General features: G+C 49.4%; 1 protein-coding gene across 3 annotated transcripts; it reads right to left on the bottom strand.

Moving 5' to 3' along the window:
- Positions 1 to 48,678: 48,678 nt before the first annotated feature.
- ensab (endosulfine alpha b) lies at positions 48,679 to 119,546 on the bottom strand. Of its 3 annotated transcripts, XM_059980004.1 has the most exons (5): positions 119,196 to 119,546; positions 78,668 to 78,793; positions 69,248 to 75,623; positions 50,685 to 50,881; positions 48,679 to 49,379 (listed from the first exon to the last, which is right to left on the bottom strand). In XM_059980004.1, exons 1-3 carry the CDS (start codon positions 119,250 to 119,252, stop codon positions 75,453 to 75,455), a joined length of 354 nt encoding a protein of 117 aa, XP_059835987.1. In that variant the 5' UTR covers positions 119,253 to 119,546; the 3' UTR covers positions 48,679 to 49,379; positions 50,685 to 50,881; positions 69,248 to 75,452. The 3 variants fall into 3 exon arrangements, with proteins under 3 accessions (XP_059835987.1, XP_059835985.1, XP_059835986.1); XM_059980002.1 differs by lacking the exons at positions 78,668 to 78,793; positions 119,196 to 119,546 and having other exon boundaries at positions 69,248 to 70,697; XM_059980003.1 differs by lacking the exons at positions 69,248 to 75,623; positions 78,668 to 78,793; positions 119,196 to 119,546 and adding an exon at positions 66,026 to 66,371.
- Between the last annotated feature and the right edge of the window lie 9,052 nt (positions 119,547 to 128,598).

Raw genomic sequence — 128,598 nt, 5'->3', positions numbered from 1 at the left:
GAAGTTTTACAAAAGCTACAAAGCCAGGCATCACTGTAGCTGGAGCAGGCCACAGCTTCAGTTCATCCCAGAGCTGAGTAAACGTTATGGGTGCACAGGTGCGAAGCCAGACCAGAGCAGGTCACAGCCTCATGTCAGTGCTGAGCTGACTAAACATCAGGGAGCTGTGAGTAAAAACCAACCACGGCCAGTCCCTTTCCTCCGGTCCCAACACCCTGACCTTTTCCATTTTGCCCGCCGCTATATTGTCATTCCTCGCTCTCAGACCGCTCTGGGGCCTGGGCCCCGCCACCACGATCTGACCTTTCCAATTCAGCCCAGTGTTAAAATTGATCAGACATCAGGCCTTCCCTTGCTCTCGCTTGGCCTCTCCTCTGCACATGTTGTTGATAAGGTGTTCAGTAATTTTTCTTTGTTTTGCATTTTGCTGCTGGTAAGTATCACCAGTTCCATTTTAAACCAGAACCAGGTGACGTATACGTACTTGGATAATAAATTTACTTTGACTTTTGGTTGTGATTCTGATGTCCCAGGGAAAAAATGGCAAGTTCCTCCTTGCAAAACCCGTTGAGCGAACACAACACCCACACAGAGGAACAGCACAGACATTCTTCTTGCAGAAATACTCCACAAGCTACAGGCAGTTTAAATGAGCAAAAAAGGAGACACAAGAAACTGCAGATGTCGGATCTCGCAGCAAAACACGATCTGCTGGAGGAACGCACCGTTTACACTACACCTGTGCCTTCTGGCACGGACACAAAATGCTGTAGGAACTCGACGGGTCAGGCAGCACCTGCGGAGGGAAGTGAAAAGTTGTCTGGCCAATCTACACAAAGGTTCTCAGCATGAGGTGTCCACAGACGCTGCCTGACCCACTGAATTCCAAGGTACAAGATTGCTCAGTGTAATTTCTAGTACGCAATCTCGGAGGACTGCAGTACCATGGCGGTTAGCACAACACTGTTACAGCTCAGGGAGCTGGACGTCAGAGTTCTGTTCTAGTGCCACTTGTAAGGAGTTTGTACAATCTCCCCGCGTTGAGATGTTATGGATGCGATGGGAGGTGAGGAAGGCTATCACTAAAGAGGAAGTGCTGAGCAAACTTGTGGGCCTCAAGATAGACATGTCCCCTGGTCCTGAGGGGATGCATCCCAGGGGATGGCAGAGGTTCTAGTTGAGCATTTGGGCATGTACACACGCGCGCACGCACATGCACACAGACACACATACATACACACATGTGCATACACACGCAACAACAACTTCTTCCGTCCAGCAAATAGGCCTCTGAACACCCTGCCGCTTTGCATTCCAAGTGTCACCAATTCATTTGTTCTGCAATATTTAATTTATGCACTTTACTCATGCATAATTCATTTGTAGGTTTAGTTCTTACTTTCCTAAGTTATTGTGGGCGATATGTGCTTTATACCCTGGTCTGCAGAAACGTTGTCTTGTTTGACAGTATACATTTGTACAGTCAAATGACAATAAACTTGGCTTGACTTCACACACACACACACACACACACACACACACACACACACACACAGAACATCTGATATGAACCGCTGGAAGAGATAGTGAAATTAAAATTCGGTTTATTCTCACTGACACATGCCACAAAAGTTTGTTGTTTTGAGGCTGGTAGGACTTAGTTTAAAAGGCGTTTGGACATGTATTTGGATAGGAAAGATGGAGAGGGGAATGGTCCCTATGCAAGCAACTGGGATTAGAGTCTGTGGTTGGAATGGACCAGATGGGCCAAAGGGCCTGTTTCCTTGCTGTACTATTCTGTGGTTCAAGAAATTAACACCAAAGCTGGCATCAAATTCCGAGGGGAACAATGCCAGCTGGCACAGTCCCTCAACCAAGTACAACCCCCCCACCCTGCCAAAAGATTCGTCAATCGATGCCGAGGATCGAGGCCCAAGAGTCGAATTGGAAGACCCGAGGTTGAGGCCTGTTAGCCAGAGCCGAATCTGCGAGGCCACTGGAGGCCTGTGCAGGGACCCTGTACGTCAGTGGGTGGGGAGGAACAGCGCCCGTTTCTGCCTGTTCGTCGCATTCTGTGTTGCTCTAAGTTGGCGCCAGAGTGCGTGGAACACCTGCGGGCTGCCCCCAGCACATCCTTAGCTTATGTTGGTTGTTAATGCAAATGATGCATTTCACTATATGCTTTGATGTACACGTGATAAATAAACTTGAACTGTGAATCCTGAATCCCCTCTGCAACCTCTCCAGCACTGTCACCCTCTTCCTGTAGAGATGGCCAGTAAATCTTTCCAAAGCATCCTTAACTAGTTCACCATGCCCCGGTAGCCCGAGCCCCACGCAGGCAAATGTCTAATAGTTATTTTTTAAAAGGAAGGATTGCCATAAGAGTCCTGGTAAATATTTTGTTCCGTGAGTTATTTCTGTTTGCTCTGGAGCTCCCCCGTCAGCCAGAAAGCTCCGGAATCTTCTCAAACTTTCCAGATCTTAAGGCATAGGAGCAGAATTAGGCCAACTGCTCCGCTGCTCGATCACAGCTGATTTATTTTCCCTCTCAACCCCATCCTCCTGCCTTCTCCTCCCCCTTATAAAATCTTTCCAATGCATGTTCCTGTTCATCTGTCTTGTATGTTATCAGAGGAATCTCAGATCAAGTTTATTATTGCCGTATTTGGTATGAAAGTGATTGTTTGTAGTGGAAGACATAAAAATTCCCATCAGCTGCAATAAAATCTGATGATGGAGGGGAAGAAGCTGTTCCTGGATCTCTGAGTGAGTGTCTCTTAAGCCTCCTCCCTGGTGGTAGTGACACTAAGTCGAGTTCCTCCGTGATGGATGCCGCTTTCCTTGGAAGGTGTCCTCGATGATGGGGAGGGTTGTGCCTCGGCTGAGTCTCCAGCCCCCTGTGATCCTGAGCAGTGGAGATCCCACACCAGGTGCTGATGCAACCAGTCAGAATGGTCTCCACCAAACATCTGCAGAGAAAGGGATGCCCTATGCAGCTGTTAAACTTCAACCAGTTCCAGGATGGGTAAAGAGGCTACTCAGCCCATCTATGGCGTAGACTCGGTGCTAGCCCATTCACCGTGGCAGTAGAGATCAGAGAGGGTGCAATGCAGAAACAAGCCCTTCAGCCCACAGAGACTGTACTGGTCATCAACACCCATCCCATTTTACCCTCCCCAGCCCAGGGGCAGGCAAGGCAAGCTCAGTTTCCCGTCATGCGCACAAATGTCGGTACAACGAAACGCTTTGCTTATGGGCACGCACACTGCTGCGGACGGTGCAGATTATGCGCAAAACTATACAACGCAGGGGGAAAATTGCACTCTGCAAAAATAAGACCTCAGAGTTAAAACAAACAGCCTAAGACAGAAAACAAGAACAGCACTTGTAAATATTTTGTTGGGTGAGTCACAGTCACTTCTGTTTGCTCTGGAGCTCCCCCTTCAGCCCAGAAAGCTCCGGAATCTTCTCAAACTTTCCAGATTTAGGAGCAGAATTAGGCCATTCGATTCATAGCCGTCTGAATTCCACAGATTCCACCTCTGGCTGAAGAAATTCCTCCTCATCTCCGTTCTAAAGGGCTCTTTGTGTATAAGACAAACAGCCAGGAGGTAGCGTTCTGTTGCTGAGGTAGGGTTACTGCTGTGCAGGTCAGTTCCACAACCGAATGGTGAAGGGAAGGTGAAGGTGCCTGAACCGGATGCTGTGGGACTTCAGCCGGCTGTACCTCCTGCCCGACCTTGCCCGGATGGTGAGGATCTTTGACGGATGTTGCCTTCTTGATACCCTGATGGCGGGGAGAGATATGCCTGTGATAGACTGGGCTGAGTCCTCTGCTTGTGTTCCTGAGCAGATGGTGAATTTGGTGATTGACCGTGACCAGTTAGTAAACGTGTGTTTGAGACGCGCGGTGGCGGGGGAGCCCATGTGGTCACAGGGACAATGTATACACACACTCACCCTCTCACAGACACTCACACTCACACACAGCTACTGTGCTGTTGGCAATGAAGGCCCTCCGTCACTACCCACTCCAAAAGTCAGCACTGCCTCCAATCACCAGCGGGATTTGAACCTACGGCCTCTGTTCCACAGAAACAAGGGAGTGCACTCCCCAAGTAAAACATTGTGATCCTTGTGTTGACTCTCAGTCCACCTGACGCAACAGGTAGAATCACAGGCTCCATGGGCACACCTTGTGTCTACACCCGGAGAGCCTCAGGTGATTTAGCCAACACCCACACACTGGGAGGAGTGTAATTTAGACATCAACGCACACGTGGAAGGAAACTGGAACACCACAGGTTTCAAAGGTACATTTGATGTCAGAGAAATGTACACAATATACATCCTGAAATGCTTTCTCTTCGCTGCCATCCACGTAAACAGGGGAGAGTCCCCAAAGAATGAACGACAGTTGAATGTTAGAACCCCAAAGTACCCCCCCACGTGACTATGCCCCCTCTCCCACCGACAAAATAAGAGCATCGGCTCCCGCCACTGAGCACTCAGTGTGAGCACAGACTCAGACTTGCAGTCACCCCAAAGACTTCACGTTTCACCCGGCATTCGACATACTCCCACCCCTCTCTCTCCCTCTCCCCCTCTCTCTCCCCTTAACAAGGGAGAAAGAGATGTCTCCGTTTCACAGTGTGCTGGGAGACATAACAAACAACTCGCTGGTTTACGATGTTAAAAGTCCGTTGCGTCGCTTTTTCCGAGCTCTGTGCCCAAAGATCTCGGGTGTCTGGGCACACAGCCAAAGATCTTCCGTCTCCCACGATAAAACTGGTCTGTCAGGACACAGACCTTTGATCCACCCAGAGCCCTGAGATCCTAGGCCTCCACAGGCAAGCCAAACTCTTGGGCTGCGCTCTTGGCATGTCGGGTAACGGCCAGTTGTGAGACCCCGAGAGCGGGTCCCACTCCCACTCAGAACCGAAGTCAGTGTGTAACTGCAGGTCAGGGTCTTCAAAAGAATTGAAGCTGGAAGTAGAGCTGTTTCCGAAGATGCAAGCAAAGGAGTCGCCGTTTAGTGCCATCTTGACGAAGCTCTGTGCTCCAGACAGGTGTGCAGAGTGGTGAAGGTGTCATTCCAAGATGGCGGCACGACACAGCTTGCAGCGGCCACTCCAGAGCTGATTATCTGTTATTTGTGAAGTGGGGCGCCATGCGCAATCATAATCGATTGAAAACAGACGTGGGAGCGTGGAGGAACATTGGGAAATCTCCAGGAAGACCTTCTTCGTTGCTGCTGCTGCTGTGAGGTCCGGGACTCTGCTGGGAAGAACAGGCCCCCAGTCCTCAGGGTCGCGTTGCCGATAGCCATTGGCGGGGCCGTCTTAATACGGTCGGCAGAGGATGGTGCTGAAAGAAGCTGTGCCGGAGGGGATGGTCGTCCGCTCGGAAGTTCAACGGACTCGGAGTCCACTGCGGTCAGGTCGCTTTCGGTGTGTGCTGCGTCTGCGAGGCGCCGTGGAAGTCCATAGCGGGGGTACTCCCTTCTGCCGCCGACGTGAGATGGCGAGTCTGTTGGGACATTGGGGACTTGTGGAAACTGTGGTGATTTCTTTTGAACTGATAGTCTTTTATCATCTTTGGACTATTTTTACTGTGCCCATAGTCTTTTTTTTATCAATTATGCTATTGTTTGCACTGTTGTAACTATATGTTGTAAATATGTGGTTTTGTGCAGGTCTTGTAGCTTTAGTTTTTGGTCTTGTTTTGTCTGGTGGTTTGGAGCTCCTTTCCGGGGAACGCGCTAAGATGGTAGCGCGATATTAATACGCAGCAGCCTCTCCGGACTCTGGATTGGGGATTCCAAACGTTATGTGGATTTTCTGGTGTAGTCTGTTTTGTCATATGCTTTTGTGATATCATTCTGGAGGAACGTTGTCTCATTTTTTAACTGCATTGCATTTGTGGTTTCTAAATGACAATAAACTGAATCTGATTTGGCGTGCTTACCTTCGTTGGCAGGACACTTGGGACGTCATGTCACAGACGTACACATCCCTGACTAAGCCACACCTGGAACATTGTGTGCAGAACAGGAAAAGGCCCTTTTGCCCAACTCGTTCAGGCCTTCCAAGATGGAGACACAAGAGCCGTTGGAGATCTGGAGCGCCCCACCCAACACTCAGCAGGCCAGGCAGCATCTGTGGAGCGAAAGAGGAAGTAAGTCATTAAACTGGAGAGGCTGTAGAAAAGATTTGTGAGGACGTTATCGGGTCTGGAGGGCTTGAGCTGTAAGGAGAGACTTACAGGCTGAGACTGTCCCCTGCAGCGTAGGAGGCAGAGGAGTAACCTAATAGAGGTTTATAAAGTCACAAGGGCTGTAAGTGTACCGGATGTTCCGGGCTAGGGGAGTTTAGAACTAGGAGGCATAGATTGAAGGTGACAGGAGAAAGATTTAAAGGTTTTCTACACAGAGGGTGGTTTGTGTATGAGACGAGCTGTCAAAAACTGCACACATTCCCGACATTCCCTCCCCTCCCCTCTCCCATCAGGCAGAAGATCAAAAGCATGGAAGTACGGACCACCAGGCTCACGGACAGCTTCTACCCCAGTGTGGTAGGTATGAGGATGAGGTACGGTGAGGTGGACTCCTGACCTCAGAAATGACCTTGTCCTGATCTTGCACGTTGTTGTCCACCTGCTCCGCACTCTCTCTGTAGCTGCTACACTTCATTCTGCGGTGTTGTTGTTTTACCAACGCACCGTGTATCGATGGATCTGTATGAACCATATGTGAGCCAAACTTTTCACTGCACCTTAGTACATCTAACAACCATAAACCAACATCACTTACCAGAGGAAATGCTGGGGCAAGTACAATTACAATATTTAAAAGGTATTTGGACAGGTAAAGATGAAGATAAACGTTAGTTACACTTGTCACACATGCATTGAAACGTACAGAGAAATACATAATTTGCCCCAACGGCCAGCACAGCCTGAGGATTGTACTGGGGGCAGCCCACAAGGGTCACCGTGCTTCATATCGTGCCCACCCTAACCTGTTAGGCTTTGGAATAATGTGGAAGGCTGACTACCCACGCGACCATGGGAAGAACACGTCCTGCGGACAGTGGTGGGAATCGAACCTTGACCGCCGGCACTGTAAAGCGTTACACGCTAACCGCCCCGCTACCTTGCTGCTCTTTTGTCAAAGGATAAAGAACCGTGTGGTCAAGAAGGTTTAGAGGGATATGGGCCAAACGCAGGCAACTAGGACAAGCCTGGATAGGACATCCACAAAATGACGGAGGAACTCAGCCGGCTGAAACCAATGTTGATGAGGCCAGGTTGGAGCCTCCAAGCTGGAATTTGAGTTGTTATTCCTCTAATCTGCGTCTGACCTCATCGTGGCGGTAGAGGGGGCCGGGGACAGACATGTCAGAGTGGGAATGGGAGGTGGAGTACAAATGGGAGATCACAGCTTGAGGTGAAGATGCTTGAAGAAGCATCCCCCAGTCTGTGTCTGGTAGAGGAGGCTGCAACAGGGGCGCCGGATGCAGTGGATGACACTGACGGGTTTACATGTGAAGTACTGTCTCATATGGAAGGACTGCTGAGGGTGAGGGAGGAGGTGTAGGGGTAGGTGTCGCATGGTTTCAGGAGGGAGGGATGAGAGGACAAGGGTTTCAAGGGGAGCGCAATCCTCGTGGAAAGTAGAGAAGGGAGGAGAGGTGACGATGTGCCTGGTGGTGGGTTCTGTTGAAGATGGTGGAAGTTGCAGAGAATGATTTATTGGATGCACAGGGGGGCGAGGCTGCAGATAAGGACAAGGGGAATCCTAACCTGGTAACGTTGGAGGGATGGGATGAGGCACACGTGCGTGGAATGGAGGAGATGTGTGTGAGGGTTGTGTTGGTGGCAGTGGAGTGGAAGTCCTGTATTCTATAACAGGAAGACATCACAGATGTCCTGGAATGTAAGGACCTCATCACGATAACAGATGTGGTGGAGAAAGAGGAACTGAGAGAAGGGAATAGCATCCTTGTAAGTGAGAGGGTCGGGAGAGATGCTGATGGGGTAAGAGAGTGAGTCAATGGCTGTGCAAGGCACGTGGGTGGACAAGCTGTCTCGAAATGGAGGCAGAGAGATCAAGAAAGGGCAGGGAGGTGTCTGAGGTGGACCAAGTGAACTCAGGGCCAGGGCGGAAGTTGGAGGCAAAGTTGACGAGCTCTGTGTGGGTTCAGGAAGCAGTGCCAATGCAGTAGTCAGTGTAGTGCAGGAAGAGTCGGGCAGCACTGTCGCTGTAGGCATGGAATATGGATTGCTCCACAGGGCCCATGTGAGTCCCCATGGCTACACGTTGGGTCTGGAGAAAGTGGGTGGAACTGTGAGAGAACCGGTTCCCCCCAGAGGGGGAGGGTGGCTGTGGAGGGGAACCGGTTAGGTCTGGTGTCCAGAAAGGAGCTTGGAGCCTCGGGCCTTCCTGACTGGGGCGGTGGAAGTGTATAGCACTGGACGTCCATGGTGAAAATTAGCTCATGGGGTGGGGAACTGAAAGTTGTTGAAGTGGTGGAGAGCGTGTGAAGAGTCACGTATGTAGGTGGGAAAGGACTGAACCAAGAGGGAGTCGAGATAAGAGAGCAGGTTCCATCTGGGTATTCTCCAACTTGGCAGAATCAACATCCATTTCTCTAACTTCCAGTAACCACTTCCTTTTCCACCCCTTCCCTTTCCCCATAGCCCCATTACCCCATCTACTTTCCTTTATCCCCACCCTCAAAACAGGCTGCAGCAGGCTGAGGGGAGCAGACACCAACAGAATCAACAAACTTATTCATAAGGCCAGTGATGTTGTGGGGGTGGAACTGGACTCTCTGACGGTGGTGTCTGAAAAGAGGATGCTGTCCAAGTTGCATGCCATCTTGGACAATGTCTCCCATCCACTCCATAATGTACTGGTTAGGAACAGGAGTACATTTAGCCGGAGACTCATTCCACCGAGATGTAACACTGAGCATCACAGGAAGTCATTCCTGCCTGTGGCCATCAAACTCCCTCGGAGTGTCAGACACCCTGAGCCAATAGGCTGGTCCTGGACTAATTTTTACTTGGAATAACTTGCTTATTATTATTTAATTATTTATGGTTTTATATTGTTATATTTCTACATTATTCTTGGTTGGTGCGACTGTAACGAAACCCAATTTCCCTTGGGATCAATAAAGTATGTCTGTCTGTCTGTCTGTCTGTCTGTCTGTCTGTCTGTCTGTCTGTCACAACCTGCCCATCACCTTCACCCTCCTCCCTCTGGTCCCTCACATCCTCCCCATTATCCCAAGGTCCTCTGCCCTCTCATCAGATTCAGCCCTTTGCCCCTCCCACATCACTCCTTTCACACCCGCTCCGCCCTCCACATGCCTTATCCTCGCCACTTGGATTCACCCACCACCCATCCGTTTGTGCCCCTCCCCTTACCCTCTTACCTCCCCCCTTTCTTTCCACCGTTGATGAAGGGTCTCAACTCCACCAGCCCTGGCTGCGAAAGGGTGAGGGCTGGGCATGGAACCAGCAACTCCGTCCCGTAAAAGCCCAGAGCCACAGAAATGCCACCAGAAGCTCCAAGGACCTCACCCCTGGGAGAGGAAGGATCTTTGCCCTGAAGATGTCTGAAGCTCTGTGGTGAAAGCTGCAGGTCCGTGGGATCGACCTTCTATCGTCCAGGACCACGTAAAGACCATGTACACTGCCCAGGACAGAGGAGCTGCTGTCGACAGCCTATTTCCCAGTGGGGATGATGGGGGTAACAGTAGATGAAACGCCTCAACCCGAAACTTCAACTGTCCACTTCCCTCACCCGCTGAGTCCCTTCACTGTTTTGTGTGTGTCGCTCCAGATTTCCAGCATCTGCAGTCTCTCTCTCGACTCTCTAGCTTGGGTGGGAACCTTGGTCAGTATGGGGGAGTTGGGCTGAATGGCCTGTGTCTGTGCTGTGTGAATCTGAGAAGGAGCCTCAGGTCCCACACCACCAGGTTCAGGGACAGTTATTACTGTCAGTTGTTTGTCAGTCTGTGTAGTTTTTCATTGATTCTATTGTATTTCTTTGTTCTAGTACGAATGCCACAAGAAAATTATCTCAGGGTAACATATACTTCGATAATAAATTAACTTTGACCTTTGAACTTTGAATTGCCAAGGTGCCGGAGGTAGGAAAAGAGTGATGGAATTGCACTAGGGGTATCTAGCATTGACTAAATGGTCCCATTAAGACGCTGATGCACCATCAATAACTCTCGGAGATGTGAGTTAAGGTAGGCTTTTATTGGCTGGAAGAAAGCACCGTCAACAGCAAGCGTCCACCACACAGCATCCTGGAGACTGGGGGGGGGTGGGGAGCAGTGCCTCCAATCGCCTTTGTACAGGGGTCTGTGGGAGGAGCCACAGGAGCAGTCAGCGGGGGGGCTTGTCCAGACAGGTATATGTAGTTCACCACAGACGTTAAGACATTGGAGCAGAATTAGGCCTTTCAACTCCTTGAGTCCACACTGCTCTCTCAATCCCATTCTCCTGCATTTTCTCTGTATCCTTTAATGCCCTGACTTACCAAGAACCTATCATGCTCTACTTTAAGTATATTCAATGACTTGGCCTCCACAGTCATCCGTGGCAATGAATTTCCTCTGGCTGATTTCTGTTCTAAAGGATGTCCTTATATTCTGAGGCTGGTCCTAGACTCCCCCACTCTAGGAAACACCCCTCCACATGCATTCTCTTTAGGCTTTTCAATGAGATTCCCCCTTCATTCTTCTAAATTCCAGCGAGTACAGAGCCAAAGCCAAAACTCCTGATAAGTTAACCCTTTCATTCCCAGAATAATTCTCGTGAACCTCCTTTGGACCCTCCCCTACTATTAAGTAAGTAAGCTATCACTTTCTGACCAAGCTCCACACCCATATCCCTTTACACTGAACTTTGTGTGACAGGGACTCCTGTGCAAAATGCCACTGTATGACGAAAAGCTCTGAAGAAATGACCATTTGTGTTGTTCTTCCAAGGGCAACATTGCTCTCAGAGACTCTCTCTGCCTATCTTAGTTAGTCTTCACTTTGTCATGGTGGAGAGTTCCTGAAATCCTGAGCGTGATGCTCTCAGAGCTGGTGGCAGGTGGTGACACATCACAAGGCAGTGCGGGCGGAGGAAGCCATCTTGCATTCCACAGCCCTGGACCCTGATCTCAATCTGCCAGGGACCTGTGTGTCAGCCTCCCCACATTAAACAAAGTCACGGACAGGCGTCCTCCATTAGGGAATTCACCCTAACGTCCTGGATATGAAGGTCCCAGATCAGCCACCTGCGGACCCCAGCCAGCATCCTATTCAACTTGAGTGGTCGCACGATTGCTTAGTTAGAATTAGTTTATAAAGTTATGAGAGGCATAGGCAGCACGTATCTTTCTCCCAGGGTTGAAATGTCTAACACAAGAGGACGTGCATTGAAGGTGAGAGGGAGTAGGCTCAAAGGAGATGTGTGGGGCAAGTTATTTTACACGGTGGGTGCTGGGGGTGGTGGTATGGAGGTGTTTAAGAAGGACGTCACAGGGACGTGCAGGGTATGGAGGGAGCAAGACCATGTGCAAGAGGGTTTAGCTTAATTGGACGTTGTTAGTTTAACTCATTCAGCACAACCAAGGTAGCGTAGCGGTTAGCACGGTGTTACAGCTTGGAATGTCAGAGTTCAGAGTTCAATTCCTAAGCCGTCTGTAAGGAGTTTGTACATTCTTCCCGTAGTACATGGGTTTCCTCCGGGTGCTCCGGTTTCCTCCTACACAGTCAAAGATGTATTGGTTAGTAGATTAATTGGTCATTGTAAGTTGTCCTGTGATTTAGGCTGGGGTTAATTAGGTGGCTGTTGGGCGACGCAGCTCGTTGGAGTTAAGGGCCTGATCGTGCTGTATCTGTAAATAAATAAACTAAACACTGTGGGCTGAAGGGGTTGGCCCCCTTGTGCTCTCCGGAGGAGCGTCTCATACATCCGTAATGCCAACCGTTTGCAGAATATTAAGAAGGGAGCACCGTCTGTTCTTAATTCCTCTTTTAGTCTGACTGCTGAGTTGATTACATCTTCTGTCGATGGTCCACATCCGTTTGTTGCAGCAGGAGTGTGGCTTAAAGTGCAGGGTTTGCATTCCGCATCTCCCACACAGTGTGAAGAACTTCCGAAGCGCTGTGTAATGTAGGAAGTGGAGCAGACGGAATGCTCAAACAACATCCCACAGATGTTGAGCAAAATACCCTGTTCCCTGTGGGTTACCAGCTTCATTCAAAACCACGGTACTAACTCCTCACTGCCCCTCCCACAGCACAGACCCTCCTCACCTCCCCCTCCCACAGCGCAGACCCTCCTCACCTCTCCCTCCCACAGCGCAGACCCTCCTCACCTCTGCCTCCCACAGCGCAGACCTCCCTAACCCCCAACAGCACAGACCCCTCCTTATCTCCCTCCCACAGCACAGACCCCCTCCTCACCTCCCCTCCCACAGCACAGACCCCCTCCTCACCTCCCCCTCCCACAGCGCAGACCCTCCTCACCTCTCCCTCCCACAGCGCAGACCTCCCTAACCCCCAACAGCACAGACCCCTCCTTATCTCCCTCCCACAGCACAGACCCCTCCTTATCTCCCTCCCACAGTACAGACCCCCTCCTCACCTCCCCTCCCACAGCACAGACCCCCTCCTCACCTCCCTCCCACAGCACAGACCCCCTCCTCACCTCCCTCCCACAGAGCAGACCCTCCTCACCTCCCCTCCCACAGAGCAGACCCTCCTCACCTCCCCTCCCACAGCACAGACCCCCTCCTCACCTCCCCTCCCACAGCACAGACCCCCTCCTTATCTCCCTCCCACAGTACAGACCCCCTCCTCACCTCCCTCCCACAGTACAGACCCCCTCCTCACCTCCCCCCCACAACGTAGACCCTCCTCACCTCCCCTCCCACAGCACAGACCTCCCTCCTCACCTCCCCTCCCACAGCACAGACCCCCTCCTCACCTCCCCTCCCACAGCACAGACCCCCTCCTCACCTCCCCTCCCACAGCAGAGACCTCCCTCCTCACCTCCCCTCCCACAGCATAGACCTCCCTCCTCACCTCCACAGCACAGACCCCCCGCCTCACCTCCACAGCACAGACCCCCCCGCCTCACCTCCACAGCACAGACCCCCCCGCCTCACCTCCACAGCACAGACCCCCCGCCTCACCTCCACAGCACAGACCTCCCTCCTCACCTCCCTCCCACAGCACAGACCACCCTCCTCACCTCCCTCCCACAGCACAGACCTCCCTCCTCACCTCCCTCCCACAGCACAGACCTCCCTCCTCACCTCCCCTCCCACAGCACAGACCCCCTCCTCACCTCCACAGCACAGACCCCCTGCCTCACCTCCACAGCACAGACCTCCCTCCTCACCTCCCTCCCACAGCACAGACCACCCTCCTCACCTCCCTCCCACAGCACAGACCTCCCTCCTCACCTCCCTCCCACAGCACAGACCCTCCTCACCTCCCTCCCACAGCACAGACCTCCCTCCTCCCTGCACCTCCCACAGCACAGACCCTCCTCACCTCCACAGCACAGACTTCCCTCCTCACCTCCCCTCCTCACCTCCTTCCCACAGCACAGACCCCCTCCTCACCTCCCTCCCACAGCACAGACCCCCTCCTCACCTCCCCTCCCACAGCACAGACCTCCCTCCTCACCTCCCCTCCCACAGCACAGACCTCCCTCCTCACCTCCCCTTCCACAGCACAGACCTCCCTCCTCACCTCCCCTTCCACAGCACAGACCTCCCTCCTCACCTTCCTTCCCACAGCACAGACCTCCCTCCTCACCTCCCCTCCCACAGCACAGACCTCCCTCCTCACCTCCCCTTCCACAGCATAGACCCCTCCCTCACCTCCCTCCCACAGCACAGACCTCCCTCCTCACCTTCCCTCCCACAGCACAGACCTCCCTCCTCACCTTCCTTCCCACAGCACAGACCTCCCTCCTCACCTTCCCTCCCACAGCACAGACCTCCTCCTCACCTCCCTCCCACAGCACAGACCCCCCTCCTCACCTCCCCTTCCACAGCACAGACCTCCCTCCTCACCTCCCTCCCACAGCACAGACCTCCCTCCTCACCTCCCTCCCACAGCACAGACCTCCCTCCCACAGCACAGACCTCCCTCCCACAGCACAGACCTCCTCCTCACCTTCCTTCCCACAGCACAGACCTCCCTCCTCACCTCCCTCCCACAGCACAGACCTCCCTCCCACAGCACAGACCTCCTCCTCACCTCCCCTCCCACAGCATTTGCTGCTCCCTCCTCACCTCCCTCCCACAGCACAGACCCTCCTCACCTCCCTCCCACAGCACAGACCTCCCTCCTCCCTGCACCTCCCACAGCACAGACCCTCCTCACCTCCACAGCACAGACTTCCCTCCTCACCTCCCCTCCTCACCTCCTTCCCACAGCACAGACACCCTCCTCACCTCCCTCCCACAGCACAGACCCCCTCCTCACCTCCCCTCCCACAGCACAGACCTCCCTCCTCATCTCCCCTCCCACAGCACAGACCTCACCTCCCCTTCCACAGCACAGACCTCCCTCCTCACCTCCCCTTCCACAGCACAGACCTCCCTCCTCACCTTCCTTCCCACAGCACAGACCTCCCTCCTCACCTCCCCTCCCACAGCACAGACCTCCCTCCTCACCTCCCCTTCCACAGCACAGACCTCCCTCCTCACCTCCCCTCCCACAGCACAGACATCTTCCTCACCTCCCCTTCCACAGCACAGACCTCCCTCCTCACCTCCCTCCCACAGTACAGACCCCCTCCTCACCTCCACAGCACAGACCTCCCTCCTCACCTCCCCTCCCACAGTACAGACCCCCTCCTCATTCCCCTCCCACAGCACAGACCTCCCTCCTCACCTCCCCTCCCACAGCACAGACCTCCCTCCTCACCTCCCCTCCCACAGCACAGACCCCCTCCTCACCTCCCCTCCCACAGCACAGACCCCCTCCTCACCTCCCCTCCCACAGCAGAGACCTCCCTCCTCACCTCCCCTCCCACAGCACAGACCTCCCTCCTCACCTCCACAGCACAGACCCCCCGCCTCACCTCCACAGCACAGACCCCCCGCCTCACCTCCACAGCACAGACCCCCCGCCTCACCTCCACAGCACAGACCTCCCTCCTCACCTCCCTCCCACAGCACAGACCACCCTCCTCACCTCCCTCCCACAGCACAGACCTCCCTCCTCACCTCCCTCCCACAGCACAGACCTCCCTCCTCACCTCCCCTCCCACAGCACAGACCCCCTCCTCACCTCCACAGCACAGACCCCCTGCCTCACCTCCACAGCACAGACCTCCCTCCTCACCTCCCTCCCACAGCACAGACCACCCTCCTCACCTCCCTCCCACAGCACAGACCTCCCTCCTCACCTCCCTCCCACAGCACAGACCCTCCTCACCTCCCTCCCACAGCACAGACCTCCCTCCTCCCTGCACCTCCCACAGCACAGACCCTCCTCACCTCCACAGCACAGACTTCCCTCCTCACCTCCCCTCCTCACCTCCTTCCCACAGCACAGACCCCCTCCTCACCTCCCTCCCACAGCACAGACCCCCTCCTCACCTCCCCTCCCACAGCACAGACCTCCCTCCTCACCTCCCCTCCCACAGCACAGACCTCCCTCCTCACCTCCCCTTCCACAGCACAGACCTCCCTCCTCACCTCCCCTTCCACAGCACAGACCTCCCTCCTCACCTTCCTTCCCACAGCACAGACCTCCCTCCTCACCTCCCCTCCCACAGCACAGACCTCCCTCCTCACCTCCCCTTCCACAGCATAGACCCCTCCCTCACCTCCCTCCCACAGCACAGACCTCCCTCCTCACCTTCCCTCCCAAGCACAGACCTCCCTCCTCACCTCCCTCCCACAGCACAGACCCCCCTCCTCACCTCCCCTTCCACAGCACAGACCTCCCTCCTCACCTTCCTTCCCACAGCACAGACCTCCCTCCTCACCTTCCCTCCCACAGCACAGACCTCCTCCTCACCTCCCTCCCACAGCACAGACCCCCCTCCTCACCTCCCCTTCCACAGCACAGACCTCCCTCCTCACCTCCCTCCCACAGCACAGACCTCCCTCCTCACCTCCCTCCCACAGCACAGACCTCCCTCCCACAGCACAGACCTCCTCCTCACCTTCCTTCCCACAGCACAGACCTCCCTCCTCACCTCCCTCCCACAGCACAGACCTCCCTCCCACAGCACAGACCTCCTCCTCACCTCCCCTCCCACAGCATTTGCTGCTCCCTCCTCACCTCCCTCCCACAGCACAGACCCTCCTCACCTCCCTCCCACAGCACAGACCTCCCTCCTCCCTGCACCTCCCACAGCACAGACCCTCCTCACCTCCACAGCACAGACTTCCCTCCTCACCTCCCCTCCTCACCTCCTTCCCACAGCACAGACCCCCTCCTCACCTCCCTCCCACAGCACAGACCCCCTCCTCACCTCCCCTCCCACAGCACAGACCTCCCTCCTCACCTCCCCTCCCACAGCACAGACCTCCCTCCTCACCTCCCCTTCCACAGCACAGACCTCCCTCCTCACCTCCCCTTCCACAGCACAGACCTCCCTCCTCACCTTCCTTCCCACAGCACAGACCTCCCTCCTCACCTCCCCTCCCACAGCACAGACCTCCCTCCTCACCTCCCCTTCCACAGCACAGACCTCCCTCCTCACCTCCCCTCCCACAGCACAGACATCTTCCTCACCTCCCCTTCCACAGCACAGACCTCCCTCCTCACCTCCCTCCCACAGTACAGACCCCCTCCTCACCTCCACAGCACAGACCTCCCTCCTCACCTCCCCTCCCACAGTACAGACCCCCTCCTCATTCCCCTCCCACAGCACAGACCTCCCTCCTCACCTCCCCTCCCACAGCACAGACCTCCCTCCTCATCTCCCCTTCCACAGCACAGACCTCCCTCCTCACCTCCCCTTCCACAGCATAGACCCCTCCCTCACCTCCCTCCCACAGCACAGACCTCCCTCCTCACCTTCCCTCCCACAGCACAGACCTCCCTCCTCACTTCCCTCCCACAGCACAGACCCCCCTCCTCACCTCCCCTTCCACAGCACAGACCTCCCTCCTCACCTTCCTTCCCACAGCACAGACCTCCCTCCTCACCTTCCCTCCCACAGCACAGACCTCCTCCTCACATCCCTCCCACAGCACAGACCCCCCTCCTCACCTCCCCTTCCACAGCACAGACCCTCCTCACCTCCCTCCCACAGCACAGACCTCCCTCCTCACCTCCCCTCCCGCAGCACAGACCTCCCTCCTCACCTCCCTCCCACAGCACAGACCTCCCTCCCACAGCACAGACCTCCTCCTCACCTTCCTTCCCACAGCACAGACCTCCCTCCTCACCTCCCTCCCACAGCACAGACCTCCCTCCCACAGCACAGACCTCCTCCTCACCTCCCCTCCCACAGCACAGACCCCCTCCTCACCTCCCCTCCCACAGCACAGACATCTTCCTCACCTCCCCTTCCACAGCACAGACCTCCCTCCTCACCTCCCTCCCACAGTACAGACCCCCTCCTCACCTCCACAGCACAGACCTCCCTCCTCACCTTCCTTCCCACAGCACAGACCTCCCTCCTCACCTTCCCTCCCACAGCACAGACCTCCCTCCTCACCTCCCCTCCCACAGCAGAGACCCCTCCTCACCTCCCCTCCCACAGCAGAGACCCCTCCTCACCTTCCTTCCCACAGCACAGACCTCCCTCCTCACCTTCCCTCCCACAGCACAGACCTCCCTCCTCACCTCCCCTCCCACAGCAGAGACCCCTCCTCACCTCCCCTCCCACAGCACAGACCTCCCTCCTCACCTCCCCTTCCACAGCACAGACCTCCCTCCTCACCTCCCCTCCCACAGCACAGACATCTTCCTCACCTCCCCTTCCACAGCACAGACCTCCCTCCTCACCTCCCTCCCACAGCACAGACCTCCCTCCTCACCTCCCTCCCACAGCACAGACCTCCCTCCTCACCTCCCTCCCACAGTACAGAACTCCTCCTCATTCCCCTCCCACAGCACATGTGCCCAGTTCTGTTTGCTGAAACAAAATGGCAGAGAGAATCCTGAGGCAAGGCCTAACTCTGTCACACATACGGGCAGCAGACGCTGGAATCCATGGCAACTAACAATCTACTGCGGGGACTCTGGGGTCCGAGCAGCATCCGTGGAGGGGCAGACAGAAGGAATCGGGTCAGAACTCTGCACTGGGATAGTCGGATGTGGCCATCGCAAAGGCAGTAATAGAAACAAATGTAAACTGTGCTTTTGAGAGTGTGTGCCAAACTGACGATACTCTTCTGAAACATTCTCTCAGCTGCCGAGTGATCTTGAGTAGAGATTATTATTGATTAATGAATTAGCAACAATAATTATGAACTTTTTAAATGAAGAAAGGTTGAGTCCTGTTGCTTATTCATTGTTTTACTGAAAAGTCTGAAGGTTGATAAGTCACCTGGACCAGATGGTCTAATCCTGGGTTCTGAAAGAGATAGTGGAGACATTTGAAATGACCTTTTATGAATCACTAGATTCTGGAATGGTTCCAGAGGTCTGAAAATTTGCAGGAAGGGAGAGAGAGGCAGGAGAAAGGAAATTATAGCCCAGTTAGTCTGACCTCAGTGGCTGGGAATATGTTGGAGTCGATTGCTAAGGATGTCATCTCAGGGTGCTTGGAGGCACATGGTAAAATATTCTGCAGTCAGCATGGTTTCATCAAGGGAAAGTCTTGCCTGACAAACCTGTTGTGAGTCTTTGAAGAAATAACAAGCAGGAAAGTCAAAGGAGAATTGATTGATGTTGATGTCTTGGATTTTTAGAAGCCCTTTGACAAGGTGCCACACATGAGGCTGCTTAACAAGTTGAAAGCCCAGGGTACTACAGGAAAGATACTGTCTTGGATGCAGCAGTGGCTGATTGGTAGGAGGCAAAAAGTGGGAATAAAGGGACCCTTTGTGGCTGTTCCACAGTGGTCTATGTTGGGACCGATTCTTTTTTTGTTCTATGTCAACGACTTACCAGATGTTGCAAAGTTTGCAGATGATATGAAGATAGGTAGTTTTGATAGGACACGTAGTTTTGAGGAAGTAGAGGCTACAGAGGGACTCGGACAGATTGGGTGAATGGGCAAAGAAGTGGCAGATGGAATACGCTGTTGGGAACTGTATGGTCGTGCACTTTGTTAGAAGTAAAAGGGTAGACTATTTTCTAAACAGAGAGGAAATTCCAAAATCTTGAGGTGCGAAAGGACTTGGGAGTCCTCTTGGGAAACTGGAGAGGACCATGAAAATGATTTTGGGATTGAATGGCTTGTCATATGAAGAGCGTCCAATGGCTCTGGGCCTGCATTCACTAGAATTCAGAAGCATGAGTGGTGACCTCACTGAAACCTGTTGAATGGTGAAAAGCTTTGATAGAGTGGATGTGGAGAGGATGCTTCCTTTGTTGGCGGCGATGAAGACCAGAGGTCACAGCCTCAGAATAGAACTGAGATGAGGAGGAATTTCTTTAGCCAGAGAGTGGAATTCATTGCCACAGGCGGCTGTGGAGGCCAAGTCATTGGATATATTTAAGCCAGAGCTTGATAGATTCTTGATCAGGCAGGACCTGAAGGAATACAGGGAGAAGGCAGGAGACTGTGGCTGAGAGGAGAATTGGATCAGCCATGATGAAATAGCAGAGCAGCTTCAATGGACGAAATGGCCTAATTCTGCTCCTATAGCTTATGGTCAAGTCAAGTCACTTTTCATTGTCATTTCGACCATAACTGCTGGTATGGTACACAGTAAAAACGAGACAACGTTTTTCAGGACCATGGTGCTACATGAAACAGTACAAAAACTGGACTCATGGTCTCTCATGGAGGGGTCTTGTTTTTGCACAGTTTTTCTCTTTCTCTCCCTACTGTGCCTTGTATACATCCACAGATATACACTCAGTAGCTATCTTATTAGGTACACCTGTACACCTGCTCATTAGTGCAAATATCTAATCAGCCAATCATGTGGCAGCAAGTCAATGCATAAAAGCACCCAGGTTCAGTCGCTGTTCAGACCAAACATCAGAATGGAGAGGAAACATGATCAAAGTGACTTTGACGGTGGAATGATTGTTGGTGCCAGACGGGGTGGTCTGAGTATCTCAGACACTGCCGATCTCCTGCGACTTTCACACACTGCACTCTCTAGAGCTGACAGAGGATGGTGTGATAAACAAAAGAAAGTCCAGTCATGGGAGTTCTGTGGGGGAGAACACCTTGTTAATGAGAGAGGTTAGAGGAGGATGGCTGGACTGGTTCAAGCTGGCAGGACGGCGATAACCAGGCGTTACAATGGTGGTGCGCAGAAGAGCATCTCTGAACGTTCAACATGTTGAGCATTGAAGTGGACGGGCTACAGCAGCAGAAAACCACACTGGGTTCCAGATCTGTACCTAATACAGTGGCCACTGAGCGTAATTTCTGTACAATTTATATCCTGTACGTCGACGTGCCTGTGATACTGCTGTTGGCAGGTTTTCCATTGTACCTGTACCATGGCAATAAACTCGACCGACAGCTATCAGTCTGCTGGAAGGACTCAGTGGGTCAAGCAGTATCCGTGTGAGGAAAGGAATTGTCGGAGTTTTTGATCCTGATGGACGATCTCTGTTGCGTGCTGTTCTTATCGCCCCACTGTAGGAAGGATGTTGAGGCTTTGGAGGGAGGTTCACCAGGATGCTGCCTGGTTTAGAGGGCATGCGCTGTCATGAGAGACTGGGCAAACTCAGGCTGTTTTCCCTGGAGTGCCGGGGGCCGAGGGGAGACCTGATGGAGGTTTATAAGATTATGAGAGACATGGATAGAGAGGACAGGGAGCATCAGTTTCCCAGGGTTGAAATCTCTATTACCAGAGGGCACACATTGAAGGTGAGAGTGGGTAGGTTCAAGGGGGATGTGAGGGTAAGTTTTTTACTCAGAGCTTGGAGTACACTGCCTGGTATGGTAGTAAAAGTATTAGAGTTTTTTTTAAGAGACATTGAGATAGGCATGAGGAAGGCAGAGGGTCATGGACATTGTGTAGTCAGGATGGATGTTTGGCTGGTTTTGATTTGGTTCAGTACAACGTTTTGGGCCAAAAGGCCTGTTCCTTCGTCACGTTTCGTGTTCTCTGTCAACCTGAAACAAGCCCTGCCCCACAACCCCCTGAGCTCTTCCAGCAGCTCGTCCGCAGGCTCTTCTGTCTCCAAGGAACCCCACCCACAACCAGTTCCTCAGTCGAGTGTGGGGCTGTTGTTGGGCCACCACCTAATCAGCTGATCTGCCTCACGCTCTGTACGCCTCCTCGTCACCATCTGTGTTTCTGCAGGCATCATTACTGCACCCTGGCAGCCCAGAGCGGAAGTCTCGACCATCAAACACCATTTTCCCCCATTGATATAATCTCCACTCTCTGCCACACGCAACTCATTTCCCAATTTCGTCCCTGACGTTCCCAGTTACGGATGTTTGTCACCATAAAACCACCCCGGAACAATCGGAAGTTATTCATTTATTGCGAGGGCGGCCACAGAGGGTGAGGTCTGAACTCCAGAACTACGTTGTAATTGTTTTATTGTTGTCACGTGTATGTGTACAGTGTAAAACTTTGTTTGGCATGCCATCCGTCCAGATAATTTCAAAAGTACATTGAGGTAGTAAAAGGGAAAATGCAGTGACAGAACGCAGAGTAAAATGCTACAGTTGCACAGAAAGTGCAGTCCAAGCAGAAAACAGGGTGCGAGGGCCACGTTGAGGCAGGTTGGAGATCTTTATCGTTCAAGAGTTTCATAGCAGCGGATAGAAGCTGTCCTTGAGCTTGGTGATGCCTGTTCCTTAAGCTCGGAGTATTGGCTGTAAAAAGTTCAGATATATTGAAATCCACACTGAATAAAAGACCATTATATAACTATATAACAATCACAGCACGGAAACAGGCCATCTCGGTCCTCCTAGTCCGTGCCGAACTCTTAATCTCACCTAGTCCCACCTACCCGCACTCAGCCCATAAACCTCCACTCCTTTCCTGTCCATATACCTATCCAATTTTACCTTAAATGACACAACTGAACTGGCCGCTACTATTTCTACAGGAAGCTCATTCCACACAGCTGTCACTCTCTGAGTAAAGAAATACCCCCTCGTGTTTCCCTTAAACTTCTGCCCCTAACTCTCAAATCATGTCCTCTCGTTTGAATCTCCCCTACTCTCAATGGAAACAACTTATTCACATCAACTCTATCTATCCCTCTCAAGATTTTAAATACCTCGATCAAAATCCCCCCTCAACCTTCTACGCTCCAATGAATGAAGACCTAACTTCTTCAACCTTTCTCTGTAAATTAAGTGCTGAAACCCAGGTAACATCCTAGTAAATCGTCTCTGCACTCTCTCTAATTTATTGATATCTTTCCTATAATTCGGTGACCAGAACTGTACACAATATTCCAAATTTGGCCTTACCAAAACCTTGTACAATTTTAACATTACATCCCAACTTCTGTTCTCAATGCTTTGATTTATAAAGGCCAGTGTTCCAAAAGCATTCTTTAATCAATGAAGGGTCTCGGCCTGAAATGTCGACAGCGCTTCTCCCTATAGATGCTGCCTGGCCTGCTGTGTTCCACCAGCATTTTGTGTGTGTTGTTATTCTTTAATCAATACTGGGTTTCATCACATCTGTGGGGTGTCAGGATTCCTCAGTGCAGATTTCTAGTTGTGAGGCTACCTCAAGTCTTTTGCTGTAAAATCGTAGGGCAGCACAGTAGAACCGCTGTCTTGTGGTTCTAGAGATGCCAGTTTGATTGTGTGTGTGTGTGTGTGTGCGTGCGCACTGGTTTATCATTGTCACACGTATCGAGATACAGTGGAAAGCTTGTCTTGCGTACTGTTTAGATCATTACACAGTGCATTGAGGCAGAACAAGAAAAGACAATTACAATTGGTGAATAAAGTTTTAACAGCTACAGAGAAATTGAGAATCGTGTTTATTATTAATGATACATATTGTGAAACATTGTTTTGTGGCAGCAGTACAGTGCAAAACACAAAAGATCATGATATGTTACAATAAAATTGTGAAGAAGAGGAACATTGAGGTCGCGTTGGCGGCTCGTGGACCGTTCAGAAGTTTGATGGCGGAGGGGAAGAAGCTGTTCCTTGATCACATGGCAGCATAGCCATTGGGGCAATTGCTTTACACTGCCAGTAACCATCGATCAGAGTTGAATCCCTGGTGCCATCCGTAAGGAGTTTCTACCTTCTCCCTGTGAATATGTGGGTTTCCAAAGACCTACGGATTATAGTGAGTTGTGGGCATGCTGTGTTGGTGTCAGAAGAAGCATGGCCACACTTAACAGGCTGTCCGCAGCACAATGCTTGGCGTGTGTGGTCACTGACGCAGAACAATGCATTTCACTGCATGATTCGAAGTTTCGATGAAGATGTGACAATGCTAATCAAATCTCATCACATGTAACATTGACTGTGGCTCTTCGGGCTCCCGTACCTCCCCCCTGATGGTAGTAAAGAGAAAATGTGGGCAGAATGGAATGGATGGCCAGCATGGATTCAAAGGGCCGAAGGGCCCGTTCCCCTGTCACCCAACTACACCAGGGCCAAGTTGCAGTGGCAAAGCGAAACATCACACCCAAACACAAGAGACTCTGCAGATGCTGGAAATCTCGAACATCACACTCACAATTCTGGAAAAACCCAGCAGGTCAGGCAGCATCTACGGAGGGAAATGCTTTTTCTGGCCGAGTCCCTTCATTGGAATGTCCACGATGGCTGAGTATGCTGGCAACAAGAAGAGCAGAAAGATCCCTGAACAGAGGCCTCGGCCCAAGACAACCACTGTTAATTCCTGCGGAAAAAAGTACAGCTGACGTTTCGGTCTGAAATGTCGACTGTTTACTCTTTTCCATAGAAGCTGCCCGGCCTGCTGAGTTCTCCCAGCATTTTGTGTGCGTGTTGCCTGGATTCCCAGCAGCTGCAGATTTCCTCTTGTTCGTGGCTGTTTATTCATCTCCATGGATGCTGCCTGACTGCTGAGTTCCTCCAGCTTTTTGTCGCTGTATGTGTTTCTGCATTTCCAGCATCTGCAGAAACTCCTGTGGTTATGACTTCACAAGCCCGAGATTGTAATCAAAACCTAGACAGCAGGTCCTTGGCATTGTCAGAGATCTCTCCCATCCGTCCCACAATCTCTTTGACCCCCCCCCCCACCCCTGACCATCAATTAGGCAGGAGGCACTGTAGCATTAGGACAAGGACTGTTAGGATGAGAACAATTTCCCCTAGGCCGTGAGGCTGCTGAACTGCCTGCCACCACCCAGGCCTCATCGCACATGAAACGCCAGTAGTGTTATACTGTTTACTTTTTTACTTGGGATAGAACCATAGAACCCGACAGCACAGGCCCTTCAGCCCTCCATGTTGTTCTGAACCATATAATCCTTAAAAAAAGTACTAAACCCACTCTACCCCCTAACCCTCTATTTTCCTTAATGCATTTTATACTAAATGTCAATCATACGTGATAACTATTATTTGTTAATTTATTTGTGGTATTATTACTTTATGTGTTGTGTGTGAGTAATGTGCACTTTGGTCTGGAGGAACGTTATGTTGTTTCGTTTTGTGGTATACGATTCAATGACAATAAACTTGAACTTGAGCGTCAAGGTGACGAGTCTCACCATTATATTTGGATGTTTTTTGTGATCACGAGAAATTGTCACGGGCGCCACGACAGCGTAGCAGTTTGCGTGAGGCTAGTACTGCTCACGGCGTTCGGTGTGCGGAGTTCAGTTCCGACGCTGTTCTGGAAGGCGTCTCTGTGCGTCCTCCCTGGGTTCCCCGGTTTCCCTACACAGTCTGAAGGAGTACCGGGTAGATAAAAGGTCTTTGTAAGTTGTCCGATTTGGACTTGTGAGGTTGCTGGGGTGGTATGGCTGGAGAAACCAGAAGGGGCTGCTCCTCATTGTATTGCTAAAGAGACAAGACGCTGTTGGACATTGGTAACGTCGAATACTGCAAGTCTGATTCACTGGCTTATTGGGGGAGCTGCGTGGCCTCGGTTCTCGCACGGACATCATGCCCAGGGGTCACCTGTTGCAGGTGTGGAGACGGCAGGAGCACTGCGGGGGAGGGCACGCTAGTGTCCGTGCTGAGCTGGGGGGTCGGTGCCGCCCTCCAGCATTCACGCGGGGGGGAAGGCAAGCCAGATCGTCTTCGTCTGTGGCTGCACTAACGCGTTGAGGACTTGCCACATGCTTGTTCTTGCAGAAACGTGGCTCCGTGATGACGTCCCCTGCACCCTGGCGCTCAGGGACTTGAGCTCTATTTACAACTGCTTGTGTTTCTGCTGTTGTCCTGGTTTCTCATGCCCCACAAACGACCAGGAGACGCAGAAGATTCTTCAAGAAGTATTAAACATTAATTTGCAAATCAAAGCTGAGACAGTCAGTGAGCTAGTCGCTGATTGCCCACCGATCCTCGGAGACGGCATTTTTTATAGCAATCTCTTGGTCCAGTTGCATTAGCATATCCAATCGGTCTATAGTTGCATCTCACTAGTACATCAGCCACTATTGTTTCTACCCATTGACTTAATCATGTTCTAATCTACATCTCTTAGCTACCTCTCATTAACACACCATTATCTTCTACATTCTTAAGATTTCATTCTCCTACTAAATTGGATACATGCATAGCAAATAGCAAGCTCAAAGCTGGCTACATAGTTTTGGTTACACAGCAAACAATGCAAATTTTATACTCCAATACTATCATAACCTTCCTGCTGTGCTTTGCCTCCATTGCCTGTATTCACGTGTATGGTTGAATAACAATTAAACTTGAACACTACTGTAAGAATGTGGAAGTGACTCCCTCGTCCATTGTCTCTGCCTTCCGTGGCACCAGAGAAGCTAATGAATTTACACCCTGCCAGTCTTTCTGCAGCAATCACCATGATTCACTCGGCAACAAGAGTTATTTTTTCGCTGTCAGCCACATTCTTTCAGCAAACAATAAAAAAAAGCGTTGACTCATGTTTATTTCAAGCAAAGGTCTAGTCACGTTGGCCCTCCCTGTGAGACGTATCTGAGGCGCTGGTTTAATAATTATCTGACAGACTGACTCAGAGGTAATATGTTAGAACATAGGACAGCATGGAACAGGAACAGGTCCCATGATGTTGTGCTCAACTGTGTAAATTGGAAAATTGGTTTATCACCATCACGTGGTCTGTGAAAAAAATATCTTTGTTTTGCATTTCAAGCACCCAGCTCAGTTGATCACATCAAGAAAACCATAAAGCAAAGAACAATTGGGCCCACAGTGCAGTGCTGACCCAATTAAATCCGGAATCAAGTGGCTAACGAAACTAATCTTGTCTGCCTACACAATATCCATTCTTTCCTTCCTTCTTCCTCACATTCTTAAATGTAGCTGCCTCAGGCACTCCCTCACATCTCATTTCAACTTACTCCCTCCCACCTTAAATGCATGCCATCTGATATTAGGCGTTTCAAGCCTAGGACTATCGACCCTGTCTGTGCCTCTCATAATCTCATAAGCTTTTTCCAGGTCTCTGCCCAGCCTCCAGGTTTTTTAAGAGGAATAGATAGAGTGGACAGCCAGCACCTCTTCCCCAGGGCACCACTGCTCAGTACAAGAGGACATGGCTTTAAGGTAAGGGGAGGGAAGTTCAAGGGGGATATTAGAGGAAGTTTTTTCACTCAGAGAGTGGTTGGTGCATGGAATGAACTGCCTGAGTCAGTGGTGGAGGCAGATACACTAGTGAAGTTTAAGAGACTACTAGACAGGTATATGGAGGAATTTAAGGTGCAGGGTTATATGGGAGGCAGGGTTTGAGGGTTGGCACAACATTGTGGGCCGAAGGGCCTGTACTGCGCTGTTTTGTTCTTTTGTTTTATCCAGCCTCTCATGATCTGTAAACCAGGCAGCATCTGGTAAACCTCTTCTGCATCCTCTCGAAAGCCTCAACATCCTTCCTACAGTGGGGCAACCAGAGCTTTGTGTGATACTTCTCAGCTCCCATCGTTCCAGAGTAAACAGACATCATTTCACGGTTTAGTCCTCTCCACAGAGGCTGAGATCCTCTAGCTTTCTGTGTGAGTTCCACAGGGTGTACAGGTGTCAAATGAAGCTAATCTTCTGAGTAAAGTTTCACAGTTTCAGAGAGAGTGCAGGGCAGGCAGGAAGCAGGCTGCAAGGGCCACAGCGAGGTAGATTGTGAGATCAGGAGTCCTTATCAGGAGAAGGGACTGTTCAATAATCAGATAACAGTGGGGCACAGCAGAGCTGCCCTTGAGCCGAGAGATACATGCTTTCTGGTGGTGGGGGGAGGCCACGATGACCGGGGTCTTTGATTCTGCCGGCTGCTTCACTGAGGCTGCAAGAAGTGTGGGCAGAGACCAGGGAGGGAAGGCTGGTTTCCAACCGTACTCTCTGAGCTGCGTCTACGCAGCTAGCAAAACCCAACCCCACGATATACGTACCCCGCCATTCTCCGCGCACCAACTTGCCTAAGATCCTTTCAAATGTCTCTTTTTTACATCACCCCTGGCGGAGCATTCCAGCACCCAGCACTCTCTGTGTGTAAAATAACTTGCTCTGCACATCTCTCTCGAACTTTCCCTCTCTCACCTTGAACGTAGTATTAGACATTCCAACCCTGGGTTAAAGATACAGGCACTCTACTCTATCTCTACCCCGGGTGACTTCAGACACCTCCGTCAAGTCAATCCATTTCTAGCAGGCAATCAAATGAACAGTTGGGTTGGTTATTTTACCGCTTGAGTCTGCCCTGTTGTTCAATAAATGGTAAGGATGTCGTCCACACTCTCCTGACCAGATTATTAAGACATATAAGATTATTAAAGGATTGGACACGCTGGAGGCAGGAAGCATGTTCCGGCTGATGGGTGAGTCCAGAACTAGAGGCCACAGTTTAAGAATAAGGGGTAGGCCATTTAGAACAGAGATGCGGAAAAACTTTTACACCCAGCGAGTGGTGGATATGTGGAATGCTCTGCTCCAGAAGGCAGTGGAGGCCAAGTCTCCGGATGCATTCAAGAGAGAGTTAGATAGAGCTCTTATAGATAGTGGGGTCAAGGGATATGGGGAGAGGGCAGGAACGGGGTACTGATTGTGTATGATCAGCCATGGTCACAGTGAATGGCGGAGCTGGCTAGAAAGGCTGAATGGCCTACTCCTGCACCTACTGTCTATGTCTATTGACCTCAAATAACATCTAAAAATTCAGCAGTGACACACACTGTTGTTGGCAGAATCTCAGACGGCGATGAGGAGGCATGCTGAAGTGAGGAGGATCAGCTGGTTGAGTGGTGTCACAACAAACTCAATGGCAGAAAGACCGAGGAGTTTAATGTGGACCTCATGTCAGGAGAACGCATCGAAGCGTCTGCAGCGTCTTGGGATTCCTGGCTGTCAACATCTCCGAGGATCACAAGCTTGCTGTTGGGTTTGGAGACAAGAGAGGATCTGCAGATGCCGGGGATCTGAGCAACACACACAAAATGCTGGAGGAACTCAGCAGGCCAGGCAGCGTCTATGCAAAAAAATACGGTTGACGTTTCAGGCCGAGACCCCTCAGCAGGTCTGGAATGTCGTCTGTCCTTTTTCTATAGATGCTGCTGAGTTCCTCCAGCATTTTGTTGGTGTTGCTCAGATTTCTAGTGTCTGCAGATTTTCTCTTGTTTGTGAATAGATCAATACTCTGTGAGGTCTCTTCCAGGGATGCCTACCCTGAAGAAGTGTAAATCTTCCCTTTGAGGGGAGTTCAGTGAAACTTTCTCTCACTGCTCCCCCTCGATGATCTCTGCCGCCCTCTGACTCCTCGCGACAACAGGCGCCCATCCTTCCTGGGAACGTGTCTTCACCACATGGCTTCCAAATCCTTGACCTCCCAGGCAGGCCTTCACATGCTGCCACTGGGACCCCCATCCCGTCTCTCTCAGGTCCCACCACCAGCTCTTGGGCCCTCGGAGACTCCATCTTCCTCCAGCCCCACCATCCCTGGACACCCCAAATCTCCCTCCCCCTCAGACACTGCCAACTCCCTCCCCCCCCCCCCCCCCGATCCTATCTCTAAACCGTGCCGGGTCTTCACCATCCTCCGACCTTCCCCCCACCCCCCCATCCTCAGTAAGGGCCTCATCTTTGTCCCCCTCAGCCCACATTTATTGAGTTCCATGCCCGCCACAATGCTGAGCTCTTATTCTGCCGCCTTGGTCTCCAAGCCTATTCCTTTGTCAGGGACTCTCCAACCCCACAGCGACGACCACTTCTCCTGTCTCGAACCCTCCTTTTCTTCCTGGACACCCCGCCCTGGCCTTCTGTCTGCTCTGGACCTTTCATTGCCATCTGCCGATGGGACAGAAACCATCTAGAATTTAACACTCCTCTCTCCAACTCCAGCCTCACTCCTTACGAACGCTCGGCTCTCCACTCCCTCCGTCACCATCAAACCCGCGGAAAAAGGTAGTCTGGCATACTGATCTCTACCTTGCTGAGGCCCAGCGCCAACTCTGGGACACCTCCTCCCTCGAACAGGACCCCACTAGGAGCCCATTGACTCCCACACCATCACCGACCTTACTGGCTCTGGGGATCTCCCACCCACTGCCACCAACCTCACAGTTCCCTCACCCCTCACCTCCCATTTCTACCTCCTACCCAAGATCCACAAACCTGTCTGTCCAGGTAGGCCCATTGTTTCAGCTTGTTCCTGCCCCACTGAACTCGTACCTGCAAACCTCGAATCTGTTTTATACCCCCCCCGCACCCCCACCATCAGTTCAGTCCCTTCCTACCGACATCCGTGACACTTCACGCACTCTGGATCTTTTCTAAGTTCCCCGGCCTCCATCATCTTGTTTTCACTATGGATGTCCATCCCCCATCAGGAGGCCTCAAAGCTCTCCGTTTCTTTCTGGACTCCAGACCCCGCCCTGTTCCCCTCCACCACCTGGCGGAGTTTGTCCTTTGGCCCCTCCCCTTCCTTCCCACACAAGGTGCGGCCATGGGCACTCGCAGCTCCGGGGAACGGTCCACCCCGCACTCTTCCGACACGACACCGACCTCCCGCCCCAGGCTGAACTCGTCCACTTCATCCACTTCGGTTCCAACTTCCACCCCGCCCTCCAATTTACCGGCTCCATTTCCGACTCCTCCCTTCCCTTTCTCGATCTCTGAGTCTCTGTCTCTGGAGACAGCTCATCCACTGATGTCTATCATATACTCACGGACTCTCAGAGCTCCCTGGACTCTTCCCACCCAATGGCATCCCCTTCTCACAATTCCTCCGTCTCCGCCGCATCTGCTCTCAGGATGAGGCTTTTCATTCCAGAACGAAGTAGATGTTCATGCCATTCTGTTTTCAAAGAAAGGGGCTTCCCTTCCTCCACCATCAACACTGCCCTCAACCACATCTCTCCCACTTCACACACATCTGCACTTACCCCATCCTCCCGCCACTCCACCAGGGATGGGGTTCCTCATCCTCACCTACCACCCCACCAGCCTCCGTGTCCAGCATATAATTCTCCGGAATTTCCGCCATCTACAGCGGGATCCCACCACCAAGCACATCTTCCCCTCCCTCCCCACTAATTCTTGCTTTCCACAGGGATCGCTCTCTATTCATCCACTCATCCCTCCCCACTGATCTCCCTCCTGGCAGTTATCCTTGCAAGTGGAACAAGTGCTACCCCTGCCCCTACACCTCCTCCCTCACTACCCTTCAGGGCCCCAGTCCTTCCCGGTGAGGCGACCCTTCACCTGTGAGTCGGTTGGGGTCTGTACTGAGTTCAGTGCTCCCAGTGTGGCCTCCTGAACATCAGTGAGACCTGATGTAGATTGGGAGATCACTTCGCTGAGCACCTACATGCCTTCTGCTGGAAAAGGCAGGATCCCCCATTTTAATTCCACTTTCTGTTCCAATATGTCGATCCACGGCCTCCTCTACTGTTGCAATGAAGCCACACTCAAGCTGGAGGAACAGCACTTATACTCCATCTGGGTAGCCTCCAACCTGATGGCATGAACATTGATTTCTCAAAATTCTGGTAATGCCCCCCCCCCCACTCTCCTTCACCATTCCCCACCCCACCTTTTCCCTCTCTCACCTTTTCTCCTTACCTGCCCATCACCTCCCTCTGGTGCTCCTCCCTCTTTTCTTTCTTCCATGGCCTTCTGTCCTCTTCCATCAGACTCCCCCTTCTTCTGCCCTGTATCTCTATCACCAGTTAACTTCCCGGGTCCTTACTTCACCCCTGTCACCTGGTGTTTCTCTCTCCCCGCCCCCCCACCTTTTACATCTACTCCTCAACTGCTGGAGGGTCCTGGTCGACTGTTTACTCTTTTTCAAAGATGCTGCCTGGCTTGCTGAGTTCCTTCAGCATTTTGTGTGTGTCCGTTGGGTTTGGAAGTTTACAAGCCTCAGTGTTGGCTGGAGTCAGGGCTTGATGCTTTGGCTCTTGATGGGGTCACTCGAGCCAAACAGGTCAAAGGGTAGAGGCCAGACTAATAGTGTAAGAGTGGCTCACCCTTCCTCCAGGGTCAGGGGTCAGCTCAGGGCCAAAATCCCTGACTGGTAAAACAAAAATTGTAACGAAAACAGCCACGAAGAATCCTTCAACATCTGAGTGTGACGGTATTCCTGAGTCTCCACCCGGGACTCGCGTGACGGGCAGTCGTGAAGCCCTGAACTCCATCCGAGATGCCCAGCGGTGTGATGGGCAGCAAGGTGGAACATCTCCGGGATCGGTCCTGGACCCAAAACGCTGATGAACAGCAGCAACTTCATTACGGGTTTGAGTTGATTCGGTGCGTCACCAAAGACTCTGGCGGGTTTCTATTGATGTCACCTAGAGAGCCTTCGCTGTCTGACACGGACGGGCCACTGCACAGGATCGGAAGAAGATGCCGAGGATTGTAAGCTCAGCCAGCTCCATCACGGGCACAAACATCCCCACCAGCGAGGATATTTTCAGAATGTGATGCCTCAAGAATGCAGATTGCATCGTCAAGGGCCCTCACCCTTCAGGTCATTCCCTCTCCTCATCGCTACACCGGGGAGGAGGAACTGGAGCCTGAAGATTCACAGGCAACACTTCAACAACAGCTTCTTTCCCACCGCTATCAGATTTCTTAATGGCCCATGAAACCATAAATATTACCTCACTTTTTACTTTTAATTTACTTTTTAATATACAATATTTCTCATTGTAACATGATAACTTCCCCTTGTCCTCCCTTCCCTCTCTCCCTCTCCCTCAACCCTCCTCCTCCCCCTCTCCCTCTCTCTCTCTCCCCCTCTCTCTCATTCTCTCTCTTTCCCTCTCTCTCTCCCTCCCCCCTCTCTCCCTCTCTCTCTCTCTTTCTCTCAATGGGTGTGAGGACTGAGGGGAAGAGAAATAAACTATTTGAGAATATTTGGGTGAGCTTGAATAAGCGTCGCTGCAGACTGTAACATCGCAACAGCGATCTGCTGGTCTCCCCTCTCGCTGTGGAAGGGGTGACCCCTTGTTAGTGAGAGACAGAGAGGCGGTGGCAGGCCGAAATGCTGGGTCATGAGCCGTAGTTTTTCATGTACCTGGATCATGGTCTCCTGTTCCTGTGGCAGGTGGGAGTGGGGCAGAGGGAGGTTGCTGCTTTACTGCTGTGTGTGTGTGTGTGTGTGTGTGTAGTGGGGTTGTAATGATTTCCTGCCATTCACTCCTTGGGGTTTTTCTGCTGTTTTGTGGCTGTCTGCGGAGAGTAGGAATCTCTGGTTGTATACTGTTTACATTCTCTGATATTAAATGGAACCGTTGAACCACTGGATTCCAACACTCAGAGTGATAGCGTCCCGTTAGTCGCTACGCTACTGTGGCGGTTATACCCGCAGTGTGAAGCACTCCAAGGGCTTTTGCCACCAGAGAGATCAATGTGGATGCTTTTCTTCTCATTCATCCACGGAGTGAAGGGTTCACAAGCGGATTTTCCAGCAAAAGTCGAGGTTATTGGTGTCTGCATGGGTGCAAAGAAAAACTTACTTGTAATGGCATTAGATACACAACATTCACAAGAAAAAATACCTTAAGTTATGCCCAACTTTTAGAAAGACAAACAAGAAAAATGTAAAAAATGTAATTATATACAATTTATGTCCGGCCTGGGAAAATATCGCTGGCTGCTCATTCTATTAACGCATTAGAGCGATAGAAGGTTCCGTTGTGCTAAGGGTCACAGTGTCACTGTACTGGGGAAGTGATTCGGGTCGGTTCAGGAACCGAACGGTTGTGCTAAAGGTCACAGTGTCGCTGTACTGGGGAAGTGATTAGGGTCGGTTCAGGAACCGAACGGTTGTGCTAAAGGTCACAGTGTCGCTGTACTGGGGAAGTGATTAGGGTTGGTTCAGGAACCGAACGGTTGTGCTAAAGGTCACAGTGTCGCTGTACTGGGGAAGTGATTAGGGTCGGTTCAGGAACCGAACGGTTGTGCTAAAGGTCACAGTGTCGCTGTACTGGGGAAGTGATTAGGGTCGGTTCAGGAACCGAACGGTTGTGCTAAAGGTCACAGTGTCGCTGTACTGGGGAACTGATAAGGGTCGGTTCAGGAACCGAACGGTTGTGCTAAAGGTCACAGTGTCGCTGTACTGGGGAAGTGATTCGGGTCGGTTCAGGAACCGAACGGTTGTGCTAAGGGTCACAGTGTCGCTGTACTGGGGAAGTGATTAGGGTCGGTTCAGGAACCGAACGGTTGTGCTAAAGGTCACAGTGTCGCTGTACTGGGGAAGTGATTCGGGTCGGTTCAGGAACCGAACGGTTGTGCTAAAGGTCACAGTGTCGCTGTACTGGGGAAGTGATTCGGGTCGGTTCAGGAACCGAACGGTTGTGCTAAAGGTCACAGTGTCGCTGTACTGGGGAAGTGATTAGGGTCGGTTCAGGAACCGAACGGTTGTGCTAAAGGTCACAGTGTCGCTGTACTGGGGAAGTGATTAGGGTCGGTTCAGGAACCGAACGGTTGTGCTAAAGGTCACAGTGTCGCTGTACTGGGGAAGTGATTAGGGTCGGTTCAGGAACCGAACGGTTGTGCTAAAGGTCACAGTGTCGCTGTACTGGGGAAGTGATTAGGGTCGGTTCAGGAACCGAACGGTTGTGCTAAAGGTCACAGTGTCGCTGTACTGGGGAAGTGATTAGGGTCGGTTCAGGAACCGAACGGTTGTGCTAAAGGTCACAGTGTCGCTGTACTGGGGAAGTGATTAGGGTCGGTTCAGGAAGCGAACGGTTGTGCTAAAGGTCACAGTGTCGCTGTACTGGGGAAGTGATTAGGGTCGGTTCAGGAAGCGAACGGTTGTGCTAAAGGTCACAGTGTCGCTGTACTGGGGAAGTGATTAGGGTCGGTTCAGGAAGCGAACGGTTGTGCTAAAGGTCACAGTGTCGCTGTACTGGGGAAGTGATTAGGGTCGGTTCAGGAACCGAACGGTTGTGCTAAGGGTCACAGTGTCGCTGTACTGGGGAAGTGATTAGGGTCGGTTGAGGAACCGAACGGTTGTGCTAAAGGTCACAGTGTCGCTGTACTGGGGAAGTGATTCGGGTCGGTTGAGGAACCGAACGGTTGTGCAAAGGGTCACAGTGTCGCTGTACTGGGGAAGTGATTAGGGTCGGTTCAGGAACCGAACGGTTGTGCTAAAGGTCACAGTGTCGCTGTACTGGGTAAGTGATTAGGGTCGGTTCAGGAACCGAACGGTTGTGCTAAAGGTCACAGTGTCGCTGTACTGGGGAACTGATAAGGGTCGGTTCAGGAACCGAACGGTTGTGCTAAAGGTCACAGTGTCGCTGTACTGGGGAAGTGATTCGGGTCGGTTCAGGAACCGAACGGTTGTGCTAAGGGTCACAGTGTCGCTGTACTGGGGAAGTGATTAGGGTCGGTTCAGGAACCGAACGGTTGTGCTAAAGGTCACAGTGTCGCTGTACTGGGGAAGTGATTAGGGTCGGTTCAGGAACCGAACGGTTGTGCTAAAGGTCACAGTGTCGCTGTACTGGGGAAGTGATTAGGGTCGGTTCAGGAACCGAACGGTTGTGCTAAAGGTCACAGTGTCGCTGTACTGGGGAAGTGATTAGGGTCGGTTCAGGAACCGAACGGTTGTGCTAAAGGTCACAGTGTCGCTGTACTGGGGAAGTGATTAGGGTCGGTTCAGGAACCGAACGGTTGTGCTAAAGGTCACAGTGTCGCTGTACTGGGGAAGTGATTAGGGTCGGTTCAGGAACCGAACGGTTGTGCTAAAGGTCACAGTGTCGCTGTACTGGGGAAGTGATTAGGGTCGGTTCAGGAACCGAACGGTTGTGCTAAAGGTCACAGTGTCGCTGTACTGGGGAAGTGATTAGGGTCGGTTCAGGAACCGAACGGTTGTGCTAAAGGTCACAGTGTCGCTGTACTGGGGAAGTGATTAGGGTCGGTTCAGGAACCGAACGGTTGTGCTAAAGGTCACAGTGTCGCTGTACTGGGGAAGTGATTAGGGTCGGTTCAGGAACCGAACGGTTGTGCTAAAGGTCACAGTGTCGCTGTACTGGGGAAGTGATTAGGGTCGGTTCAGGAACCGAACGGTTGTGCTAAGTGTCACAGTGTCGCTGTACTGGGGAAGTGATTAGGGTCGGTTCAGGAACCGAACGGTTGTGCTAAAGGTCACAGTGTCGCTGTACTGGGGAAGTGATTAGGGTCGGTTCAGGAACCGAACGGTTGTGCTAAGGGTCACAGTGTCGCTGTACTGGGGAAGTGATTAGGGTCGGTTCAGGAACCGAACGGTTGTGCTAAAGGTCACAGTGTCGCTGTACTGGGGAAGTGATTAGGGTCGGTTCAGGAACCGAACGGTTGTGCTAAAGGTCACAGTGTCGCTGTACTGGGGAAGTGATTAGGGTCGGATCAGGAACCGAACGGTTGTGCTAAAGGTCACAGTGTCGCTGTACTGGGTAAGTGATTAGGGTCGGTTCAGGAAGCAAACGGTTGTGCTAAAGGTCACAGTGTCGCTGTACTGGGGAAGTGATTAGGGTCGGTTCAGGAAGCGAACGGTTGTGCTAAAGGTCACAGTGTCGCTGTACTGGGGAAGTGATTAGGGTCGGTTCCGGAAGCGAACGGTTGTGCTAAAGGTCACAGTGTCGCAGTACTGGGGAAGTGATTAGGGTCGGTTCAGGAAGCGAACGGTTGTGCTAAAGGTCACAGTGTCGCTGTACTGGGGAAGTGATTAGGGTCGGTTCAGGAACCGAACGGTTGTGCTAAAGGTCACAGTGTCGCTGTACTGGGGAAGTGATTAGGGTCGGTTGAGGAACCGAACGGTTGTGCTAAAGGTCACAGTGTCGCTGTACTGGGGAAGTGATTAGGGTCGGTTCAGGAACCGAACGGTTGTGCTAAAGGTCACAGTGTCGCTGTACTGGGGAAGTGATTAGGGTCGGTTGAGGAACCGAACGGTTGTGCTATAGGTCACAGTGTCGCTGTACTGGGGAAGTGATTAGGGTCGGTTGAGGAACCGAACGGTTGTGCTAAAGGTCACAGTGTCGCTGTACTGGGGAAGTGATTAGGGTCGGTTCAGGAACCGAACGGTTGTGCTAAAGGTCACAGTGTCGCTGTACTGGGGAAGTGATTCGGGTCGGTTCAGGAACCGAACGGTTGTGCTATAGGTCACAGTGTCGCTGTACTGGGGAAGTGATTAGGGTCGGTTCAGGAATTGAACGGTTGTGCTAAAGGTCACAGTGTCGCTGTACTGGGGAAGTGATTAGGGTCGGTTCAGGAACCGAACGGTTGTGCTAAAGGTCACAGTGTCGCTGTACTGGGGAAGTGATTAGGGTCGGTTCAGGAACCGAACGGTTGTGCTATAGGTCACAGTGTCGCTGTACTGGGGAAGTGATTAGGGTCGGTTCAGGAACCGAACGGTTGTGCTATAGGTCACAGTGTCGCTGTACTGGGGAAGTGATTAGGGTCGGTTCAGGAACCGAACGGTTGTGCTAAAGGTCACAGTGTCGCTGTACTGGGGAAGTGATTCGGGTCGGTTCAGGAACCGAACGGTTGTGCTATAGGTCACAGTGTCGCTGTACTGGGGAAGTGATTAGGGTCGGTTCAGGAATTGAACGGTTGTGCTAAAGGTCACAGTGTCGCTGTACTGGGGAAGTGATTAGGGTCGGTTCAGGAACCGAACGGTTGTGCTAAAGGTCACAGTGTCGCTGTACTGGGGAAGTGATTAGGGTCGGTTCAGGAACCGAACGGTTGTGCTAAAGGTCACAGTGTCGCTGTACTGGGGAAGTGATTAGGGTCGGTTCAGGAACCGAACGGTTGTGCTAAAGGTCACAGTGTCGCTGTACTGGGGAAGTGATTAGGGTCGGTTCAGGAACCGAACGGTTGTGCTAAAGGTCACAGTGTCGCTGTACTGGGGAAGTGATTAGGGTCGGTTCAGGAACCGAACGGTTGTGCTAAAGGTCACAGTGTCGCTGTACTGGGGAAGTGATTAGGGTCGGTTGAGGAACCGAACGGTTGTGCTAAAGGTCACAGTGTCGCTGTACTGGGGAAGTGATTAGGGTCGGTTCAGGAACCGAACGGTTGTGCTAAAGGTCACAGTGTCGCTGTACTGGGGAAGTGATTAGGGTCGGTTGAGGAACCGAACGGTTGTGCTATAGGTCACAGTGTCGCTGTACTGGGGAAGTGATTAGGGTCGGTTCAGGAACCGAACGGTTGTGCTAAAGGTCACAGTGTCGCTGTACTGGGGAAGTGATTCGGGTCGGTTCAGGAACCGAACGGTTGTGCTATAGGTCACAGTGTCGCTGTACTGGGGAAGTGATTAGGGTCGGTTCAGGAATTGAACGGTTGTGCTAAAGGTCACAGTGTCGCTGTACTGGGGAAGTGATTAGGGTCGGTTCAGGAACCGAACGGTTGTGCTAAAGGTCACAGTGTCGCTGTACTGGGGAAGTGATTAGGGTCGGTTCAGGAACCGAACGGTTGTGCTATAGGTCACAGTGTCGCTGTACTGGGGAAGTGATTAGGGTCGGTTCAGGAATTGAACGGTTGTGCTAAAGGTCACAGTGTCGCTGTACTGGGGAAGTGATTAGGGTCGGTTCAGGAACCGAACGGTTGTGCTATAGGTCACAGTGTCGCTGTACTGGGGAAGTGATTAGGGTCGGTTCAGGAACCGAACGGTTGTGCTAAAGGTCACAGTGTCGCTGTACTGGGGAAGTGATTCGGGTCGGTTCAGGAACCGAACGGTTGTGCTATAGGTCACAGTGTCGCTGTACTGGGGAAGTGATTAGGGTCGGTTCAGGAATTGAACGGTTGTGCTAAAGGTCACAGTGTCGCTGTACTGGGGAAGTGATTAGGGTCGGTTCAGGAACCGAACGGTTGTGCTAAAGGTCACAGTGTCGCTGTACTGGGGAAGTGATTAGGGTCGGTTCAGGAACCGAACGGTTGTGCTAAAGGTCACAGTGTCGCTGTACTGGGGAAGTGATTAGGGTCGGTTCAGGAACCGAACGGTTGTGCTAAAGGTCACAGTGTCGCTGTACTGGGGAAGTGATTAGGGTCGGTTCAGGAACCGAACGGTTGAAGGGAAGTCACTGTTCCTGACACTGGTGGTGTGGGACTTCAGGCTTCTGTACCTCCTGCCCGATGGGAGCTGTGAGATTTCATGTCCCGGGTGGTGGGGATCTTTGACGATGGACGTTGCCTTCTTGAGGCAGCGACTCCTGTGGATACGACTGATGGTGGGGAGGGACGTTCACCACTCTGCTTACAAGTGGCCCTTGAGAAGGTGGTGGTGAGCTGCTGCAGTCCGAGGTATGGGTGTGTCTACAATAATGCTTTGCCTATTCAAATTACAACACAATACACTATAGATATTGTTATCACTTTCCACACCAGATTCCTATCACCGCTCCCCCATTACACCCATGGACGCTGCATACTCCTCCTTCAGGGACTCCCAGGTATTGATGTAACCTTGGAAGAGGGTCAGGGGAGGTAGTTCTTTGACCCAGTGACAGCTAAGGAGATGATGATACATACACTCAGTGCCCACTCTGTCAGTCCGATACCCAATAAAGTGGCCACCGAGGATACGTTGGTGATCTGCTGCTGTAGCCCATCCGCTTCAGGGTTCGACATGTTCTGCGTTCAGAGGCGCTCTGAACCAAGCGCGGTTATTTGTGTCACTGTCTCCTTCCTGTCAGCTTGAACCAGTCTGGGCATTCTCCTCGGACCTCTCTCGTCAACGATGCACTTTCACCCACAGAACTGCCACTTACGGGATTTTTTTTGTAAACTCTGGAGACTGAAAATCCCAGATCAGCAGTTTGAGATATTGAATCCACCCTGGCTGGCAGTAACAATTATTCCACCATCAACGTCCCAAAGTCACTTAAATCACATTTTGTTCCCATTCATGACATGTTTGCATGCATTTATGCATGAATTGCTGCCACCTGATTGGCTGATTAGACATTTGCTTAACAAACCTCTAAGCATATTTTATATTTCCTAACAAACATAGCAACTTTCTCACCACTTTCATTTTTTTTTTGTTCTGTGTACTCTTTCTTGTAAAAATTGCCTACAATTCATGGCAAGCATAAATTATATGTGAAATTAACATACAACTTTATAATAAATACAAGTTAAACATAAAGATTAGTTTTATTATTTTTTTTTGACACATGCAGATCAGAACAGGACCCCACGCACCCCTCATACAAACTCTTCTCCCTCCTGCCGTCTGGGAAAAGGCTCCGAAGCATTCGGGCTCTCACGACCAGACTATGTACAGTTTCTTCCCCCAAGCTATCAGACTCCTCAATACCCAGAGCCTGGACTGACATCTTACTGCCCTATTGTCTTGTTTATTATTTATTGTAATGCCTGCACTGTTTTGTGCACTTTATACAGTCCTGGGTAGGTCTGTAGTCTAGTGTAGCTTTTTTCTGTGTTGTTTTTTTACCTAGTTCAGTCTAGTTTTTGTACTGTGCTATGTAACACCATGGTCCTGAAAAACGTTGTCTCGTTTTTACTATGTACCAGCATTTATGGTCGAAGTGACAATGAAGGTGACTGGACTTGACTTGAACATTGAAACATACAGAGAAATGTGTCGTTTGCAATAATGACCAACACAGTCCGAGGATGTGCTGAGGGCAGTTCGCGAGTGTCACGGTGCTTCTAGTGTCAAACGTAGCATGCCCAAAGCTTACTAGCCCTGACTCGTTCATATTTTAGAACGTGGGAGGGATCTGCACCCGGACAAAACCCGGGGAGAAGATAGACAGAAGCAGGAATTAAACCCCAATCTCCTGGTCACTGGCACTGTGAAGTGAAATGCCAACCGCTATGCTACCTTGCTGCCCCAGCATGCTACACAATCTAATTGACATGATTATTATGCTAAGCACAAATTAGCTCAGAGTGTTCAGTTCTGGCTAGCTCATTCTGGGAAGGACGTAAAAGTTTTGCAGAGGGTGCAAAGGAGATTTACCAGGATGCTGCCTGGATTAGAGAGGGTGCAGAGGTGATTTACCAGGATGCTGCCTGGATTGGAGAGGGTGCAGAGGTGATTTACCAGGATGCTGCCTGGATTAGAGAGGGTGCAGAGGAGATATACCAGGATGATGCCTGGATTAGAGAGCATGGTTTATGGGGGTAGATTGAGCGAGGTAGGGCTTTCCTCTTTGAAGCAAAGTAGGATGAGGAGTGACTTGAGAGAGTTGTAGAGGATGATAAAGAGGCATTGATAGATCAGCCGACACAGTTTTTCCCAGGGCAGAAGTGACTAATACAAGGGGGCATAATTTAAGGTGATTGAAGGAAAGTTTAGGGGAGGGTGTCGGAGATAGGTTTGTGACACAGAGTGTCACAAAGTGTGGAACGCTCTGCCAGGGGTAGTGGTAGAGACAAATACATTAGGGACATTTAAGAACATCTTAGATAGGTACGCGGATGATAGAAAAATTGAGGGCTGCATTGGAGGGAAAGGTCAGACTGAACTTGGAGTGGGTAAAAAGGTCGGCCCGCCATCGTGTTCTATGTTTTATATTCCGTAGCCATACTATGACCACTTTGCACAATGATGGACGTTGTTTTGAAAATGTTCCGTTTAATTTATGTTCCTGTGAATCTGACGCTGTCAGCCTGTGATGCTGCTGCTCATAGTTTTTCGTCGCACCTGTGCACGCATGGCCTTGCGCGGACAACAATAAACCTGACTTTGACTCTGAACAGTCATCCCAAGATTAACTTCCAATCACCTGGCATTCCCTCTGCGCTCTCCCCTACACTGGAGAAACGGAACGCAGGCTGGGTGACTGCCATTGAGTCCCGGGGGCTGATCCTGAAATCCCCCTTTGATCCCCCACACACTTCCCACTCTGATCTGTCGGTCTGTCCCAGCATTCTCCCCGCAACCCTTAACCCCCCTCACCGCACTGCATCGAGCTAGAATGAGGTAGGACTAAAAGAGGATGCAGAATGAAGTGTAAGAGCAACCACAAGAATGTAGGTGATTGATAAAATACAACACCATTACCAGGTAGATTGTGAGGCCAGGAGTTTATCTTATGGTCCAAGAGGGCCGCGGGTGTCATGGTAGTGCAAGGCTTTCGGTGCCGGTGTGGAGGGTTCAATTCCCAGCCCCGTCCTTCCTCTCCACAATGGGTGCTCAGTTTCCGTCCTCGTTCCCGAGGGTCAGTGTTAGCGCGGCGACACGTGGACTGCCCCCAGCATGTCCTCGGACTGTTGGTCGTGGATGGAAAGATGCACGTCACTGGGCCTTTTGATGTTTCGATGTTAAATCTGACAAATAAAGCTAACCTTTGTACTTTCCAGAGTCTGATAACAGTGGGGAGGAAGCTGCCCCCGAGCCTGGTGGTTCGTGCTTTCAGGCTTTTGTACCTTCTGCCCGATGGGAGGGGGGAGAAGAGAGAATATCTGAGGTGGGGGGGGTCTTTATTTTACTGGGGAAGTAGGAAGTGCTGACAGAGTCCAGTGTGTGTATGATGAGACAATGGGGCAGACGGTGGTCTCTGAATATGGATACCACCTTCACAGAGTCATAGAGCATCCAGCACAGAACCAAGCCCTTCGGCCCCTCTCGTCTGTGCTGAATTACTTGATCGTGGCCCTCCTATACCCCTCCTATCCATATACTCATCCAAATTACTTTTAAATATTGAAATCAAACCCACATCCACCTCATCTGCTGGCGGCTCGTTCCACACTTGCACCACCCTCGGAGTGAAGAAAATACCCCTCATGTTCCCTTAAACATTTCACCCTTCACCCTCAGCCCATGGCCTCTAGTTGTAGTCTCAGTGGGCGAACCTGCTTGCATTGACCCTATCTATACCCTGGTAATTAGTACACCTCTATCAAATCTCCCCTCAATCTTCTACATTCTAGGGAATAAAGTCTGAACTTATTTGACCTTCCTCTGTAACTGAGGTCCGCAGGCCTTGGCAACGCCGGCCTGTGTACCCAGGCCGTGTCCCACCGCTCTCTGTGGCTGCTGTGCGTTGGAATTTCCTCAGCAGGCCCGGAACGGTGGTCCGGCCACTCCCACCCTCTCAACTCCCGTAGCCCGAGCCACGCTCTGATGCAGCAGCTGAAGACTGGGTGGATTGAACGTGTAGCCGGGTGAGGTCATGGATGCCTTTCCACCTCCCTGACCACAGGAATGCTTGTTCCAGCAGCTGAATTCCCAGGTTTTTGTGGGACCTTTCCATTGAATAATGCGTCAGACCCTGCTGACTTTGCCCGTGGGGGAGTTGCTGCCCTGGTTCCCACATCCCAACAACGCACAGGCTGAGGGGGGGGGGTTAATCGGCCACTGCCAAACACGTACACACCCCCCCTCTCTAAAGGGGGGAGAGGGAGAGTTGATGGGAATATTGAGGGTGGGGCAGCGAGGAGGGAACGCTGTGGGAGGGGGGTGAGGAGGGAATGCTGTGGGAGGGGGGCGAGGAGGGAACGCTGTGGGAGGGGGGTGAGGAGGGAATGCTGTGGGAGGGGGGTGAGGAGGGAATGTTGTGGGAGGGGGGTGAGGAGGGAATGCTGTGGGAGGGGGGTGAGGAGGGAACACTGAGGGAGGGGGTGAGGAGGGAACGCTGTGGGAGGGGGGTGAGGAGGGAATGTTGTGGAGGGGGTGAGGAGGGAATGCTGTGGGAGGGGACGGTGAGGAGGGAGTGCTGTGAGAGGGGGTGAGGAGGGAATGTTGTGGGAGGGGGTGAGGAGGGAATGCTGTGGGAGGGGGGTGAGGAGGGAACACTGAGGGAGGGGGTGAGGAGGGAACGCTGTGGGAGGGGGGTGAGGAGGGAATGCTGTGGGAGGGGGTGAGGAGGGAACACTGAGGGAGGGGGTGAGGAGGGAATGTGGGAGGGGGTGAGGAGGGAACACTGAGGGAGGGGGTGAGGAGGGAATGTTGTGGGAGGGGGTGAGGAGGGAACACTGTGGGAGGGATGAGGAGGGAACGCTGTGAGAGGGGGTGAGGAGGGAACACTGAGGGAGGGGGTGAGGAGGGAACACTGTGGGAGGGGGTGAGGAGGGAACACTGAGGGAGGGGGTGAGGAGGGAACGCTGTAGGAGGGGGTGAGGAGGGAACGCTGTGGGAGGGGATGAGGAGGGAACGCTGTAGGAGGGGGTGAGGAGGGAACACTGTGGGAGGGATGAGGAGGGAACGCTGTAGGAGGGGGAGAGGTGGGAACGCTGTGGGAGGGGGGTGAGGAGGGAACACTGTGGGAGGGATGAGGAAGGAGCACTGTGAGAGGGGGTGAGGAGGGAACTGAGGGAGGGGGTGAGGAGGGAATGTGGGAGGGGGTGAGGAGGGAACACTGAGGGAGGGGGTGAGGAGGGAATGTTGTGGGAGGGGGTGAGGAGGGAACACTGTGGGAGGGATGAGGAGGGAACGCTGTGAGAGGGGGTGAGGAGGGAACACTGAGGGAGGGGGTGAGGAGGGAACACTGTGGGAGGGGGTGAGGAGGGAACACTGAGGGAGGGGGTGAGGAGGGAACGCTGTAGGAGGGGGTGAGGAGGGAACGCTGTGGGAGGGGATGAGGAGGGAACGCTGTGGGAGGGGATGAGGAGGGAACGCTGTAGGAGGGGGTGAGGAGGGAACACTGTGGGAGGGATGAGAAGGGAACACTGAGGGAGGGGGTGAGGAGGGAACGCTGTAGGAGGGGGTGAGGAGGGAACGCTGTGGGAGGGGATGAGGAGGGAACGCTGTGGGAGGGGATGAGGAGGGAACGCTGTAGGAGGGGGTGAGGAGGGAACACTGTGGGAGGGATGAGGAGGGAACGCTGTAGGAGGGGGTGAGGAGGGAACTGTGGGGGGGTTGAGGAGGGAACACTGTGGGAGGGGCTGAGATTTGTGGGTCTCCCCCAGCACTTCCTTAAGTTGTGTTGGTTGTGGGAGGGGCTGAGATTTGTCGGTCTCCCCTAGCACTTCCTTAAGTTGTGTTGGTTGTGGGAGGGGCTGAGATTTGTCGGTCTCCCCTAGCACTTCCTTAAGTTGTGTTGGTTGTGGGAGGGGCTGAGATTTGTCGGTCTCCCCTAGCACTTCCTTAAGTTGTGTTGGTTGTGGGAGGGGCTGAGATTTGTCGGTCTCCCCTAGCACTTCCTTAAGTTGTGTTGGTTGTTAACACAAACGACTCACTTTGCTGTGTTGCAATGTACCTGTGATAAATCTGAAATGTACCTATGAATCTGACATGGTTTCAGGGAGGGCACTGTTGAGGTTATAGTGAGATCAAACGAGATCTCTGTGGAGTAGTGGTAGGACAGGGTAATGTAATGGTGGAAATGTACATCATTCACAACCACCGGCATTGAGTTGTGTTCACTTTAACAGGCGTCCTGACATGATGACGGAATTACGTAAAGGACATTTACCGCGCTTTGTGTTCAGTGTTTTGTTCAATAAATCATTTGTTACAGTTTTGTTTAAGTACAAAATGCCTCCGCTATTTTATTTGCGAAAACCTACACTGGTGACCTCGATGCTCTGGGATGATTCCAGAGATATTGAACATGTCGGCCAGTGCAGTCGCTTTGAAACTGCTGGTGGTTTGGGAGCAAAATGGCTTGTTGCCATGAGCAGCTGTGGAGGCCGAGTCATTGGGTGTATTTAAGGCAGAGGTAGTTAGGTTCATGATTATCCAGGGCATTCAAGGGTATGGGATGAAGGCAGGGGAGTGGGGATGACTGGAAGAATTGGATCAGCCCATGATCAGCGGAGCAGACTCAATGGGCCGAATGGCCTACTCTACCTTATGATCTTATGGTCTAAAATGCCGTTGCTTGGTTTGTAGAAGCTGAGGCCCAATTCGCACCGTGAGAAATCTCCACCGACAGCATCAAATATTTCTCTGCGATAGCGTCACTCAGTAACTCCATGGGTGTGGGAGTGGTGAGTCTACTGGAACACCCGCCTAAACATGATAAATATCGATGGCTGAAAACTCACCTTCTTCAGACTATTGGACTAACGGAGTCTCAGTGCGTCAGACAGATGCCCTCCTTGCCCGGCCTCAGCGATAGTAGACCATCAGAGCTAATGGACCACGTGCTGTCTCCCCTGAGAAATCACCATAATGTTTTACTTCTTAAATAAGTCTTCATGCAGCAAATGCCTGATCACGTTCACACAGCCCCTGTTAACGCACCCATTATAGGGAGCTTGCTAAAATGGCTGAGTCTACACTCAAGTCGGGCAGCGATGCATCATTCCTCCTCCTTTCTCTACTTCAATAAACCTGGTCAGCAAGACCCACAACATAAGGACGCCCACAGCTGCAAAACAGATTACGCCGGGTATGTGTTACCACGCTCACTCTGGTAGGAACGCTAGGAAGTGCTGACCACTTTGCAGCTTCGACAGTGCCAGCGCATTGGGACAACAGAGGAATGTGAACATCGTGGGTTCCAGCTGCCAGTGCTGTCTACTGTTCATTATGGACACCGTTTCAGGCTGATACGTGTGCTCAAGTGAGCGTGCTGTCAGCCAGAAGGCAAAGACCGACGAAATCCTGCTGGAGTCTGGCAACAGCAGCAAGATCCAGACTTACGGGAGAAGCGCTGCTTCGCGGGCAACGTTACTCAGGGGACTTTGTCCTGGATGAAGTGGCTAGACCTCCGCTCGATGCAGGTTTCCTGTGTGCCCAAGGGCCGTTAATTGAGCTTAACAGCTGCCGGCTTGTGAATGTCAAGGACCTTGAGTTGTTGCCCTGCTCCCCATTAAGTTCCAACACTGACTCTGCACCACCACGCGAGTTTACTCGACTGCTGGGCGGATTCCCAAACCTCACCAAGCCCACATTCTCCAGGACCCCACATTTCCACAACTGGCCCGACCGTCCAAACCTGCATGCATAGACTGGACCCAGAAGAGCTGGCAACCATGAAGGCTGAGTTTGCCAACATGGAAGGATTTGGCATTGTATGCCGGACGAATAACCCCAGGGCTTCACCCCTCCATATCGTCCCTAAGTCCATTGATGGTTGTTGCCCATGTCAAAATGGCTAAGATAACCCCGACTGGCCTCTTCGAGTTTCTGTGTGTGCCGCTTTCACTGAGAAACGTAGCACAGACTTTCCAACGACTAATGGACTGTGTATTAAAAGACTTACATTTTCTTTTTGTTTATCTGAATGACAAACTTGCTGCCAGTGAATCTAAATCTGAACATGTATCTCATTTCCGCATACTTTTCACGTGCTTAAGCTAAGATGGGTTGGTGATTAACCCTGCTAAACGCCAGCTTGGGTTGTCAACCATTGATTGACAAGAGGGTGGAAAATCCCTCCTGTCAGAGGTAGCCGCTATTATGGATTTCTTCAGCCCGCGCTACTGAAAACCTACAGAAGGTGAACTTCATTCCGTTTCCCATGTACAGTGTGCTTAAAGGCCTAATCACATGGTTGACTGGTCAGCGGACATTTGATGACGCTCTTTCCAACACAACCCTAATGGCGCACCCGCTTCCCAATGCACCCACAGCCGTTCGGTCTGTGCTGTGGGTGCTGTGCACGAGTGGTTGGTCAGAGACGTGTGGCAGCCGCTCACCTTCCTGAGCCGGCAGCTCCATCCTCCCAAAAGGAAGTACAGCACATTTGACCGTGAGCTTCTGTGTCTCCATCTGGCTGTCCGCCATTTTTGTTTTCTTCTAGAGGGTCGCCATTTCACAGTATTTGTTGACCACGAACCCCTCGTGCATGCAATGGCCAAAATATCAGATGCCAATGGGCCTACATATTGCCTCTCGCGGCCAGCTGTACACACAGGGTATGGCAACTGATCGAACTATTCCAGGCTTGCTGAACAGCAGTCGTGTGCCGGCAGTTGGCGGATATTAAGTGAGGTTTCTTTTCTGTGTGATGCCTCAACCGGTCGCCCTCTCCCCAGAGTGCCTGCAAACTGGAGATGGGTCTGTTTTCGACTCTATACGCGGCCTCTCGCATCCGGGCCGGAAGGCCTCAGGGAGACTGGTTGCACTAAAGTTTGTTTGGATGTGCGTGACTGGACTGCAGTCGCATGGAGTGCCACTGGGCAGAAAGTAACCGTCATGTTCAGTTGCTGGAGCAATGGTTAGACCATGTCAATGTGGATCTTGTTGGTCCTCCTCCCCCCTTCCACGGTTTCAACACTTCCTTACCATGATGGAGCATACCACTAGGTGGCCAGAGGTGGCAAACGAGGCTCGGGCGTTCACCAGCACCTGATTGCTCAGTTTGCCAGCCCACTCGATGTTTCCTCTGATCGAGGTCCCCAGTTCACATCAGACCTCTGGGCTGCGATGGCCCAGATCCTCAGTGTTGGGCTACATCACACAGAGGCGTATCACCTGCAGTCCAATGGCCCACGTGAGCGGGTTCACCCTCCTTAAAGGCTGCTCTGAGGGTTTCCCTGACCCCTGAGTGTTGGCATGATCGTCTCCCGTGGGTCCAAAAGAGGACTTGCGGTTGTCCACGGCTGAGTCTGTATAAACGGGGAGCCGGTACGAGTGCCGGGTGACTTTATTCCTGACACCACGACCGCCTGGTCGGCCTCTCAACAGCGTTCCACCCTCCTCAGTAAACTCAGTTCCTTTTCACTATTCCTCCCTCCCATCATGGCCTACAGCACTCTTGGGTTCCTGTTCACCTAGATTCCGCCTCGTTTGTTTTCATCTGCCATGATGCACACCTACATCCCCTTAGGCCCCTTTATGTTGGCCCATTCTGTGCTTTAGAACAGAGAGAAACTTTTATCATAGTTGAAACGGGTAAATCTGATTGTATTTCGGTAGATCACCTCAAACTGGCAAATTCCACGACCCTGCCCCCACCGTCACAATACGACCAGAGCATGTCAACACAACTCTGGACGAACCAGGAACCTGGAACATCGGATTCAAGTCAGACGGCTCACCCGCGGTCCAGACGACCCCACCATGCTGGGGGCGGGGGTGCCTGTATAGGGTAATATAATTGGTGGAAAGGTACTGATGCACCATCAAAAACTCCCGGAGACTGGAAGTGAACGATAGGCTTTTATTAACAGCAAAAAGGCAGCACGACATCTCAGAGACTGAGGGAGGAGCAGTGATCCAATTGCCTTTATATCGGGGTCTGAGGGAGGAGCCACAGGAGCAGTCAGCAGAGGGGCGTGTCCAGACAGGTATACATAGTTTACCACATTCACCCCCTCTTTGTTTTAAAAGAGAGTCCCCACGGGGCGAAGTTTCTTACAAGTATATTTACAGGTCAAGTCTATCAGGCAATTGAGTCCGTCGCTGTGATCTATGTAGCACCGGTGGTGATTGCACCGGTGACGGTGGTTGTGCAGGCTCCGGCCTGACTTGAGGTGTCAGCCCACTAGGCGTCAGTAATCCCTCATGCGTGTGCGAGATGCCCGGTATGGGGGTGTCGTGAGGAGTCTGTGTAGGGCTTGGTGTGCGCGGTGTCTCGTGGGAATATACATCGGTGGGTACGGGGTTCATAGTCACCGTGGAGTGTTTGGGGTAGGGGTCTGCTGCTCCTGCGGGCACCAGGTCACGGACGGAGACCGTGTCCTCCGGTCCATCAGGTAAGACCACGTAGGCATACTGGGGGTTCGCATGTAGAAGGTGAACCCTCTTGACCATCGGGGAGTATTTATTGCTCCTCGCGTGTTTATGGAGCAGCACTGGCCCTGGAGATGTCAGCCAAGCCGGTAGGGTGGTCCCAGTGGCAGACTTCCTGGGAAAAGAAAAGAGTCGCTCATGAGGGGTGGCATTAATGGACGTGCATAACAGGGGGCAGATGGAGTGGAGTGCCTCGGGGAGGACCTCCTGCCAGCGAGAGACCAGCAGTCCCTTTGACCTAAGGGCTAAGAGTGTGGCCTTCCACATCATGGCATTCTCCCTCTCCACCTGTCCATTCCCCCGGGGATTATAGCTCGTGGTCCTACTAGTAGCAATGTCCCTAGCCAGCAGGTACTGGCGCAGCTCGTCACTCATAAAGGAGGACCCTCTATCACTGTGGATATAGCAGGGATATCCGAACAGAGTGAAGAGCTGGCGCAGGGCTTTTATGACGGATGTGGTAGTGGTGTTGGGGCAGGGGATGGCAAAAGGGAACCGCGAGTACTCGTCGATTATGTTGAGAAAGTACACATTGCGGTTGGTGGAGGGAAGGGGACCCTTAAAAGTCGACACTCAGTCGCTCAAAGGGGCGGGTGGCATTGATAAGTTGTGCCTTTGCTAGACGGTAGAAGTGCGGTTTGCACTCAGCGCAGACTTGGCAGTCCCTGGTCATCATCCTGATTTCCTCAAGGGATTAAGGCAGGTTCTGGGCTTTCACAAAGTGGAAAAGCCGGGTGACCCCTGGGTGGCAAAGATCTGCATGGAGGGTGTATAGCTGGTCGAGCTGCACGCTGGCACACGCTCCCTGGGATAGGGCATCAGGGGGCTCATTGAGCCTTCCAGGCCGGTATGGGATATCATAGTTGTAGGTGGAGAGTTCTATTCTCCACCGCAAAATTTTATCATTTTTGATTTTGCCCTGCTGTTGGTTGCTGATTATGAACGCAACTGAGTGCTGGTCGGTTAGCAAGGTGAACCTTTTGTCAGCGAGATAGTGCCTCCAGTGCCTAATAGCCTCCACTATGGCTTGGGCTTCTTTCTCCACCGCGGAGTGCCGAATTTCAGGGCCTTGAAGGGTACGAGAAAAGAATGCTACTGGCCTTCCTGCCTGATTGAGGGTAGTAGCCAGCGCGAAGTCAGAGGCGTCACTCTCTACTTGGAAGGGAATGGTCTCATCCACCGCATGCATCGTTGCTTTGGCAATGTCCCCTTTAATGCAGCTGAAGGCCGCGCGGGCCTCAGCAGAGAGGGGAAATGTGGTAGACTTGACCAGGGGGCGGGCCTTGCCTGCGTAATGGGGGACCCATTGGGCGTAATAGGAAAAAAAACCCAGGCACCGTTTGAGGGCTCTGAGGGTGGTGGGAAGAGGGAGCGCATACGGTCGGGATCAGGGCCAAAGACCCCGTTCTCCACAACATACCCAAGGATAGCGAGTCGGGTGGTTCCGAACACACACTTGTCCCTGTTATAGGTAAGGTTAAAAGCTTTGTCCGCTTGGAAAAATCGTTGGAGGTTGGTGTTGTGATCCGGCCAGTCGCGACCACAGATGGTGATGTTATCCAGATATGGGAACGTGGCCTTCAGTTGGCACTGGTCCACCATCTGTTCCATTTCCATCTGGAAGACAGAGACACCATTCGTGACATCGAAGGGGACGCGCAGGAAGTGATAGAGCCTGCTGCCCGCCTCGAAGGCGTTGTAGGGGCAGTCCTCTGGGCGGATGGGGAGCTGGTGATAAGCAGATTTCAGATCTATTGTCGAGTACACCTTGTACTGAGCTATCTGGTTGACCATATCCGTGATGTGGGGTAGGGGGTACGCGTCAAGCTGCGTGAACCTATTGATGGTCTGGCTATAGTCCATGACCATCCTATTTTTCTGCCCGGTTTGAACAACAACCACCTGGGCCCTTCAAGGATTTGTGCTTGGCTCAATGATCCCCTCCCTGAGCAGCCACTGCACCTCCGACTTAATGAAGGCCCTGTGCCCTGCGCTGTACCTCCTGCTTTTAGTTGCCACAGGTTTACAGTCGGGGGTCAGGTTGGTGAACAGCAGTGGGGGAGGGATCTTGAGGGTGGAGAGGCTGCAAGTGGTGTCAGTAGCGCGGCTGTTGGCATGGTGCTGGGTGGGATGTGTGGGTCGGTGTGTGTGTGTGTGTGTGGTCAGTAGCGGGGTATGTGACAAAGTCCCACAAAACTGAGGATTTCTGACAGTGATTGGTGGGAGGGGCCCATCATATGCCATAGTCACACTTTTCAGGTGGCTCTAGAAGTCGAACCCCAATAGCACAGGGGCACACAGTTGAGGCATGGCCAGTAACACAAAGTCCCGATATTCTGTGCCCTGCACCACCAATATCGCTACACAACCCCCCCCCCCGGATGTCTGTGGAATGCGACCAGAAGCCAAGGTGACCCTCTGGCTTACCGGCCGTGTCACGAGTCCACAGCGTTGCACTGTGTCCGGGTGAATAAAACTCTCAGTGCTGCCCGTGTCAAACAGGCAGCTAGTCCTGTGCCCCTCCACCAGGATGTCCATCATTGACCTTGCAAGCTGGTGTGGGGCGCTTTGGTCGAGGGTCACGGAGGCCAGAGTTGAATCGCCATCTTCCCGGTAAACACCCCCGGGTCAGAGGCCGGCAGGCAAGATGGTGGTGACCAAGATGGCGTCCCCCCATGCCTCGCATGCGGTGCTGCTCGACCCAGCTTGTGGTTTGGACTTACAGGCCTTGGCAAAGTGGCACTTCTTTCCGCAGCTGGAGCAGGTAGCTTCTCGGGCCAGGCAGCGTTTTCAGGGGTGCTCCTCGAGTCCATAGAAGTAATACTTTGCGGACTTGTGACTGGCAGCAGCCGTGGTCGATTCGCCGGCGGGTTGCGGGGTCTGCGGCGTCCAGGAGGCCGGCGGGAGATCGCACGCCTGGACAGCGCCAGTGTCGTGTAGAGCAGCCTCCAGCGTGTCGGCCAGCTCGATCGCCGAGCGTAAGGTAAGATCGGCGTGTTCCAGCGGCCGCTGGCGCACGTACACTGACCTGATCCCTGTAACGAAGGCATCTCATACCAGGAGCTCCACATGCTGTTCCGCCGTAAGCCCTCCACAGTCGCAGGCCCGCAAGAGTGTCTGTAGGGCTTGGACAAACTCAGCGCTCGACTCTCCGACCCGCTGCCGCCATGTCGCTAAGCGATGTCTTGTGTAGACGGTGTTCACCGGCCGCCGGTATTGTCTTTTGAGGGGGTCCATCGCACCCTGGTAGCTCGGTTGGTCCAAGATCATGGAGTAGACCCGTGGACTGACTCTGGAGAGGAGAACCCTGTGCATCATGGCAGGCTCGGTCACTTGAATCTCCTCCAGGTACGATTCGAAGCATGCTAGCCAGAGTTCGAAAGCGTTGCCGGCTTCCTGGGATTGAGGGTCGAGATCCAATCTGTCGGGTCGTAAAATGCTCTCCATGTTTTAAAATCACTGTTAATAAAATTGATGCACCATCAATAACTCTCGGAGACTGGAAGTGAATGATAGGCTTTTATTAACAGCAAAAGGGAGCACGACATGTTGGAGACTGAGGGAGGAGCAGTGCCTCCAATCGCCTTTATGCCGGGGTCTGTGGGAGGAGCCATGGTCAGCAGAGGGGCGAGTCCAGACAGGTATACACATAGTTTACCACAGATACATAATTCACTACTGCCAATTCTGGGTTGGGATTCACTTTAAGAGTGATGACATAAAGGACTTTTAGAGCACTTTGTGTTCAGTTTTTGATGCTCAACAAATGAGTTCCTATGGCTTTCCTGAAACATAAAACTTCTGAGCCGTTTTATTTGTGGAAACCTACAGTAGCAGCTTGAAGAGGCTTCTCTGCTCACGGTGAATTATCAGCCTCGGTGTGAGAGGGGGATTTGGGGCAAGGTTGGCTGAGGTCCCTTTAAGAGCTCCCGGCTGATTCATTTTTAATGGGAACTCTTGCATGAATGACAGCAGCGGCTGTGACTGAACTTCCTCTTTCCTGTGGCTAGAGGAATGTATATCAGACAAAATGGCTCTTCGGAAACAGAACTTCCTTGACACAACCCTGTGCCCAAACCGTCTTCCCTCTCTTTCCCCTTCAACGCTCGAAGTGAATGCTGAATATTCAGCAACAAATCCTCCCCCACACTGAGTGAAGTCATTTCCACCCCCCCCCAACCTCTGTCCTGAATGGCCAATCCCTTTAAACCCCAGTCAAATCCAATTGGAGTACGGTCCCTCTCAATGAGTTCACCTGCCACTCTCCCCAGTTACTTTGCTTCATGCAGTCACAGAGTGCAGAAAGGCCCTTCAGCCCAACCCCTTCCTGCTGATCAAGATGGCAGGATACTTGGTAGTGTGGAGGAGCAGAGGGATCTGGGGGTACATGTCCACAGATCCCTGAAGTTGCCTCTCAGGTAGATAGGGTAGTTAAGAAAGCTTATGGGGTGTTAGCTTTCATAAGTCGAGGGATAGAGTTTAAGAGACGCGATGTAATGATGCAGCTCTATAAAACTCTAGTTAGGCCACACTGTGTCCTAACTGTGTACTGTGTCCAGTTCTGGTTGCCTCACTATAGGAAGGATGTGGAAGCATTGGAAAGGGTACAGAGGAGATTTACCACAGGATGGTGCCTGGTTTAGAGAGTGTGCATTATGATCAGAGATTAAGGGAGCTAGGGCTTTACTCTCTGGAGAGAAGGAGGATGAGAGGAGACATGATAGAGGTGTACAAGATATTAAGAGGAATAGACCGAGTGGACAGCCAGCGCCTCTTCCTGCTCAATACAAGAGGACATGGCTTTAAGGTAAGGGGAGGGAAGTTCAAGGAGGATATTAGAGGAAGGTTTTTCACTCAGAGAGTGGTTGGTGTGTGGAATGCACTGCCTGAGTCAGTGGTGGAGGCAGATACACTAGTGAAGTTTAAGAGACTACTAGACAGGTATATGGAGGAATTTAAAGTGGATGGTTATATGGGGGGGCAGGGTTTGAGGGTCAGCATAACGTTGTGGGCTGAAGGGCTTGTACTGTGCTGTACTATTCTATGTTCTTGCCCCATTTGACCCAGAACCTTTTCGATTCATGTACTTATCCAAGTGTCCCTTTAAATGTTAATGTTCCTGCCTCCACCACTTCCTCTGGCAGCTCGTTCCATAGACTGACCACCCTCTGCATAAATAAATTGCCCTTCAGGACCCTATCGAATGATAAGATGGACTCTTAACCTCACAATCCACCTCATTGTGGCCCTTGCAACTTATTGCTCACCTGCACTGCACTTTCTCCATAACCGTAATACTTTATTCTGCATTTTATAATCATTTTTCCCTTCTACCTCCTCAATATACCGATGTGGCGAAATGATAGGTCTGGATATGAATTCATTGCTACAGGCGACCAAGTCATGGGGAATATTTAAAGCAATGGTTGATAGGTTCTTGATTATAGTAAGGGCATCAAAAGTTATGGAAAGAAGACAAGAAAGTGGGGTTGATCAGCCGTGACGGGATGGTTGAGCAGACTCAATGGGCTGAATGGCCTAATTCTGCTCCTTTGTCTTATGGAACTTATTGAAACTCCACTTGGAAGAAGATGGCACCAATGAACAATGCATCCGAAGGCAACGCCTTTCAGACAGTTCACAAAATTACTTCTTCCACATCTTTTTCTTTCAAATGTGGTTCTGCTGCTGTTGGAGCCTGTGATTAAAGTTTGGTGGTGTGCTTTTGGGCCGATTGAGTGATCTGACGCTTTGCTGTTTCTGAGGGGGTTCCGTGAGGCTTCGAGCGGCCTAGAGGCCAAGAAACCTGGAGACAGGGTGCGAGCCCATGATAGACTCCGTTTCTCACCGATCTCACCGATTAAAGCGTCGAGCAAGACTGAAAACCATCGAGGCAGGTGCGGAAGGAGAGCAAGTGTTTAGCGCGGTCTACCAGCCCCTCGCCCGCTGCGGCCGGACGAAGGTGTCTGAGTGTGACGATCTTGCTCACTGCCCCCGGAGGAAACTCCCGTACTGGAATGGTCTCGCTGCCCCTCATTGCTGACAGAGGATGTTGCAGAACCTTGGGCCTTTAATCGACGTGGTTTGGAGACTGGACTCTGGTTTCTGGCGGCTCCTGTTCTTGTTGCCATTATGTGTGATTTTGGTTTGGCGGTAAGGAACGACGCGGTCCTGGATTGAACTGAACAGACGATGATTTGGCGGGTTGCTGTTTGATATCCTGTCTTTTCTGCCCATTCTTTCTGCAGTCTGCACAATGATTGATGTTCTTTATTGAACGGGATCCATGGTGTTTCTTTGTTTCGTGGTTGTCTGTGGGGAAGACTAATCTCAGGTTGTATATGCATACGTACTTTGCATAAATAAATGTACTTCCAGTCTTGGGTGGCATGCAAAACAAAGTTTCTTACTGTACCTTGGTACATGTCAAAAGAGTAAACCAATACAAACCTTCCCCTTTCACCTTGAACCTATGCCCTCTAGTCATAATCAGAATCACTGATATATGGAACACAGAACAGTACAGTAGAGCGAAGGCCCTTTAGCCCACAATGTTGTACCGACCTTTTAACCTACTCCACGATCAGTCTACCCCTTCCCTCTCATGGGGCCATCTAAATGTTTCCTAAATGTTCCTAATGTATCTGCCTCTACAATTACTCCTAACAGTGAATTCCACACACCCACCACCCTCTGTGTAAAACAAACCTCCCTCTGACACCCAATGTATGTATCTGTGCCACTTCTTATGTTGTGTGTGTATGCAATTGCATGCCTGTTTTGTCCGTGTTCTGTATATGCCATGAAATGCGTTGTTTCATGGCAGCAGTAGAGTGCAATACATAAAAACTACTGTAAATTACAATAAGAAATCTACAAGAAGTAAATGAATAGTGCAAAAAGAGATCATGGGTTTACGGACGGTTCTGAAATCTGATGGTGCAGAGAAGAAGCTGTTTCCAGCCGGTATCTTTTAACCCAAGGTCAAAATTATCACTAGAGGGCATGGGTTTAATGTGAGGGGGGGGAGTGTTCGGAGGAGACGTGCGAGGCAAGTTGTTTTTTAACACAGAGAGTGGCCGGTGCCTGCAATGTGGCAGTGGAGGCAGAATCCAAATCAGATTTCCTATCACTGACAAACTGTGGTGTCTTATGGCAGCAGTGCTGTCCAATGCTTTTAAAATTACTATCAATTACAATAAGAAATGTATCAAAGATACATAAATAGTGCAAAATAAGAGCAATGTAGTGAGGGTGTTCAGATACAATTGGGTCTTAGGTACAGGGATAAGCAGTAAATGGAGGGATATGCTCATCGAGCAGGTAGAATTACAGTTTTAATTACTTGTTTAAATGAGTTCAGCTCAACATTGTGGGCCAGGCCTGTCCTGTGCTGTACTGTCCTATGTTATAATGTCATTTCTCCTGCCACTTCCTTCCTTGACTCATCAAGAGCAGATACAGTACTCTGCTTTCCCGAAATAACATCCTATTGCTAGATTAGGATTGTGAGAGCATTGTCTCCTGAGACTTGAGAGGGACTGCCTGCAAACTGGAAAAACGTGACCCTAGTCCTGAGAGCTGTTACATTTTGTACCCGGGTGATTGATAAGCTCGTGGCCTAAGGTAGACGACGTCAATTTTAGAAAACCGAGCACATTTACTTTTCATCATAGTCCCCTCCTACATTTACACTCTTAGTCCAGCAGTCGTGGAGCAAACGGATCCTTCTTTGTAGAAGGTGGCATCTTGGTCCACAGAATGGGTGATTGATAAGTTCGTAGCCTAAGGTAGAAGGAGATGAGTTATTCATTCACAGTGTTGAACTGCACGTGCATGTAACAAGAACCGTATAACTCATCTCCTTCTACCGTAGGCCACAAAGTTATCGATCACCCCTGCTGTGGACCACTTCTCTTTGAGAAAATAACAAGCAGGATAGACAAATCAAAATCAACTCAAATTCAAATTTAATTATCATTCAACCATACATTTATCACAAGGGGACAGGAGGCTGGACCCAAGTGCAGGACACAGGCATTGAAGTACTAGGGGCAGGATGGGAACAAGTAAACGAGAGACATGACATGGAGACTGTGGTGTGTGCGAGGGATGTGCCATTCAGGGTGATGCTGGGGTTCCGAGAGAGGCTTAGAGTTCAGGCAAGGCAGGATCTTGGAGTTCACTGGGCAGGCCGCATAACTCCTAGGCAGGGCGCAGACCTCCCAGGCAGGAACACAGGGCCTGGGCAGGTCACAGGATACCTGGGTAGGTTGCAGGGCACAACCCATCAGCAGCGAGGGATAGGTAGGGGCAGAGACCTCTGGGCAGGCCACATAACTCCTGGGCAGGGCCTGGACCTCTCAGGCAGGAACACAAGGGCCTAAACAGGTCACAGGGCACCTGGGTAGGTTGTGGGGCACAACCCATCAGCAGCAAGGGATGGAAAGGGGCAGAGATCCCCACCAGACAACAGCAGTCCAGCCAGGCTTGCCCAACAGAGGCAAGGGATAGGAAGGGAACTAGGTCCAGGGTAACTGCCAGACTTACTCAGAGAACTCATCTTTAACCAGGGGAACTCCAAGCCAGGGCAACCCCCCAACTCCACAGTCCCAGAGCCCCCGATATACACCGCCAGCTGAGGGGCATCAGGTGCGTCTCCTTGAGCCCCAACAAGCCACGATGATCCACAGGTGTGACTACTTGGGCTCAAGGGCAAAAGGAGGGACGGCTACAAGACCCGGAGTCTGGAGTCCGCGGACCGGATCAAGAACCGGAATGCGGGCTCCGGACTGGATCGTAACAACATTACAACAGCATTCCACTTAGGCCAAGATGCAAAACATACACAGCATATTCAAAATATTGAGCAAAAAAACAAACATAGTCATGCAAAAAAAAACATTTACACAGCTCAAGTCCCTGAGCGACAAGTCCCGCAAATTGACGGTGCGCAGACACAGGCAATCCAGCCTGTAATTCCACTGATTCCACTGGAGGGCAGAACCAATGGGAGAGGCCATCCCCCCCCAACCGAGTACAGACACCAAGCTTCAGTCTTAGGAGAATGGGCAGCAAAGCGGCAAATGGAATTTAGTGTTGGGAAGTGTATGGACATGCTTTTTGGTAGAAGGAATAAAAGCATAGATTATTTTCCAAACGGGGAGAAAATTCAAAACTCCGGTGCAAAGGGACAGGAGTCTTCGTGTAGGATTCTCTATAGGTTAATTTGCAGGCTGAGTTAGCAGTGAGGAAGGCAAATGCATTGTTAGCATTCATTTCGAGAGGACTAGAATATAAAAGCAAGGATGTAATACTGAGGCACTGTGAAGCCTCACTTGGAGTATTGTGAGCAGATTTGGGCCCCTTATTTAAGAAAGGATGTGTTGGCATCGGAGGGGATTCATGGGAATGATTCAGGGTATGAAAGGCTTATCGTATGAAGAGCGATTGAAGGTTCTGGTCCTGTCTTCATTGGAATTCAAAAGAATGAGGGGAAGATCGCATTGAAGCCTATCAAATGTTGAAAGGCCTAGATAGAATAGGCGTGGAGAGGATGGTGGGGGAAGTCTAGGACAGGGGGCACAGTGTCAGAATAGAGGAATGCCCATTTAGAATGGAAAATGAGGAAGAATTTCTTTAGCCAGAGGGTGGTGAATCTGTGGAGTTCGTTGCTGTGGAAGCCGGGTCATTGGGTATATTTAAGGCAGAAGTTGACGGGCTCTTGATGAGCCAGGGTATGGGAGAAGGCAGGAAAATGGTGTGATGCGCAACAGGATGGAGGGCAGACTCGATGGGCCGAATGTTCTAAATCTGCCTGACTGTCTTATATTCTTATAGTCTTATCTTGGTCTTGGGAAGGTGTATTTAGTTCATTTAAGTATTCTCTTATTAATCCTCTATTGATCTCTTTAAGACCTGATTCCTCCGCCTGGTTTTCTCATCCACAACATCATCTGACGAATCCTTTGTTTTCATATCTCCATTGACTCCTTTCTTTTTGGCCTTCCATTCATCCAGCTGGGCTTCGGTCTTTACATCTACTTTTACAAACAGCTTGTTGTCTCCCACTTGAAGTCCATGCGATAACCTTAGTGCATGTAGACCAGATTCTGGTTCTTTATACCCACAAAAGCTGAATGTTTGCAACTTTCCTGAAGTTACTTCAACTCTCTCCCAGCTTAAATACAAGCAATATTTCACAAGTAACTGCCTGATTTACATATCAGAAGCTTTCTCAGGTATGTTGCCCACAAAAACCGTTGTGGTCAGACCACTGCTTTTGTCACTTTCATGCTTCCTCTGAGCAGCATGGTGTTTTCTTGGCCCAATATGCTTTCCAACCAGGGGCACAGAGGTGGGCACCAACACCTGTTTGCCCGCTGTTGGGCAACGGTTCATGGTGTACGACATGGGGACAGTCATGGCATCATCCAGTACCTTTCTTAATTCACGTTCAGTTGACTCTGTTGCCGGTGATGTAGCATGCAAATAAATGCTGGATGGATCTCCAATCAAGAGGCTTTGTCTCAGCCACTCACGTCTCCACAATGCTGGCCCTTCTATTTTCACCACGTACAAGCCCAATGTGACTTGTTGGTTGTTGTATTTCACTGTTACAGATGCCATTCCCACAAGATTTATATTTTCTCCGGTATAACTTCTTAGTTCCATATCTGTAGGCTTCAGTTTAGTATCTTCGTTCAAACATATTTTGTGTAATGACTGAAAGAGTGTCCAATTCCATTTTAATTAATTTGCCATTCTGTTCTTGGTGTAAGCCTTATTGCTTGTGTTCACAATTGTAAATCTCAAGACTACACTGTCCTATGTCATTCATCTTTATCAGATTTTTCATCAACAGCATATACTCTAGTGTTCTATTTGAAACTGCAACTTGATGTTTTTTTTCCCTCTTCCCTGTGCAGTCTGTTTAGTTTTGTCTGCACAGCATGCTCCTCGTACGTGTCCTACTTTGTTGCATTTTCTGCAAGTTTCACTTTGAAACCCCCATTTGTCTGGTGATGTGAGCCCCTGCCGCAATAGGTTTCTGTTTAGATGTAACAATTTTGTTCACACTCACTTTTATTCCTGACTGTAACTCAAATGCACTTCTGCCTGCTGTTTCCATTGACAAAGCTATTTCAACTACTCCTTTAAACGTAAACTGTGCTTCAGTAAGGAGCTGTTTTTCAATGCTTTCCGTTAAGATTCCACAATCTAAGTGATGTTTCAGTGCATCATTAAGCTCATTACTGAACTGACAATGCTCAGATGACTTCTTCAATTCACCTTGTATGCTGAAATGGACCATTTGTTTCCACTTATGATACCTAAAACATTCTTCAATCAATAATGGTTTTGGTCCTAAATGTTCCTGTATTACTTTCACGGTATCAGCAAAGCTAATTTTGGCTGGTTTGGTTGGAGCAGTTAAACATTGAAGAAAAATATGTCTTTAACCCCAATTCACTCAGCAAAACTGGTGTTTCTTTCTCCTTGGCTATTACTTTGTTTGAATACTGCTCAGTCAGCTCCATATATAATATCCAGTTATTTATTGTGTAATCAAACGCGTCAATTTTTCCAATGTAGCCAGTCATTTCTGCTCTTTTTAAAAAGATGATTATTATTACCTGATACTCACTGTTTATGAACATGTGAATCGGTCTGTTTTCCGATTTTTAAAAAAAGTTGATCGTGTCTATCGCTCAAAAAGAAGCATGCGCTGTGCTGTTTTTTATTACTCAAACGTCTTGCGGCACTGAAAAAAATTGAATGTTTCGCTGCACTTCAATGGGTTTAGTTAAAACGTCCTCATCACCACTGTTTTTTTATATAACTCTGAAACATTAAAACTAATCAAAAGGGAAAGAAGAGAGCTGGGAAAGCGAGTCTAACTTCGAATTTTACTTTAAGCGAGGCATGTACATATGTTGTGGTGGCATAATGACGTATGCAATTTACATACTTTTACAGATAATCCTCAATGTATCATGAAAACATCAGAGGAAGCTTAATCAAACAATATACTTAGTCAAATATTACTGATATATTAAGAACACAACAGCTGACAAAAATCCCAAACCGCACGAATCATCTGTTTTACTGGAGCCGTCTGCCAGCTGATCATGAGTCTTGGGAGCCAAGAATGACCTCATGCTTTAAAATTGCTGGTGCTGTTAGCTGGGATGCTGGTTGGGGGGGAGGGGGTGGTTTTGGGAAACATTAACCCTTTCCTCACCACAACCACACCTCCAGAACCTTGCCGGCCAACTCTCCGAGGGTTGGTGGAACACAAGATTTCACAGATGCTGGAAACCATGTGAGAGAGAGGGGCTGGGTAGAGAGTGAGAATACAGGAGAGAAGGGTGGAGAAAGAGGGTAGAGAGATGGAGAGAGACAGACAGGCAGAAAGAGGGTGTGGTAGAGAGATGGACTCAACATCTGTGGGGGTAAATGGACAGACGATGTTTCGGTTTGAGACCCTTCACCTCTAAACAATGAGACCCTTCACCTCTAAACAATGGCTTTGCAGACACAGGAGGAATAACAGGTGGTGGCTGGAGGGGAAGGAGTCACAACGTAGAGTCACAGAGAAATCTAGCACAGCTCGGCTCATGGTCTATGCCTTCCACCTATTTTATGCTCAGCAATTTCTTTTTTCATTGTCTTTCAGCTCCTCCCGCTTTCTCCAGACCTGAGGTGCAACCATGGGCTCCAGCTATGTCTGCCAGCTGGATGGAAGAGCCCACGCGCCAGGGCCTCCTTGGTAACACTCGCCAACTCTTTCAGCATGGTGTTGTTGACCTATCCACCCATGCAAAGCAGGTTGGGGGACCACTTCATCGAGCACCGCTTTCCCGGCAGCCACCCTTTCCAATCCAACTTCTCATTCCCATTCTGACAAGCTGTCCGTGCCAACAAAGAATTGAACGCAGGAGCTTGACCCGAGAATCTGTCTGTGGCTCCAGATTCCAGCACCCGCAGTTTTTTATGTTCAGTAGTGGATAGAGCAATGCTTTGCAGCAATGGGAGTTCGATTCCCTCCGCCACCTGTAAGGAGTTTGTTCTCCCCGTGGCCGCGTGCTTTCATCTGGGAGCTCTGGATTCCTCCCATATTCCAAGGATTTACAGGTTAGGATTAGCAACTCATTGGCGCAAGGAGCATATCTTCAGATTGTGTTGGTCATTGGTGCAAATGACACATTTCACCATGTGTTTCAACATACATATGACAAACAAAGCTAACATTTAATCCTTAATTTCCCCCAGTTTCTCATCAACTTCCCCCAGATTCTACACCTCACCCACACACCAGGGGGAGATTTATTGCTGCAACCCTGCACGCCGTTGGGGCATGGGAGGGAACCAAAGCATCAAGGGAAAAACAGACACCATCGCAGGGAGGATGTGCAATCTTCACAAACACACACTCACACACGTGCACACACACACACACACACACTCTCACAGACACACACACTCACACACAGACACATTCACACACACTCTCACAGACACACACACTCACACACAGACACACACTCACACACACACACACACACACACACTTCACACACACTCTCACAGACAGACACACACACACACACTCACACACACACACACACACACACACAGACACACACACACACACACACACACACACACACACACACACACACACACACACACACACACACACACAGCGCCAGAGGCTGGGATGGAACCCGGGCCGCTAGAGCCATGAGACAACGGCTCTACCCTCTGCATCACTGGGCTTTCCTGCAGGTTGCCTCTACCCAGTGTTTTATCTTCACGATGCCGGCTTGGACACTCTGGGACACAGAGGGATCCAGATAACCTCGTATACAGTTGGGAGAAGGCTAAAATGCAGGTAGTGTAGGTGGTGCACTGTTGCATGTATCCTGACTGGCTTGATCACCACCTGGTACAGCAATTCCAATACAGAGGCTCCAGAGAGCCTGGTCCTTCATGGGTACACCCCTGATAACATCTACAGTAGGCCCTACCTCAAGAAGGTGACATTCATCATAAGACCATAAGGCACAGGGTCAGATTCAGGCCATTTGGCCCATCAAGCCTGCCCTGCAGTTGGATCATAATGGATTTATTAACCCTCAGCCCTATTCTAATCTTTCCCGAGCTTCTGAAGCCCCATACCAATCAAGACCCCATCAATTTCTGCTTTAAATATACCCAATGACTCAGCCTCCACGGCTGCCTGAGGCAACGAATTCCACAGACCCACCATCTGCGGCTAAAAAATTTCTCACCATCAAAGATCCCCACCATCTGGGCCATGCTATTTTCACAGCTGCCTTTGGGAAAGCGGTAGCCTGAAATCCCACACTATCAGCTACTCACCATTTAGTCATTGAACCGACTCACAGCCATAATCACCACCTCAGTAACGGACCACGTCTGACACGACCATGGACTCGTCTCTGATTGTGTTTGCAGTCTTGTCATTTTATCACATCTAAAGGTTTGCTGGAGCAGCTCCGCTGGTTGAGCTGCACTGTGGGACAAAATGAATTGTCGACATTTGGGTGGAACCCCAGCTTTTCTTTCTCTTTCTGTCACTTTTATATTGTGAGTGGTTTGTGTCTATGAGCCCCTTCGCCAGAGGTATGAGGGTAGCCTCGGTACGTCAGCAGGTCTTTACACGTGTTCAGTGGAGACAGGGTTGTAATATCAGCCGGTTCCATCACAGGCACGAGTCTCTCCACCATGGCGGACATCTTCGAAAGGGTGGCATTCATCATTAAGGACCCCCCACCACCACCCCCATGCCCCCTTCTCATTACTAACTTCAGAGAAAAGGTACAGGAGCCTAAAGGTCCACACTCAATGTATTAGGAACAGCCTCTTCCCTTCTGCCATCAGATTTCTGAACGGTCACGAACCCGTTGGTCATAGTGGCAGTGAAACCTCCGTGGGTGAGTTTTCAATGTGAATAAACCAGCTCCGCAGATGTCTGGGCCCAACGGTTCAGAGACGGGGGTCTCCCTCGGTTGCCCTGGAAATGGCCACAACATCTCCTGTGCCTTGTCACGCTCTTCACTCTTTACAAAGCGTTGACTTTGCGTGTTGGGACAAGTATGTCCCCATCGCACTGGAGTGTGACACCCACTGACGTCGCTCAACTGGTTCAGCCCGTCCAACTAGGGCGTGGCCGCTGCTACTTGGAGCCACGGGTGAGAGCCGAGTGTCCCGCGGGGGACCAGAGGTGGATAAGTTGCCCCAGAATGGACATAACAAGCCCCTTCACCAGAGGCGGTGTCCCTCCCTGGCCCCACCCATGAACACTACCTCACTATTTCTGCATCATTTATTATTCTAATTTATGGTATTTTCTTTTATAATGTATTCAACTATACTACTACCAAAGTAACATATTTCCCAACATACACTCAATAGCCACTGAGTGACAACCATGGTCTCCTGCCGCTGTACCCATCCACTTCAGGGTTCAACGTGTTGTGTGTTCAGAGATGCTCTTCTGCGCACCACAGTCGTAATGAGTGGTGATTTGAGCTACTGTTGCTTTGAAGCAGTCTGGCCGATCTCTTATGACCTCTCACATTAACAAGGTCCCCCCCCCCCCACAGAACTGCTCCTCACTGGGTGCTTCTCTTTTTGTACCATTCTCTGTTAGAAAAAACTAGAGACTGTTGTGTGTGAAAACCAATGTTTCTGAGATACTCAGGCCACCCCATCTGGCACCAACGATCATTCCATGGTCAAAGTCACTTAGGTCACATTTCTTGCCTGTTCTGATGTCTGGTCTGAACAACAACTGACCATGTCTGCATGCCTTTACGCATTGAGTTGCCGTCGCATGATCGGCTAATTCGATACTTGCATTGACCGGCAGCTGTACACGTGGAGCCAGTGATTCTGAGGTACAGCAAGTTTGTCTTCCATTGTACCCCTGCCTCTCTGTACTTGTGAAATGACAATAAACTTGACTTAAAAACAAAACGTTACTGAGAGGAACTGACAGTTTTACTTTCATCTAAGGATCTCCGGATGAAGTTAGTAAAGTGAAACTTAGAACGAGCGATGAGAAGAGGTCAGACAGGCCGGGCTTCTGTCCACAGAGGTTCAGAGGAAAGTGGGTTTGGGACATAGAAGATCTTCAGGACAGTGTGTTTCCTACAGTGAGAGAGGTCACTGTTTACAAATAAAGGGGTGCCCCGTTAGAGGAAGTTACTGCATTCCTTTTTATTTAGAGGGTGATGTGTCTGCAATTCCTTTCCCCCAGGGAGGTGGAAGGAGACAGTTTAAATATTTCTGTGGCTGAGGTTTATGTTTGATGAGTCATCTAGATTTCTACAGATGTACCGTGAGGGGCTTTCTAATGGATTGCATCTGGTACGGTGGGGGGAAAGCTGCTATTGCACAGACCAAAGTGAGCTGCAGAGAATTTCTAAACTTGGCCAGCTCCATCATGGGCACAAGCCTCCAAAGCATCCGGGACATCTCCAAGGAGCAGTGCCTCAGCAAGACAGCATCCATCAGTAAGGACCCCCGTCACCCAGGTCATGCCCCCTTCTCACTGTTACCATTGGGAAGGAGGTCCAGAAGCCTGAAGCCACACACTCACAGTGATTCAGGAACAGCTTCTCCCCCTCTGCCATCTGATTTCTGACTGGACATTGAACCCATGAACACCACCTCACCACTTTTTTTAATTTCTATTTTTGCACTACTTGATTAATATTTAGTACTTACTGTAACTCAGTTCTTCCCTGGCATTATGTATTGCTGCTACACAGTTAAATTTCACACCACATGCCGGTGACATTGAACCTGATTCCGATCTCTACCTGCATGCCCGCCAGCATGTTTTCCTATTCTTGCTGTACCTTGGGTTTTCCTGAGATGAGAAAGGGAGGTCATGGGGATGTTGGCATGTTTCCCCCCCCCCATCAACTCCAACCTTTTGTTACAAACGCACCACAGAATACCTCCTATCCAGATAAATCACGGTTTGCTACAGCAACTGCTCTGCGTGTGACTGCAAGAAACTACACAGAGAGTTGTGGGCACAGCTCAGCACATCACAGAAAAACTAGCCTCCCCTCCACCCCCCAGACTCTCTACACTTCTCACTGTCTCAGTAAAGCCCCCACCCCCACCCCAAACTCTCTCTACACTTCTCACTGTCTCAGTAGCCCCCACCCCCACCCCAGACTCTCTCTACACTTCTCACTGTCTCAGTAAAGCCCCCACCCCCACCCCAAACTCTCTCTACACTTCTCACTGTCTCAGTAAAGCCCCCACCCCCACCCCAGACTCTCTCTACACTTCTCACTGTCTCAGTAAAGCCCCCACCCCCACCCCAAACTCTCTCTACACTTCTCACTGTCTCAGTAAAGCCCCCACCCCCACCCCAGACTCTCTCTACACTTCTCACTGTCTCAGTAAAGCCCCCACCCCCACCCCAAACTCTCTCTACACTTCTCACTGTCTCAGTAAAGCCCCCACCCCCACCCCAGACTCTCTCTACACTTCTCACTGTCTCAGTAAAGCGGCCAGCATAGTTAAAGAACCACCAACCCTGCATGTTTGCTCTTCTCCCCTCTCACATAGAGCAGATACAACAGCCTGTAGACAATAGACAGTAGGTGCAGGAGTAGGCCATTCGGCCCTTCTTGCCAGCACCACCATTCACTGTGATCATGGCTGATCATACACAATCAGTACCCCGTTCCTGCCCTCTCCCCATATCCCTTGACCCCACTCTCTATAAGAGCTCTACCTAACTCTCTCTTTAATGCATCCAGACACTTGGCCTCCACTGCCTTCTGGGGCAGAGCATTCCACATATCCACCACTCTCTGGGTGAAAAAGTTTTTCCGCATCTCTGTTCGAAATGGCCTACCCCTTATTCTTAAACTGTGGCCTCTAGTTCTGGACTCACCCATCAGCAGGAACATGCTTCCTGCCTCCAGCGTGTCCAATCCCTTAATAATCTTTTATGTTTCAATCAGATCCCCTCTCATCCTTCTAAATTCCAGTGTATACAAGCCCAGTCGCTCCAATCTTTCAACATATGACAGTCCCGCCATTCCGGGAATTAACCTTGTGAACCTACGCTGCACTCCCTCAATAGCAAGAATGTCCTTCCTCAAATTTGGAGACCGAAACTGAACACAATACTGTTTTGGTCTCCTGTACCACCAGGCTCAAGGACAGCTTCTATCTCACTGCCAGGACGGGGAAGAGGGGCAGGTTCCCTGGTACGATACACTGAACTTGACCTCACAATATACACTGTTATGATCTGGATGAGGCTTTATAAGGTGCTGGTCAGACCATGTTTGGAGTGACATGAGCAAATTTGGGCCCCTTATCTGAGAAGGGATATGTTGGCATTGGAGAGGGTTCGGGGGAAGTTTATAAGAATGATTCCAGGGATGAAAGAGTTAACATATGACGTGCCTGTACTTGCTGGAGTTTTAGAAGAATGAGAAGGGATCTCATTGAAGCCTGCCGGATATTGAAAGGCCGAGATAAAGCAGTTATTTCCGATAATGGGAGAATACCGGAAGGCACTGCCTCAGAAAGGAAGGATATCTCTTTAGAACAGAATGAGGAGGAATTTGTTTAGCCAGAGGGCAATGAATCTGTGGAATTCATTGCCACAGATGGCTGTGGAGGCCAAGTCATTGGATATATTTAAAACGGAGGTTATTCGATTCTTGATTAGTCAGGGTGTCAAAGCTTATGGGGAGAAGGCAGAAGGAAGAGGTTAAGAGAGATAATAAGTCAGCCGCAATGGAATGGGGAGCAGACTCAAAGGGCCGAATGGCCTAATTCTGCCCTTTCTCTGTAGCTGTTAAACTGTATTCTGTTACTGGTTTGCTTTATTCTTCCCTGATGCACTGTGTAATGAATCGAGCTGTATGAACTGTATGCAAGAACATCTCACTATTTGTGATAATAAAATACAACACACGTCAACACAAGCTCTCAGGTTGGAGGAACCAATGTCTGAGTAGCCTCCAACCTGACAGCATTTCTCTAACTCCAGTAATTTCTCCTCCTCCTCCTCTCTTTTCCATTCCCCCTTCTGGCTCACCTGTCTATTCCTCACCTCCCTCTGATGCCCCTCCTCCTCCCCTTTCTCCCATGGTCCACCCTCCTCTCCTATTAGATTCCTTGTTAAGCCCTTCCCCCCCCAGCTTCTCTCTTCATCTCCTCTCGCACACACCCAACCCCTCCCTCACTTGGTCTCACCCATTTCTTGCCAGCTTGTAGTCCTTCCCCTCCCCCCCACCTTATTCTGACTTCTGCCCTCTTCCTTTCCAGTCCTGATGAAGGGTCTCGGCCTGAAACATGGACTGTTTATTCCCTCCATAGATGCTGGCTGACCTGCTGAATTCTCCAGCATTTGGTGTGTGTTGTCCATTTACACTGATCCTCATTTCGTTCCTACATTTTCACATCAGATTAGTAATGAGAAGGCAGGAGAATAGGGTTGAGAGGGAAAGTAAATCGGCCATGACCGAATGGTGGACCAGATTTGATGAGCAAAATCATCTAATTCTGCTTCTATGTCGTAGTGCAATGTCAAGACCATTTCTCCGTAATTGTTAGTTAGTTCTATTGTGTTTGATGTTAATGGTTGTATACAGCATGGAAAAAAAAATTCACGTAAATGTGACCATAATAATCCAATTCCAATACCAAGATGAGGTTGCAATTAGATTAGGCCGAACCTGATGCATGGTCCTATGCTCCATAAGAAGCGAAAAGGATGAAAGAAGGTGCATGGTAGTACTGGTGAGAAGGGCGGAGTGGCCTTTACAAGCATCTCCTCGCTGTTCTTTAACGAGGCGAGCGCCGAGACCCAGAACCAGGCTGCCCCCTGCTGGTCACATAGGGACACAAGATTCAACAGATGCTGGAAATCTTGACCAACACAACAAAAATGCTGGAAGAACTCACCGTCTTTCGAGGGGAATAAACAGGTAACTTTTCGGGGCCTTTGGCTTCTGCCTCCTTCCTGATGAAACTTAAGATTGTTTATCCCCTTCCATCGATGCCGCCTGACTTGCTGAGTTCCCTCCAGCGAGGGAAGATCACAGCACCCGGCGAGGTAGACGGAGACGGAACGCCGCCGAGCACGTCTCCTGGGTTTCTCGTCCCCACCCTGTGGGACGCCCAGATCCACAGGGTGAGAGGGGTTTTTGTCGAATATTTCTCCGCTCCAAGGAAGAATCGTTTCCACTGACGAAGCAATCATGGGAATGGGACCTCTTTTGGATACCGGGAAGAATTAAGACTTGCTTGCATTCTCCAGAGTAAAAGAACGAGGAGAGATCTCACTGGAACGTTTTTATAGATTAAAAAACCTACTGAGTTTGACTGGGCAGACACGAGGAAATCTGCAGATGCTGGAAATTCAAACAACACACACAAAATGCTGGTGGAACACAGCAGGCCAGGCAGCATCTATAGGGAGAAGAGCTGTCGACGTTTCAGGCAGAGACCCTTCGTCAGGGTCGACAGCGCTTCTTTGTGTGTGTTGATTGGGTAGATGTTGTTTATCCTAGACCCCAAGAACCCGTGGACCCAGGTTTATCCAGTCTCTTATCACCGCAACCATCCTCCCCTTCACTATCTCCATCTCATGCTGCCTTGGTAAAAGAGCCAACACCATCAAAGACCCCCACCCACTCCCGTACATTCTCTCAAAAGCCTGAAAGCATCTACAAACCACCAGGCTCAAGGACGATAAAATGGACTCTTGACTGATGAAGGGTCTCGGTGACAGCGCTTCTCCCTATAGATGCTGCCTGGCCTGCTGTGTTCCACCAGCATTTTGTGCGTGTTTCTTTACCTCATATTCTACCTTGTCGTGACTTTATGGCCTGCCTGCAACACTATATGCTGAAATTCGTTGTTTTGAGTTGATGAAATGGTCTTCATGGATGGCGCGCAAAGACGTTTTTCACTGTACCCCAGTACACGTGAGAGTAATAAATCAATCACCAAAACACAAGGGGTACACCAGAGAAAAGTACCCTTCAGCCCACCGAGGAAAGAAGCATTTTATAGTACAAGGAGCGTTCATTAATCTTGTAACAGCGGGTTAGGAGCTGTCCGTTTTATCAGGAAGGAGGCAGAGAAGTGTTTCGGCGCGAAAAATCGACTATTTATTCTCGTCGATGCTGCCTATGGGGGAAGAGGGAAGAGGGGAATATTGAGAGGGGTAAAGAACGAACCGGGAAAAGGGGGAATTAAAGGGAGAGAGGGAGGGGGAGGGAGAGAGAGGGGGGGGGAAAGAGACCCTCCCCCATTACCAGCAGGGTCTTCACAGCACTCTGCCTTATTACCGTAAACCGATGATCTCACCCTATTTTCACCCAATGTTACACAATTTCAGGTCGCATCTCTTCTGGGAATTAATTGCGACTCCGGGAAATCCGACCTCAGGGGTGGGGAATCCCAAACCGACTGTCCGCTCGTGTGGGCCAGAGGGGAGAACGGCTAAACTTCACAGAGACACAGACACCGGTGTGGGTGCAAGATAGGCATCGATTCCGGGTACCTGGAGCTTTGGCTCAGACCGTGCCTGAATTCCCCTCGCCCTCGCCAGAGACCAGGGACCGTGGACAAAACAGCGGGGCGGGGTAAGATTGTTGAGGGAGAGAGCCGATCCCTATCTCTGCTTAGGCGCACGTTTTCAGATTCCTGAACTTATCACGGGTACATACAGTGAGCTGACCACCCAGACTGTACTGGGAGCAGCCAGCAGGCCGCCAATACAGCGGAACACAACGACTAATACCTGAGCCTAGGAACGTGGTACCCGCACTTACATTCACTGTGTTGAGGCGTTTTGAGAGGTTGGCGATGAACAATCGGATTGAAAATGCGCTGAAAGGTTCAACTTCACGAGGAGGAAGCTGGAGGTCCATGAGCCAATCCTCAGCGGGGGAATCAGGGGTGCAGAGGGTCGGCAACTTTAACTTCCTCAGTGTTATCATTGCAGAGTATCTGTCCTGGGTCCAACGCGTAAGCGCCATTACGAAGAGAGCACAGCAGCGCTTCTACTCGGTTAAACGTTTGGCATAACAGCTGAAACACCGACAAACTTCTATAGATGTGCAGTGTAGAGTATATTGACTGGTTGCACTTCGGCCTGACATGGAAACAGCAATTCCTTTGAACGGAAAATCCTACAAAGAGCGGTGAAGGCGGCCCAGTCCATTATGGGTAAAGCCCTCCCCACCTTGAAGCACAGCTACACCGGGCGCTGTCACAGGAAAGCAGCATCCATCACCCAGGCCACACTCTCTTCTTGCTACTGCCAGGGAGAGGAATTGTTCTTAACCAGCAGGCTCTGGGGCCAGAGGAGACAACTTCACTTCCCGTGGACACACTTCCAAAGATTCCTCTATATTATTATTTTTCCCTGTCTATTTTGTATTTGCAGTTTATTTTTGCACAATGATTTGCCGGTCCTGTTAGGCAAGGTCTATTGTGTTTCTGAAGGCTCTGGTACCTGGCCTTCTGTCTGCCTTTGATTTTCAGTTGATGGCGACCGAGGACCCCAAAAACTCCAGTTTTGGCGGACAACGTTGTCCATTGAAGGGAAAGACTGCCCGCCCCCACTCTCCGATTCGATTAGATTCAACCTTGGCTTCAACGGCTCATTCCCCAGGACCATCAACCTTACCCTACAACTCTCAAGGTTTCCCCCAATTCTACATCCTCACACTGTCCGAATAGGGTGACCCTGCTCTCCACCCCCACCCCAAGTTACCCTCCCTGGAGGGAAATCTCTCAGATGCCAGCCCAGCAGAATCCGATGTTCCTCTCACTCTTTCAAACTTAAGCGAGTCGCAGCTGAATCTCCCCTTGCACATGGTAATCCAAGCCCTCTCTCTTAGACCCAGCGGCTGGGGTCTAACTGTATGAAACCGTGGTTAAAGAGTATTCTGATCCCCACCCCCCTCATTAGAGAGAGAAAAGAGCAGGGTCACCAGGACGTTACCTGGATTAAAAGGTATGAGTTTAGGAGAGGTTGCACAAATCTTGCGCAGTTTTCTCTGGAAGTTTGTAAGATTATAAGGAGCACAGAACGAGAGCCAATATCTATTTTCCAGGGTCTAAATATCTAATCCTGGATGGAAAATTTCTAAGGTGAAAGTTTAAGGTTAAAGGAGATTTGTAGTCTGTTTTGTGATATCATTCTGGAGGAACGTAGTCTCATTTTTTAACTGCATTGCACTGTGGTTTCTAAATGACAATAAACTGAATCTGAATTTGTGGGGTAAGATCTCTTTTTTTACAGTGATGACGCACTGAATGCACTGTCAGGGGTGGTGGATAAGTTAGAGGTATTTAAGAATGTGCAGAGAATAAAGGGAAATGGATCATATGCAGACAGATGGGACCAGGCGCCACCATCTTGATTAGTTTAGCACAATATTGTGGGCTGAAGGGCCTATTCACGTGTGGTACTGCTCGAGATTCTTATCTAGGATTTTGACATCTGATTTTCCAGACCTCTGAAAGTTATTCAATTTCTTTCCAATATAAATCTTCCAATAAATCTAGTGAATTTAAAGGGAGTGAGTACCACCAGCAAATACAAGCACATTCCTGGATCACAAATCCATATCTGGTTGTGCACCCCTCTTACACTCGGGGCCCCAGACCTCGGATTCCAGAGCAAGATTGAGTCAGAAGTCGGAACAATACACACACCATGTTTCCGTCTGAGACCCTCCATCGGGACGGAAATCCTGGTTTTACTGTGCCTACATTGACCCACTAGAGGGCAGCAGTGGTCGCCTCAGCCCCGACCACTTCTGAGACGACCTAGTGCGCTTTTAACAGCAGTTCCCCAACTACGGGATCGCAAATCCACACAGGAGGTGGTGCTGTCTGCTTTCCGTTACCGAGGGGATATTCACTCCGCCAAAGCTTGAGGCACCCACATCTTCCTACCAAACCCTATTCCCTCCCACCACCCGACAGATTAAATTCCTCCTCCAATCAGAAACCACCCAAGGACTGTGTGTTATCTTTTTAATATAAATATATGCAGCTTCAAAGGGGTAAGATATTAGGGATGGGGAGTGGGTGTGGGGGTGCGGATGCCTCAGAACCATAGTCTTTATTGCAAGTTTTACCCCTCTCACCCACTCCCAAGAAGGGGGAAAATAAAACCATCCAAGAGATATTTTTGGGACAGAAAGATGAAGTATCAAAGATCCATGGTTAAAACAGGAGATGCAGAATCTTCGTGTTTGTAATTTTTTTTTGCTTCCTCAACGCCTCATTAAGGGCACCGACCCCGCGTAAAGACCCACCACTCATCACCTCCCACCCCACCTGAACGGGGCTTGAAAGTTGGGAGGCTGGAAAATAGGAAACAAAATCCAAGAACTCACTCCCAACTTGGACAAGGAGAGAGGGATTTTCTGCCCATCTTCTGGACCTCGAGGCAGAATAAAAACTCCAGAAGGATTTGCACCAATGAAAGGGGTGAGGCTGTTGATTTGATCCCTATCCACAGCCACACAGGGTTAATGACCTTTCTTGTTCTGTTAAAACAGCAGCCCCCTGCCCGTCACATTCTGCCCATTAAGTCTGTGCCAACTATAACCCTCCCATTTGATTTTACCATGCCAAGTCATGTAGCCATTGTAGACCTCCAACACTAGGTGGCAGCGCTGATACAAATGCTCCCTCACCAACATGCCCATTTCCAACAGCCTTGGCATATGAAGCGACTGCTAAATGGCAAGTGGAGGCGGATTCTTCAACTGCCTCCCCCACTCCCCCCCCCATCCACCCAAGCCCCTCCTGCCTTTTGCTTTACCCTGTCATGCCCTGCCAAATTTACTGGCACTGGCATTAAAATTTACTGCGACCTCACTGGCTTCGGAGCTTTTTATACATTTACCTCTAACTAGAAATGATGCATGACCTAACATGATCTTAATGTGGACAAATTTGATGCCTAACTTAAAAGATCTTCTGTAAAAATAGGAATGCTCTGTCTGTGTATGCACTCCTATTCAGTTGGTTGGAGGAGGGGAGAGAGGTGGGGGGGGGGAGAGAGGGGTGGGGATAAGGAAGAGCATGAGGGTTGAGTGGGGTTGTTGATGAAGGTTGGGGGATGGCTGGGCTAAACAGTCAAAATGTAATTGGCAACTGGTAGTATTGAATGTAATTTGTTGCTGTTGCAAAAAAAAATTTACTGCGATCAATTTCAGATTAAAATGCTGAGGTCACAGGCTCTGAGGATAGAAGTGAATCTGCTGAATTTTAGCGTCATGGGGTCCCCAGTCAAAGCAAGTTTACAAGCCAAGGTGATTTTCTGTGCCGATTGTTGCAGGGATCCTTGCTCGCATCTCTGATGCAGACACTCCAGCACACCAGAACCATGTAAAGGGTAGGGTGCCCTGACAAACAAGCGAGTGGGGGGTGCGGTGTGTCGGAAGAATTACCATCCAGAACGGGCAGCCTCAGTGCCTGCAAACCGAGCCGCGGTGTAGCCGGAGCAGAGCCCTAACGCAAGGCGGCCTCTGCAAGGTGAGAGTGGCCAGATTACCCTGATTCAAACAATAAACTTAAGCAGTTCACAGGACACTTAATGTCAGGAGGATGGGGTTAGGAAGTAACGGAAACTTTAACTACAAAGTGAAGCACACATCAGGACTGCGTGCTGCTGCGAAATGTCCTTACCGCTTTCAGTAATGCCTCTAGTGGATGTTTCAACTGAGTTCTCAATCCATTTGAAGGTATGTTTTATAAACGGGGCAGTAATTTTGTAGCGAGGAGGGTGTGAGGAGCACATTTCAGTATCTCCCTGCACTGTCCCTGACAAAGCACTCAGAAGAATGTTGTACCCTTGGATGGTTGGAGAGAGAAGGCAAGGTTGTCATCGGAAGTGTGGGGAAGGAGGGGTGGGAGAAGGGGGAAAGAGGGGTGGAGTGAAGCTGGGTTGATTCTGCTAATTCATGAGTGGGGGAGGGGCACTGTTTTCAGACAGAAAAAAAACATAGAGCCACGATGCTTAGACAGAACAGAACTTCTCCACCGCACTCTCCAGTCTACCCACCCCTCCCTCCGTCACACGAGTTGGGTAAGTTGCGCCTCAGTCAGAACCCACATGGTGTCTTGGCAATAGTCAGCCCGCCAGTTTGCTGGTCACCAGTGAGGATTTCCTCTGCGGCAGGTCCTCTGGAGTTGGGATGTGGTCTCCCGTCACCAGGTTCTTGTCTGCCCCACTGCTCGGAGGCTGTTTGTTCTTCATCTTTGCTTTGGCCATGTTGTAGTCCCCAGAGTCGAAGTATTTCTGCTACAAGACAAGAGAAGAAAATATAAAGACAGGAAAGAGAGGGCAGTTAGGGCAAGAGAGAGAGAGAGAGAGAGAGAGAGAAAAGTGGGTTTGGCAGAGATTGTAAATAATTGGCGGAGAACATCACAAGTTTCAAGATCCAAGACCGTACGGTAGCTTTATCTACACAGTAGATGTTTATGGCAAATACAGACAACAGACACTGGAATGTAGACCGTTTCTGGAGGAACTCAGTGGGCTAAGCTGGGTCTGTGGGGAGGGAGGTGTAGGGAATGAATAGTCAATATATCGGGTCAAGACTCTCCATCTGGACTGGCAAATAAGAGGGAAGAGAGCCAGCCTTCCTATAGCTGGGCAGCCATGAACACAACACAGTCTCACCAAGGTCTCATACAGCTGTAACATGACATCCCAACTCTTGTATTGAGTGCCCCAACCAATCAAACAGTTTTGGACAAATATGGTCTCCCTACCCAGGGAAGTACCCATGATTCTTGGGCTACTGGCATGTTACTTAAGAAGAGATTGATCAAACTGGGATTAAAGGATTTGGAACTGATCTCACTGAAACCCACAGTGCAAAGATCCCCTGGCTGGGGCACACAAGAAGGCTCAAATCACAACACAATGGGATTGGCCATTTACTGTCAAGATGATCAGAAATCTCTCTGCACACAGGGCTGCAGGTCTTGGAATTCTCCACTCCAGAGGGCCACGGAGACTGAGGATAATCAGCACGGAAATCGGCAGATGTTAAGGGAGCCGAGGGACGGTGCATGTGAGGCAACAGGTCACCCATGTTCTTGTTAGGTAGCAGAGTAGGCATCAGGGTGGGAGGTCTCTCTCCTGCACTGATCCTCAGGAGCACAGACTAAAATTAGGCATTGATAAATCCTTACACGGACAGCTGAGAGAATCTTGGATGCAGGGAAAGGTCGAGATGACCCATAGTTTCACTCAATGTCAGAGAGAAAGGGAATCACCCAGAGGCCCTTCTATTCATGACAGAGGTTGTCCACAATGGAGGTTCTTCCCTTGTACACTGGGGACCTGGGGTGGATGGTGTTACATAGTTTGGTGTGCTGTATAATTTTTTGGTATTGATTTTGTTTATTATTGTCACATGCATCAAGATAGAGTGAAAAGATTGTCTTGCATACTATTCATATGGGGAAAAAAAATCAGAAAGTGCATTGAGCTAAAACAAGAACAATGCAGAATAAAGTGTAAAAGTCATTGCAGACCCCACTCGGAGTACTGTGCTCAGTTCTGGTTGCCTCACTGCAGGATGTGGAAACTATAGAAAGGGTGCAGAGGAGATTTACAAGCATGTTGCCTGGATTGGGGAGCATGCCTTATGAATAGGTTGAGTGAACCCGGCCTTTTCTCCTTTGAGCGAAGAATGATGAAAGGTGACCTAATAGAGGTGAACAAGATAATGAGAGGCATTGATCGTGTGGATAGTCGGAGGCTCTTTCCCCAGGGCTGAAATGGCTACAGTTTTAAGGTGTTTGGAAGTGTTTGAAAGGAGATGTCAGGGGTAAGTTAGTTTTTGTTTGGCGAGTGTGTGGAACGGGCTACCGGTGGCAGTGGTGGAGGTGAAAAGATAGGGTCTTTTAAGAGACTCCTGGATAGGTACATGGAGCTCAGAAAAATAGAGGGCTATGGGTAACCCTAGGTATTTCTAAGGTAAGGACATGTTCAGCACAGCATTGTGGGCCAAAGGGCCAGTATTGTGCTGTAGGTTTTTCATGTTTCTATGAAAAAGTGCAGTGCAGGTAACAATGAAGTGCAAGATAATGAGGTAAACTGTGCGGCCAAGAATCCTTTCATTGTACAAGACGTCTGTTCCAGAGTTTCATGATGTCCTGGTGGTAAGTGCTTTTAGATTTATTGTATCTCTGCTCAATGGGAGAGGGGAGAACAGAGAATGTCTGGGATGGGTGGGGTCTTTGATTGTGCTGGCTGCTTTATTGAGGCAGTGAGAAGTACGGACAGAATCTACGGAGAAATGGCTGGTTCCTGTGATGTGCTGAGCTGTGTACACAACTCTCTGTAGTTTCCCTCAGTCACATGCAGAGCAGTTGCCGTACCAAACCGTGATACACCCAGACAGAATATGTCTATGCAGTTTTTTCAGTTGCTTCAATTGCATGGACTGTAAGGGACTGTGTAGCATATGTAGATGGAATGGGCGAGGCTGCAGCTTCTATTTACTTCTGTAGGGGGCTGCTCCTTTTTATTTATGGTTACACTTTAGCCCTACCCTCTTAATATTTTGTCATTCAGTGAAGAGTGGTGGGAGGAGGTTGGCCTGGTTCCCTTGTTCCTGGGCCTGACCAAATAGACGGAAGCAGAAGGCTCCACCCAAGCTGATTTCCTGGCTACCTTCTGGAGGTACATTCATGCCCGAGTACCCCTGGAGAAAGAACACAGACACCACAGAGGTGTTCCAGGATGACTGGGCACTGCAGGGAATAAACTACATCCTGGATCAGGATGGAAATCATTTGGCTGAATTCAGTTATGGTTGCAGTTTGCACACACTTATTGTAGGGTTGTAATGCTTATAATAAACTTGATTTTGCAGATGAAAGACTGCAAGAGGAAATTTACAAGAACGTTGCTGGGACTTGAGGAGCTGAGTTGTAGGTTGAATAGGTGAGGCCTTCATTCCCTACTGTGCAGGAGAATGAGGGTGGATTTGATAGAGGTATACAAAATTATGAGGGGTATAGTGATAGGGTGAATGCATGGAGATTTTTCTTCTCCACTAGAACTAGATTATGGGTTAAAGGTGAAATATTTAAAGGGGAATGATAGGTTACAGGGAGAAGGCAGGAGAATAGGGTTGAGAGGGGTATAATGCAATGGCGGAGCATACTCAATGGGCCAAATGACTTAATCCTGCTCCTATATCTTAGCATCTGTTGGTCTTATGCAGGTTCAACAGTATAATTTAAGAAAAGTTCGGATAGGTATGTGGATAAGAAGGGTATAGTGGGCTATTGTTCCAGCGTGAGGGAGGTAGGATTACTCTTTACCCCTTTCTGCAGCCGCTTCATCAGGAACTCAGAGCCTCCGGGTCTTAATCCCAAAACCGGGTACTTGGCTTTTAGCTTCATTTCCTCGGCCTTTTCCGGGCTCATCGCTCCTTTCTCCTGAGTGTCCTGCAGGGGCGAGAGGGGAATATTAGCACCAAGGCAGTCAAAGTTACTTCCCTCAAATAAGTTGGTCAGGTACCCAATCTGTGAAACAATGAAGTCAATTCCCTAATTTTTATGACTGCAAATTAATCCCCTGATCACAATAATGTGGCAGGAAGCAGTGAAATCTGGCAGCACCCAGAAATTTCCAATTCAAACAAAACCCCATGATCACCAGGAAATCTGCAGATGCTGGAAATTCAAACAACATATACAAAATGCTGGTGGAACGCAGCAGGCCAGGCAGCATCTATAGGAAGAAGCACTGTCAACGTTTCGGGCCGAGACCCTTCATCAGGACTAACCGAAAGGAAAGATAGTAAGAGATTTGAAAGTAGGAGGGGGGAGGGGGAAATGCGAAATGATAGGAGAAGACCGGAGGAGGTGGGGTGAAGCTAAGAGCTGGAAAGGTGATTGGCAAAAGGGATATAGAGCTAGAGAAGGGAAAGGATCGTGGGACAGGAGGCCCAGGGAGAAAGGTGGAGGGGAGCACCAGAGGGAGATGGAGAACAGGCAGAGTGATGGGCAGAGAGAGAGAGAGAAAAAAAGAGGGGGGGGGGGGAAGAAACTAAATATATCAGGGACGGGGTAAGAAGGGGAGGAGGGGCATTAACGGAATTTAGAGAAATCAATGTTCATGCCATCAGGTTGGAGGCTACCCAGCCGGTATATAAGGTGTTGTTCCTCCAACCTGAGTGTGGCTTCATCTTGACAGTAGAGGAGGCCATGGATAGACATATCAGAATGGGAATGGGACGTGGAATTAAAATGTGTGGCCACTGGGAGATCCTGCTTTCCTTGGCGGACAGACCAAAACCCCACGATAATTGGGGGACAACAGCATCACAGGCACCTAGCATCTTTGCACAGCATTCACAAGAAAAACAAATCATACACATTTTTTTAATAGAGAAAACTTGTGTCCATTGTAGTGCAAATGGTCATGGTGTTGCTGTACTGAGCAGGGTGGTCTGTGAGGCATTATTCTGGGGTTATGAAATATGGATAGTATAATTAAAATTAGACCACTTTTCAGGAAATGAAACCTGCCCACAATACTTTGTGGTCTTTTGTCCCATTGCACTTATGTAGAGGAAGACATTAGACTCAAGATTGTTTAATGTCATTTCCAGTACACAAAACGTTAAGTGACAGATCAGTCTCCACCGTGCTTCCGCTCTACCTTCAACAATGTGCTAATGGCAAGAACATTAACATTTATTGTACTTTTCATAGTGTTTTTTAAACAATGAAGACGGGTCTGATCTCTCACTTAACATTTTGGTTAGTTCATGGCAACCATCCCCCAACACTCTGACAAAAGGGATATATTTTGGGTGTCTGCAGGTTGGGATGTGTACTATAAATATATAATTCTGTAAACTTACCTGATTATATTCCAGATGTTAAAATTAGTAACGTAGAAAACCTACAGCACAATATAGGCCCTTTGGCCCACAATGCTATGCCAAACATGTACTCACTTTAGAAATTACCTTGGGCTACACATAGCTCTCTATTTTTCTGAGCTCCACATACCTATCCAGGAGTCTCTTAAAAAGACCCTATTGTATCCACCTCCACCACCATCGCATAAAAAACTTATCCCTAACATCTCCTCTATCTGCTTCCAAGCACCTTAAAACTGTGTCCTCTCATGTTAGCCATTTCAGCCCTGGGAAAAAGCCTCCAACTATCCACACGATCAATGCTTCTCATCATCTTGTACACCTCCATCAGGCCACCTCTCATCCTCCATCACTCCAAAGAGAAAAGGCCCAGTTCACTCAACCTATTCTCATAAGGCATGCTTGCCAATTCAGGCAACATCCTTGTAAATCTCCTCTGCACCCTTTCTATGGCTTCCACATCCTTCCTATAGTGAGGCGACAGGAACTGAGCACAACACTCCAAGTGGGGTCTGACCAGGGTCATATATGGCTGTAACATTACCTCTCGGCTCCTAAACTCAATCCCACAGTTGATGAAGGCCAATGCACTGTACGCCTTCTTAACCACAGAGTCAACCTGTGCAGCAGCTTTGAGTGTCCTATGAACATGGAGCCCAAGATCCTGATCCTCCACACTGCCTAGAGTCTTACACCATTAACATTATAAACTGCCATCATATTTGACCTACCAAAATGAACCACTTCACACTCATCTGGGTTGAACTGCACCTGCCACTTCTCAGCCCAGTTTTGCATCCCGCTGTAACCTCTAACAGCCCTCCACACTATCCGCAACACACCCAACCTTTGTGTCATTAAGTAAGTGATTACAGCAATTGAAACTGTAGTTGGCTGTTCACTGTTACCTTTGTGCGGAAGGAATATATGGTGCCTTGTAAACAAATGCCGCCTCCAGCCCTTTGTTCATATTACAACCAGGGATTTTGATCAATTTAACTGAGAATTTTTATTTGTGAATCACATGCTCCTTTTTTTTGCCATGAGACATGGGAGCAGAATCAGGCCATTCGGCCCATTGAGTCTGCTGTGACATTTCATCATGGCTGATCCATTTTCTCTCTCAACCCCATTCTCCCACCTACTCCCTGTAACCTTTCACGCCATTAGAAGTTCACATAATCATATAGGGCATAGATGGTCATAGTCCTTTAGCCAGCATAGGGGATTCTAAAACTAAAAAGCACAGATTCAATGTGAGACAGAAAAGACATAAAGGGACTCAAGGGGAAGCTTCTCCCCCCACAGAGAGTGGTGGATGTATTAACAGGTTGCACAGGGAGAGGTATAAGCAGGTGCAATTGTGTTTAAAAGGAACTTGAACAGGTAAAAGGTTTAAAGGGCCAAACATGGACAGATGTGGCTAGCCTGGTGGGCACAATGGTCAGCACGGGCCAATCGGACTGGAGGGTCTGTTCCAGTGCTGTATTACTGTGTAACAGTGGAACCGAGCACTTTACAGGATGTGCTATGTGGAAGTTCCAGTGCTCTGAAAAACCGGCCCAACCTGACCTGAAGATTTCTTCAACAATGTTATTGAGACCAAAGGTTCTTTACCCTGAAACAGGCTACACCATAAAATAACAAATACACGGTATGATGTCCATTACCCTGCTGCTGTCGCAGATATAGAAGTTCCAATAACTTAAATATAGCTCAGGCAGTGTAACAAAACCCACGACTGATGTGTCCTCTCCAAGAAAAATGCAGACAGGAGAGAAGAAAGTGTGATGGCACAAGCAGTGGTTTGCTGCAGCCAATGTACACACACAGCAACACTCACAACATGCAGTTCACCTGCTCCCTCCTCAGACAGAACTAGGAACACCTCATTGCCAAGGGATTTATTGTAGAGGTGCCTTTGATAAAACAGTACCGATTGCCTCATTAGAAGGACGTGGAAGATTTACCAGGATGCTGCCTGCACTTCAGGGCATGCCTTATGAAGACAAGTTGAGTGAGCTGGGGCTTTTCTCTTCGGAGTGAAGGATGACAACAGGTGACTTGATACAAGATGATAAGAGCAATAGATAGGGGACAACCCGAGACTTTTTCCCGGGGGGGGGGGGAATGACTAATACTATACAAGGGGGCATAATTTTAAGATGACTAGAATATAACAACAAGGATGTGATGCCGAGGCATAATAAAGCATTGGTCAGACTGTACTTGAGTATTGTGAGCACTTGGGTCCCTTATTTAAGAAAAGGTGTGCTGGCATTGGACAGGGCCCAGAGGAAATCCACGAGAATGATTCTGGGAAAGAAAGGTTTAATGAACGAGGAGCATTTGATAGCTCTGGGCCTGTACTTGCTGAAGTTTAGAAGAAGAATCGGGGCTGGGGAGTGGAGAATCTCATTGAAACCTTCTCAAATTTTGAAGGCCTAGACAGAGTGGATGTGGAGAGGATGTTTCCTATATTGGGTGAGTCTAGGACCAGAGGGCATTACCTCAGAATAGAGGCATGTCCATTTAGAACAGAGATGAGAATGAACTTCCTTAGCCAGAGGGTGGCGAGTCTGGAATTCATTGCCAAAGACAGCTTTGGAGCCTGAGTCATTAAGTCTATTTAAAGCAGAAATTGATAGGTTCTTGGTTAGCCAGGGCATCAAAGGTTACAGGAAAAAGGCAGGAGAATGAGGTTGACAGGATTAATAGATTAGCTATGATGGAATGGTGAAGCAGAGTCAATGGCTTAAGTGGCCTAATTCTGCTCCTATGTCATACGGAATGTGAAGAGGCAAGCTCTTTACACAGACTGGTGGATGCTGGTAACGCCCTGCCGGGGTGGTGGTGGAGGAAGTTAATAAACTCTTAGATATTAACATGGATGTTAGAAAATTGGAGAGTAATTCAGTTGATCTTAGTTAAGTTACAAAGTTGGCATAAAATTGGACACCCAAGAATCTGTGGCGTACTTTAATGTTCAGACCATGACATTGTGCTGAAATAATTACCGTAGATTCCGGACTACAGAGCGCACCTGATTAAAAGCCGCACGCTCTAATTTTAGAAAGAAAATCAATTTTGTACAAGCCGCACCGGATTTTAAGCCGCAGGTGTCCCACGTTGTAATATGAGATATTTACACAGAAAGATATTACACGTGAGGATTTTTTAACTTTTAATTAAAGCTGTATGGTAACATAAACAAATACATATTGCAAATGCTTCTTTTCGAACAGTGCCTGTAACACAGCTACTTTTAAATATACATACGTATCGGTAACACACAAATTACGTTGCGTATACTTTTTTACTGAACAGTGCACGAACAACATTCCAATATCTCCTAACAACTGGTAAAAAAATATATATACTGCAGCCTACCAGGAAAAGTTATTGATCACCTTTAACTTAAAAGCTGCATCATATGCTTTTCTTCGAGTGTTTTCCATGTTGATGAGGGTGAGTACAAATGACTGATTTACAATAATTTAATTGTGAAAGTGCGCTTGATTTATCGTACAATTTCATTGGACCTCTGTGAACTACTCATCAATTTTATTGGTCTTGCTATGATCCCAGCCCCCTCCTTTGTGAGAATCGCAAGAGCACCCGTTTGGGGGGCGGGGGGTCAGTAGACTCAGGAAGCAAGAGAGAGAGAGAGAGAGAAACGTGCCAAATTGCACGTCCCAACCGGGATACAGAATAAGACGACAGCGACTATTGTCTCATGGAGACCACGTGAAAAGCCCTCGAGCAAGGTGGGCTGGTTGAGAGAGAGATTGCATCATCCCAACCTGATTGACACCTGCGACCCCGTGAGGAAGTATAAAGGAGAGTCTCAGGGGGACAGCCCCTCAGACGCACCAAGAAGACACGAGAGTGTTCCCGCAGTAGCGGGAAGCCATTCTGAAGGAAGCCACGTGCGTTAGTTTCCGGGATTGGAATTTGTGGCTGGAATCACAGAAAACCGCTTTTAACTAACATCGGGGCAAGGAAACCAATACTCCCCCGATTTCACGGAAGATTCATCAAGACTCGGCAAGTTCTTTCTCTTCTCCCCCAATCTCTCTCTCTCGGTCGCCCCACGTGAAACCCAGCGATTTTCAAAGGGCTGAGGCCTGCAGCCTTCTGAGTGACTTTTATATTTCCAACGGACAATCTATTAACCCCTAGACAACAGCAGAGCTCACTTCTTAATGATGATTATTACTATACCAGCACTTTAGATTGAGTGTTGACGATGTGCACTATCTGAATGTATGTATTAACCCTACTTTTGTGTCCCTTTATAAATAAAACGTTTGAAAATAGTGACATCAGACTTCAACGGACCTCTCTATCTTTGCTGGTAAGTTCTCCAGTTACGGGATACGTAACAGTGTAAAGAGGGTTTCTTCTTTTTGTTAACTAGCAGGAATGCTAATTTACTGATAACGAGAATGGTATTCCTTTGTAAACCAAATGGGGATTAATGTTCTTTCTTCTGAGTCTGTAAGCTTTTGTTGGCGGGCTTTTGGGCAGATCGGCGCGAGGGGGTCGAGAGAGAGGACGCATTGCTCTAAGCTGGGCGAGGATCGGACCCTAAAGGGGGGTCCGAGGCCGGGAGATTCTCCGAGGGGGGGGGGATGAAGCTAGATGTGTTTGGTTGACCACTCGGAGGGTCCTGAGCTGTTTGGAGAGTCGAGGAGTTCGGAGGGTCCTGAGCTGCGAGTCGAGGAGTTCGGAGGGGATCGAATGGTGGCCAGAAGACTTCAGTAATTGAGCTCCAACGGTTGTGCACGAAGTGGTTTGGACTTTGATAAGTTTGGTGCCTTTTCTTTAATTTTCTCTTCATATATACTGTATCGTTATTAATCACTTAGTTATAGTAACCTTTATAAATTGTACTCATTTAATCGCATATAGCGTACTGTCTGTTTTTGGGCGAGGCGGGGACATCACACAGCATCCACACCAGCTGATTACCCAGTTTGGCGGGGCCGAAGGCTGCTCCCCCTAGACGGGAACGAGCTGAGCGAGCCTGAGGCGACCCAGGGAGTTACATTGTGGGGGCTCGTCCGGGATTGATTTCTGTGGAAGCTGTGTGATCACCCTCTTTAAATTGTGTCTGCGGCGAAGAGCTGGTGTGCCTTTGTGGGTGTGCGATTGCTGGTTATCGCGGTGTGTGTGTTGGGTGGGGTGGTTTCTGTTGGCTGACGAAATGGTGGTGGGACCATGGGTTGTCTGTACTGTTTGGAGAGTGAGGAGTGACAGGTTGGGATGTTTCAGCAGTGGTGAGCTCCGCCCGGTTATTGGAATAATGTCCAGCCCTAAAGGGGCGGAAGCGTGGGCGGAGCGGACCCCTCAGTTGTTGGGTGAGTGGCAGTGCTTGGCTGAGGAAAAGCGACAGGGACGGGTTGAAAGTTTGAGTAGGCGGGCTGGTGACTTTGTTAGAACTGTCGAGCGCAATTACCTCGAAGTGACCGCTGCCAGTTCTGGGAAAGTGTGGGAAAATGCGTGTGGTTCGACTGGAAGTCAAATGCCGCAGCTGGGGGGCTTATCATATCCGTGGCAGGAGATTGGTGGGAAGTTTTTAGGGTATCCTTTTTTGCCTAGGGGGGCAGATAAATTGCTTGTGGTGCCAAGGGGATCTGTCAAGGGGATCAGTTGTTCCGTTGATTCGAGAGGTGTCGGGAAACTTAGAGGAGGCCCAGTGGGGGAACGGCTTGGGGTCTCTGGGGGAGCACGTTCCCAGCAATGTACCAAGGAACTCCCGAAAGGAGCAGACCCTATTCCTGAAGGCTTAGAGGGGCCATGCGCACAGGTGTTGTTACGGATGGATGGAAGTCAAGTTAAAGCCATCCTCGGCACCGGGGCGCCGGTGAAGTTGCTGTACAGTTTGTTTCATAACCGTTATTGGAAGCATTTACCCTTGACAACATTGAGGACACTGGAGATTCGGGGTACCAGTGTCGGTGATTATCCAGACAACGGTTGTTGGTCAGTGAAAATGGAGTTCTTAGAGGCAAATGTGGAGGAGACTGAGGTTCATGAATCGTTAATGCTGATGTGTCTGGACCCTGTTGAGACGGGCAGCGTTTCTGTTCTAGAGAGAGCCAAAATCCTGCTGGTGCGCTTGGGAGCCTGCCCGGAGGAGGCGGGTGAGCGCTGTTTGGAGGCATTGTCGATGCACCCAGGGTTTCGAGCTGCTTGTGCGGACGTGTGTAGCAGCATTGGGCTGATAACGAATTCAAACAAGAGCCAGTGGTGGTACGGCCTGGGGGAAGTATCTGATGGTGAGACCCTCTTCGTGGACGCTGCGAAATACCACAAGGGAGGGGAGTTGACTGCTGAAGACACCTCGGAGAGAGAGAGGTTGCGGCGACTGGCCCCTACAGCCGTGGAAGATGTAGGCAGCGTGTGTATGGATTATATTGCGTTGAAGAGGTGCACTGTCAGTGACCAGAATATGGCCCTGAGGGCCAGAGAGGCGATGGCCTGTCTGAGTGGTGTGAAGTGGTTTAAGGTGCTGGATCTGAGGAGTGGATGTTGCCAGATCCCGATGAGTGGGGCCAACAAGGAGAAGATGGCCGTTATAAATTCCCTAGGAGTCTTCGGGTCTGAAAAGATGCCACAGGGCATATCTGGAGCCCTTGCAACCTTCCTGCTGGGCAGGTGGAAGACCATAGGGGATGTGGAGGCGTTTGGAGTTTTGGTGTATGTGGATGATCTATTGGTATTTGGATTTGCCTCAGGAGAATATGAAGTGAGGTCGTTGCAGGAGCAGCTGAGAACTACCGAGTTAAAGTGTTTTCGGGACACGTGCCAGGGCTGGCGAAGGTCGCAGCTCGTGAGAGACTGTCTCTACGGAATCAAGTTTGAAATGAAGACGGAGAGACTGGAGAAAGTGATCTGGAACCATTCGGAAGACTTACAAGTTGGAGAGAATGAAGAAAGTTGTCTGACTGAGGGTAATAGCAAACTGAGAACCCGGAGAGGGGAGTTTGCGGAGGTGAAGAAATTACAGATGAATCTCAGAAGAGAGAAGCGGAAACTTGAAGGGAACCTGAAGATGACCATCGACAGTTCAAATGAAGTGCAAAACCTGAAAGTTGATCTGGAAGAAGTCATGAGGAAGAAAAAGCTGGAGAGAAGTGCAGTGAATACTGAACAGGAGGCTGAAGAGACTGCGGGAGCAGTGCAGGCCACGTGTTTCCGTTTGGAGAAGATCAAACAGCAGCTACCGATCACAGGAATGAGGAAGAATACAGATTCGATGGATGATGTGCTGGATGTGTGGTACATGCTGCCTTTTGCTGACTTTCCCTCGATTGAGGAAGAGACCTTTGGCCCTTCTCCCATTGAGTCAGGTGTAGCGGGGAGGGTTAGCTGTGTGCAGTGTGGGGCATGAGTGAGAGGTTGAGAGAGGAGTTGGTAGTGGGCCCAAGGTATCCCCAGTTGTGTCCGAGCCTGAAGGGTTTAGGTGAGGGGGTACGGAGGTCTCAGAAGGGTTAGGGAACTCCCAGATAGTTGGCCTAAGTAGCGCCTGAAAAACAGGGCGTGAGGGTTACTGTGTGGGGAGAAGATGTCACTGTTTGTGCTTGGGTTACGGTGTGTTGGCAAGAAAGGTGGCGAGTTATTTAGTAGTCATGAGGACATGACTTTTATTTGGTGGAGGGAGAGTGTAAAGAGGGTTTCTTCTTTTTGTTAACTAGCAGGAATGCTAATTTACTGATAACGAGAATGGTATTCCTTTGTAAACCAAATGGGGATTAATGTTCTTTCTTCTGAGTCTGTAAGCTTTTGTTGGCGGGCTTTTGGGCAGATCGGCGCGAGGGGGTCGAGAGAGAGGACGCATTGCTCTAAGCTGGGCGAGGATCGGACCCCAAAGGGGGGGTCCGAGGCCGGGAGATTCTCCGAGGGGGGGGGGGGGGATGAAGCTAGATGTGTTTGGTTGACCACTCGGAGGGTCCTGAGCTGTTTGGAGAGTCGAGGAGTTCGGAGGGTCCTGAGCTGCGAGTCGAGGAGTTCGGAGGGGATCGAATGGTGGCCAGAAGACTTCAGTAATTGAGCTCCAACGGTTGTGCACGAAGTGGTTTGGACTTTGATAAGTTTGGCGCCTTTTCTTTAATTTTCTCTTCATATATACTGTATCGTTATTAATCACTTAGTTATAGTAACCTTTATAAATTGTACTCATTTAATCGCATATAGCGTACTGTCTGTTTTTGGGCGAGGCGGGGACATCACACAGCATCCACACCAGCTGATTACCCAGTTTGGCAGGGCCGAAGGCTGCTCCCCCTAGACGGGAACGAGCTGAGCGAGCCTGAGGCGACCCAGGGAGTTACAACAGTCTACTGTTACGAGGCAAAATGTTTTTGGCGGCATGAAAAAAAAACATGCATTAGCCGCACCGTAGTATAGGCCGCAGTGTTCAAAGCGTGGGAAAAAAGTAGCGGCTTATAGTCCGGAATTTACGGTAAACGTCTAATTAAAATAATTCCTTCTGTCAACATAATGCCCATATGCCTCCACTTCTGCACATCTACATGCCTATCCAAGAGCCACTCATTGTATATGCCTCCGTTACAACCCACAGCAACATATTCCAAGCAAGGAATTGCACCACACAGCACTGAACCCCAATTGTGAGGTTCTGGCAAGTGTGTGTGTGGCCAACCGATCGTGTGGTGAATCGACTGGGCCTCCTACACACGAAGGGCTCCTCTTTTTGCATGGGCTTTCGAGTGCGCATGTTTCTCGTCTCAGCGGGCCCACTTTGTAGCTCCTGTACTTTAAGCCGTCCCGAATGTACTGTGGCTAACACGACTCAGTAAAAGCTTTTAGTTCTATTACTCCATTATTGTTCTTGCTCTGCACATTTGTAACAATATTCTTTCCACACCTTCCTCCTTCATAATTTGAGAGAGCAATTGAGGACTTGGTTCAGGGTCTCTTGTTGGACGCGTATTGGGAATGTCAGTCTGACTTATACATCCAAACTCCCCTGGGCTTGTGGCTCAGAGGCAAGCCAGTAGCGTGCATCTGGATTTGGGAGGGACAGGCTAAAACTTGACATTTCATGGGCTGTAACCTCTTTATTACAGTCCAAGACGCACGTTTGCTACTTAACCCCGAGGCACTGGGAGCAGAAAGCAGGGGTGGGGAGGATTACTATGCAAAGTACAACACGCACAAAATCCTCAGCAGGTCAGGCAGCGCCTATGGAGGAGAACAAACAATTGCCAACACCCTTCGTCAAGACTAAAAAGGATTGGAAAGAAAAAGCCAGATGAAGGTAGAGGGAGGGGAAGGAGTAACAGCTGAGAGATGATGGTTGAGGCTAGGTGAGGGGGCAGGTGGGTAGGTTAGGGAGAGGATGGGTGAAAGGGGTAAAGGACTGAAGAAAGAATCTAATAGGAGAGAAGAGTGGACCACGGGAAAAAGGAAAGAAGGAGGGGCACCAGAGGATGTGATGGGCAGATGGGGAGAAGAAAAGGGGTAAGAGAGGAACCAGAATGGGGAATGGACAGAGAAGCAGGAGGGGCAGAAATTGCACACATTGGAGTAAAGTCTATGCATCTAATGGTGTTTGATCTGATTTTCTTTGTTTGGATTTACAGGGTGAACGACTTGCAGTAGTAATTTCATGCAGTTCTAACAAAGTGACTTACTTACTGGTGACCTAATGCCAAAGGATAATAGCTCAGAGAAACTTGAACGAGAATTAAAAAAAACACCAACTTTGTCCTGAAGCCCCTCCCGAACTCTGTGACCTCTTTGTACCCAACAATAATCTCAGACATCATCCTCTGCATGTCTCCACTGCTCAAGGCTGTGCCTTCAATGGTTGGTACAAAGCTCTGGAGTTCCCTCCCGAGGCTGCAGAACACCTCATATTCTGTCTGGGTAGCCTTCAACCTGACAGCATGAATACAGATTTCTCCAATTTCCAGTAACTTACCACCTCCACCTCTCTCTTTTTCCATTCTCCATTCTGCTTCCCCTCTCACTCCTCTTCTCCTCACCAGCCCACCAGCTCCCTCTGGTACCCCTCTTTCATCCCTTTCTCCCATGAATCTCTCCTAGATTTCCCCTTTACCCTTTCTATCACCCACCAGCTTCTCATTTCATTCCTCCCCCTCCCCACTCTATCTTCTCACTTGTTTTCACCTATCACCTGCCAGCTTATACTCTTCCCCTTACTTCCAACTTTTAAGCTGGCTTCTGCCTGTTCCTTTCCAACCCAGATAAAGGGCCTCAGCCCAAAATGTCAACTGTTCACTTCCCTCCATAAATGCTGCAGACTCTGCCATCTTCATCATGGGCACAACCCTCACCGCCTTCAGGTCACTTTAAAGAGGCAGTTCCCTCAAGGACCCTCACCATTCAGGACATGACCTCTTCTCATAACTACCCCGACAGAGGGTGGCATAAGAGCCTAAAAGCCACTCCCAATTTATTTTTGGGACAGCTTCTTCAGCATCTGCCAGATCTTTTAAAAGATCCACGTACACTGCTTCAGTCTTCCTCATTTGATGTACTTACTAACATTTTAAATGTTTTTATTGTAACTTGTAGTAATTTTTTAAATGTCTTTTCACCGTACCACCATTACAAAACAACACATTGCATACACCAGTGACAATAAACTGACTCTTGATGAATCTCTCTGCCACGACGCGCTTTCCATCCCGAGTGTCCGGTGGTCGGCCCCAAAGTGGCCGCATGCCGAATCTTGCTTGCGGCCACTCTTGTACAGTACTTTATGATGCTTAACTGCCTTCAAAGTACTGCTGTGAATTAGAAAGGGAAGCCAGAAAAGCAATGTAGCAGGCAGCACTGCGGCCGCACAGCTCCAACGACTGAGGTCTGATGCCAATCTGCTTATTTCTGCGCAGCTAGCACGTTTTGCCTGTGACCTTGTGGGCTCCCCCAAAGGGCCCAAACCACATAAATATTCTAAGTGGGTTAATCTGGCACTGTGAATCACTCCCTCTATACACATAAGCAGCCAAAAAGACTACAAGGGGACTTTGTGGGAATCAGAATACATGGAACAGGTATATGGAAAACAGGGAGAGGGGAGAATTGGATTGCTCAGAGCTAATAATCACTTTCTTAGTTAAACAAGTTTCCAGATTAGGAAGCTAGAAACCCCAGCATCTATAATACTGTTCTGATGAAGGGTCTCAACCCAAAACATCGACTGTCTATTTCCCTCCACATGCTGCCTGACCTGCTGAGCTCCTCCAGCACTTGTGTATTCCTTTGTGATTCTCTCAGGGTCACAAAGCTTTAAAAATGCTGTCCAGTTTTCCTTAATGTGATGCAGAGACTTGGATCACTTCATATTGATCCTGATAACGTCCAGACCAAAGGAACGGCTGCTACGTGGCACAGAAACAGGCCCTTCCCCCCCCGCCACCCTTCAACCAGATATCTATAACCCATCCCAATATTTATATTCCCCACATTCCCATCAACTACCTCCAAAATACTACCCAGGAGTAGAATTAGGCCATTTGGCCCATTGAGACAGCAGATGGCTCATTCATTTTCTTGCCTGCTCCCTGTAATCTAATCCATACCCCTCACCCAGATATAAAGGGGCAATTAACCCACCAACACATTAGGATGTGGGAGGAAACCAGAGCACTTGGAGCTGCAGGGAGAATGTGCAAACTACACAAACACACACAGTTTAGGATCGAACCCAGGCCTCTGCTGCTCTGAGGCAGCGATTCTACACACTCTGCCACCCATGTCCAGAAGAACACCCACTGGCCTGCCTTCCCCCCTCACCTGCCAGCTTGTAATTCCCCCCAAACCACCACCTTATTCTGGCTTCCTCCCCCTTCCTTTCCAATCCTGATAAAGGGTCTCAGCCTGAAATGTCAATTGTTTGTTCCTCTCTATAGATACTACCTGACTCGCTGAGTGCCTCCAGCATTTTGTGTGTGTTGCTCTATATTTCCAGCATAAGCAAAATTTTATGCCTCCAGAAGAACACTTGGTGCTGTGTGGCCTTAATGGCCAGGATACTAAGTAAACTATTTTAAATGGACCAGCACGATCATGAACAAACAAGGGAGAAAGGATCTGGCTTAGCTCCCCTGGCGATACACTGAGGCATCAGCTTCAGTTTTGAGATCAGCTGCTGAGTTTAGATCCAGAAGTCAAAACAGGCAGGGACAAAAGTCAGCCAACCATTATAAACACAATAGTTAAACTTTACTACAGGGCGCAAACACAAAACACTTCTCTGATATGATTTCTCCACCCAATGAACAGGCTCTGTCAGCGCAGCAGAGATAAGGGGGGTGGGGAGGGGAGGGTGAAGAGCAGCTGCTTGGTTGGTGGGGAGCAGCGGAGGTGAGACCAGCAGGACAACAGCTGAACGGGCTGAACAAACAACAGCGGATTAGAGATCCAAAGAAGTGCTCAGTGATGTCATGTCAGTGGCATTGGTAACATAATCCAGAGCTGTACATGCCCACTAGTCCTTTACCTGTGACCCTCGGGGAGCACCCCCGTGCCTCTATTCACAGCCAGCGAGTGGAACACTTTCTGAGCTAGGGCTCTTCTTATCCATCAAGAACACGGCAGTTGCCTGGGAAAGATAGCATTATCTCACAGAGCATGTGTGTTCTTGAGAAGCCTTCAAATCCACATCATTCTTCTGCGCTTGTCTCTACCATACAATGTAAGATTTTAAAGGGCAGATACTGTTGGATTAAAGAAAAATGAGGACCAAACTATTGGCCCAGATACCTGGGACGAGAGGAAAGAGGGTTTCATGTGAACAGGGAATTCAATTACATGCTGGTGTACAAAACCGTAAGATATTGGAGCAGAATTAGGCCACTCAGCCCATCCACTCTGCTCCATCATTCAAGATGGTTGGTTTATTTTCCCTCATACAACATATAACAAAAGACGTGGCAATAAACAGTGTTTCTTCAGAAGTGAAGTGAATCTTTGCCATGGAGGATTTTAAAGAGATTAAAGAAATCAAGGATTCAAGGGGTGGAGAAATTAAGGAACTCAATTAGAGGAAGATCCACAATATTCAAAGATGAAGGAGGATTGTGGCGTCGGGTGGAATATTCTAGTTCAGGGGTGGGCAAACTTTTTGACTTGAGGGCCACAAAGGGTTCTAAAATTTGACAGGGGGGCCGGACCAGGAGCAAATGGACGGAGTGTTTTGGTAATACACCTCATAAGAGAAAATAAAATTTCATGGCATATGTAGAAAACATGTGCTTTAATTTCAATTGAAAATGAACAAATGCATTACAACAAAATATCTGTCTTTGAAGTCCCATGGTATTTAGCTATTTATTGAAATGACTTTTAAAACACTGAAAATTAAATGAATAAAATACAGCTTTTTTTTAATAGTAACAGTTATTATTTTAAAGCACTGAAAATTCTGTTATCCTTCAAGATATTATCATCATCACTCTCCTCCTGACTGTCTTTATTTCAAAAACGGTAGGAGATGCAGGTCTACTTGTCCTGCTCCTTCTTATTCAATTGTCCCCTGTGCCAAAACTCAACAACGACCCGCACAATGACAAAGCAGGGAGAGCACGCCGGTATGCGGAGCTCTGTGCTCGCAAATCCCCGCAGGCTATCTCTCTTAGCCGGAACGCTGGCTAATTGTGAGTTGGTTCGGGTGTGCCAGGAAATGGGTCGCCACAAGGTCACAAAGTAAAGCGCAAATGTGGAGTAATACGCTGCACCTCAACAAAGGTCAATGTATATGGAGTGCATCATCTATTGGGAAAACGCCAGAATTGCGGGGAGAAAACGTCAACAAGGTTTATTAATATAATTTCATCAAGTTCTGCGGGCCGGATTAAAAAGCTTAACGGGCCGCATATGGCCCGCGGGCCGTAGTTTGTCCATGCCTGCTCTAGTTACATAGGACCCAGAAACAGCACGTGGTTCGTCCCACCAAATGAAGGGCAGGCCGACAGAAGCCGTAGAGTGGTAAACAGTCTGTAACAGGCTTGTCACTGATCTCTGCACCAGTCAGTTGCTTTACCCCACTAAGAACACACTATCCTGTTTCACACACTGCAAACCGCACTATCCTGTTTTACACACTGCAGACCGCACTATCCTGTTGTACACACTGCAGACCGCACTATCCTGTTTTACACACTGCAGACCGCACTATCCTGTTGTACACACTGCAGACCGCACTATCCTGTTGTACACACTGCAGACCGCACTATCCTGTTTTACACACTACAGACCGCACTATCCTGTTGTACACACTGCAGACCGCACTATCCTGTTGTACACACTACAGACCGCACTATCCCGCTGTTTTACACACTGCAGATCGCACTATCCTGTTTTACACACTGCAGACCGCACTATCCTGTTGTACGCACTGCAGACCGCACTATCCTGTTGTACGCACTGCAGACCGCACTATCCTGTTGTACGCACTGCAGACCGCACTATCCTGTTGTACGCACTGCAGACCGCACTATCCTGTTGTACGCACTGCAGACCGCACTATCCCGTTGTTTCACACACTGCAGACCGCACTATCCTGTTGTACACACTGCAGACCGCACTATCCTGTTGTACACACTGCAGACCGCACTATCCCGTTGTTTCACACACTGCAGACCGCACTATCCTGTTGTACACACTGCAGACCGCACTATCCTGTTGTACACACTGCAGACCGCACTATCCCGTTGTTTCACACACTGCAGACCGCACTATCCTGTTGTACACACTGCAGACCGCACTATCCTGTTGTACACACTGCAGACCGCACTATCCCGTTGTTTTACACACTGCAGACCGCACTATCCCGCTGTTTTACACACTGCAGACCGCACTATCCCGCTGTTTTACACACTGCAGACCGCACTATCCCGTTGTACACACTACAGACCGCACTATCCTGTTGTACACACTGCAGACCGCACTATCCTGTTGTACGCACTGCAGACCGCACTATCCTGTTGTACGCACTGCAGACCGCACTATCCTGTTGTACACACTGCAGACCGCACTATCCTGTTGTACACACTGCAGACCGCACTATCCCATTGTTTCACACACTGCAGACCGCACTATCCTGTTGTACACACTGCAGACCGCACTATCCTGTTGTACACACTGCAGACCGCACTATCCCGTTGTTTTACACACTGCAGACCGCACTATCCCGCTGTTTTACACACTGCAGACAGCACTATCCCGCTGTTTTACACACTGCAGACCGCACTATCCCGCTGTTTTACACACTGCAGACCGCACTATCCCGCTGTTTTACACACTGCAGACCGCACTATCCCGTTGTACACACTACAGACCGCACTATCCTGTTTCACACACTGCAGACCGCACTATCCTGTTTCACACACTGCAGACCGCACTATCCTGTTTCACACACTGCAGACCGCACTATCCTGTTTTACACACTGCAGACCGCACTATCCTGTTGTACACACTGCAGACCGCACTATCCCGTTGTTTCACACACTGCAGACCGCACTATCCTGTTGTACACACTGCAGACCGCACTATCCTGTTGTACACACTGCAGACCGCACTATCCCGTTGTTTTACACACTGCAGACCGCACTATCCCGCTGTTTTACACACTGCAGACCGCACTATCCCGCTGTTTTACACACTGCAGACCGCACTATCCCGTTGTACACACTACAGACCGCACTATCCTGTTGTACACACTGCAGACCGCACTATCCTGTTGTACGCACTGCAGACCGCACTATCCTGTTGTTTCACACACTGCAGACCGCACTATCCTGTTGTACACACTGCAGACCGCACTATCCTGTTGTACACACTGCAGACCGCACTATCCTGTTGTACGCACTGCAGACCGCACTATCCTGTTGTACACACTGCAGACCGCACTATCCTGTTGTACACACTGCAGACCGCACTATCCCGTTGTTTCACACACTGCAGACCGCACTATCCTGTTGTACACACTGCAGACCGCACTATCCTGTTGTACACACTGCAGACCGCACTATCCCGTTGTTTTACACACTGCAGACCGCACTATCCCGCTGTTTTACACACTGCAGACCGCACTATCCCGCTGTTTTACACACTGCAGACCGCACTATCCCGTTGTACACACTACAGACCGCACTATCCTGTTGTACACACTGCAGACCGCACTATCCTGTTGTACGCACTGCAGACCGCACTATCCTGTTGTACGCACTGCAGACCGCACTATCCTGTTGTACACACTGCAGACCGCACTATCCTGTTGTACACACTGCAGACCGCACTATCCCATTGTTTCACACACTGCAGACCGCACTATCCTGTTGTACACACTGCAGACCGCACTATCCTGTTGTACACACTGCAGACCGCACTATCCCGTTGTTTTACACACTGCAGACCGCACTATCCCGCTGTTTTACACACTGCAGACAGCACTATCCCGCTGTTTTACACACTGCAGACCGCACTATCCCGCTGTTTTACACACTGCAGACCGCACTATCCCGCTGTTTTACACACTGCAGACCGCACTATCCCGTTGTTTTACACACTGCAGACCGCACTATCCCGCTGTTTTACACACTGCAGACCGCACTATCCCGCTGTTTTACACACTGCAGACCGCACTATCCTGTTGTACACACTGCAGACCGCACTATCCCGTTGTTTCACACACTGCAGACCGCACTATCCTGTTGTACACACTGCAGACCGCACTATCCTGTTTTACACACTGCAGACCGCACTATCCTGTTGTACACACTGCAGACCGCACTATCCCGTTGTTTCACACACTGCAGACCGCACTATCCTGTTTTACACACTGCAGACCGCACTATCCCGCTGTTTTACACACTGCAGACCGCACTATCCCGCTGTTTTACACACTGCAGACCGCACTATCCTGTTGTACACACTGCAGACCGCACTATCCCGCTGTTTTACACACTACAGACCGCACTATCCCGCTGTTTTACACACTACAGACCGCACTATCCCGCTGTTTTACACACTGCAGACCGCACTATCCCGCTGTTTTACACACTGCAGACCGCACTATCCCGCTGTTTTACACACTACAGACCGCACTATCCCGTTGTTTTACACACTACAGACCGCAATATCCTGCTGTTTTACACACTACAGACCGCACTATCCCGTTGTTTTACACACTACAGACCGCACTATCCTGCTGTTTTACACACTGCAGACCGCACTATCCCGTTGTTTTACACACTGCAGACCGCACTATCCCGTTGTTTTACACACTACAGACCGCACTATCCTGCTGTTTTACACACTGCAGACCGCACTATCCCGTTGTTTTACACACTGCAGACCGCACTATCCTGCTGTTTTACACACTGCAGACCGCACTATCCTGTTGCTTTACACACTGCAGACCGCACTATCCTGTTGCTTTACACTCACTGCTGTAATTATTATAACCATGACACTGTTTATTCTGTGAGCTCATGCAAGCTAAGAATTTGATTGCACCCTGGTGTAAATGACAATAAACTAATCTAATCTTTCCATGGAGGAGTGCAGATAAGGTTTACCAGAAAGATTTCTGGGACTTAAGAGAGGTCAAGAGTCCAAGGCAAGTCTTGACTTAACAAGGTTGAGAGATTCAGAGAAGAGTATTCACCATTTCAGGGAGAGCCTAGGACAACCATAGAAGGCCGGGAATTCATTTATCTATTGAGATACAATTTGTAATTGGCTCTTTGAGCCAAACTGCCCAGCAACACCCAATTTAACCCTACCCTAATCATGGGACAATTTACAATGACTAATTAACCCTAATAACAGAGCGTGGGAGGAAACCAGAACACCTGGAGAAAACCCACACGTACACACTCTTTACCAGCGATGTTGGAATTGAACTCTGGCATTCCAAGCTGTACTAGCATCTCGCTACCCGCTGCGCTACTCTACCTCAGACTCAACGCAATGCACAACTTCAAGCCCAAAGCTGACAGATTTGAATCAGTGCCAGAAGGTGTCAGTGCCCGATTGGATCAGCCAAAGCCTTACTGGTTGATAAAACAAGCTTGAGGGGCTGAATGGCCTGCTCGTTCTCCCATTGCTGAAGTTCTGACTTCACCAAAGGGCAATTCTGAATGGGATACACAGGGCTGATGTAGTGTTGAAGAAAATTAAAAAAAAATACAGCAGATCCTATAAATCTGGTATAAAATCAGATGTCGGAAACACACAGCAGAAGCGGAGAGACAAACTGTTAACGACCCAAAGCACTAATGGTTTCTCACTCCACAGGTGCTGATTGTTCCCAGCATTCTCTGCAGATGCAGAGTTAATATACATAAAGTTGAAATATATATTTCTTCAAGGACATATACACAGAAATGTGTTGTAAAAGGGCCAGTAGCATGATGAGGAATCACACCCACCCAGCTAATGGACTGTTGTTCCTGTTCCATTCAGGAAGGAACCACACCAGGACCACCAGACTCAAAATCAGTTACTTTTTCCCAACCACCTCCTACTAACTCAGCTTACCACAACCCCATGGGTACATGGAGCTTAGAAAAATAGAGGGCTATGGCTAACCCCAAGTAATTTCTAAAGTAAGTACACGTTTGGCACAGCATTGTGGGCCAAAGGGCCTGTACTGTGCTGTAGGATTTCTATCTTTCTATGTAACCCTCCCACTGCCACTACTTTTATCATTTCCTGTCAGTCTGCTTCTGTATGTGCACTCCTGTGCCCAGTGTCAATTGAGGGACTTATGTATATGAGCTATTTATGCATTTCTTGATATAATTGCACTCTTTATCTTACTGTTGTTTTTGTGCTGCATCAGATCTGGAGTGACGATTATTTTGTTCTAAGTTACACTGGTACAGTCACAGAGACACGGAAGAGAACAATACTGAAACATGCTGAACCATTAAACCATTGATCTGCCCAGTCCCATTGACCTGCACATGGACAATAGACCTCCATGCCCCTCCCATCCATGTACTTACTCAAACTTCTATCAAATGTTGAAATCAACCCCACATCCACATGCGCTGGAAGCTTGTTCCACACTCTCACAACACTCTGAGAGAAGAAGCCCCCTCTCCATCATGTTCCCTAAACATTTTACCTTTAACCCTTAACCTATGACCTCTAGTTGTAGCCTCAGTGGGAAAAGCTTGCTCGTATTTACTCTATCTATACCCCTCAATTCTGCATCTCCCCTCAATCTTCTTCATTCAAGGAATCTATTCAACCTTTCCCTATAACTCAGGTCAAGTCCCAGCAACATCTTTGTAAATGTTCTCTGCACTCTTTCAATCTTACTTACATCTTTCCTGCAAGTAGGTAACCAAAACTGCACACAATACTCCAAATAAGCCTCACCAACGTCTTATACAATTTCAATATGACATCCCAAATCCTGTACCCAATACATTGATGAAGGTCAATGTGCCAAAAGCTTTTTTTTATACTATCTGTGATGCCACCTTCAAGGTATTGTGTATCTGTGTTCCCAGATCCCTCTGTTCGACCTCACTCCTCAGTGCTCACTGTACAAGACCTACTCTGATTGGTCCTCCCAAAGTGTACACCTCACATTTGTCTGCATTGAATCCCATCTGCCATTTTCAGCCTATTTTATCAGCTGATCCAGATCCTACTGCAAGCGGATAGTCTTCCTCACTATCCTCTACACCTCTAATTTTGACGTCATCCGCAAATTTGTTGATCCAGTTTACCAAATTATCAATCATATAGTTGATATAGGTGACAAACAACAATCCTGATGAAGAGCCTTGGCCCGAAATGTTGACTATTTACTCGTTTCTGTAGATGCTGCTTGGCCTGTTGAGCTCTGCCAGCATTTTGTGTTTGTTAAACTACAGACCCAGCACTGATCCCCGCAGACACTAGTCACAGGCCTCCAGTCAGAGGGGCAACCATCTATACCTCTCTGGTTTCTTCCGCAAAGCCAATGCCTAATCCAATTTATAACCTTACCTTGAAATCTATGTGACCGAACCTTCTTGACCTCCCACTTGGGACCCTATCAAAGGCCTTGCTAGAGTCCATGTAGACAACATTAACCGCCTTGCCTTCATCAACTTTCCTAGCAGATTCCTCCAGAAACTCTATAAAATTGATTAGACATGACCTACCATGCACAAAGCCATGGTGACTATCCCTAATAAGCCCCTGGCTGTCCAAATACTAATGTACCAGATCCCTTAGAATACCTTCCTGTAACTTTCCCACTACTGATGTCAGCCTTACTGGTTTAGAATTTCCTGACTTATACTTAGAGCCTTTCTTAAACAACAGAAAAATATAGCTATCCTCCAATTCTCCAGCACCTCATCTGTGGCTAAGGATGTCTTCAATGTCTCTGCTGGGGCCTCTGCAAATTCTGCATCAGCCTCCCACAGGGTCTGAGGGAACTCATTGTCAGCCCCTGGGGATTTCTCCACCCTAATTTGCCTCAAGATAGCAAACACCTCCTCTAGTCTGTACAAGTTCATGACCTCGCTTTGTCTCACATCCAAAGACTGTGTCTGCCTCCCAAGTAAATACATATGCAAAAAAAAAATAAATTAACTTAAGATCTCCCTCATTTCTTTCAGCTCCATGCACAGACTGCCACTCCGATATTTCAAAGGAGCAATTTTGTCCCTTGCTCTCCTTCTGCTCTTAATACATTTGTAGAAGTCCTCGGGATTCTCCTTCACCTTGTCTACTGCAGCAACCTTAAGCCTTCTTTTAGCTCTTCAAATTTCCTTCTCAAGTGTTCCCCTGCATTTCTTATACTCTTCATGTATCTCATTTGTTCTCAACTGCTATGCATCGCCTTCGTTTTAACCAGATCCTGAATATCTTTTGAAAACCAAGGTCCCCTAAACCTGTTATGCTAGCCTTTTATTCTTTCAGACACATACATTCTCTGTACTCTCAAAATGTCACTTTTGAAGGCCTCCCACTCACCTTGAACACCTTTGCTGGAAAACAATCTATCTCAATCCACACTTGCCAGGTCCTTTGATAACGTTAGCCTTTCTCCAATTTAGAATCTCAACCCAAGGACCAAACCTAACCTTTTCCATAATTACTTTGAAAAGAATGGCGTTATAAGACCACAAAATATAGGAGCAGAATTGGGCCATTTGGTCCATCGAGTCTGCTCTGCCATTTCACCATGGCTGATCCAGTTTTCTCCTCAGCCCCAATTACCGGTCTTCTCCTTCATGCCATGACCAATCAAGAACCTGTCAATCTCTACCTTAAATATACATAAAGAATTGGCCTCCACAGCTGAATACGGCAAAGAATTCCACACATTCACCACTCCCTAACTAAAGAAATTCCTCTTCATCTCCATTCTAAAAGGACACCTCTCTATTCTGAGGCTGTGTCCTCTGGACTTTGACTCTCTCACCATAGGAAACATCCTCTCCACATTCACTCCATCAAGGCCTTTCACCATTTGACAGGTGTCAATGAGGTCACCACTTGTTCTTTTGAATTCCAGTGAAAACAGGACCAGAGCCACCAAATGCTCTTCATATGACAAGCCATTCAATCCTGGAATCATTTTCATGAACCGCCTTTGAACCCTCTCTATTTTCAGCAAATCCTTTCTAAGGGGCCCAAAACTGCTCACAATACTCCAAGTCAGGCCTCACCAGTGCTAAAGGTTCCCTTTATTGCCACTCTTTGCCTCCTGCCAATTAGCCACTGCTTTCCCATGCTGGGATCTTTCCTGTTGGACCATGGGCTCGTAGATTGTTTAGCAGCCTCATGTGTGGCACCTTGTCAAAGGCCTTCTGAAAATCCAAGTACACATCAACTGATTCCCCTTTGTCTATCCTGCTTGTTATTTCTTCAAAGAATTCCAAAAGATTTGTTAGGCAGGATTTTCCCTTGAGGAAACTATGCTGACTACAGCCTATTTCATCTTGTGCCAAGTATCCCGAGATCTCATCCTTAATAATCGTCTCCAACATCTTCCCACCCACTGAAGCCAGACTAACTGGCCTATGGCTTCCTTTCTTCTACTTCCCTCCCATTTTGAAGAGTGGAGTGACATTTGCAATATCCCATCCTTCCAGAATTTAGCGATTCTTGAAAGATCATTCCTAACGCCTCTATGATCTCTTCAGCCACCTCTTTCAGAACTCTGGGGTGTTCAGCATCTGGTCCTGGTGACTTATCTACCTCTGGACATTTCAGTTTCCCTAAAAACCTTCTCTCTAATTATGATAACCACACACACTCCATGACTCTGACACTTAGAACTTCCACCAAGAAGACTGATGCAGAATACTTACTCAGTTTGTCTGCCATTTCATTGTCTCCCATACTACCTCTCCAGTATCATTTTCCAGTGATCTGATATCCACTCTTGCCTCCTTTTTTACACTTAATGCATCTGAAGAAACTTTTGATATACTCTTTAATATTATTGGATAGCTTACTTTCGTATTCCATCTTTACCTTTTTAATTGCCTTCTATTGGTTCTTAAAAGCTTCCCAATCCTCTAATTTCCCACTAATTTTTGCTCTGTTATATGACCCTTTTTGGCTTTTATACTGACTTTGACTCATCTTGCCAGCCACGGTTGTGTCATCTTTCCTTCAGAATACTTCTTCCTCTTTGGGATGTACATATCCTGTGTCTTCCAAATTGCTTTCAGAAATTCCAGCCATTGCTGTTCTGCTACCATCCTTACCGGTGTTCTTTTCCAATCAATTCTGGCCAGTTCCTCTGTCATGCCTCTCTAATTCCTTTCACTCCACTGTAATACTGATACATCTGACTTTAGATTCTCCTTCTCAAATTTCAGGGTGAGTACAATCATATTATGATCATTTGCCCCCAAGTGTTCTTTTACTTTAAGGTCTTTAATCAATTCTGGTTCATTGCACAACACCCAATCCAGAATAGCCAGTGGGCTCAACCATGAGCTGCTCTAAAAGGCCATCTCGTAGACATTCTAGAAACTTCCCCCACTTGGGATCCAGCACCAACCTGATATTCCCCATCTACCTGCAGATCGAAGACCCTCATGACTGTTGTAACATGCTCTTTTGGCATGCATTTTTTATTTCCCATTGGAATTTGAAGGCCACACAAACTTCCATCAGAGTCTTTTTACCCTTGCAGTTCCTCAGCTCTATCCACAATGATTCAACATGTTCCTACCCTACATCAGTTCTTCCTAATGATTTTATGAACAGAGCACAGCCGCCCCCCTCTGCCTTCTTACCTGTCCTTTCAATATCATGTGTATCCTTGGGTATGAAGCTCCCAGCTATAATCTTCTTTCAGCCACAATTCAGTGATACCTACAACATCACACCTGCTAATCTGCAACTGTGCTGCAAATTCACCTACCTTATTCCCTATACTATGCACATTCAAATATAACACCTTCAGTCTTGTATTCACCCTTTTCGATATTGTCCACCTTTTACAACACCTCCTGTTAACTATAATTTTGCTGTATTAACAGCCTCTCCTCATTATACATTGCCTGTTTGTAAACCAGCCACTTCATGTTCAGCACTATTATCTGCCTTTCCTACAATACATCTTGCATTGAAATACCGGCAGCTCAGGACACTAGTCGCAGCCTGTTCAATCTTTTGGATCCTGACTTTGTCTGAGGTCTTACCAACATCCATCTCCACTAGCTGCTCTAGCACTCTGGCTCCCCCCCTCCCCACCCCGCAACTCTAGTTTAAACCTCCCGCGCAGCATTAACAAACCTTCCTGCTAGGATATTAGTGCACCCTCCAGTTCTGGTGCAAGCTGTCTCTTCTGTACAGGTCCCACCTTCCCTGGAAGAGAGCTCAATGATCCAAAAATCTTATACCCTCCCCCTTTAGCCATGTATAACTGCATATTTTTCCTAGTTCTGGCCGTACTGGCACATGGTGCAGGTAGCAATCCTGAGATCACAACACTGAAGGTCTTGCCATTTAACTTGACACCTAATGCTCTGAACTCCCTATGCAGAACCTCGTCACTCATCCTACCCTTGACATTGATACCTACATGGACCACAACTTTTGGCTGTTCACCCTCCCACTTAAGAATGCCAAAGACTCGATCTGAGATATGCCAGACCCTTGTATTCCGGGGAGGAACATACCATCTGGAAATCTTGTTCTTGGCCACAGGGCTCCATTCTGTTCCCCTAACTAACATATCCTCAATCACCATAGTATGCCTCTTCTTCTCCCCTTCCCTTCTGAGTCACAGAGGAAGATTCAGTGCTAGAGACTCACCCACTGCACTTTCCTCTGTTTGTTCATCCCCCCCCCCCCCCCACTCCAACAATATCCAAAGTGATGTACCTGTTGTTGATGGGGATGGTCACAGAGGTACTCTGCACTGGCTCCTTAACCCCACTCCCCTTCCTGACTGTCACCCAGTTTTTTATGTCCTACACCTTGGGTGTAACCACCTTTCTACATGTCCTATCTATCACCCCCTCAGCCTCCCGAATGATCCACAGTTCATCCAGTTCCAGCTCCAACTCATTAATGTGATTCGTTAGAAGCTGCAGCTGGATGTACTCCTCACAGTTATAGTCAATAGTGACACTGGAGGTCTCGCTGCCTTCCCACATCCCTGAACAGGAATATTCCATTATCCTGCCTAATACAGAGAAAGAAAAAAATACGAGCTTTTCTTTTTATTTTTTGCTTTCTCTGACTGAAGCCTCAAGATCACCACTCTGACTCTGTGGCGATGGCTGCTGCCTTTGCCCCTGCCTTCTTTTTTAATTTGCTCTTGCTAATCAATCCCAAACACCGAGTGGTCGCTAGTCAAAGCTCTTTCTCACTGTACTGATCCACCACTGCCTCTTATCCTCAGGCAGTGGACCTGATTGAAGTCCCCTCTCAAAACTTCAGGATGGGCCGTTGGTCTTTTTATGATGAATAAACCCTTCTTGTGCTTGGTATCGATGACAAACTCTGCCATTATCATCAGAGATAATGCCTGGGCATGTCTGGTCTGGTGGTATTTATACCCCATCATCCATCCCTCCTGATTGGTTAGAGTGAGAACTTTGTCTTTGTTCACAGGGAACCCTGTAATTGCCAACCATCATCTTTGACCTGCGTAAGCTGTGACTTGAAATTCCTCACAGGGTTGTGGACGTATTAATCCAATATTTCTTCACGATCCTGACGAATATAGGGAACACAGGTGGTATTGATGGGCTCCTCCTTGCTGTTAGGTTTCCTGGTTTTTCCAGGAACGACGAGCTGGGCTCAGGACAGCTGGTATTTACACAATTCCGTGAATGTGGAGCAGCGTACGTCAGCTAGGCAGGACGCTTGGGAGAAACCCGCATCAAGGAGCACAGCAGGTGTATCCATTTGGGTTACCCAGAGAAATCAGCGGCAGCAGAGCGCTGCATTTGCAATGGCCTTCAACGACACAAAACTACTGTGCTGTGCCAATGGCTTTTGAGACTGCCTGGTGAAGGAAGCCATTGAACTAAAACTAGAGGAACAAAAACGAAGGCTTCACTCCAAGTAAAAACTGGAATTCAATTATAAACAAGGTGGGACTGTGAAAACCTCATTGGTTGAGGACTAACCAATCAGGAGGGATGAACGATGGGGGGAGGGTGGTATAAATACCACAGGACTAGACAAACCTAGGCATTATCCCTGCTGAAGATGGCAGCTTGTCACTGAAATGTCGGTTAAAATTGATGTCTGCACCCGGCTGGAAGCCTGAGAAGAGTTTAGATGTCATATACACTCGGAAAGCACCAGTTCCTTTTTTTAAAGAATAGCATTACGATCACTAGTGTTCCCGTACACAAAATTCCATCAGCTACTGTCTCATTCTCCAAAAGGAGATCTAGTATCACACACTCTCTAACTGGGATGTCTATGTACTGAGTAAGGAAAACTTCCTGAACACATTTGACAAACTCTTTCCCATCCAGCCTTTTTACCACCGTATGAGAGTCCCAGTCAATATGGGGAAAGGTGAAATCACCTACTATCACAACAGTCTGTGATCTCTACAAATTTGCTCCTCTAAATCCCGCAGACTGCTGGGTGCTCTATAATACAGAAATCTACAGGACTTTGCAGATTTGACCCACAATGTTGCGTTGATCACGCTGTGGCGACCCATTTCCTGGCACATCCGAACCGGCTCACAATTAGATAACCTACGGGGGTTTGCGAGCACAGAGCTTTGGAGCCTCTGCGCCACGGAGGGGTAGGTTGAGGGAGGCTTAAAAGTGAGGCTGAAGATTTCGAATAAAGTTTTTCCTTCGACTGCAGTTACCGACTCCGTGTCGTAATTTTAGCGCTGCGTGTAGCACACCGCTACAATTGGTGACCCCGACGGTCCAAACGATTTTTGGACCAGAAATGACCGACGCCGCCTCTGTTCATGCGGTTTCATTGAAACTGCTGGGTTTCTGGACACAGCGACCGAACCTATGGTTCCAGCAAGCCGAAGCCCAATTCCACGTTCGCCAGATCACCTCAGAAGACACCCGCTACTACTACGTGGTGAGCTCCCTCGACCAGGACACAGCGGCCCAGGTCGCGGAGTTCGTACAGTCGCCCCCAGTAGACGGCAAGTACACAGAATTCAAAGCCCTGCTCCTCAGGACTTTCGGACTCTCAAGGCGCGAGCGGGCTGCCCGTTTACTGCACCTGGATGGCTTGGGAGACAGACCTCCATCTGCTTTAATGAATGAGATGTTGTCTCTTGCCGACGGACACACTCCCTGCCTCATGTTTGAGCAGGCATTCCTGGAGCAGCTGCCCGAGGACATACGCCTGCTGCTGTCCGACGCGGATTTCAGTGACCCCCGGAAGGTGGCAGCCCGGGCGAACTTGCTGTGGAACGCCAAAAAGGTGAGCGGGGCGTCCATCGCACGGATCTCCCAGCCACGCTTCCAGCAGCAAACCAGTCCAGGCCCGGCCACAGAGCCCGCCAACCCCCGGCCCAATGAACACTGGTGCTTCTACCACCAGCGGTGGGGTGCAGAAGCCCGCCGTTGTCTCCCGCCCTGCAAGTTCCCGGGAAACGCCAGGGCCAGCCGCCGCTGATGGCTACGGCGGCTGGCCATCGGGATAGCCTCCTGTATGTGTGGGATAGAAGGTCGGGACGCCGGTTTTTGGTCGATACTGGTGCCAAGATCAGCGTTTTACCTCCGACGAGTTACGACACCTGCAGCAGGGCACCGGGTCCCCCCGAGGGCCGTGAACGGCAGCACAGTAAGGACCTATGGCACCCATCAGGTGCAGCTACAGTTCACGTGGGACTTTACACTGGCCGCCGTAGCCCAACCGCTTCTGGGTGCGGATTTTTTGCGGGCTCACAGCCTACTTGGTTGACCTGCCCAGGAAGAGACTGGTACACGCCGAGAACTTTCAGACGTTCTCCCTGGGTGCAGCCCAGTTGCCAGCCCCTCACCTCAGCTCCATCACGCTGCCCGACAACGACTTCACCAGGGTCCTGGCGGATTTCCCATCGGTTCCGGCACCGCAGTTCACAGCGGCCATGCCCCGACACGGCGTACAGCACCACATCCCGACCCAGGGGCCACCCCTCCATGCCTGCGCTCGGCGGCTTCCCCCGGACAAGCTCCGACTGGCGAAGGAGGAGTTCCAGAGGATGGAGGAATTGGGGATCATCCGGCGGTCCGACAGCCCATGGGCCTCCCCCCTGCACATGGTACCCAAAGCGACGGGAGGCTGGAGACCTTGCGGCGACTACCGCAGGCTGAACGAGGCCACCACACCGGACCGCTACCCTGTGCCGCACATTCAGGACTTTGCAGCAAACCTGCACGGCGCACGGATCTTCTCCAAGGTAGACCTCGTCCGAGGGTACCATCAAATCCCGATGCATCCTGACGACGTCCCCAAAACGGCTCTCATCACCCCGTTTGGCCTTTTCGAGTTCCTCCACATGCCGTTCGGCCTGAAGAATGCCGCACAGACGTTCCAGCGGCTAATGGACGCGGTGGGACGGGACCTGGACTTCGCGTTCATCTATTTGGACGACATCCTCATAGCCAGCAGCAGTCGTCAGGAGCATCCGTCCCACCTCCGTCAACTCTGCGCCCGACTGAGTGAGTACGGTCTTACAATCAACCCCGCCAAATGCCAGTTCGGGCTCGATAACATTGACTTCCTGGGCCACAGGATTACTAAAGACGGAGCAACCCCTCTGCCCGCTAAGGTAGATGCGGTCCGCCACTTCCCCCGACCCACCACGATCAAAGGCCTTCAGGAATTCGTAGGTATGGTCAATTTCTACCACCGCTTCCTCCCTTCAGCTGCCCAGATCATGCGCCCCCTGTTCGCCCTGATGTCGGGTCCGAGCAAGAACATTACCTGGGACGAGGAGTCCGCCGCCGCAATGCTAGTACATCCCAGAATGGACGCCCCTACCGCCCTCACAGTGGACGCATCTAACACGGCAGTCGGTGGGGTGCTGGAGCAACTCATCGCAGGTCGCTGGCAACCCCTGGCGTTTTTCAGCAAACACCTGCGGCCACCCGAGCTCAAGTACAGTGCTTTTGACCGGGAACTGTTGGCACTCTACCTGGCAATCTGGCATTTCAGGTACTTCCTAGAAGGAAGGCACTTCACCGTGTTCACGGACCACAAACCGCTTACCTCTGCGTTTACAAAAGCGTCCGACCCCTGGTCGTCCCGCCAGCTACGCCACCTGTCCTACATCTCTGAATACACGACGGATGTCCGGCACGTCTCGGGTAAGGACAATGTCGTGGCTGATGCGCTCTCTCACCCTACTGTTCATGCCCTTTCCCAAGGGGTAGACTTTGAGGCACTGGCAGAGGCACAGCAGGCGGATGAGGAGATTCCGAGTTACAGAACCGCAGTCTCTGGTTTGCAGCTCCACGACCTCCCTGTGGGCCCGGGTGAGAGGACCCTACTCTGTGACGTCGCCACTGGCCAGCCCCGTCCCGTCGTCCCGACAGCCTGGCGGCGCCGTGTTTTAGACTCCATTCATAACTTGGCGCATCCCTCCATCCGGACGACTGTCCGGATGGTTTCCAGCAGGTTCGTTTGGCACGGACTCCGCAAACAGGTCTGTGAATGGGCCAAAACGTGCATGCACTGCCAGACGGCCAAGGTGCAGCGGCACACCAAAGCCCCACCGCAGTAGTTCCATCCCGCCCACCGGCGTTTCGACCACATTCATGTGGATATCGTGGACCCCCTGCCAGTGTCGCGCAGAGCGCGGCACCTCCTGACTATTGTGGACCAGTTCACAAAATGGCCAGAGGCGGTCCCGCTCACCGACACCACTTCCGAATCTTGCGCCCAAGCCCTGATCACCACCTGGATATCTCGCTTTGGTGTACCGGCCCACATTACCTCCGACAGAGGCGCCCAGTTCACCTCCAGCCTGTGGTCAGCTATGGCCAGCCTTTTGAGGACTCAGCTGCACCACACAACTGCCTACCACCCACAATCGAACGGACTAGTGGAGCGTTTCCACCGTCACCTGAAGTCGGCCCTCATGGCCCGCCTGCGAGGAGCCAACTGGGCGGACGAGCTTCCCTGGGTCCTACTTGGCATCCGCACAGCGCCCAAGGACGACCTGCATGCCTTGTCGGCCGAGTTGGTACACGGCGCGCCCCTGGTCGTCCCCGGGGAGTTCCTACCGGCCCCACGGGGGCAAGAGGAAGATCCCGCAGCAGTCCTGGGCAGACTACGCGAGCTCGGTAACCTGGCCCCCATACCCACTTCACAGCACGGGCGGAACCCGACCTGCGTACCCAAAGACCTGCAGAACTGTAAGTCTGTGTTTGTACGAAGGGGCGGGCATCGGCCACCGCTGCAGTGGCCATACGAGGGGCCGATTATGGTGCTCCGGAACAATGGGTCCACGTTCGTGCTGGACGTTGGGGGGAAAGAGGAGGTTTTCACGGTGGACCGCCTCAAACCGGCCCATGTGGACCTGGCGCAACCGGCCGAGTTTCCGGCACCTTGGCGCAGAGGCCGACCTCCCAGGCAGGTTCCGGCCCAGACTGTGGACATTGGGGGGTGTATCGCCGGTTCTGGGGGGGGGGTTATGTGGCGACCCATTTCCTGGCACATCCGAACCGGCTCACAATTAGATAGCCTACGGGGGTTTGCGAGCACAGAGCTTTGGAGCCTCTGCGCCACGGGGGGCAGGTTGAGGGAGGCTTAAAAGTGAGGCTGAAGATTTTGAATAAAGTTTCTCCTTCGACTGCAGTTACCGACTCCGTGTCGTAATTTTAGCGCTGCATGTAGCACACCGCTACAACGCCACCCACTCCAGAACCTTCCCAGAGTTACCCTACCGTATAGCCCTCTACTTTTCTAAGCTCCACATATCTATCTTTTAAAAGACCTCATTGTATCAGCCTCCACCATAGTCACCGGAAGGGCAGTCGACTCACTCACCACATTCTGTGTGGAAAACCTACCCCAACATCCCCTCTGTGCCCACTTCCAAGCACCTTAAAACTATGCCCCCTCATGTTGGCCATTTCAGCCCTGGGAAAAAGTATAATCCCATAACGTGGTCATAACTTTCTTATTCCTCAGTTCTACCCATAAGACATCATTAGGCGAGCTTTCCAGTCTGTCCTGACTGACCACTGCCATGACCTTTTCCCTGACTAGTAACGCCACCCCTCCCAGTTAAATCCCTCCCGCTCTGTCACATCTCACGCAAAGGAACCAGAACACTGAGCTGTCAGTTCTGCCCCTCCTGCAAGCAAGTCTCACTAATGACTACAATGTCATAAGTCCACGTGCCGATCCATGCCCTAAGCTCATCTGCTTTTCCGACAATACTCCTTGCATTAAAACATACTCAGCTCTGAACGTGAGTTCCGCCATGCTCTGCCTTTTGATTCCTGACTTTGTATGTAGGCTTAACAACATCTTTTCCTCACAATCACTCATCTATCTGCTCTGGCACTCTGGTTCATATCCCTCTGCAACTCTGATTTAATGCTCCCCCCCCCCCCCCCCCCCACACTAGCAAATCTTCCCTCTAGGATATTAGTCCCCCTCCAGTTCAGGTATAAACCCTCCCTTCGGTACAGGTCCCACCTTCCTTGGAAGAGAGCCCATTGATCTAAAAAATCTGAAGCCCTCCCTCCTGCACCACCTTCTTAGCCACGTGTTAAACTGTATGATCTCCGAATCCCTTCTGCCTGCACATGGTCCATATTGCTTCATTCCCTGTGCTTATTTAAAAATCTCTATAAAACAAACCTCAGTTGTTTCTGCCTCCACCACCAGCTCATTCCAGACACCCACCTCTCTGTGTAAAAAGAAACTTGACCCTTTTGAACTTACTCCTTCTCACCTTAAATGAATGACCTCTAGCATTGGACATCTGGACCCTGGAAAAACAGCTGTCTACTCTAGTGATGCCTCGCCAAACTTTATGAACTATCTGGCCTCCACTGCTTCAGTCCAAACTCTCCTCACAGCACGTGACATTAAGCATCTTGGTGAGTCTCTGCAGCACGCTCTCCAAATTCTCCACATCCTTGCTGTAATGGGAAGACCAGAACTCTAGATGTAGCCCTAACATCAAGGTGTTGAAAAGAAGTAATAGATTGGACTGCCAGGGCCCCTTCCCAAGGTGGAAATAGTTAATATCATGGTTAATTTTAAGGTGGTTGGTGGAAAGTAAAGGGGAGAGGGTGACAGAGATACCCTGGAGGGTGTGTGGAACTGATAGAGGCAGATACATCAGGAATGTTTAAGAGACCCTTACATGGGCACATGGAAGAAAGAAACATGGTTTTGTGGGAGGGAAGTGTTAGACTGATCTTAGAGTAGGTTAAAAATCGAGGGGCCAAAGAGCCTGTAGTGTTCTATGTTCTAAGAAACAGAAAACAAAAAAAATCATGTTTGTGACAATTCCACCACGGACAGTTTCAAGCCCTGCTGGGAGAAGGGTTGAATATGGTGCTTGCAACCCTGTCCTGTTAAAAACCCAGAGCTACAGAAATGCCAACAGAAGCTCCATAGACCTCATCCCTGGGAGAGGAAGAACACAGCAAGAAGACAGGCTACACCTGGGGACAACTTGGAGGACTGGCCCAGGACAAAGCACTCTGGCAAACTTCTGTTGGCGGGATATGCCCCAATAGGCATGAAGAAGATACGTTTTTATGTCTCTATTAATCTTTATTGCAAACAACTGCTGTCCTTGCAATGACCCCTGTGCTACTTGTTGGTATGCATCACCAATTTGACGGCAGCCCTTAGGAGGGTTAATGGCGCCCGATGGCAACTCCTTTGCTTGCATCTTTGGAAACAGTTCTATTTCCAGCTTTATTTTTCCCTTTCAGGGTTCTTTTGAAGACCATGACCTGGAGTTACAGGCTGACTACGGTTCTTTGTGGGAATGGGACCCGCTCTCGGGGTGTCATAACTGGCTGTTGTTTGGCAGGTCAAAGGCTCAGCCGAAGAGCTCAGCTTACCTTCGGAGGACCGAGTTTTTGTGGCTCTGGAGACGGAGGAAAATCCGAAGTCAGTGTCCGAGAAGACTAGTGTGTTGGGGGAGACGGAAGATCTCTGGCTGTGTGCCCAGAGACCCGAGATCTTTGGGCACAGAGCTCGGAAAAAGCGACGCAACTGACTTTTAACATCGTAAACCAGCGAGTTGTTTGTTATGTCTCCCTGCTCGCTGTGAAACGGAGACACTTCTTTCACCTTTATTAGGGAGAGAGAGAGAGAACCCGTGGTTTGTTGAATGCTGGGTGAAACGTGAAGTCTTTGGGGTGACTGCAAGTCTGTCTTTGCTGTTGCCTTGCTCACGCTTGAGTGCTCGGTGGCAGGAGCCGATACTTTTTTTTTGCCAGTGGGGAGAAGGAGGGGATTGTTGATTACTGCCACTTAGACTCGAGAGGGAGGGGAGCAGGGAGGACTTTGGGGTTCTACCATTTAACTGTCATTCATTCTTTGGGGGCACTCCTCTGTTTACGTGGATGGTTGCGAAGAAAATGCATTTCTCTGACATTAAATGTACCTTTGAAAATGACCCCCACCCCCCTTGCCCCTGTTCAGTGTTCCCTGCGACTCTGTTTCTAGGGCAGTGTGCTATATTTTAATCTCTTGACCTTCGTATCACAGAGACTGTATGATGGCTGTGCTGCTGGATGAACTATGGAGGAAGCCAGTGGCTAGAGGCCCATGAGGTTGTGCATTACACCCACTAAAGTATCAATTCTGCTGGTTGACCCTCACCGGTCAGGACTGTCATGTTTCCCCACATCAACAGAACACAATGTAGACACAGGACATTCTGCAGACGCTGGAAATCCAGGGCAACACACAGAAAATGCTGGAGAAACTCAGCAGGTCAGGCAGCATCTGTGGAAATCAATAAACAGTCCAATCTTTGAGCCGACCCTCATGTCCTTCGCAAACTTCTTTGAAAGCTGCCGTGCTTTCTTCATAATTGAATTTACATGTTAGTCTCAGGACAGACCCTTTGAAAAGGAAACACTGAGGAATTTAAAGCTGCTGACCCACTCTAATGAGGACTGTCTCATGGATCTCTGGTTTCCTCCTCCTGAAGTCAATAATCAGCCCCTTGGTTTTGTTGACATTGACATTGAGTGAGAGGTTGTTGCTACAGCACCATTTAGCCAGCTTTTCTATCCTCCTCCTACAGTATAAGCTGATAATGTCAACCCCTTTGATTTGGTCAACAGTGGTGTTATCAGCAAATTTAGATATGCATTGAAGGCTTACGGTTGAAAGTGGATAGAGCACAGGGCTAAGCACACAGCCTTGTGCTGAAGGAGACTGTGGAGGAGATGTTGTTGCCAATCAGAATGGAACAGAATACAACTCTCCTTCCTCACCCAGGAGGCTGCTGCACACGTATGGCACTCTGCATAGACAGGCATGGCATCTGCTGCCAGATGATTTTTGTTCTTCCCCTAAGGAAGGCACAAATCTAACATCACAGCTCCTCTCTCTGATCAATGGTGAAGCCGTTAACGGAGACATTTGCATGGTGGAGGAGTGGGGCCTTAATGTAAGAGCTGTTTCGAAAAGGCAGGCCAGGTGTTATACTGAGGGTCACTGCAAGTTAGAGGACCAATGCCTCAACTTTCAACTAGGTTCACTGCAGCCTTCCGATCTCATCACTGAATCCAACAACTTCAAGCAAAGTTTTTGTACCAGGATGCAGTCTGCTGTAGGTCAGTGTATGTATTAGTGCATATTTGTATAGACAGTACTTGGACATATAGCAACAGACTCCACTTAGTGATTTCCCTCTTCCGTTGGTTTGAATACCCTGTGAGGAACAAGTTTCCAAGTTAACTTTTGGCATGGTTAATAACTACACCTATAACCTTAGTTTCACAGAATGAAGCTTGGCAGCCTCAAAACATACACTTTTGGAGGGCTGACCAGAAACACTTGGCCCTTCTGGCTTGTCCTGCCAAGATTAAAAAAGAGATTTTTATGTTTTAATCTAAAGATCGGCTTTATTTGGCACAAAGCAGAGATTGATAGGTTCTTGATTAGCAAGGGCATTAAAGGTTATGGGGAGAAGTCAGAGAATGGGGTTGAAATCAAATGGTGGCGCAGACATGATGGGTCAAATAGCCTAGATCTGGTTGTATCATGTTTATCAAGAGGGAGTGAAATGCATCAGTTGTGTCAATACCAACAGTCTGAACAGACAAGTGTTGCCATGCCCACAACTTACTAACCTCATATGGAAGAAAACACACATGGTCGCGGGCACACATGGTCTTTACAGATAGCAGTGGGAACTGAACCTGGGTCACTGGTGCTGTAAAGCGTTACACTAACCGCTGTGCCTCTCTCCATGCCACCCAACCCATCACTACCTCTGCTCCATTCACCACCCTTGAAGATTCTCCTTCTATTCATTTACCCCTGCCCTGTCCCCAAGATAATTCCCAAACCTAGAAACTCCCAACTGATCCCAATACCCAAAGATCTTAAGTTCAAAATCAAAGTACATATATGTCACCATATACAACCCTGAGATTCACTCCTTGCGGGCATATTCAATAATCCATAATAGAATCACCAACTTCGGTGCTAGACCACTGTGCAAAAGACAATAAACTGTGCAAATACAAAAAGAAATAATAATAAAAAATAAATAAGCAATAAATATCATGGACACAAGATGAAGAGTTGTTGGAAGAATCCATAGATTGTGGGAAATTTCAGTAATGGGGCAAGTGAGGTTGAGTTAAGTCACCCCCTCTGGTTCAAGAGCCTGATGGGCAAGGGTTAATAACTGTTCCTGACCTGGTGGTGAGGGTCCTTGATGTAAATTTCCATCAGTGTATTTTTTCCACTCTCTTCCACCTTCCTTTCAACTTTTAATCCCAGTCTCTATTGAAAATACCGACACAACGGGTAAGCCTAGGTAGTTCTAAGGACATGTTCAGCTCAACTTTGTGGGCCGAAGGGCCTGTATTGTGCTGTAGGTTTTCTATGTTTCTCTCTAACTTCAGACAACCAGATCACACTGTATTAAAAGACAAGATGCGTGGATCTGGACCATAAGACATATGAGCAGAATTGAGCTATTCAGCCTATCACGTCTGCACTGCAACTAGACTCTCTAACCATGAAGGCATCCCATCAATACTCTACCATTAGTTACACTGTGGATTGAATCATTGGAGCAAAATAATAAAGGTATAAGTGGCATTTAGCAGAGGTGACTTTAGAGTGTGTCCTACAGGGAGTGTAGGGGTTTGTCTGGACTGGAGAGCAGATCTTATGAGGACAGGTTGAGTGAGCTCTGGCTTTTCTCTTTGGAGTGAAGGAGGATGAGAGGTGACGTGATGGAGGTGTAAATGATGATAAAAGGCACAGATCAAGCGGATAACCAGAGACTTATTGCCAGGGAAGAAATGGCTCATACGAGTGGGCACATGGAGTGTTGTCAGGGGTAGGTTATTGTTACTTACAGAGAGTGATGCGTGTGTGGAACATACCTCCAGGGATGGTTGTAGAGGCAGATGCATTAGGGCATTTATGAGAGTCTCTGACAGGCACATGCATGATAGAAAAATGGAGGGCTATGTGGGAGGAAAGGGCTAGATCGATCTTACAGTAGGTTAAAAGATCAGCACCACACCGTGGTCTGAAGGGCTGTAATGTAGTATGTTCTGTGAAAAAACCTTTGTTCACATGCCACCCAGACAGAGCATTCTGTATATCAGTACACTGAGGAAGTTAAAAGGAAAACAGGATACAGAACAGAGTGTTACAATTACAGATAGGAGTACAGTGCAGGTAGGCAAATAAGAGGCAAGGGCCACGGTGAGGTAGATTGGGAGATCGAGTTAATCTTTTAGCGCATGAGATATCTGTTCCAAAGGTCGTGGGCTGAAGGGCCTATACTGTGCTGTAAAGTTCTATATTTTAATTCATCTGGGTTGATATCTTATACCTATTAACTTTGCGTTGTTCCCATTCCTCTCAGGACTCCTAACCCCATTCTTTTTCTAATGACCTTAATTTTGTTTTAGAAAACTGTACCAGGACATAATTCCCTCAAGACTGTTTCACCACATGCTGAATGATTCACACAACCAGTCCAATGCTCTTCTCTGCTGTCCCGTGTCCTAACTCACCTCATATTCTGCTCACCTGTTAGGCCCGGGGCACTAAGCCCTAATTAAGATGCAGATGTTGCTCAATACGCCAGGAGTTCCTCTTCTCACTTTGGACATCTAGTCATTTTACAATCCCCACCCTATTCAAATCTTTGCTTCACAGTAGTCAAGTTGATAAGAGTATCGTCTTCAGTTCAGGTCACCTCATTATAGGAAGGACATGCAAGTTTTAGAGAGGGTGCAGATGAGATTTATCAGGATTGGACAGCATATCTTATAAGGATAGGTTGAGCTTTTCTCTTTAGAGCAAAGGAGAATGAGAAATTACTTTATAGTGGTTTATAAGATGATAGATTGAGTGGATAGCCAGCGACTTTCATCCAGGACAGAAATGGCTAAAACTCTAATACGTAGGGAGGAAAATACAGCAGGAATGTCAGGGCAGGTAGGTGTTTGTTTTTTTACATACACAGTGGTGGTGCATAGGTGCTCTACCAAGGGTGGTGGTAGAGGCAAATATATTGGGGACATGGATGAAAGAAAAATGTAGGGCTATGTGGGAGGGAAGGGTTGGATTGATCGTAGAGGATCAGCACATCATGGGCCCAATGGCGTATACTGTCTATGTTCTATCAAATCACAAAGAACAGGCTCTTACCACTAATCCAGTCCACACTAACCATCAAACATCACATCCACAATCTACCCCTCATCCACACACTAGTGGCAATTTAAATCAGAACTACCCTACCAACCTGCACATCACTGGAGTCGGGAGCTCCTGCAGAAGCCACATGCGGTTTTGGGGAGAATGCGAAAACTCCACGCACAGAGAGCACCCGATTTCAGGAGATGTGAGGCAGCGGCTCTACGAGCTCCATCACTGTATCACTTCCCTCAGACCCTCTCGAGCCTTCAGCAGTTAGCCTCAATGACATACACTCACTTCTCACCTCGTGTGTTGTCTGTGTGGTCTGCAGGTTCTCGCAGTAAGCACTGAAAGTGTTCCAGTGCAGGAGTAATCCCCTGGTCTCTCATTCCTGGGATCATTCTTGTAAACCTCTATTGGACCCTCTCCAAAGCCAGCACATCCTTTCCAAGAACTGTTCCCAATACTCCAAATGTGGATTGACCCATGCTTTAGCAATTCTCTGTATGACATCCTTGCTTTTATAATCTAGTCCTTTCAAAATGAATGTTAACATAGCATTTGCCTTCCTTACCATCACGTTAGGGACTCCCAAGTTCCTTTGCACCTCTGATTTCTGAATTTTCTTTCTGCTCAGAAAACAGTGCACACCTTTATTCCGTCTGCCAAAGTGCATAACCTTACACTTTTGTATACTAGTATGCCATCTGCCACTTCTTTACCCATTCCCTCAATCTAAGTCTTTATGTACTCTCCCTGTTTTTTTAAGCACTCCCTGGCTCTGCAGGGAAGAGTGGGAAACAGGATTGTTGAGAGCCAATACAGCCAAATAGGCTCAAGGGCCTATCTTTTCTTCCATCTATTCTTTCCCCAAATTTGGTCTGGCGGTCCTCCCTCTGCCTTGAAGGGACCCCGAGCTCATTAGTGTATTTAAAAAAACTCGACCCAAAAGACTTCAGATGCAGGTATCTGGTATCTGGAGTACCTCAGCAGATCAGGCAGCATCCGTCGGGGGAAATTAGCAGTTGGGTGTTTCGGGTGGAGACCTGGACTGTGTCAAGCACATCAGGGAAGATCAAACAGTTAAACTTTTCAGGTCAAAGAGTGTCCAGTAAAGAGCCCCAGACCTGGAACATTAAAATGCTGCCCAACCTGCTGATTGTTTGATACGTTTCTGTTTTGATTTCAGATTTCCAGCAACTGCAGTAGTCTTTGGATCCGCCATCCTGTTACCCCACTCTTCAAGGCTCGTTGCCAGTGTGTTATTTTAGATTTTGAACGCTCCTACGAAGGAATGAATACTCGCAACACTGTAAGAGTTTGTATATTGCCCCGCCACCAAATTTCCTGCTTCGCACGCCCGCCCGCCTCCCGCCGCGCCGACGGACGGCGTGTGCAACCAATGGCAAGAGCGGGAACCCGCCCACCTAACCAATCGGTGGTCCGCTTAGGGAGGAAGCGGCGGGACCTGGGAGGCCGCGATGTGATGGCCGCGCTCCACCTCCTCCTCCGCGCCGTGAGCAGACAGAAAAGCCGCAGTTACGGCGATTTGGCTCCCTGTAGGGCGGGGGCGGAGGGTAGCCGAGCCCCCGGGGGTGAAGCCCCGGTTTCTCGCGGTAAGATCAGGAGGTTTTCTTCATTATTATGCCTACCTGCTTCTCCTCGCCGGTCTCCTCTGCCTGCGCCTCCAGCTCGCGGTTCTCCGACATGGCGCTCGGATCCACCCGCTCCCTTTCAACGCAACCGTCAGGTGTCTTTCAGTGTGAATCAAACGTTTAAGACAACGCAGAGAAGAGAAAGAAGAAGAATCTTTCGTATATGTAAAAAGAAAATAAAATACAACTGACTGCCCGCCCGCACTCCCAACCGACCGCCGAGATGGCCGCCGCTGTCGATGACGTCAGCGCGTAACGCAGCGTGGCCTTCGCGCTGTTGAGCGACCACTGGGTGCGCCAATTGCCGGGCGGGCTCTTGTGAAAGGCGGCTCAAGTCAAGCAATCGAATGTCGGACAGCCGTGAGAGGGCAGAAGATGTCCCACCCCTTTCCATCATGTTTGGTTGCCGTGCAAGTTCTCTTGCGCTGCAAGGGATGGCGGGGGGGGGGGGGGGGGGGATTGTTGTTTAAGGTGGAATTGGGTGGGGAGATTTTCCTGCTGAGAATCTCCAGCCCTGACTTTTTAACGTTTACTGATTGCAACAAAGAGAAGGGCAGTAGGCAATCACTTAAAATTCCACTCTCCTGCAGCTTTTTCAAAGAGCTAGGATGAGCATGAATGGACTGAGTGGCCTGTCCTTGGCGTTATCGAGTGATATACCATGGATGCATGTCCACCAAGTCCGCACCACCATCACCAAACGTGGAAACACAGGAACAGACTCTTTGGCCCACAATCCATGCTGACCCCAGTCCATACCCATGCCCTGCTTGTTCATATGTCTGTCTAAATGCCTCCCAAACATTGTTATTGTACCTGATTCTGCCACTGTGAGGGATGTAGATAAGCCATTTTCACAGGGTTGGGGAATCAAGAACTTGAGGTCACAGGTTTAAGGTGAGAGGGGAAAGAGTTTGAGAGGCAATTTTTTTTACATGGAAGGTGGTGAGTATATGGAATGAGCAGCCCAAGGAAGTTCAAGGCAGGCTCAGTAACTACTTCCTAAAAGTCCGTTGAACAGGTGTACCAGAGCTGTGTTGTGTCCTCACTCTTGTGTGGGTCTGAATGCTGCCGCATGACAGAGAATGACCTTGCCAAGCTGTCATCGTTCCACACCGGGAAAATCTTCTGTATTTTCTGGACAAGCGAGATCTCCACTCAGCCAGTACGCTTTCAGTGTCATCTCGAGGACATGGCTGCAGCCTTGGTGAGGAAACACTGGCGGTGGATTGGGCATGTGATGCCAAGAGATGCCAATTCCATCATCGAGACCGCAGAAGAGCGGAGGAAAGCGGGACACCAAAGACAACTTGGCACCGTACCATGGAGGCAGAAATGAGTCACGCCTGGCCAAGGTCAGACAGAGATGGAGAACCCTCGTTGTTACCTTAAATACCAGTGGTGTGATGAGCAGTTGTTGATGCAAGACTTAGAGGTTGTGCGATAAACTCTTTGTTGGGATATCGTGGTCAGCATGGACAGGTTGGGCCAAATGCCCTGTTTCCATGATATATGTCTCTATGACTATGACCTCCTTGGCAATGCGTTCCAGATTCCTGCTATTCTCTGTATTACATTAACAAGCCTCACCTCCCAGGACGTGCCTTCGTCTCATTACTACCATCAGGGAGGGGGTCCACACTCAATATTTTAACAGCAGCTTTTCCCCTCCACTGTCAGATGGTCCATGAGCCCCTGCTCCTGGTAGGCTTACTCTTGGGCTTGTCCAAGATGGCCCTGCCTGCCCCTCTTCCAGGGTTACATTCATGCCTGAATGACCTTAGAGATGAGGCACGTGATCACTTTGGGTACAGTGGGATATACCGCGAATAGTGGGTCCCCCGGGGAATTGAGTGTTTTATAGATGGTAGTAACTGTAGTTAAATAAATAAATGAAAGAAATAAGCTATAAATATCAAGAACATGAGATTAAGAGCCCTTGAAAGTGAGTCCTTACATAGTGGAAACAGTTCAGTGTTGGAGTGAATGAAGTTATCTCCCCCTGGTTCAACAGTCTGATGGTAGAAGGGTAATAACTATTCCTCTACCTGGTGGTGTGGGTCCTGAGGCTCCTGTACCACCTTCCTGCCGGCAGCAGTGAGAAGAGAGCATGACCTGGGTGGCGAGGGTCCTTCCCACTGTCTCCCCTATCTTGATTATATCTCTCCCCATCCTGTCTCCTGTAAAAATGCTATTCCCTTTTCTCAGTTCCTCCATCCCGACCACATCTGTTCCCAGGATAACGTTTTCCTTTCCAGTCCATCAGAGGCGCCCTCCTTCCTGAAAGAATGTCTCCCTTCCTCCACCACTGCGTCTCAGATCGGAGTTCTGAGAGGCGGGACTGCGCAGGCGCGTGAAGGAGGCCTGGGAAGGAGGGAAGATATAAAAAGAACGCAGCCTTAAGAAGCGGGCAACTTCGTTTGCGGGCAGCGGAGTGAGCCGGGCGCAGAGTGTAGGGCTTGGGCTCAGAGGGCTTAGGCGGAAGAGGGCACAGTAGGCTTATCTTTTAGTTCTTGTTATTTTCAGTTATTCGGGAAGTATAAGTGTGAGGGCAGCTTGTTGTTCTCGGTGTCGGATGTGGGAGATCCTGGAGTCTCCGAGCCTCCCGGACGTCCACATCTGCGCCAGGTGCGCCGAACTGCAGCTCCTGAGGGACCGAGTCAGGGAACTGGAGCTGCAGCTCGATGACCTTCGCCTGGTCAGGGTGAGTGAGGTGATAGAGAGGAGTTACAGGCAGGTGGTCACTCCGGGACCACGGGAGGCAGATAGGTGGGTTACAGTCAGGAAGGGAAAGAGGCAGGTACTAGAGAGTACCCCAGTGGCTGTACCCCTTGACAATAAGTACTCATGTTTGAGTACTGTTGGGGGGGACAGCTTACCTGGTGGGAGTGACAGTGGCCGAGCCTCTGGCACAGAGGACGGCCCTGTAGCTCAGAAGGGTAGGGATAGAAGAAACCATAGTAATAGGGGACTTGATAGTCAGGGGTTCAGACAGGCGGTTCTGTGGAGGTGATCGGGAGTCCCGGATGGTAATTTGCCTCCCTGGTGCCAGGGTTCAGGATGTTTCTGATCGCGTCCAAGATATCCTGAAGTGGGAGGGTGAGGAGCCAGAGGTTGTGGTACATGTAGGTACCAATGACATAGGAAAGGGGAAGAGGTCCTGAAACGAGAATATAGGGAGTTAGGAAGGCAGTTAAGAAGAAGGACCGCAAAGGTAGTAATCTCGGGATTACTGCCTGTACCACGCGACAGTGAGAGTAGGAATGGAATTAGGTGGAGGATGAATGCATGGATTGGAGCAGGGGGCAGGGTTTCAAGTTTCTGGATAATTGGGACCTCTTCTGGGGCAGGCGTGACCTGTTCAAGAAGGACGAGTTACACTTGAATCCTGGGGGGACCAATATCCTAGCGGGGACGTTTGCTAGGGCTACAGGGCAGACTTTAAACTAGTAAGATGGTGGGGGGGGCAGGAATCAATTTGAGGAAACTATGGGAGAGGAGGTTAGTTCACTAGTAGAGCAAGTAAATAGACTGTGTGTGAGGGAGGAAAGGCAGGTGATGGAGAAGGGATGCGCTCAGCCCGAAGATGTAGGGGAGAAGAAAGAAAAGGATAATAAATTTGAATGCATTCTTAGGGATGAAAAGAGAGGAGGAAGTGGAGAGTATCTTAAATGTATCTATTTTAATGCTAGGAGCATTGTAAGAAAGGTGGATGAGCTTAAAGCATGGATTGATACCTGGAATTATGATGTTGTAGCTATTAGTGAAACATGGTTGCAGGAAGGGTGTGATTGGCTACTAAATAGTCCTGGATTTAGTTGCTTCAGGTGTGATAGAGTAGGAGGGGCCAGAGGAGGAGGTGTTGCATTGCTTGTCCGAGAAAATCTTATGGCGGTGCTTTGGAAGGATAGATTAGAGAGCTCCTCTAGGGAGGCTATTTGGGTGGAATTGAGGAATGGGAAAGGTGTAGTAACACTGATAGGAGTGTATTATAGGCTACCTAATGGGGAGCGTGAATTGGAAGAGCAAATGTGTAAGGAGATAGCAGATATTTGTAGTAAACACAAGGTGGTGATTGTGGGAGATTTTAATTTTCCACACGTAGACTGGGAAGCTCATTCTGTAAAAGGGCTGGATGGTTTAGAGTTTGTGAAATGTGTGCAGGATAGTTTTTTGCAACAATACATAGAAGTACTGACTAGAGATGGGGCACTGTTGGATCTCCTGTTAGGGAATGCGATAGGTCAGCTGACAGATGTATGTGTTGGGGAGCACTTCGGGTCCAGTGATCTCAATAGCATTAGCTTCAATATAATTATGGAGAAGGACAGGACAGGACCTAGAGTTGAGATTTTTGATTGGAGAAAGGCTAACTTTGAGGAGATGCGAAGGGATTTAGAGAGAGTGGATTGGGTAAAGTTGTTTTATGGGAAGGATGTAATAGAGAAATGGAGGTCATTTAAGGGTGAAATTATGAGGGTACAGAATCTTTATGTTCCTGTCAAGTTGAAAGGAAAGGTTAAAGGTTTGAAAGCACCATGGTTTTCAAGGGATATTAGAAATTTGGTTCGGAATAAGAGGGATGTCTACAATAGATATAGGCAGCATGGAGTAAAGGAATTGCTCGAGGAATATAAAGAATGTAAAAGGAATCTTAAGAAAGAGATTAGAAAAGCTAAAAGAAGATATGAGGTTGGTTTGGCAAATACGGTGAAAGTAAATCCGAAAAGTTTCTACAGTTATATTAAAAGCAAGAGGATAGTGAGGGATAAAATTGGCCCCTTAGAGAATCAGAGTGGTCAGCTATGTGTGGAGCCAAGGGAGATGGGAGAGATTTTGAACGATCTCTTCGGTATTCACTAAGGAGAAGGATATTGAATTGTGTAAGGTGTGGGAAACAAGTAAGGAAGTTATGGAACCTATGACAATTAAAGAGGTGGAAGTACTGGCGCTTTTAAGAAATTTAAAAGTGGATAAATCTCCGGGTCCTGACAGGATATTCCCCAGGACCTTGAGGGAAGTTTGTGTAGAAATAGCAGGAGCTCTGATGGAGATCTTTAAGATGTCATTAGAAACGGGGATTGTGCCGGAGGATTGGCGTATTGCTCATGTGGTTCCATTGTTTAAAAAGGGTTCTAGAAGGAAGCCTAGCAATTATAGACCTGTCAGTTTGACATCGGTGGTGGGTAAGTTAATGGAAAGTATTCTTAGAGATAGTATTAATAATTATCTGGATAGACAGGATCTGCTTAGGAGTAGCCAGCATGGATTTGTGTGTGGAAGGTCATGTTTGACAAACCTTATTGAATTTTTTGAAGAAGTCACGAGGAATGTTGACGAGGGTAAGGCAGTGGATGTAGTCTATATGGACTTCAGCAAAGCCTTTGACAAAGTTCCACATGGAAGGTTAGTTAAGAAGGTTCAGTCGTTAGGTATTAATGCTGGAGTAATAAAATGGATTCAACAGTGGCTAGATGGGAGATGCCAGAGAGTAGTGGTGGATAATTGTTTATCGGGATGGAGGCCGGTGACTAGCGGGGTGCCTCAGGGATCTGTTTTGGGCCCAATGTTGTTTGTAATATACATGAATGATCTGGATGATGGGGTGGTAAATTGGATTAGTAAGTATGCCGATGATACTAAGGTAGGAGGTGTTGTGGATAATGAGGTGGATTTTCAAAGCTTGCAGGGAGATTTATGCCGGTTAGAAGAATGGGTTGAACGTTAGCAGATGGAGTTTAATGCTGAGAAGTGTGAGGTTCTACATTTTGGCAGGAATAATCCAAATAGAACATACAGGGTAAATGGTAGGGCATTGAGGAATGCAGAGGAACAGAGAGATCTAGGAATAACAGTGCATAGTTCCCTGAAGGTGGAGTCTCATGTAGATAGGGTGGTGAAGAAGGCTTTTGGAACGCTGGCCTTTATAAATCAAAGCATTGTGTACAGAAGTTGGGATGTAATGTTAAAATTGTACAAGGCATTGGTAAGGCCAAATTTGGAATATTGTGTGCAGTTCTGGTCACCGAATTATAGGAAAGATATCAATAAATTAGAGAGAGTGCAGAGACGATTTACTAGGATGTTACCTGGGTTTCAGCACTTAAGTTACAGAGAAAGGTTGGACAAGTTAGGTCTCTATTCATTGGAGCGTAGAAGGTTGAGGGGGGATTTGATCGAGGTATGTAAAATTTTGAGAGGGATAGATAGAGTTGACGTGAATAGGCTGTTTCCATTGAGAGTAGGGGAGTAGGGGAGATTCAAACGAGAGGACATGATTTGAGAGTTAGGGGGCAGAAGTTTAAGGGAAACACGAAGGGGTATTTCTTTACTCAGAGAGGGATAGCTGTGTGGAATGAGCTTCCTGTAGAAGTAGTAGAGGCCAGTTCAGTTGTGTCATTTAAGGTAAAATTGGATAGGTATATGGACAGGAAAGGAGTGGAGGGTTATGGGCTGAGTGCGGGTAGGTGGGACTAGGTGAGATTAAGAGTTCGGCACAGACTAGGAGGGCCAAGATGGCCTGTTTCCGTGCTGTGATTGTTATATGGTTATATGTTATATTATGTTGCCCTCACCTACATCTCTATTTCCCCAACATCCACGCTCACCCCATCTATCTGCCGCTTAACAGGCCTACCACCCCATATCCATACAACACCTCATTCTCCAGAACTTCTACCATCTTCAAAGGGGTTTTACCCCTAACCATATTTTCCCCTCGACTCCTTCACTGCATTCCGCAGGGATTGCTCCTTCCGCGATCCCCTTTGTCCATTCATTCCTTGCCACTAATCTCCCTGCTGGCACTTATCCTTGCAAGCAGCCGAAGTGATACACTTGCCCATACACCACCTCCCTTGCCTCCATTCAGGGCCGCAAACAGTCCTTCTGGGCGAGGAAACGCTTCACCTGTGAATCTGCTGGGGTTAGTTGTTGTGCCTTGACGTTGGTGAGAGCTGCCGTAAATTGGAGGACTGCTTCATTGAGCGTGTCTGCTCCATCCACCAAAAGAGGAACTTCCCAGTAGCTAAACGTTTAATTTTGACATGCCGATCCATGGCCTGCTAACGCCAAGATGACGCTGCCCTCAAGGTGGAGAAGCAACAGCCTCCACTGACCGGGTAGCCTCCAACCTGATGGCAAGAATATCGATTTCTCCTTTCAGTTTAAAAAAAACTTCCTCCCCCTCCTCTCTTCTATTTCCCACTCTGGCTTCTCACCTGCCTATCACCTCCATCTTGATCTCTTGTTTCTTCTCTTTCTCCTACGGCCCACTCTCCTCTTCTATCAGATTTCTACCTCTCTCCTGCCCATTATTTTTCCTGCACACCTAGCTTCACCTTTCACGTTTTAGCTATCCTCCTTCCCCTTCCCCCCCCCCCCAAACCATCTTCCCCCTTCCTTTCCAGTCCTGAAGAAAGGCCTTGGCATGAAATGTCGACTGTTTATTCATTTTCATGGATGCTGCCAGACCTGTTGAGTTCCTCTGGTTCAGCACCTCCTCCTGAAGTCAAGAATCAGCTCTTTGGCCTTTCTGAGACTCAGCCAGATTTTCAATCACTATCCCATAGGCTGATTCATCACCACCTTTGTTTCAGCCAACAACAGTGGTGTTTGCACACTTAAATATGGCATTGGGCTGTGCTTAGCCTCATAGTCATAAGTGTAAAGCGAGTAGGACAGGGGGCTGAGCACACAGCCTGTGGTGCACCTGTGCTGATGGAGATTGTAGAGGAGATGTTTTTTTGCCAATCCGAACTGACTGGGGTTCACAAGTGAGGAAATCGAGGATCCAGTTGCACAAGGAGGTATTGAGGCTAAGGTCTTGAAGCTTATTGATTAGTTTTGAGGGGATAATAGTACTGAATGTCGAGCTGTAGCCGACAGTATCTTCACTGTCCAGCTAATCCAGGGATAAGTGAAGAGCCAATGAAAATGGCAACTGCTATGGACATTAGGCAAATTGGAGTGGATCCAAGTTGCCTCTCAGGCAGGAGTTAATGTTTCATCACCAACCTCTCAAAGCAGTTCACCACTGTGGATAGTCATCGAGGCAGGTTACCATGTTCATCTTGGGCATAGGTGTAATTGAAACGCGCTTAATGTCGATGGGCACCTCATTCTGCCAAAGTGAGAGGCTAAAGATATTGGTGAAGACTCCAGCCAGTTGATCAACGTAGGTCTTTAGTAGCCAGCAGTGTACCACCCTCCTGAAGGATGCCCTCACTTCACCCTCCACAACATGCTCGGGGACTGTGGGAGTTTGTGGAGGTTCCTCCGTGTTTCAATGGTCAAAGCGAGCACAGAAGATGTTTTGAGCTCCTCTGGGAGCGAAGACCTGTCACCTCTGTCGCTTGCTTTCACTTTGTTGGAGGTGAAGCATCCGAGCCCTGTCCTAGCTGTTAAGCAGCCTTCAGCGGCCCGGAATTGCCACGTTGAGTGTGAGGTAGCTTTCCAGAGATTGTACCTGGACCTCTTATCTCTGTCTCCAGCAGGCGGTGCCAGCTTGGTCACGAGACCACTGATCTGTTCCTCGGATTGTCGATCTCTTGGTTCACCCACGTCTTCTGGTTGGGGAAGACTGAATGATTTTGTGGGGGGACACAGTACGACTGTTCGTTTTGCATTTTCAGTTTTTTGCACATTGGTCGTTTGTCCCTCCTGTTGGGTGTGATCTGTCACAGATTCTATTGTCTTTATTGGATTTACTGTGTACATCTGCAAGAAAATGAATCTCAGGGTTGTAGATAATGACATTTATGTGATAATATATTTAATTTTAAATCATTAATAGTATTTATAATACAATCATTAATATAGCATTTATTGTATATCATTAATTGTAACCCCTAACCTTTGAATGTATTTTGTGTTTTTCCAGTTTTTGTATGTTTGCAAAAAAAATGAACACTACCTCTTCTATTTATTTTATTTTTGTTGTAACTTGCAGTAATTTTTTTATGTCTTTCCCTGTACTATTGCCACAAAACAATAAATTTAATGACATATAATAAAACTGATTCTGAACTTTGCTTACAAATCCATTGGGGCAACACCATAGCGTAGTGGTTAAAGCACCAGGGAACTGAGTTAATAAAAACACAAAATGCTGGCAGAACTCAGCGGGTCAGACAGCATCTATGCAAGGAGGTAGTGACGATGTTTCGAGCTGAAACCCTTCATCAGGAGTGATGAAGGTTCACTCGTGTGATTTCCAGCATCTGTAGATTCACTTGTGTGGTTGTCACTACCTCCTCCCATAGGTGCTGTCTGGCCTGCTGAGTTCTGCCAGCAGTTTGTGTTTTTATTTATTTGCAGCATCTGCAGATTCACTCGTGTGGCCTTTGAATTCACTTCTGCGAAGCCTCTTCCAGTGATGCCCACACTGAAGAAGTTCAGA

Source organism: Hypanus sabinus, chromosome 9 (assembly GCF_030144855.1).
Source record: "Hypanus sabinus isolate sHypSab1 chromosome 9, sHypSab1.hap1, whole genome shotgun sequence".
Taxonomy (NCBI): Eukaryota; Metazoa; Chordata; class Chondrichthyes; order Myliobatiformes; family Dasyatidae; genus Hypanus; species Hypanus sabinus.
The sequence above is the reverse complement of the archived record's forward strand: the minus strand, read 5'-3'. Positions and strand labels throughout refer to the sequence as shown.

Coding starts and splice junctions, on each gene's coding strand:
- ensab (XM_059980002.1), bottom strand. CDS start 50,881: ATGGAAATGGAACAGATGGTGGACCAGTGCCAACTGAAGGCCACGTTC. Junction 49,380..50,684: donor ACCCGACTCGCTATCCTTGG/GTATGTTGTGGA, acceptor TTCTTTTCCCAG/GAAGTCTGCCACTGGGACCA.